The sequence below is a fragment of the Aquarana catesbeiana genome, linkage group LG03, assembly GCF_042186555.1.
Source record: "Aquarana catesbeiana isolate 2022-GZ linkage group LG03, ASM4218655v1, whole genome shotgun sequence".
NCBI lineage: Eukaryota > Metazoa > Chordata > Amphibia > Anura > Ranidae > Aquarana > Aquarana catesbeiana.
The window spans coordinates 684,621,113-684,765,291 of record NC_133326.1 but is presented as its reverse complement, the minus strand read 5'-3'; the positions used below and the strand labels follow the sequence as shown (position 1 = coordinate 684,765,291).

The 144,179-nt window shown below is 44.4% G+C and overlaps 2 protein-coding genes and 1 non-coding gene across 5 annotated transcripts; 2 read left to right on the top strand and 1 right to left on the bottom strand.

Moving 5' to 3' along the window:
- Nucleotides 1-18,723: 18,723 nt before the first annotated feature.
- TRNAT-AGU (transfer RNA threonine (anticodon AGU)) lies at nucleotides 18,724-18,797 on the top strand. Its single transcript has one exon. It is a non-coding gene; the product is annotated as a tRNA-Thr (tRNA).
- An 8,539-nt stretch (nucleotides 18,798-27,336) lies between these two features.
- On the top strand, nucleotides 27,337-46,618 carry LOC141133543 (eukaryotic translation initiation factor 4E type 2-like). Of its 2 annotated transcripts, none has more exons than XM_073622989.1 (6): nucleotides 27,337-27,565; nucleotides 31,194-31,328; nucleotides 33,007-33,111; nucleotides 35,670-35,822; nucleotides 41,663-41,799; nucleotides 46,264-46,618. In XM_073622989.1, the coding sequence occupies exons 1-6, from the start codon at nucleotides 27,503-27,505 to the stop codon at nucleotides 46,301-46,303; spliced, it is 633 nt and encodes a 210-aa protein (XP_073479090.1). In that variant the 5' UTR covers nucleotides 27,337-27,502; the 3' UTR covers nucleotides 46,304-46,618. The 2 variants fall into 2 exon arrangements, with proteins under 2 accessions (XP_073479090.1, XP_073479089.1); XM_073622988.1 differs by having other exon boundaries at nucleotides 27,337-27,586.
- On the bottom strand, nucleotides 46,230-97,909 carry CHRNE (cholinergic receptor nicotinic epsilon subunit). Of its 2 annotated transcripts, none has more exons than XM_073622986.1 (12): nucleotides 97,702-97,909; nucleotides 86,978-87,114; nucleotides 85,483-85,527; nucleotides 81,119-81,228; nucleotides 75,470-75,625; nucleotides 66,803-66,903; nucleotides 66,116-66,316; nucleotides 62,549-62,663; nucleotides 62,044-62,158; nucleotides 59,028-59,286; nucleotides 49,970-50,103; nucleotides 46,230-46,937 (listed from the first exon to the last, which is right to left on the bottom strand). In XM_073622986.1, exons 1-12 carry the CDS (start codon nucleotides 97,745-97,747, stop codon nucleotides 46,758-46,760), a joined length of 1,599 nt encoding a protein of 532 aa, XP_073479087.1. In that variant the 5' UTR covers nucleotides 97,748-97,909; the 3' UTR covers nucleotides 46,230-46,757. The 2 variants fall into 2 exon arrangements, with proteins under 2 accessions (XP_073479087.1, XP_073479088.1); XM_073622987.1 differs by having other exon boundaries at nucleotides 59,082-59,286.
- Between the last annotated feature and the right edge of the window lie 46,270 nt (nucleotides 97,910-144,179).

Below are 144,179 nucleotides of genomic sequence, written 5' to 3'. Positions count from 1 at the left end.
ATGGGGGGGGGCAGCCCATACACTTGTATGAGGGGCCCGGGCACCAGCAGCAGGGAGAAGGAGAGGGAAGTTGGAGATGGAGATAGATGTGTAACAAGAATCCAGGGATGAGGATGATGATGATGGAGAGTGAAGTTGGGAATGAAGATGGAGTTACATTCTGGAGGGGGATGCAGATACTGTAGTTACATTGTGGAGAAGGATGAGGATGATGGAGTTACACTGTGGAGAGGGCTGGGGATAATTCTGGAGAGGAATGAGGATGATGACTTTCATTGTGAAGTGAGATGAGGATGATTCTGGAGAGGGATGAGGATGATGGAGTTACATTGTGGAGAGAAATGAGGAGGATTCTGGCGAGGGATGAAAAAGATGGAGATACGATATGTGTTTATGGGTGGCATAGGATTCTGTGCTGAGAATGCGCTCACTGCATACTCCCAGCACTGAGACTGAGCTGTCAAAGGCAGCTCTTGGCCTGTACTAATGAACCTCTCGATCATGTGACCACTGTAAAAGCCAATTAGAGTGGTCACATGATTAGGAAAACCTCCCCGGCAGAGGCTTAACTAGAACCTTCAGGGCCCTGGTGCAAAAAAACATGTAGGTCCCCTGACCAGAGCCCATCACACTGAGTCCAGAGCACTTTACTCCCATCATAAGACCCTTCATTAAGTTTAGCAGCAGGTCACATTCCCGCTGCCTTGGGTTCTCCCCACGGTGGTGGAACGCCAGAGCCAGTCCCACCTTTGCGACCCTGGTAGTTCCTCCACTGGTGTCAATGTTTTTTTTATTTTTCTTATTGAATTTTTTTTTTTTTTTAACTTTTTTATTTTTTGTTATTTTCATAAATATTTTTTAGAACCCCTGATGGGGAGTTCTGGTGAAATATCAGGGGTCTAAACAGACTCCTGATGTCTCACTTTTGAGACAGAGGAAGGGACCGAGTCTCAGGCTCTTTGCAGCACAGCATGAATGAACAGGAATAGCTCTGTACAGAGCTTCCTGATCATTCATAAACTGAAGCATAGTAAACAGTTTACTATGCCTCAGCTATGAATGTTTTGGTTTTTTTTTAAGTCAGTGATCGGTACTGATCACTGTCTCTATTCATTAAGACAAGGAAGGTGCTGGTAAGGTAAACACTTACCGGCCCCTTCTCCGCTCTCCATCCTGACAGATCCCTCACAGCAGCTGGCGGGAGGGGGACACCCGGCGGGGGGAGGGGTTGAGTGAAGGCCAGGGAAGCACACAGCAGCCCGCAGCAGCAGGACAGGGATAGGGAGAGGGCAGGAGCGGCATATAGAGGTACTGATGCCCTCCGTTTCCCTCCTGCGGCTGCTGAATGTCTGCAGGAGGGAGAGGAGAAGTGGCTGCAGGAAGGATATGTTCCTCTACATACTGCTGCCCTCCTATCCAGGTGTACAGGGGGGCCGGGTCGCAATGGCAACCCCTGCGACCCCTGTATGTACGCTCCTGTTTCCTAAGCGTAATAACCCAGCTAAAGGAATGTCGGGGGTGGGAGCAGGTTAAACATTTGCCATTATTCTTTCTTTTGTTTATTACGGTTCTTACATTTTATATCATTTCTCTGTACTGCCGATCTCCTGCAGCCTTTTTCAATATTTCCTGCCAAGCCTCCAGTGTTGACTGCAGATCATTGCTATGAATGTCCTGATAGTAACAATGGTGGACCATGCCTGGGCAACGTGTGTTAGCACAGCTGCTTTCTAGTCCCCACAAGGGGGTGACAATGCAGGTCCAGAATTGGGAGGCAGATGTCATCCCACAACAGGAAGTGCTTGAACATGGACCTTAATGGCAGGATCACCAGGGAATATCCAGTCTACTGTTTATTTTTTTTTTTTTTTTAATGAAACCAAGCCTTTAAAATTGAACTTACTAAATAAGTTGAGAGAGTAGTATTAATTTCATTTTTAGGAATATATATGTGGAACTATTTACTGAACTATAGGAAAAATAAGAGGTGCAGTCATACATGTTTAGTGAACTGGGTCCCAGGTATTAGATTTCCTATTCATTCATTATAAAATTATAAAGCCTGTTCATGGTTCATTGCAGCAAATTTATAATCTGATCATCAAATTACAAATGTTCTTCTACTTATAAGTATGGACATATCAACACCCCCAACCAGTTCCTTTTTTTTTTTTTTTTCTACACAAAAAGAAGAAACAAAGACTGACACCGATGAGGGTTATTGTACCGCAAACTGGAGGCTGAGGCTTGAATTGTGGTACACCATAACAATGACTCAATAAAAACATGGGCACCCCCTTGAATATCCATAGCAGACCCTTATCCTAGATCGGGGTCTGCTATGGATTTTTTTTTTCAAATATAAAGTTTATTAAACTCCAAACATGGGCGGGAAAACAAACCATCAATACAGACAGTCACATTTGAGAAAAAACCATGTTACAGTTGTAATACATGGAGAAAAGGTATACAGTGTAAAAGAGTACAGGTTTGTACACGTAAAGTTCACAGACCTATGCATTAACTAACATCAGAGTGTATTCTATGGCAATCCTCATCTCGTATCGGAAATATCTATTAATGGTGGTCCCCACCCGATTTTCCATTTTACTTAAAAAAAAAAGAAGAAAAGGGAAAAACCGTAGATATCTATAAGGTGATTAAGAGATGTAGAAAAAGAGGAAAGAAGAAATGAGAGAGGAAAAAGAAAGAAAGGGATGTGTGGGAAAGGGGTAGGGGGGACAGAAGGTACACAAGAAGAAGAGGGAAGAAGATAAAGGGGGGTGGGGGGGGGAGGAAGACACGACGGCGGATGGGTATCCTCACTGTTTCCGCCCAAGAGGTCATAGCTAACCGAGTCAGGTCAAAAGACGTTGACCCTCATCAGAAAATATAAACATATTCCAATTGTCCCAAGTCTGCTTAAACAGCTCTTGCTTATGTTGCGCTGTCAGTATCAAATCCTCCATCCGCTTAATTTCCTCCACTCTTTGAAGCCAGAATTTTATAGGAGGAGGGAGGGTCTGCTTCCAAAAAATGGGGATGCAACCCTTCGCTGCATTAAGAAGATGTCGAACCAGTGATTTTTTATATATCTTAATAGGCACTGAGGAGAGGTGGAGAAGGAAAAACGCGGGATCCTCTGGTACCACGTAATCCGTGAATTTTTGTGTAATTCGCCTAACTTCGTCCCAGAAGGTCTGTATCTTAGGACATGTCCAAAAGACATAGAAGAGAGTTCCCTCCTCCTCTTCGCACCGCCAGCACAACCCGGAGGAGTCCGGGTAACATTTTCTTAGTCTAGAGGGTGTCATGTACCACCTAGTGAGGAGTTTAAAATTAGATTCTTGTATTTTAGCGCAGAGCGAGGATTTGAGGGAGAGGGAAATGATCCGGGCCTTCTATGAGGGAGAAAAGGTGCAGTGTAAATCTTTTTCCCAACTGGCTAGACAAGCCAGATGAGGTTGCGTCGTTGGTGTATTCAGTAAAAGGTACATTTGTGATAAGATATGGGCCATCGGGGTGTCTTCAGAGCAGAGTATTTCGAATGGCGTTAGTTCCCGAGTGAAATTGTGTGATTCTGGAAGTGAGTGAAGAAAGTGATGTAATTGTAATGCTTTCCAGAAGGTTAGACGGTATGGACCTGCTGGGTTACAAAGATCCTCCAATGTTGGCCACCTTCCCCCACTGACAAACTTAATTGCACAGTCCCTACCCGTTTCTCTAAGGGACGTTAAATCCGCTGCTTCCATGCCTGGTTCAAATTTTGGGTTGCCCAAAATGGGGAATAGGGGAGATACCTTTGAGGTAAGATTTGTGTGGGAGGTGGTTTGGTGGCTATTCCTCAGGGTGGTACCTATGAGAGGGTGATTTTTCAGGGGACTTGGGAGATCGCTAACACACCACAACGCCCCCCCCCAGCGGCACACTCAACTGTGATTGTTCCAGTTTTATCCACAGTTTGGAAGAGCTATTTCTTCTCCAATCGAGTATACGCCCTAGGTGTGAGGCCATATAGTATGAGCGGATATCGGGCATTGCCAGTCCCCCACAATGTTTGGGTAGGGTCAGCTGTGAGCGTCGTAATCGCGGCCTTTTATGTGCCCAGATGAATCTGGTGAAGAGTGCTTGGGTCTGCCTAAAAAAAGAGGGTGGGATATGGATCGGTAGAGCTTGGATCAGGTAGATAAATTTCGGTAGGATACTCATTTAAAGCAGGTTGCATCTCCCGAACCAGGAATGGAAGCCTGTGTGCCATCTGTCTAACAATGTCCGGGTCTTCGTCAACAGTGGGGGGAAGTTTAGATCAAACGTCTGCGTTATATCCGGGGGAATAAACCTGCTATGGATTTTAACTGCTTCAATACCGGACACTTTCACCCCCTTCTTGCCCAGGCCAATTTTCAGCGCCGTCACACATTAAATTAAGACAATTGCGCGGTCATGCAACGCTGTACCCGTATTACATTTTTATTATTTTTTTGCACAAATAGAGCTTTCTATCGGTGGTATTTAACCGCTTGCCGACCAGCTGCCGTCATTATACTGCAGCAGGTCGGCACGATCCCACGAATCGGCGTCATTGTACGTCGGCTCGCGGGATCAGGATAGCAGGTGCACCCGCCCCGCCCCGACGGTCGCAATGACCGCTGTCCACGAGCGATCGCAGGCACGAGGCAGAGCAGGGACGTGTGTGTGTGTAAACACACAAATCCCTGTTCCGTTCTATGAGAAATGACAGATCGTGAATTCCTAATAGCTAGGAACTATGATCTGTCATCCCCTCTAGGTCAGTCCCCTCCCCCTACAGTTAGAAACACACATAGGGAACACAGTTAACCCCTTGATCGCCCCCTAGTGTTAACCCCCTTCTCTGCTACTGACATTTTTACAGTAATCAGTGCAATTTTATAGCACTGATCGCTGTATAAATTCCAATGGTCCCAAAAATGTGTCAAAAGTGTCTGCCATAATGTTGCAGTCCCAATAAAAATCGCAGACCGCCGCCATTACTAGTAAAAAAAATAATAATAAAAATGCTATAAATCTATCCCCTATTTTGTAGACGCTATAACTTTTGTGCATCTTCCGGGGCAGATGTGGTTAATCACCACTGGTTTTTTTATTTTTTGCAGAGGCAAAAAGCATGTTTTTCTTTTTTTTCTTTTTTTGTTATAATATTTTGCAAGTAAATCTTTCTTCAAAAATGTAGGTCAAAATGTATTCTACTTAATTTCTTTGGTGAAAATAACCCAAATCAGTGTATATTATTTAGTCTGTAGGAAAGTTATAGAGTCCACAAACTATGATATACATAGTTGCCAACATTGTAAAAAAAATTTTAGGGACACTTTTTTGGCTGTAGGCGGAGTCTTGTTATAATTAGGGGCGGGGCATGCGTTTGTGGGTGTGGCACAGGGGGAAAGTAAAAATGCGGCCCAGATCCTACACAACAATGGAAATAGGTGTATTCTAGAAAATTTAACAATCAGCAGATAAAGATACTCCAAACACCTGGTGTTAGCACTTCAATCATCCCGGCACCATGGTTGTTATAGTGTCAGGATGATTGAAGTGCATTATTTCTATTATTACATTGTAATATAAAATGAAATCATTCAACACACCATAAAGCTGAATCAGTGGGATCCCTGAGCGTGTCGCCTGCCACCAGCACAGTCCTTCCTTGCATCAGGTGCCCCAGCAGAGTCCGTCCTTGCATCAGGTGCCCCCAGAAGAGCCCCCCTTGCATCAGGAGTCCCCAGAAGACCCCCCCTCACACCAGGAGTCCCCAGCGGACCCCCCCTCACACCAGGAGTTCGCAGCGGACCCCCCTCACATCAGGAGTCCCCAGCGTGCCCCCCCTCACATCAGGAGTCCCCAGCAGACCCCCCTTACACCAGGAGTCCCCAGCGGACCCCCACCGCTCACACCAGGAGTCCCCAGCAGCTTTGTGCTCTGTCTGTGTGTATGCAGGACACAGCTGGTCTAACAGAACCCAGCTCCATCTCTCCCTGTACCTCATCCAAAATCTCTCTGTGCAGTTGACACACGGGACGGAGGGGCGGCGGTGATGGCAGATGATCACATCCTTGTGTTCAGTGGAGAGCGGGGAGGGGCCGCCAATCCCTACAGCCAATAGGCTTCAGTGTACAATAGAATTTTCTATTTGTACACTGAAGAGAGTAGCCGATTGGCTGCCCCTCTACTCTGCACTGAACACAAAGGGAAAAAAACACTCGTGGTGGCGGCAGCGGCCATGTTTGTGTAGCCGCTGCCGTTTTTTATCAAAAACATTCCCATTTTTTTCGGGACAAACTCAAAACCCCGGGAAAATTTTCGGGACAAGCCTAAATCAGGACGAGGGTCCCAAATTCGGGATTGTCCCAGGAAAATCGGGACTGTTGGCAACTATGGATATATATCTGAATTTCGATCAATCCTGATGTACTGATGGATTATCTCCTTTCTTGAGGCCCTAAAATACCAGGACAGTAGCAGTCCAAAGTATTTAGTAAGAGGCATGGCGAGTTTTTTTGAAATTGCAATTTTTTTGTCACAATTTTTTGGAAAATGAAGAAATACATTTTTTTGTGTTGCAATTTTTTACATACTGTCACCAGTGTAGTACAGTGTTATCATATGACTGGTGACAGTATGTAAAAAAAATAAAATAAAAAAAAAAAAATTATAATTTTTTAAAATGTTTTCAAACAAATTACTTTTATTTCACTTTTCTTTTTTTTACATACAGTGACAAGAACACAGTACTACTCTGGGGAGGTGATTAGGGTGATCAGAATTTATTTTCCTTTTTTTTTTTTTTTTTTACACACTATGCTTATAACTGTGCATTTTAGTTATAAGCAACCATTTTTACTGATTGGCCACAACTAATCAAATGGAGCAGATGGGCTGTGATTGGCCCTTTCTGTACCATGTGATGACTGCGACCAATCACAGAGCTCATCACAATAGTACACAATGAAAAGCATGTAACAAAGTATTTTATTGTGTACAATTGTCATGTTATCTGCTGTGATTGACCACAGCGATCACATGGTACAGGCAGCAGGGGTACCATTGCAGCGCTGACAGCCGCTGTATTGATTGGTAAAGGAAATAGTTTGGAACAACTTGGTCCAAACAAACTATTTAAAATCATAGTATTCCCAGAGTAAGGCTTTAAAGCAGAGTTCCACCCAAAAGTGGAACTTCCACTTATCTGCTTCCTCCCCCCCCCCTCCGGTGCCACATTTGGCACATTTCAGGGGGGAGGGGGGAACGGGTACTTGTTTTTTACAGGTACCCTTACCCGCCTCCCAGAGACTGCGCCGCCATCCCTCGGAAATTCGGCCCCCCTCCTCCTTCCTGGCCAATTAGAAAGCGCGTTTTTTTTTACCTTATGATGAATGGCGGTGGCAGCACCAGACAGCCGAATCTAAAATCGGCTTGGGTGTCAATATCACGGGCTCCCTGGACAGGTAAGTGTTCATATATTAAAAGTCAGCAGCTGCAGCATTTGTAGCTGCTGACTTTTATTTTATTTTTTTTCCCCAGGCGGAACTCCGCTTTAACTTTAAACTGATGAACTGTGAAGGCTTTTAAAGCGTTGCCCATGGAAACTTTTGGGTGCCAAACTTTGTCACTATTTTATGGGTGTGCACATATTTAAAGTGGTTGTAAAGTTGAAAGATTTTTTTATCTTAATGCATTCTATGCATTAAGATAAAAAGCCTTCTGTGTGCAGCACCCCCCTCAGCCCACCTAATACTTACCTGAGGTCCCTCTAGCTCCAGCGATGTTGTAGGAATGTCTCGGCCGTCTAGGACTCCCCTCCTCATTGGCTGAGACAGCAGCACTGCGCCATTGGCTCCCGCTGCTGTCAATCAATGTCAGTCAGCCAATGAGAATAAAAAAGGGGGCAGGGCTGGTCTGCAGCTCGGTGTCTGAATGGACACAGGGAGCTGTGACTCGGCTCGGGTGCCCCCATAGCAAGCTGCTTACTGTGGGGGCACCCAACAGGAGGGTGGGGCCAGGAGAGCCGAAGAGGGACCCGAGAAGAGGAGGATCCGGGCTGTTCTGTGCAACAGAGGGGCTGAATATAACATGTTTGTTGTTTTTCATTTTAAAAAAATGAGACTTTACAATCACTTTAAGGCTTGATGTGTTTGGTATCTGTTTACTCAACACAACCCTGGGGAGGTTTAGCTAATCTTCAGGCCTAAAATGTGCTTTTTAACAGATGCAAAAAAATGACTCTGGGATTGAAGTGGTTAGGATGTTTTCCATCAGATGCTGAAGCAGGCCCGGACTGGCCATAGGGCAGACTGGGCATTTGCCCGGTGGGCTGGGGCCGCCTGCTCCATGGCCTGTTGATGCTCAGGCCGCACAGCAGGAGGTTAGCAGCGACCGTGGCCTGGACAGGTCTAACACTGGCTGTGGCCGCCGCTCACCTACCGCTGTGCAGCCATGCCTTTGTCTTCTCCAGGGGAACTACGAATGAGGTTAGCGGCTGCATGGGCTGAGCTGTGTGTCTCTCTCACACACAGCTCAGCCTCAGAGCCGACGCTGACAGTTCCGCTCTCTGCTCTCCGCTCGGATGGACTGCTCCTCCTCCTCCCACCCCTCTACTCCTGAGTCTGCCCCACCCACACATCCCCGGGGAGATGTGAAGGAAGATAAAATCTACAGACAGCCTGTGCCTGAGTCTCCATCCTGGGGTGAGTAAGCTCACCCACTCTCCTGCCTCCCAGTGTATAAAACAAATTTAAGGGGTGCTCTGTGGACTCTGATGTAAAGGGGGCTTTGGTGAGCAGAGACCCCCTTACATCAGAGTTCCCCTTTACACCAGAGTCCACAGCATTCACCCTTAAATCAGGGTTCTCAGAACACCACTTTATATCACATCCCCCCTTAAATCAGGGTTCCCCTTTACATTAGAGTCCACAGAGCTCCCCCTTACAGTAAGTGGAAATTCTGCAGACTCTAAGGGGGGCTCTGCGGACTCTGATGTAAGGGGGGGCTCTGTGGACTCTGACGTAAGGGGGGACTCTGCGTACTCTGACGTAAGGGGGGGCTCTGCGCACTTTGACGTAAGGGGGGGCTCTGCGCACTTTGACGTAAGGGGGGACTCTGCGCACTCTGACGTAAGGGGGGACTCTGCGCACTCTGATGTAAGGGGGGACTCTGCGCACTCTGACGTAAGGGGGGACTCTGCGCCGACTCTGATGTAAGGGTGGTCTGCTCCCACTCTGATGTAAGGGAGGTCTGTGCCGACTCTGATGTAAGGGAGGTCTGTGCCGACTCTGATGTAAGGGGGTTCTGTGCGGACTCTGATGTAAGGGGGGTCTGTGCCAACTGTGATGTAAGGGGGGTCTGTGCGGACTCTGATGTAACAGGGGTCTGTGCGGACTCTGATGTAACGGGGGTCTGTGCGGACTGTGATGTAAGGGGGCTGTGCAGACTCTGATGTAAGAGAGCAGGGGGCGGGAGGAGCTGGAGATCTGCACAGTGATCAGAGGGTAAAAGGGGGGGGGGGCATGATTGCAGGGACCATGTAATATAAAGGGGACTGCACTGTAATCATTACAGTGCAGTCCCCTTTATATCACATTACAGTGTGGAGGACCAACACCAGCCACCCCCCCCCCCCCCCCTCGGTCCATGGAAAAGTTGGCCTATTTTTTGTCCCTGTCCGGGCCTGTGCTGAAGTGTTGGGTGGAGCTGAAATCCAACAGAGTGGCAAATATACGGTCACTATACAGATATCACTGGTAGTGTGTAAACATCGGCAGTATTTACATGATTAGAGCGCAGGCCGCCTTTGCTAAACATATGGTGCTGTGGCTTAGTTGGTTAAAGCGCCTGTCTAGTAAACAGGAGATCCTGAGTTCAAATCTCAGCAGTGCCTATTTGTTTTGTCTTCATCAGAAAAAGTCTACCCTAAAAGAGAACAAAAGAATCCATGCTGGAAATTTCCAACCATTGCCCCCCCTCTCAGAATGGTGGATCCAAACCAGACCCAGTACAGGCAGTCCCCGAGTTACAAACGGGCTAGAGACTGTAGGTTTGTTCTTAAGTCGAATACGTTCGTAAGTCGGAAGTGCACGAGCAGAACGGCAGAGACGTCGTTTTCCGATGTTCTGTCAAGTAGCCGCGCATGCGCAGTATGGCAGAGACGTCTTTTTCCGATGTTCTGTCGAAAGTGCCCGCCGTCGAAAAAGTGGCCGCGCATGCGCACAATGGCAGAGACGTCATGCTGCCTCCCATTCGTAAGTAGGAGTCGTTCGCAACTCGGGGACTGCCTGTATTTAGAGTTGGAGTCCAGAGACAGCCTGATGGATGTTGGAGGAACACATACCAGGCACATCCATATGACACTATTGGAATAAATAGAGAGGAATGGGGGTGTGGCGCTACCTAAAATGACACAGTGTATAAATATGGGATAAATAATCAAAATGTGAAACCCAGTGCATCTGGACCCAATTTAAGTCCACATCTCAATACGAATAGACTGGTTCCTATATATGTGAAAAATATCTGCATAAAGGTAATATAAATAATATAAACAAATAATAAACTATACCAAACACTTCACCAATACACGTAAAATATCATTTCACAGTGCATACACCCTAATTATGAACCAGTCTGGGTGAGTGCCAAAGTGTCCAAAGAATATATAATTATATATAAAATGTCCAATACTCTCTCGTCCTGGTAAAGGTAAATGATGGACAAATATTACAACTTAAACCCAAAAAGCCATGTGACTATGTGAAAATATTATATATAAACCATATAAATCATTCGTGTTGTGTTTTATATAATCCAATCCGACATTATAAAAGGTGTCTATACCCAGCATGTATAGTCCAAAAATAACAGGTGAAAAGACAACGTGACTTCTGTGCTCATAGAATCTGGTGACTTCAGGTGCTCCCCCTGTGTGCCCCCACTCACCAACAGTAGTCACCCCTGCAGGGGGTAGTAAGCACAGAGTGGGTGGCTTTGAATGGATGATCCCCTTGGATGTCTCAGCTTGTGTTCCACACCTCCGTGATCCCGCTCCCATTCAGGGCCCCCCTGATATGCGCTCCAGCCCTGGGCACCTCCGTGTGATTAGTTGCACCAGTCAATCCTCTGTCTCCATGTGCTCATCTCTAGAACCCTCTTTAGTTCTTTAGTTTTAGTGCTAATACTATACACTGTCACTGTACTAATGATACTGGCTGGGAAGGGGTTAACATCTAGGGGCGATCAAAGGCTTAATTGTGTACCTAACAATGTGTAATGTGTGTACAGTGTGCTGCATTTACTAAGGATCACGTTGTTTTCCCTTGGCAGGGAATAAAAAACAGCAAGATCTGTCAGTGAACAGAGCTCTGTATTGTTTACAATCACAGGGCTGTTTTTGAAACACTGATCATCTGATCAGCAGGTCCCGGCGGTCTATCATTGGCCAGAACCTCTTGTTCAGCTTGCGCTAGGACGAATCACAGCCAGGCCAGCGGGCACGCCCGCCCACGCCCCCTGCCCGGGCACGCAGATCATGTACTAGGTACGTGATCCAGCGCAGAGTGGCAGCGCCCCCCGTGTAAATCTTAGGTGGGCGGCAAGCAGTAAAAGTAATCACCTTGTACAGCCAATCAATATCAACTGCACATCAAACAAGAAGTTTGGGAAGCCTGGTTGTTAGATGAGAATATACAGTATGGAGTGTCTTCTGATGGTGGTAGAATGCTCAGGTTCTCCAGGACCCCAAAAAAGAACTTCCAAAGGTGTCAATCCCTATTCAGTGACAGCTCCCCTTCATGCAAATTGTGAGTGGCAAACCCATCATCAATGGTCACCATTTTACTTTTTTTTTTCAGAACTTTATTGAAATCAATTTTATACACTGCAGCAACATCTCCGTGATTTGCTTCACAAAAACCTTATTTAAAACCTGAACCCTCGGAACAAAAGGAAAGGAGTGGACAATCAAATCTGGGAGCAATTCAGATGGTTTGCGGTAGCATCCAACTTTCATCTAGAGTGGGGGTCTCCAAACTTTCTGAACAAAGGGCCAGTTTACTGTCCTTCAGACTTTAGGGGACCAGACTGTGACCAGTGGGAGTAGAAAATGCCCTGGTATCAATGGGAGTAAAGAATGCCCCATCATTGGTCTTAGTGGGAGGAAAATTGCCCCATTGTTGGTATTAGGGGAGGAAATAGTGCCCCATCGTTGGTGTCTTTGGGAGGAATAGTGCAGTGTTGTTGGTATTAGGGGAAGGCTAAGAGGGTTTCAGAGTTTAGAGCACTGGCGCATGTTGAGCCCTTGCTGTTGATCCTACTGGGTAGAATCAACCTCATTCATATACACTTTAAACATAAGGGATGGTTACAGGAAGGAAAAATACAAGTGATGAAGAAAGATTATATGAATGTTACCTGTCCGTAATAAAATCATAAATGTTTCTGAAGGTTTTTATTTATTTTAATACCAGGCACTTTCATTCCATTTCTTTGGTGAAATGAACGGTAATCAGTATTTATTATTTGGTCTGTAGGAATGTTATAGAGTCCATAAACTAAGGTATATATACCGTGTGTATATATATATATATATATATATATATATATATATATATATACACACACACACATAAACACACACACACACACTATATATATATATACACTGTATATACCTTAGTTTGTGGACTCTATAACTTTCCTATAGACTAAATAATAAACACTGATTTGTGTTAAGTTCATATATATATATATATATATATATATATATATATATATATATACACAAAAGTGAGTACACCCCTCACATTTTTGTAAATATGTCATATCTTTTCATGTGACAACACTGAAGAAATGACACTTTGCTACAATGTAAAGTAGTGAGTGTACAGCTTGTATAACAGTGTAAATTTGCTGTCCCCTCAAGATAACTCAACACACAGCCATTCATGTCTAAACCGCTGGCAACAAAAGTGAGTACACCCCTAAGTGAAAATGTCCAAATTGGGCGTCAATATTTTGTGTGGCCCCCATTATTTTCCAGCACTGCCTTAACCCTCTTGGGCATGGAGTTCACCAGAGCTTCATAGGTTGCCACTGGAGTCCTCTTCCACTTCTCCATGGTGACATCACGGAGCTGGTGGATGTTAGAGACCTTGTGCTTTTCCACCTTCTGTTTGAGGATGTCCCACAGATGCTCAATAGGGTTTAGATCTGGAGACATGCTTGGCCTGTCCAACACCTTTACCCTCAGCTTCTTTAGCAAGGTATGTGTTTGGGGTCGTTATCATGTTGGAATACTGTCTTGAAGCCCAGTCTCTGAAGGGAGGGGATCATGCTCTGCTTCAGTATGTCACAGTACATGTTGGCATTCATGGTTCCCCCAGTGAACTGTAGCTCCCCAGTGCCGGCAGCACTCATGCAGCCCCAGACCATGACACTCCCACCACCATGCTTGACTGTAGGCAAGACACACTTGTCTTTGTACTCCTCACCTGGTTGCCGCCACACACGCTTGTCTCCATCTGAACCAAATACGTTTATCTTTGTCTCATCAGATCACAGGACATGGTTCCAGTAATACATGTCCTTAGTCTGCTTGTCTTCAGCAAACTGTTTGTGGGCTTTCTTGTGCATCATCTTTAGAAGAGGCTTCCTTCTGGGACGACAGCCATGCAGACCAATTTGATGCAGTGTGTGGCGTATGGTCTGAGCACTGACAGGCTGACCCCCCACCCCTTCAACCTCTGCAGCAATGCTGGCAGCACTCATACGTCTATTTCCCAAAGACAACCTCTGGATATGACGCTGAGCACGTGCACTCAACTTCTTTGGTGGACCATGGCGAGGCCTGTTCTGAGTGGAACCTGTTCTCTTAAACCACTGTATGGTCTTGGCTACCGTGCTGCAGCTCAGTTTCAGGGTCTTGGCAATCTTCTTATAGCCTAGGCCATCTTTATTTAGAGCAACATTTTTTTTTCAGATCCTCAAAGAGTTCTTTGCCATGAGGTGCCATGTTGAACTTCCAGTGACCTGCATAAGAGAGTGAGAGCGATAACACCAAATTTAACACACCTGCTCCCCATTCACACCTGAGACCTTGTAACACTAAGGAGTCACATGACACCGGGGAGGGTAAATGGCTAATTGGGCCCAATTTGCACATTTTCACTTAGGGGTGTACTCACTTTTGTTGCCAGCGGTTTAGACATTAATGGCTGTGTGTTGAGTTATTTTGAGGGGACAGCAAATTTTCACTGTTATACAAGCTGTACGCTCACTACTTTACATTGTAGCAAAGTGTCATTTCTTCAGTGCTGTCACATGAAAAGATATAATAAAATATTTGCAAAAATGTGAGGGGAGTACTCACTTTTGTGAGCTACTGTATATTAATCGATCAATACTAATGGCCTATTTCATTTCTTGAGGCCTGAAAATTCCAGAACACCCCTTTTTGGAAAATAGACAGTCCAAGGTATTTAATAAGAAGCACGGCGAGTTTTTTGAAGTTGTATTTTTTTGGAAAATTAAGAAATTTAACTGTATTCTTTTGTTTATTTTTTTATATACTGTCACCAGTACAGCATCATCATATAACTGGTGTGGAGGTGATCAGGGACACTGACCAGTGACAATGACAACCATAGTATTTACACACATGCTCAGATTGGAAGGCACCTATAGGATATATGTGGTGCTGTGGCTTAGTTGGTTAAAGTGCCTGTTGAATAAACAAGAGATCCTGAGTTTGAATCTCAGCAGTGCCTGACTGCTTTTATTATTATCATCAGAACACATATACCCAAAAAGAAAACAAATGAATCCACATTGGAAATTTCCAACCATTGCCTGCTCTCAGAATGGTGGATCCAAACCAAAGAAGGTATTTAGGACAGATTATTAGACCCAATACCAAGAGAGAGAGCTTGGTGAACGTTGGAAGAACACATGCCAGAACATACAGGGAGGAGGGGGGACATTTAACCTGGAAAACCGAGGACACCTAGTGGCAGAATAGGATTACTGCACAGCACAGTGCTAAACAGAAAGTGAGCTCTTCAGCCAACCAGGGAGACTGAGGACACCTAGTGGCAGAAAAGGATTATTGCACAGCACAATGCTGAGCAGAAAGTGAGCTCTTCAGCCAACCAGGGAGACTGAGGACACCTAGTGGCAGAAAAGGATTATTGCACAGCACAATGCTGAGCAGAAAGTGAGCTCTTCAGCCAACCAGGGAGACTGAGGACACCTAGTGGCAGAAAAGGATTATTGCACAGCACAATGCTGAGCAGAAAGTGAGCTCTTCAGCCAACCAGGGAGACTGAGGACACCTAGTGGCAGAATAGGATTACTGCACAGCACAGGGCTGGTCAGAAACTGAGTTTTTCATCCAACCTGGGAGACTGAGGACACCTAGTGGTGGCAGAATAGGATTACTGCACAGCACAGTGCTGGTCCAAAACTGAGTTTTTCAGCCAGGCCTAAAATGTTCTTTTTAACAGATGCAAAAAAATGACTCTGCGATTGAAGTGGTTAAGATGTCTTCCATCAGATGCTGAAGCAGGCCCGGACTGGCCATAGAGCAGACTGGGCATTTGCCCGGTGGGCCAGGGCCGCTCCCGCTCCGTGGCCTGTTGATGACTAGGCCGCACAGCGGAAGGTAAGTGGCGACCGTAGCCTGGACCGGGTTAACACAGGCCGCGGTCGCCGATCGCCTACCACTACGCGGCCATGCCTGTGTCTTCCCTGGCAGAAATACGAATGAGGTTAGGAGCTGCATGGGCTGAGCTGTGTGTCTCTCTCACACACACACAGCTCAGCCTCAGAGCCGATGCTGACAGTTCCGCTCCTATGGACTGCTCCACTCTACTCCTGTGTCTGCCCCACCCACACATCCCCGGGGAGATGTGAAGGAAGATTGCACCCAGAAGATAAAAGCTACAGACAGCCTGTGCCTGAGTCTCCATCCTGGGGTGAGTAAGCTCACCCACTCTCCTGCCTCCCAGTGTATAAAACAAATTTAAAGCGGAGGTCTACCCAAAAGTGGAACTTCCGCTCACCTGATTCCTTCTCCCCTCCGGTGCCACAATTGGCACCTTTCGGCGGGGAGGGGGGACAGGACACCTGTCTTTGACAGGTATCCTTTCCCACTTCCGGGAGCCTCAGCCGTGGATATTGACGTCACAGCTGGGGCTCCCTCCTCCTCCCTCCTCCTCTGTCGCCGGGCCGTTAGGAGAGAGGAGCAGCTCTCGCGCATGCGCAGTAGGGTTCCCAGTGTGAAGCCGAATGGCTACACTGTCAGGTACCCTCACCCGCAATGGCAGCGGCAGCACCTGACAGCTGATGGAAACATCAGCTGCTGTGCCGACATCGCTGGACTCCAGGACAGGTAAGTGTCCTATTATTATTATGTTTTTTACCTTTTATTTTTTTTGGGCGGACCTCTGCTTTAACCACCTCAATACTGGGCACTTTGGCGCCCTTCCTTCCCAGACCAATTTTCAGCTTTCAGCGCTCTCACACTTTTAATGACAATTACTTAGTCATGCTACGCTGTACCCAAATGAAATTTTTATCATTTTGTTCACACAAATAGAGCTTTCTTTTGGTGGTATTTATTCACGTATGCATTTTTTTTTTTTTTTTTTTTTGCGATATAAGCGCAAAAATATCGGAAATTTGGAAAAAAAACAATATTTTCTTCTTTCTGTTTTAAAAGAAATCCAATAAGATCGAATTTTGTCATACATTTAAGCCAAAATGTATTCTGCTACATGTTTTTGATAAAAAAAAAAACTGTTAAGTGTAGAATAGTTGGTTTGTGTGATCACGGACATATGTACGCAAATGATCATGTACAGATGTGCGCAGGTGATCACGTACATATGTGTGCAGATTACCATTGGGACGTGTGATCTTAGTGGGACATATGTGGGGGGCAGCTTTTTTTATTATTTGAGGACATGTGTTTTGGGGACATTGTGTGTTGACACTAGGTTGGTGATCAGTGAGTAAAAAGCTGTAAAAAAACAGCTCATACTCACCGATCATCAGCCGGCTGCAGCGATCCCCTCTCCTCAGTGACAACTTCCATGTGAGGAGAGGAGAGCTGATCGCCTAGCAACCGGCTGTGTTTACATCACATGACGGCTGTGATTGGACACGGCCGTCATGTGATCAGGAGGGCCAATCACAGAGCCCTCCTGCCGATCTGAGATGCGCCCTGTCCCGGTGACACGAGCGCATCGGGATCGCGCCGCTGCGCGGGCACGCGTGCGCGCGATCCCGCTCCTTCTGAGGGACGTTCCTGAACATCCACTCAGAAGGAGAGAGCGCCCACCCGGCCGTTAATGTACATTGGCTGGGTGGGAAGTAGTTAAGGGGTGCTCTGTGGACTCTGATGTAAGGGGGGCTTTGGTGAGCAGAGACCCCCTTACATCAGAGTTCCCCTTTACACCAGAGTCCACAGCATTTACCCTTAAATCAGGGTTCTCAGAACACCACTTTATATCAGATCCCCCCTTAAATCAGGGTTCCCCTTTACATTAGAGTCCACAGAGCTCCTCCTTACAGTAAGTGGAAATTCTGCAGACTCTAAGGGGGGCTCTGTGGACTCTGATGTAAGGGGGGGGGGCTCTGCTGACTCTGATGTAAGGAGGGGGGCTCTGCCGACTCTGATGTAAGGGGGGGGGCTCTGCTGACTCTGATGTAAGGGGGGGGCTCTGCTGACTCTGATGTAAGGGGGGGGGCTCTGCTGACTCTGATGTAAGGGGGGGGGGCTCTGCCGACTCTGATGTAAGGGGGAGGGCTCTGCTGACTCTGATGTAAGGGGGGGGCTCTGCTGACTCTGATGTAAGGGGGGGCTCTTCTGACTCTGATGTAAGGGGGGGCTCTGCTGACTCTGATGTAAGGGGGGGGCTCTGCTGACTCTGATGTAAGGGGGGGGCTCTGCTGACTCTGATGTAAGGGGGGGCTCTGCTGACTCTGATGTATAGGGGGAGGCTCTGCTGACTCTGATGTAAGGGGGGGGGCTCTGCTGACTCTGATGTAAGGGGGGGGCTCTGCCGACTCTGATGTAAGGGGGGGCTCTGCCGACTCTGATGTAAGGGGGGGGCTCTGCCGACTCTGATGTAAGGGGGGGGCTCTGCTGACTCTGATGTAAGGGGGGGGCTCTGCTGACTCTGATGTAAGGGGGGGCTCTGTCGACTCTGATGTAAGGGGGGGGCTCTGCCGACTCTGATGTAAGGGGGGGCTCTGCCGACTCTGATGTAAGGGGGGTCTGTGCGGACTCTGATGTAAGGGGGGTCTGTGCGGACTCTGATGTAAGGGGGGTCTGTGCGGACTCTGATGTAAGGGAGCAGGGGGCGGGAGGAGCTGGAGATCTGCACAGTGAGCATGATTGCAGGGACACTGTAATATAAAGGGGACTGCACTGTAATCATTACAATGCACCTTTACAGTGCAGTCCCCTTTATATCACATTACAGTGTGGAGAACCAACACCAGCCACCACTCCCTCCGGTCCGTGGAAAAGTTGGCCTATTTTTTGTCCCTGTCCGGTCCTGTGCTGAAGTGTTGGGTGGAACTGAAATCCAACAGAGTGACAAATATACGGTCACTATACAGATATCACTGGTAGTGTGTAAACATCGGCAGTATTTACATGATTAGAGCGCAGGCCGCCTTTGCTAAACATATGGCGCTGTGGCTTAGTTGGTTAAAGCGCCTGTCTAGTAAACAGGAGATCCTGAGTTCAAATCTCAGCAGTGCCTATTTGTTTTGTCTTCATCAGAAAAAGTCTAGCCTAAAAGAGAACAAAAGAATCCATGCTGGAAATTTCCAACCATTGCCCCCCCCCTCTCAGAATGGTGGATCCAAACCAGACCCAGTATTTAGAGTTGGAGTCCAGAGACAGCCTGATGGATGTTGGAGGAACACATACCAGGCACATCCATATGACACTATTAACTATGAGATAATACAAGTTGCACAGATTTAGGGCCAACATTAACTACTCGACCTCCAGAAGATTTTACCCCCTTCATGACCAGGCCATTTTTTTGCTATTCTGCATTGCGCTACTTTAACCTGCAATTGCGCGGTCATGCAATACTGTACCCAAATTACATTTATAACATTTTTTTTCACACAAATAGAGCTTTCTTTTGGTGGTATTTGATTACCACTGTTTTTGTATTTTTTATTATTATATATTATGTTATATTAATTTAATATAATAAATAATTTATAAATAATATATTATATATATATATAAAATATATAATTAATATAATATATAATTAATATAATTTAGGCCAATATGTATTCTGCTACATGTCTTTGGTAAAAAAAATAAGTGTATATTATTTTGTTCTCGTGAAAGTTATAGTATCTACAAACTATGGTATACATTGGAATTTTTATTTATCTATTTTTTAGTAATGGTGGCGATCAGCGACTTATAGCGAGCAATCTGACACTAGCTGATGCTGGCTGGGGGGGGAGGGGGGGGTACTCTAACTGACACTGACATCAATAGTGACATAAATACAGTAATCAGTGCTAATACTATACACTGTCACTGTACTAATGATACTGGCTGGGAAGGGGTTAACATCTAGGGGCGATCAAAGGCTTAATTGTGTACCTAACAATGTGTAATGTGTGTACAGTGTGCTGCTTTTACTAAGGATCACGTTGTTTTCTCTGCTTGGCAGGGAATAAAAAACAGCAAGATCTGTCAGTGAACAGAGCTCTGTATTGTTTACAATCACAGGGCTGTTTTTGAAACACTGAGCTGATCAGCAGGTCCCGGCGGTCTATCATTGGCCAGAACCTGCTGATCAGCTTGTGCTAGAACGAATCACAGCCAGGCCAGCGGGCACGCCCGCCCACGCCCCCTGCCCGGGCATGCAGATCATGTACTAGGTACGTGATCCAGCGCAGAGTGGCAGCGCCCCCCGTGTAAATCTAAGTTAGGTGGGCGGCAAGCAGTAAAAGTAATCACCTTGTACAGCCAATCAATATCAACTGCACATCAAACAAGAAGTTTGGGAAGCCTGGTTGTTAGATGAGAACATACAGTATGGAGTGTCTTCTGATGGTGGTAGAATGCTCAGGTTTTCCAGGACCCCAAGAAAGAACTTCCAAAGGTGTCAATCCCTATTCAGTGACAGCACCCCTTCATGCAAATTGTGAGTGGCAAACCCATCATCAATGGTCACCATTTTACTTTTTTTTTTTTTCACAACTCAAAATTGACAATCCATTCAATTTTATTCACTGCAGCAACATTTCGGTGATTTGCTTCGCAAAAGCCTTATTTAAAACCAGAACAGTCGAAGCAAAAGGAAAGGAGTGGACAATCAAATCTGGGAGCAATTCAGATGGTTTGCGGTAGCATCCAACTTTCATCTAGAGCGGGGGTCTCCAAACTTTCTGAACAAAGGACCAGTTTACTGTCCTTCAGACTTTAGAGGGCCGGACTGTGACCAGTGGGAGTAGAAAATGCCATGGTATCAATGGGAGTAAAGAATGCCCCATCATTGGTCTTGCCCCATTGTTGGTATTAGGGGAGGAACTAGTGTCCCATCGTTGGTGTCTTTGGGAGGAATAGTGCAGCGTTGTTGGTATTAGGGGAAGGAATAGTGCCCCATCATTGGTGTCAGTGGGAAGAATAGGGCCGTGCAGTTGGTGTCAGTAGGAATAGTGCCCCATCATTGGTTTCAGTGGGAAGAATAAGGGCCTGCAGTTGGTGTCAGTGGGAGGAATAGTGCCCCATCATTGGTTTCAGTGGGAAGAATAGTGCCCCCTTGTTGGGGTCAGTGGTAGGAATAGTACCCTATTGAGGTCAGTGACAGGAATTATGCCTTGGACGAGTGGGAGGAATAGTGTCCCAAGGGCCTGATAAAGGCATGCAAAGGGCCACATTTTTTTGGAGACCACTGATCTAGAGAAGCCACAAGTACCCAACATACTAGCCCTTCTTCAAATAGGGCTCGATGTAGGGCTGAATCTCAGTCCTGGTATCAACTATATTGGCTTTCACAAACACATCATGGGCAGGTGACAGACTGTTATTTGGCTGAGACCACCATGAAAACCTCACTATACCTAACTGGAATATTTCTTTGATGCTTGACTACTTTGCAGGCCCACTGGGATCTTGCAGTTTTGAAAATTTCATCTTGAAAGTGGCCTTTCTGCTCACCATCACCTTGGCTAAGAGGGTTTCAGAGTTTAGAGCACTGGCGCATGTTGAGCCCTTGCTGTTGATCCTACTGGGTAGAATCGACCTCATTCATATACACTTTAAACATAAGGGATGGTTACAGGAAGGAAAAAAAAAGTTTATAATACAATTTATTTTTTATATATGAATATGAATTATATGAATTTTACTGTTTGTAATAAAATCATAAATGTTTCTGAAGGTTTTTATTTATTTTATTTTAATACCAGGCACTTTCATTCCATTTCTTTGGTGAAATGAACATAAATCAGTGTTTATTATTTAGTCTGTAGGAAAGGTATAGAGTCCACAAACTAAGGTGTGTGTGTGTGTGTGTGTATATATATATATATATATATATATATATATATATATATATATATATATATTTATATAAATATAAATATATATATATATATATATATATATATATATATATATATGATGTGTGTTCATTTCATATATATATATATATATATATATATATATATATATATATATATATATAATCAATCAATACTGATGGCCTATTTCATTTCTTGAGGCCTGAAAATTCCAGAACACCCCTTTTTGGAAAGTAGACCGGCCAAGGTATTTAGTAAGAAGCACTGCGAGTTTTTTGAAGTTGTATTTTTTTTTTTGGAAAACGAAGAAATCTAACTGTATTCTTTTGTTTATTTTTTATATACTGTCACCAGTACAGCATCATCATATAATTGGTGTGGAGGTGATCAGGGGACACTGACCAGTGACAGTATGTTAAAAAAAAAAAAAAATGATGTCCACAGAGGGATTGGGAACCGGAGATGGTGGAACTCATCACGCAGGGAGGTTTTGCATGTGTGTGAACCCAGGCTCAAAATCATTACGACAAGCCTGGATTCACATAGGAGCTGTGCAGCAAACAGCATGCTATTCAAAGAAGAATCGCACTGCCTTCCTGTTCAAATCGCATGCAATTCTTTGCAGTGTGATTTGAGCCCATTCATTTTGTATAGGGTCAAATCGCACTGCAAAAGGTATCGGTTTTGGTACTGGGAGGATCTGCACAGGTACAAGTACTTGTGTAAGTACTCAATATCGGCACCAATACAGATTACCAGTATTGGTGCAACCCTAGTATTTACACACATGCTCAGATTGGAGGACCCCCTTAGGAAACATGTGGCGCTGTGGCTTAGTTGGTTAAAGCACCTATTGAGTAAATAAGAGACCCTGAGTTTGAATCTCAGCAATGCCTGACTGCTTTTATTATCATCAGAACACATATACCCAAAGACCCCTTTGGGTATATGTCATTGACCCCCCCAAGCAAATTCAAATCATCTCTGACATGAAGGGATTTTATAGATGTCGTAGATGCCTACCCTGTAGAGTTAGTAAACCTCAACCAAGAAAGAAGGAAGTGTTCAGGTCTACAGTAGATCAGAAAGAATATCAGATTAAACAATTAATGACAATGTCATAGTACCCATGTTACGTACATTATCAAATGCCCCTGCCATTTGCAGTACGTAGGGAGGACCACTCATCCCCTCTGTGTCAGAATACGGGAACATATTAACAATATTAAGAAAGGGTTCCCCAAACACAACTTATCGCGCCACTTCACTGAATTCCATCGTAAGGACCCTAGTGGCCTTATTTTTTATGGTATTGACCAGGTTAAGGACCACTGGAGAGGGGGTAACAAAGAGACACTTGTCTCCAGGAATGAGACAGGATGGATATCGGTTGGGGTCTATTGCCCCTAGGGGCCTCAACTTGGATATAGACCTCAACTGTTTTATAGCCAATCCATAGAGTTTAGTGAGAACCACCTTCATTACGGATGGCATGTCTTCTCCTTTATCCATAGGAGAGGTTTGTTATCTCCATTTTAAGTCTAATCACCATCTTACAAGTACTAGTGGGCACCATTAATATATGGGGTTTAGTACACCCTCATGTTAGGTGATTTCTACTTTAGTATATGCCCCTTTTCCTTTTATGTAGCTTTAGGGGTAAATATGACCTATACCAACAACTTTTAGGAGTATACTGGTGATCCCCTTGGGTCTATACTCTAGTATATGTGGGGTTTTATTGTCTTTCCTTTTTTCTGCCTTCCTTCTTTTTTCCTCTTATGAGGCTTTAGCGTTAATATGACCCATATATATATATATATATATATATATATATATATATATATATATATTTTATATAATTATACTGGGGATTTTTTGGGTCTACTCGTGATGTAGGCTAGGGGTCTAATCCTGTTGTAGGTTTAGTGTCAAGGTCATTGTCTACCTTGTAAGGGTACCTACCCCTGTCAGGTGAATCCAGTGATCGTAGTAACTTCTAACCCTGGAGCACAGTAATGGGAAGTGCCACATACACTATTTATTTAGTAAACTACCATCTGGTGGCTAATCCTAGGTATTACATGTAGCCACACATTGGGTAGGATGAACCCTTTTTAGCTTATTGGTTATTTCTACAACCTTTTTATATAAGACCTGTAGGTGCGTATATATGCATAATTAGTAAATATAGTTTTATTTATTCTTAAAACATACTCAATACCTCACTGGCATTTTTTCTACATCTTCTCTGTAGATTTTATGATTAAAGATGTTTATAATTTGCATATATGTTTTTATGATATCCTAGTTTTGCGCCTATCACCTTTGCAAGGTAGTATCTGGCTTTGCAGGGTAGTGTACTTGTAATGCCAGTACTTACCACTGGGGGCCCTGCTTATGGCCTATGACCTAATATAGGTATGGGCACGAATTTATTTTATTTATTTTATCTGTATATATCTTCAATTTTTAATAGTGTTTACGAGTATGAAGATTTATGATGCCTCCTCTATATATATATACACATAGACTGCATATGTTATTGTCTACCAATATATCTGTATAGGCGAGCGGAGATGCACAAGGTCCGCAATAATTAATAATGGGATTAGTCAAATTTAGATGGACGTTTATGTTCCCCCACTCTCTAATAGGGTTTACTTTTGAGGGAGGGTTTAGTTCATCCTGATTATCCAATCATGTCCTCCGCAGTAATGGGAGAAGGGAGGATCTCGCATTTCCGCTCGCTACATAAAATGTGAGGTGTAGCAAGATGGCGCCGCCTTTGAAAACGTTGATGACGAAACGCGTAAGGCGGGGCTACGCACTTACGTCACTTCCGGTACAGGGTCAGGGAGCCTGGAACACAGCTGTACCGCACACTGCGAGACGGCTCTTCCTGGTTAACGAACACACGCATGGTAAGTATTTTGTAGATGTTATTCCCATATGGGAAATACTTTTGTTTTATGGGTATTTAAATAAAGAATTTTTATTCAACATACTACACTATGGAGTGTTATCTCTTCATATGAGGACTCATCCCTGGATATCCCTTTCTTGGATATGGTGACAGAGGCTGTGATGCACAGATGATCGATCCGGATGTCCTGGGATAGTGAAAGCAGGAGCCATTGCTAAAGGGACCACAGGGAATCATCTGGAGACTTCCTATGATATTCCATATTGCCTGTCACCCCTGTAGGGGTACAAGGAGCTGGTGAGTGGGGAGCCATAGGGGGAGCACAGAAGTCACCGGTTTATTTCTTGCCACAAGAGTCACCAGACTGTTTGGAACTTTTTGCAACATATTCTTTTTTGCTAAACCAATTTTTTGGAGTATTGCAGTCTTTTTGACTTCTTTTTTGCATAAACGGTTTTTATTTTTTTGCACGGACTGCACAATAGCTTAGCACTGCAGATCACATTAGTATACATGCTGGTGTCATGTATTATTTATTGATGGTTTAATTAATCACCCTATTTTTAACTGCTTTATTGTATTTTTATAGTTGTTTTTTTTTTCTCACTGAATGATTAGTTTGAATCAGTTATATTTTTATAGGGGGCTACTTATATTATGTGTTTACCCTCACAGCAGTATTAGTGTTGCACATTTAGTTCACACACCCCCTTAAAAGGGAGCGCCATTCACCCCATCCTTTATTTTATCTCCAAAGACCCCTTTCACACAGGGTGCTTTACAGGCGCAAAAAATAGCGCCTGCAAAGCGCCCTGAAAGAGCCGCTCCTCACACTCCAGTGTGAAAGCCCCGAGGGCTTTCACACTGGGACCATGCGCTGGCAGGACAGGTAATCTTTGGAGTGGTGAAGGAGCGGTGTGTATACCGCTCCTGTCCATTGAAATGAATGGGGCAGCGCGCAGCTATAAGACTGGCATAGCGCAGCTGTAGCAGCGCTTTGCAGTGGTTTTAATCCTTTCTCGGCCGCTAGCAGGGGGGTAAAATACCGCCGCTAAAACGACAGTAAAGCAGCGCTAAAAATGTCGCTGTTTTACCGCCGGCGCCCGCACCGCCCCAGTGTGAAAGGGCTTAAAAAGAAAACAAATGAATCCACATTGGAAATTCCCAACCATTGCCTGCACTCAGAATGGTGGATCCAAACCAAAGAAGGTATTTTTAGGACAGATGATTAGACCCAATACCAAGAGAGAGAGCTTGGTGAACGTTGGAAGAACACATGCCAGAACATACGAGGAGGAGGGGGGACATTTAACCTGGAAAACTGAGGACACCTAGTGGCAGAATAGGATTACTGCACAGCACAGTGCTAAACAGAAAGTGAGCTCTTCAGCCAACCAGGGAGACTGAGGACACCTAGTGGCAGAATAGGATTACTGCACAGCACAGTGCTGAACAGAGTTCTTCAGCCAACCAAGAAGACTGAGGACACCTAGTGGTGGCAGAATAGGATTACTGCACAGCACAGGGCTGGTCAGAAGGTGAATTCTTCATCCAACCTGGAAGACCGAGGGCACCTAGTGGCAGAATAGGATTACTGCACAGCATAGTGCTAGTCAGAAAGCGAGTTTTTCATCCAACCTGGAAGACTGAGGACACCTAGTGGCAGAATAGGATTACTGCACAGCACAGGGCTAGTCAGAAGGTGAGTTCTTCATCCAAACTGGAAGACCGAGGACACCTAGTGGCAGAATAGGATTACTGCACAGGACAGTGCTGGTCAGAAAGAGAGCTCTTCAGCCAACCTGGGAGACTGAGGACACCTAGTGGCAGAATAGGATTACTGCACAGCACAGTGCTGAACAGAGTTCTTCAGCCAACCAAGAAGACTGAGGACACCTAGTGGTGGCAGAATAGGATTACTGCACAGCACAGGGCTGGTCAGAAAGCGAGTTTTTCATCCAACCTGGAAGACTGAGGACACCTAGTGGCAGAATAGGATTACTGCACAGCACAGGGCTGGTCAGAAGGTGAATTCTTCATCCAACCTGGAAGACCGAGGGCACCTAGTGGCAGAATAGGATTACTGCACAGCACAGTGCTGAACAGAGTTCTTCAGCCAACCAAGAAGACTGAGGACACCTAGTGGTGGCAGAATAGGATTACTGCACAGCACAGTGCTGGTCCGAAACTGAGTTTTTCAGCCAGAGCTGACTTCTTTTTAACTGGGGCCTTATTTTATTTATGAATACAGAATTTTTTTTTACAATTTCCAAATATTAATTTTATATATATATATATATATATATATATATATATATATATATATATATATATATATATATATATATATATATTTATTTATTTAACTATTATCATCATATATTATTACAGAATATAGTTTTCTTTTACAATTTCAATATATTAATTTAATATATATTCAAATAATTACTTATTAATTACTATTATTGTTTTTATTATCATCATATATTAATACAGAATATATTTTTTTACAATCTCAATATTTTAATTTATAACGTGTGTATATATTTATATTCACATATAAATAATCGAATATTTACTATTAATTCATTATTCTCATTATATATTATTTATTAATACAGAATATTATTTTATTTACAATTTCAATATATTAATTTATTATAACTAGAAAATCAAATAATTATTTTTTAATTACTTATTATCATCATATATTATTTTAATGTTATTTTCGGATACACCACGCCCCCTTTCTCAAAGCGGCGCCGCACGCCAGCGTTGGTCACGTGTTTCATCCCTCTTCCAGCTTAGCCTCCGCCCCTCTCGCGGTGGCCCCGCCCCCTGCCTTTCCAGTCCGGTCCCGCCCAGTGGCAGACGTGTGACGCCAGCGCGCTGTCCGGTCTCAGGCGCACGGCGGTGAGCGGAGAAGGCGGAAGTGTCGCCGGGAGAGCCGGGTGGCGGCCGCTCATAGCAGCGCTCATGGGGCTGTCGGGGAGTGACGACGTTAATGCTCGGGATGGCGAGGAGGAGGTCAAGTCCAAGGTACAAACCGGCTTACTTCCGGTAAGATGTGTGACGTCAGTCAGCGCGCCGGAAGTTGCTGTTGCCATGTGCAGGATTAAACATGGCGGCGTATTTGGGTGTAGGGCGGCTGGTCCGAGCGCCTGAGGAGGGCGCCACCGAGCATTAATATAAAGGGAGGAGATCTAGATGTCCCTCCACCCTGGAGTCAGTGTACAGAGCAGAGAATGAGGAGATCAAGGCCAGACTTCTCCCCTCTACAGAGACAGCTCTGTTACTGATGACCCCTTTGGGTAGATTTCACCTCCCTGTGACACCAGGGCAGGCGACACGGCAATGATAACATGGCTGACGGTCTAACCCATCCCTGTGCTGATTATTGCTGTCTGTGTCCCCAGTGGAGAGATTTCACATCGCTTCCTGTGCCAGCAGGAAGTCAGCGGGGACACAGACTGAAAATAGAAAGACGGGGGCACTGTTTTCCCTGACTCTCATTTACACTGCAGGTGGCCGAGCTCATATTACTGCTTCCATGTCCGTTGTACGGCCCCAGGACAGATCACATCACCGCCATTCCCACTGTTATTTATCTCTTTTCTTCCCAGCCTGACTGGCCCGCCCCTTTCATTGATTGGATTTCCAGCCTGACTAGCCCGCCCCTCTCATTAATTGGATTTCCAGCCTGACTGGCCCGCCCCTCTCATTGATTGGATTTCCAGCCTGACTGGCCCGCCCCTCTCATTGATTGGATTTCCAGCCTGACTGGCCCGCCCCTCTCATTGATTGGATTTCCAGCCTGACTGGCCCGCCTCACTCATTGATTGGATTTCCAGCCTGACTGGCCCACCCCTTTCATTGATTGGACTTCCAGCCTGACTGACCCCGCCCCGCTCATTGATTGGATTTCCAGCCTGACTGGCCCGCCCCGCTCATTGATTGGATTTCCAGCCTGACTGGCCCCGCCCCGCTCATTGATTGGATTTCCAGCCTGACTGGCCCCGCCCCGCTCATTGATTGGATTTCCAGCCTGACTGGCCCGCCCCTCTCATTGATTGGATTTCCAGCCTGACTGGCCCGCCCCTTTCATTGATTGGACTTCCAGCCTGACTGGCCCGTCCCTTTCATTGATTGGATTTCCAGCCTGACTAGCTCATCCCTTTTAATTGATTGGATTTCCAGCCTGACTGGCCCGCCCCCGCTTATTGATTGGATTTCCAGCCCAACTGGCCCACCCTTTTCATTGATTGGATTTCCAGCATGACTGGCCCGCCCCTTTCATTGATTGGATTTGCAGCCTGACTGGCCCGCCCCTTTCATTGATTGCCTTTCAGTTCTTTCAATCATGGAGGCTCAGCATCACCTGTGGGCATTACCTTAGGGCAGTCTGCATGCAAATACTGTCTTGCCCAGGAACGCCCACTCCTCCAGACTGACACCCACTTATCAAGGCATTGTGATATTTTCATAACTCCTCCCAAGAGCCCGCCCACTGATTGCATCAGAGCTGAGGGCCCTGGGGAGGAGTAATGAGGCAGGGGGCTGTGATGTTTTCAGAAGGCTATGTACAGCACCCTGCCAGCCCCTCCCACCATGATCTGCCTGCATTGCATAGGGAAGCACAGAGACTCCGTGATGTCATCACTGGATCTGAAATAAAGTTATATATTAAAAATGGTTTTATTTCATTAGCAGGTTGATTCGGTGGGAAAAGAGGGCCCAGTGAGGTGAAAATATCTACAGATTTAACTATACATTTTTGGGAAATTCAAAAACCCATTTTAATCTTTTTAAATCTACAGTTTTATTTAAAAAAATAAAATCCCCGGAGATCCTGCCATAATGGTCCTTGCTCAAGCACTTCCTGTTATAGGGTGACAAAAGTGCTTGTGTTGTCATCGGGTCACATGGACCTTTTACCATATTTACAACCAACTCTTTCTTCCCTCTTCCAAAGCCACTTATCAGATTCGGGGGGGGGGGGGGGGGCTGTACCATCCCAGCACCCCCCGACCTCAGTATTCCTCCCCAGACCCCTCAGACCTGACATCCTCCAGCCAGGAAATCATCTATCTGACTTCCTGCAACTTCTAATATACATTCTGAGAAGCTCACAGTGTGCAGTGAAATCTGAGTAATCCTCTTGTAGTACAGGAGAGGAGCCGGTACAACTGTGCTAGACTGAAGAAGGGGGGGCCGGAGGTCAGATTTGGAGCTTCCTTTTTGTAAATGGGTTTACATTTCCCTAAAACCTGGCCAGTCAGTCACACCTTGTACATTGTGAACATACTTTTATTTCACTGCAATACATCTTGTTATTCCCACGTTTTATTCTCTAAACCAGTGGTCTCTGCGGCCCTTTGCTTGCTGTAATCCGCCCTTTGGGGCATTATTCCTCCCACTGACACCAACGAAGGGGCACTATTCTTCCCACTGAAGCCAATGATGGGGCACTATTTCTCACATTATTACCAGTGATGGGGCACTTTTCCTCCCACTGACACCAATGATGGGGCATTATGCCTCCCACTGACACCAATGATGGGGCATTATTCCTCCCACTGACACCAATGATAGGGCATTATTCCTCCCACTGACACCAATGATGGGGCACTATTCCTCCCACTGACACCAATGATGGGGCATTATGCCTCCCACTGACACCAATGATGGGGCACCATTCCTCCCACTGACACCAATGATGGGGCATTATTCCTCCCACTGACACCAATGATAGGGCATTATTCCTCCCACTGACACCAATGATGGGGCACTATTCCTCCCACTGACACCAATGATGGGGCACTATTCCTCCCACTGACACCAATGATGGGGCACTATTCCTCCCACTTGCACCAATGATGGGGCACTATTTCTCACATTATCACCAGTGATGGGGCACTTTTCCTCCAACTGACACCAATGATGAAGCACTATACCTCCCACTGACACCAATGATGGGGCACTATTCCTCCCACTGACACCAATGATGGGGCACTATTCCTCCCACTGACACCAACGAAGGGGCACTATTCCTCCCACTGAAGCCAATGATGGGGCACTATTTCTCACATTATTACCAATGATGGGGCACTTTTCCTCCAACTGACACCAATGATGAAGCACTATTCCTCCCACTGACACCAATGATGGGGCATTATGCCTCCCACTGACACCAATGATGGGGCACCATTCCTGCCACTGACACCAATGATGGGGCATTATTCCTCCCACTGACACCAATGATGGGGCATTATTCCTCCCACTGACACCAATGATGGGCCATTATTCCTCCCACTGACACCAATGATGGGGCACTATTCCTCCCACTGACACCAATGATGGGGCACTATTCCTCCCACTTGCACCAATGATGGGGCACTATTCCTCCCACTGACACCAATGGTGGGGGCGCGATTCCTCCCATAATACCAACAATGGAGCACTATTATTCCCCCTAATACTAATGATGGAGCATTGTTTGCTCCCACTGGCCACAGTCCGGCCCCCATAAAGATTGAAGGACAGTAAACTGGCCCTTTGTTTAGAAAGTTTGCAGATCCCTGACCTAGACAGTAATAGGGTATTTATTGTATACAATAATATTTCTGTATTGTTATCTAGCCTGATGATGGATCTTTTTTGTTTTTAGGAGATTGCTATTCCTCTCGGTGAGCACCCTCTCCAGTACCGCTACACCTTCTGGTATTCCCGCAGGACTCCCTCCCGGCCGGCAAGCACTCTGAACTATGCAGAGAACATCCGTCCGTTTGGCACAGTGGCCACAGTAAGAGCCAATGACCTACCTTATACTTCCTCTGCTACAAGGTTTGGTGTGTTTTCAGGGATGAGTGGACATTGTGATTACATAATGAACTTGCCTCGTTTCCGGGACTTCAACACGCTGATCACACCATTGAGCATGACAAAGTGGTGACACCATAAATCTTAATTTCAACCGCCATGTTTTAGGCCTGGTTCACACCATGGTGCAGAGAGGGCAGTTTTTCTGCAAGGGCACAAAAAAAAACAAAACATTGGTTCTCTTTGTGCCCTGTTAACACAACGTGCAGATTTTTTCTGCGCGGGAATCTGCAACGTGTTCTGCACAGGAAAAAAAAGCTGACGTGACATCAACATTGGTGTGACTAGGGCATGAAAACTGAGGATAACCGATATCTCTGCAAGTGAGATCTGCACAGTTTTCCCATCAGTTTCCATCACTTTTCATGCATGTATGGTGTGAATGAGCCCTTATAGGTGTCTCTAATTAGTGATTGTTGGAAGGCTGCCTAGAAATTCTGACTAAAACACTGGTGAAAAATGTATTTGAATCTTCAGAGGGATTTAACGTATAAGTCCCCCTTTTCAGAAAAAATGAAAAAAGTTGAACAAACATCCTACACCCTCTCTGGTTCCCACTGTACTTACCTCTGTGGGCGATGAGCTGTCACTTCCCACACAGCTGGTGTAGTGATCCAGGGATTTGAAATGCCCACTTTTTTTCTGTAGGTCCTAAAGGACAGATGAGATTGATTCTGATTGGTCAGAGCAGTCCAGTGCCAGCACTGACCAGTCAGAATCACTCTGATCGGTCACAGAAATCCTACAAGAAAGAAGGGGAAATATCCCTGGGCCGCTACACCAGCTGCATGGGCAGTGACAGCTCATCACCCACAGAGGTAAGTGCATCGGGGACCGGGGGGGGGGGGAGTGGGGAGGGTGTACCATGTTAGTTCACCTAATTTTTTTTTTTTTTTAAAAGATGAACTGATCCTTTAATGCCTGGGGGGTGGTGCGGGCAGCTTCTGCATCATGTGACCACTGTGATTTGCTCTCACCGCTGTCACATAATCAGGAGCCCATCTTGTTGGTTCCTGATCAGAAGCCGCGATCGGGAGATGCTGGTGACGGTTCATACAGTGTGAAGAGAGCGTGCTGTTCGCATGCAACCTCAAGCTGCTTGGGGGTGCATAATGGCAGTGGCTGGGCGTTAAAGCCCACTTTTCTTGCCACCACATACATGCATTACACGTTCTGCAAGAGGCTTAAAAAAATGTTTTCAAGGATAAAATATTGCAGCTTACTAGGCCTTAGATGCAGTGGCTGCATTCACTTTCTATTTTCATGCCAAGAACATTTTTAGCAAGTGCGGAAAATATTGGTTGATCCAGAAATTCCACATCTTGTCGTTTCCTGTGAGCTCCACTGATGGTACAAAACATCAAATCTCATCTTCCTTCCAAGTCATCTTCTGTAAACTACTAATTCCCTCACCCTCCACATAATGAAGATTTGATGACATATTTGTAGTCCAAACCCGGAGAGCAGCCTAGGGTGTCAATGTTGCTCCTCCCATGGATACAATATAGTGATTGAGTGCTGTCACCTTAGAACAGGAAGCGTGGTGTTACTGGCAGGATCACAGTGAAAAAAAAAAAGCCTGATGTATCTGTCTTCTGTAGGTGGAGCAGTTCTGGAGGGTGTACAGCCACCTGGTACGTCCCGGAGACCTGAGTGGGTACAGCGACTTTCACCTCTTTAAAGAGGGAATCAAGCCCATGTGGGAGGTAGGTGGAACAAGTGACTGTTTTGTGAGGTGATGGACTGTAATCTCAAAAGTTGCTGTAATGCGCAATAGAATATGTCTCTTCTACACACAGCTCCTCTTCGGGGGGAATTTGAACACCTAGCACTTAGATGCTGTCAGTCGGAAAGAACCATAATCCTCAGAATGGCCCCCAAGAGATCATTAATCTGCGTTCTTTTTTTAGAAGTAGAAGCGCGCAGCTGTCCGCACTCCTAGGTATAAGGCCATGCCACTGGTCCCTGTACCTCCATAGAGGGGGGAAAAAAAGTTGTAAGATGATTAGGTAAAAACTTTTTAAAATAGCAAACGTTATACTTACCTGCTTTGCACACAGCAGCCCCGATCCTCCTCTTCTCGGGTCCCCCTTTGGCACTCCTGGCCCCTCCCTTCTGCCGAGTGCCCCCAGAGCAAGCAGCTTGTTATGGGGGCACTCATGCATGGTCGATCCCGAGCTGCTGCTCTGCGTGTCCGTTCACACACAGAGCTCCGTCTCGCTTCTGCCCCTTCTCTCCCCCATTGGTTCACTGGCTGTGGTTAACTGCTGTGGTTGGCTCCCGCTGCTGTTTCAGCCAATGAGGAGGGAGAGTCCCCGGCGAGCCCAGGCTCTCTTGCACATCACTGGATCGTGATGGGGCACAGGTAAGTATTGGGGGGGGCTGCTGCACAGAGAAGGTTTTTTACCTTCATGCATAAAGTGCATGAAAGTAAAAAGCCTTCTCTGTGCAGCAGCCCCCCCCCCCCCCTGCCCAATACTTACCTGTGCCCCATCACGATCCAGTGATGTGCAAGAGAGCCTGGGCTCTCCGGGGACTCTCCCTCCTCATTGGCTGAAACAGCAGCGGGAGCTAACCACAGCAGTTAACCACAGCCAGTGAACCAATGGGCGGGGGGGGGGGCTGCCGCACAGAGAAGGTTTTTTACCTTCATGCATAAAGTGCATGAAAGTAAAAAGCCTTGAGCTTTTAGAACCACTTTAACAGCTTATTATAAAAAAAAAAAAAAAAGAAAGCAAGGTATTTATTAAAGCAGTGTATGCAATCACTTTAAACTGCAGCTGCTTATAGAACTGCTGGAATGCAACTAAATAAGATGGGGATACTAGTTCCCTGATGCATGCAAAGAGCCCACCTGATTATATCCCAGTGCCCCCCAAATCCTCCCCCCGCAAACATTCGCTGTGTCATTTTCCTTTACCTTGTGGCTGTTGAAGAAGCTAATAGAGCAAAATCTGCACTCCATTAGCTTTATTGAAGGGCAGGTGAGAAATAAGGAGTCTAATACCCATCCCGCCCCCCGGTGTCTCATTAAAGAGAACCTGTCACAACAAGGGAACTTTTTTTGTCCTTTATGTAATATGATGTTTTAGTGAAAAAAAAAATGCAAAAAATTTAAATCACACCTAAGTACTTAAACAAAAAAAATTGAGCCCAGCCTGCCCCCACATACATGCACAACTGGGCTCCTGCCCATGATAACGTTGCTTTGTGCTACACATGCTAGTACATGCTAGGGCCATTACTCAGAGTTAACTCTAAACTGATGACCTATAGGGGCTTTTAAAGCATCTGTATGGTACTGAAGTCGCCATTTCACAGTCACAACTTTAAGGCTTCACGCGTTGGGGTATTTATTTATTTGGTGCAACCTAATTTTATATATTTTACCAGGGTGGTTAAGCCGGGAGAGGACACACGGGCATAGGCGCACAGCAGGGGGTGAGCGGTGGTCTGTGGTTGCTCTGTGCGGACTACAGTCGCTACTCACCTCCTGCTGTGCGGCCCGGTCATCAACAGGTGTCAGTCCGCGGCCCGGGGGGGTTGGGGACTCCTGTTCTAGGGTGTCTGCTTTCAGAAAATATATACATTTTTTGGGGTGCTAACTAATTTTCAGGTCTAAGATGATTTTTTTTTTAAATGTGTGCAAAAAAAAAGAAAAAAAAGAGAATGAAAAAGCACCTGAGGCAGCGAAAGGGTTTAAAGTAAGTTGTGGCAATGTGAGTTGTGAAGTGTTCTGGAATAGGAGAAAATTCATTATATATCACTAACTTAGTCTTAAAATACCAACCTGATCGTTCTCTTCGCTCCTCCCAAGACCTCCTGCTCTCCAACTCCCTCGTCACCTCATCCCATGCTTGCCTCCAGGACTTCTCCAGAGCCTCTCCCATCCTCTGGAATGCTCTACCCCAATCTGTCCGACTTTCTCCTGCTTTGTCCACTTTCAACTGATCCCTGAAAACTCATCTCTTCAGAGAAGCCTATCTGGCCCCCACCTAACAACTGTACATTTATTTTCTCCATCAGCACATCCCCCACAGTTATTACCTCTTGTATCTCTTGACCTTCCCTCTTAGATTGTAAGCTCTAAGGAGCAGGGCCCTCTGAATCCTACTGTATTAAAGTGTATTATATTTGTACTGTCTACCCTCAAGTTGTAAAGCACTGTCTAAACTATTGGTGCTATATAAATCCTGCATAATAATAATAATTAAAAAAATGCTTACATCTCATCAGGCTCTAAGTACCCTTTTTTTTTTTTCAGGATGAAGCCAATAAAAATGGAGGTAAATGGATCATACGCCTAAGGAAAGGTCTGGCCTCTCGGTTCTGGGAGAACATCATCCTGGCTATGGTGGGGGAGCAGTTCATGGTGGGAGAAGAGATCTGCGGAGTGGTTGTATCTATACGATTCCAGGTATTAACATCTCCCTATGACCTATGGCTACACAATAGGTGTTGGGTTTAGTTCCTTCTTCCAGAAAGGACAGGAAATAGAACTGACTTGGGTCCTATATATACACAAATTTTTTACGGCAAGCTGCTGATCGACTGTGAGATGTTCATTTCTGTGGACGAGTGCTGCTTCAGTCCTGGAAATCCCAGTGACTTGTTTTACAGATAGCAGAAGGAAAATCTTATGTAGAAGAGGGAAAGAGACAGGCAAGCCTAGTGGAGTTCTGTAGTGTGAGGGAGGAGATCGCGGTACGCTGTGTACATGTTCTTTGTCATCACTCAACACACCAGAAGACACTTTTTTTTTTTTTTTTTTTTTTTTTTTTTTATATATAACTGCTTCAGTGTTTGATTCGTGCAGTCTCCTTTATCCATCATCAAACAGGAAATTTCACCTGGCAGGGCAATTTTGATCTTTTCATAGTATTTTCAGGGCACAGCAGAAGGAAGGTGAAAGATTATATTTGGAAACTTACTTGAGATGCCTTGATATATTCCAGGCAGACATCCAGCTTAACCTCATGGGTCTCACTTTCTGCTAAACAAATGAAAATAGACCGAAAATATTGAAAAAAGAAAATTAAAAAAAAAGGTTTTTTTTTGTTTCTGTTATAAAATTTTGCAAATAAGTAATTTTTCTCCTTCGCTGATGCGCACTGAAGAGGCGGCACTGATATGCTGCACTGATGGGCACTGATATGCTACACTGATGGGGCTGCACTGATCATCAGTGCCTTGATTATTAGTGTAAATGTCCCCTGTCACAGGAAAGCCGGTTATTGGCTTTCCTTTTCTTAGAAACTGACCACACTGAGGAAAGGAAATGCCGATAACTGGCATTTGTTTACATGGGATCAGCGGTGATTGGACACAGCTGTTCACTTGGTAAATGTCATTGGCTCTTTACCCTGATTGGTGATGCGCTGTGTCTGAGGGACATGGATCACCACCGATCACCCTTCTGCCTGCCCCAGGGGGCGCCCACAAGCGCCATATGAGCAAATGTCATAAGACGTTCACCCGTAAGGAAGAGTGTCCCGCACTTCGTATGTGGTTTTTTCTTTTTGTCTGTGTTTATCGGCCAGCGCGAGATGACGTCACTCCTGCGCATGGGCAGTAGGCCATCATTCTGCTACACAGGGATCGTCTTGTCTACAGTAAACTGGGCTGCATATGCACAGCTCAGTTTACATGCGGGGGTGGGGGATGCTGTGAGCAGGCAGGTAAGTGTATTGTATTGCAGAAGAGATGTTGCATATCTCTTCTGCGATAGAAAACCAACCTGCTTGCAGTGAACAACAACAGAACTTTAGTACTTTAGAACGTTAATAGCCCCGGCTTTTATTTCCTTTTAGGTGATAGCAGGTAATAGGTATGTCCTGCATTAATATAATACACAGTATTTTGTATTTTCCACACATTTATTTTTGGGTGGGATTTAGCTTGTTTCTGATCAGAGTTTTGAAATTTTAGGATTATTACAGACTTCACCCCTAGAAAAAGGGTGTGGGGGGCACCGGATCTCTTAAAGCAGAGGGATTTTCCATTCATGTATTAACCACTTCAGCCCCGGAAGATTTTACCCACTTCCTGACCAGAGCACTTTTTGCGATTCGGCACTGCGTCGCTTTAACTGACAATTGTGCAGTCATGCGACGTTGCACCCAAACAAAATTGACGTCCTTTTTTTCCCACAAATAGAACTTTCTTTTGGTTGTATTTGATCACCTCGGCGGTTTTCATTTTTTGCGCTATAAACAAAAAAGAGCGACAATTTTGAAAAAAAAAGCAATATTTTTTACTTTTTGCTATAATAAATATCTGCCAAAAATATATTTAAAAAAATGATTTTTTTTTCCTCAGTTTAGGCCGATATGTATTCTTCTACATATTTTTGGTTAAAAAAAAAATCGCAATAAGCGCACATTGATTGGTTTGCGCAAAATTTATAGCGTCTACAAAATAGGGGATAGTTTTATAGCATTTTTATTATTTTTTATTTTATTTTTTTTACTAGTAATGGCAGCTATCTGCGATTTTTATCGTGACTGCGACATTATGACGGACACATCGGACACTTTTGACACTATTTTGGGACCATTGTCATTTATACAGCGATCAGTTCTATAAAAATGCACTGATTACTGTGTAAATGACACTGGCAGGGAAGGGGTCAACAACTAGGGGGCGATCAAGGGGTTAAGTGTGTCCTAGGGAGTGATTCTAACTGTGTGGGGGATGGGCTACCACTGACATGACAGCGATCACTGCTCCCGATCACAGAGAGCAGTGATCTCTGTAATGTCACAAGGCAGAACAGGGAAATGCCTTGTTTACATAGGAACTTCCCCGTTCTACGGCTCCTTGACACGATCCCCGGGAGACCAGCGGACATCGAGTCCGCCAGTCCCGCAAGCACGGTCACCCTGTACGCAGCGGCGCGCGCCCGCTAACCCCGCCCGATGACAGGGAGCGATGATCTCTGTCATGTCACAAGGCAGAACAGGGAAACGCCTTGTTTACATAGGCACTTCCCCGTTCTGCGGCTCCATAACACGGTCACCAGGAGACCAGCGGACATCAAGTTCGCCAGTCCCGTGAGCACGGTCACCCTGTACGCGGCAGCGCGCGCCCGCTAATTAGAGGGGATGTACAGGTACGCCCATTTACCCGCCAAAGCCATTGTGCCGACGTATATCAGCGTGCAGCAGTCGGCAACTGGTTAAGCAATATAGAGGAAGTGAGCTCCTTTAGACCCCTTGCACACAGGGCTGTGTATCTGCAGTACATCCATCCCACCACGTCAGTGGACATGAGAGGGAGAGATTCAGCATACAGCTCCGCTGCAGGAGCCTGTCAGAATCTACGGCAGGCCAGGGCTGAATGCTGTACTGAGTGGTAGAGGTGTTCAGGGGCAAGGTTCTGCAGGGGGGCTGCACACTCCATCTGTTCCTCCAAAGCACACTAAAATGCACTGCAGCTGGACGGACTTGTGTGCAACGGGACTTGGCCAGCTTCCCCTGTGGTGGTCAAATGACGGCTCTTTGCACTAGCAGGGACTGGGTATGCAAGGAGGAACCTTCATAACTAAACCCTTTTGGGGAGAAACACATCACAGCAGAGGGTCTAGTGGTGACAAATGTTCTAGATTCTGGCTTTGTTAGTCTTCACTATTTGCAATAAAGTTTGTTGGATATTCAGAAGAAAACAGCAAAAGTAAGTACTGTTTGTATCTGGATTAGAGGTCGATCGATATATCGGCCAATATTTGGCGTTTTTTATTTAATCGGCATCGGCCGATTGTGCTGATAAAAAAGGCCGATTATAACTTCAGCGGGACTTGCAAATGACTTCTGTAATAGAAGTCAATACAAGTTGCCTGAAGTCTTCTGTGAAGTGACTTCTCTCCTTCTCTGGGCAGCCTGCCAAATCTGATAAAAAAGAACCTGAAGAGATACAATGTTTACACTTATCAATGGACTGAACTCTGTGTGTAGAAGCTCTCAGTTTAACCATTTAAATCTTTAAATCTTTTCTGACATTTGTTGCTTACAAGTAAAAATCCTGTATTTTCTGCTAGAAAATCAATTCAAACCCCCAAACATTATATATATATATATATATATATATATATATATATATATATTTATATTTTTTTTAGCAGAGACTCTAGGGAATAAAATAGCGGTTGTTGCAATATTTTATGTCACACGGTATTTGCGCAGCGGTCTTTTAAACGCAATTTTTTTTGAAAAAATACACTAATGAATTAAAAAAAAAAACTAAGCAGTAAAGTTAGCCCATTTTTTTTTCATCCAAAAGTTTTGATTACCTCTTTTTGTGTATTTTAGATATTAGATATTTAAGATATAGTTTGTTTTTTTTTAATCTAAATTATACATACAAGTGAACTGATTGGAGGTTTGTTTTGTTTAATAAATGTTTAAATGTAACAAAATTGCTGTATCACTTATTACTTAAGGCTGCTTTCACACTGGAGCGGGCATGCGTTGACGGTAAAACACTGCTTGTTTTAGCTGCGCTTTATCGTCATTTTAGCGGGGCCATTCGGCTGTTAGCGGGGCGCTTATAACCCAGCTAGTGGCCGAGGAAGGGGTTAAATGCGCAGCTGCCGAAACGCTTTGCAGGCGCTTCGGCAGCGGTGCGCATTCATTTCAATGGGCAGGAGTGGTGGAGCAGCGGTATACACCGCTCCAAAGATGCAGCATGCAGGACTTTTTTTTAACTTCCTGCCAGCACATCGCCTCAGTGTGAAAGCACTCGGGATATCACACTGAGACTGCAGGGGAGCCGTTTTACAGGCACTTTACAGGCGCTATTTTTAGCCCTAAAGCGCCTGAAAAACGCCCCAGTGTGAAAGGGGCCTAACTGTTAGATTTTATGAGATGAAGGGAAAAAAAAAAAATCGGCCTAACATATCGACCCAAAAAAAATCGGCATCATATATTGGCCATCGGCCACCGCGATTTCTAAATATCGGCATCGGCCAGAGAAAAACCCATATCGGTCGACCTCTAATCTGGATATTATAGGTATGCACTGATGGTGAGTGGATGAACTGTAAGACTACCTGGAGCGGTCATATTCTTATATACCGTATATTTACTTTTTAAGAATGAAAGAGCCAAATGCAGAACATGCAAAGTCCACACTTTATTTTATTCAGACTCTTGTAGCATGAAAAACCAGTGGGGTTTAAAGGATTCCTCATCATCAAGGCATCTTCTGAACTGATGAAATCGGAGTGATCCTGAAGGCTAATTAGTATGAATGCTATTTACCCCTCAGAATCACTCCCAATTTTTATTTTCCAATAATTTTTATTATTTTCCAATATAAAAGGGGGGGGGGGGGGGGTATTAAAAAAAGGATCGCAAAAACAGCACTCTCAGCAGGGGAAGCTCCTACTAAATCTGGAGTGGAGTCTCTCACTGGGTGCTCAGTCTGAAGAGGTATCCATCCATCGTAATAGACGTTTCAGAAGAAATGTCTAGTATGCCGTGATCAAGGCCCTTGTGCCGAAACGCGTTAGCTGTCTTACCGTTCCTGTACCGTACCTGGTATGTAGCAATAAAAACTTTCTATTTGGATTACTAGAGTTGCCAGCTACATTTCTTCTGAAACGTTAAAAAAAAAAAAAAGGATCACTCCAATTTTATGTTATTTTTAAGTCCATTACATGATCTTGTTCAGCTGTAGCAAGTCCTGATGAAAGGGGATGAACCCCCTTTACATGGGCTTTTTATGATACAAGACTCCAAATGAGATTAAATCTTGACATTTTACTTTCTATTTTTTGATTTGTTTCTCCTTGCACACCCAGCCCCCTCCCTCCTTCTTTCCTTGCATGGGCTGTCTCTGTGTGATCCCTTGACCTCTAACAGGTTGGGCCCCCATTACTTGTCCTTACCACTGGTGAGAAGGCATAGTATGTTTGTACTGTGCACCCCTACAGCCCGGTCCTCCATCCCCTTGCTCTTCAGGGGCAAATAAATTGCCCTTCAATGCTGCATACCATCTTAGGTTGTTCTGAGCGATCACTGACCACCCTATTTGGCCCTATTTGGCCTATACATGTACATAATTCTCAGTGTACGCTTATGCTGTTTTTGCAAGTAATAACTTTTATATTGTAGTATAATATCCCCCATAACAAATGTCATTTATTTACTATTCTAAGTTTGTATGTATGTATGATTTTTTTTTTTTCGCGGTCTGTGATGCTCTCCATGCACTTTGAGCATTGACGGATTAGAGCTTGCTTTTATATGACCCCCACAGGAGGACATCCTCTCCATCTGGAATAAGACAGCCAACGATCAGCTGAGTACAGTCCGCATCCGAGACACGCTACGGAGAGTCCTCAACCTTCCGCCAAACACCATCATGGAGTACAAAACTCACAATGACAGTCTGAAGTAAGTTAGGACGGTTCTGAACCTGGGATGATCCAGATGTCTATGCTCTGTGCCTTCTCTGCGCCACCCATTATGAAATGAACATATCTGCCCTAATATGTCACCATTGTCTAGAAATTGTCAGTGCTTTGTACCACAGAATTAGAGAACCTGTCACCAGACTCCTCTTCCCAATAACAATCTTCCCATAAGATAATATGTGCATTTAACATATTTTATGAATGTTATCTACCTATAAAATTCCCCCCCTTACTTAGACTTCCAAGAACTCTGAGACTGTTGCTGGGGGTTGCCATCTTGGATGTGATGTCAGCAGACTGCTAAGTGACGTTCTATAGCACTGTTTCTCAAGATTTTTCCAGTTGGAGCGCCCTTGAACAGTATTTTCAGTCTCGAGGCACCCCATTCTAAGGCTTGCTTCACGTTACTGCGTTTCGCAGAGCGTGCGCAAAAAAAAAAAAGACTTATTTCCGTAAATTTTTAAAAAAGGGTCTGGGGACTTCTTTCCTTGTATTGCTGCAGGTAGGGCAGCCCATTAAAATAATGGAGACATTTCCTGGTCTGTGCAGCTGCAAACCAGGAAATGTCCCGCTGCCTGTGATTATCGGTGTGCAGTGTCGGCTTACTGGCAGGATCGGCACGTGGGATATCGAACACGCCCGAGCCCATCTCTAGTGACCACTGCTATTTGCTGTCACAGTGGTCACATGACCTTGTCTGAGCATGCTCTAAACACAGAAAACTCTGCCACCCATAGACACATATGCATGGTATATGGACATTAAACCCCACCCTCTTTGCTGCTGCACATATGCGTTACATGGGTGGCAAAAGAATCATATTTTGGAGAATGCAGTTGGAGGACTGAGACTGTGTGTATGGGGGGAGGGGGCAGACCTCCAACTATCATTCAAGAATATCATTCAAGTCACCAGCAGCTGTTTAAAAACCAGAAGATCAGTATAACGGCTTGTGTCAATGGACTTTGGGCTAGTGTCAGAGATCAATCAGATTTAATGGACGGGTTTGACCTCCTTCTGTCCTGTATCTGATTGGCTTTAAGCAGGTTTTGCATTTCTATAGGCTTCTATATGAATGTATGACTCATTTAAAGCTAAGAAAAGCCCCTCGGCACAGGTCCTTGGGCTGACTGATGATTGTCTTTAACGAAAACGACTGTAAACTAAATGCGAGTTACCGCATTTAGCCGCGTTTCGTTTACAGGCGTTTTTCATTTTTGGCTATTTTGAAAAAAAAAAAAAAAAATATATATATATATATATATATATATATATATATATATATATATAATTTATTAGGGTTGTCCCGATACTAGTATCGGCACCGATACCGAGCATTTGCCCAAGTACTTGTACTCGGGCAAATGCTTCCGCCGATACCTAAACAGTCAGCGGTGATCAGCACGTGGGGGAGTTACAAGCTTCTCCCCCCGCGGCTTTAGTGACATACAGCGGTGATCGGTGCTTGTAACTTCCCCACACGATCACCGCTGATTGTCACCTCATCCTCCTCCATGCCCCCTCCGTTCCTCTGTCCCCCTATGCTGTTCCCCTCCGTTGCTCTGTCCCCCTCCATTCCGGTGTTCCGCTGTCCCCCTCCGTTGTTCTGTCCTCCTCCGCTGTCCCCCTCCGTTGTTCTGTCCCCCTCCGTTGTTCTGTCCCCCTCCGTTGTTCTGTCCTCCTCCGCTGTCCCCCTCCGTTGTTCTGTCCCCCTCCGTTGTTCTGTCCCCCTCCGTTGTCTTGTCCCCCTCCGTTGTCTTGTCCCCCTCCGTTGTCCTGTCCCCCTCCGTTGTCCTGTCCCCCTCCGTTGTCCTGTCCCCCTCCGTTGTCCTGTCCCCCTCCGTTGTCCTGTCCCCCTCCGTTGTCCTGTCCCCCTCCGTTGTTCTGTCCCCCTCCGCTGTCCCCCTCCGTTGCTCTGTCCTCCTCCGCTGTCCCCCTCCGTTCCGGCGTTCCGCTGTCCCCCTCTCCGCTGTGTGAATGGACGGCTGACTCTGTCTATTCACATAACTGAAACATTGTAATCTCCTGTGATTACGATGTGTCATTTTATGAATGGAGAGGAGCCGCTGCCTTCTTTCCATTCATTCTCAGTGCAGCTGAGGCTGCAGAGAAAGGGATTGGGGAATCTCTATCCTCTGTCTCTTTCTCTGTCTCAAAGGGGAGATATCAGAGGTCTGTTAAGACCCCTGATATCTCACCAAAGCCCCCCAACAGGGCTGATAAAAAAAAAAAAAACACACATATTGCAATAAAGAATAAAAAAAAAATAATTGTAAAAAAATAATGAATGTAAAAAAAAAAAAACACACAGAAACCGTTCATATCCCCCCCCCCCCCAAAAAAAACACCTCTGTCATGTGACATTAAAAAAAAGTATCGGTAATCGGTATCAGCGAGTACTTGAAAAAAAGTATCGGTACTTGTACTCGGTCCTAAAAAAGTGGTATCGGGACAACCCTAATATATATATATATATATATATATATATATATATATATATATATATATATATATATATATATATATATATATATATATATATATATATAATTTTTTTTTTTCCAAACGCTTCTAAACATAAATGCGGCATGTAAACGCGGTAAAATGGACATTTTAAACGTGGGTAACTATCTGTCAAGTTAAATCATTCAGGAGAGGTTGTAAAAACGGCCCATGTACATGAAGCCTTATACTTACTGTACACATTCGATTCAAAGATTGGAAGTATTAAAGTGGTGTTCAGAGCTTTTTTTCTCAGAAAACAGGTGCAGGAACGCAACAGTAGATGACCCCCCCCCCCCCCACACACACACACACACACACACACAATTTCACCAACAGTGGAAGGGTCTTATACCGGGAGTGCATTTACGTACAGAGTGCAGAGTTCAGGGGGTGTTACAGAATGCAGAGTTCAGAGTTGCGCTACTTGAAGAGTTCGGGGGATGCTATGTACATAATGCAGAATTCAGAGGTGCGCTGCAGTGTGCAAAGTTCAGGGGTGCACTACACACAGAGTGCAGAGTTCAGCCTTCTTCCAAAGCTGCTAACCTCTGCACCCCCCCATCCACATCTCACTTTCACCCCTCTGTATGCATCTCTCCTTCCGCTGCCCTCATCTTCTCCCTCCCACCCTAAAAGCTCCACCAACTTCCTCATATCATCTGCCTCTAGTACCTCCCCGCACACTGTAGGTGGCTGTACCTCCTCACTTGATGGAAGATCATCCAGTGGGGGTGCCAGGATCTGCACTGCACACCGGGCACCTGCATCTCCCTTATCCCCATCCTGCACTCAGTGGGAGTCGCTCAAGAGATCATATCTGTGGGAGCCATTCGAAGACAAGCTGCCACTGAGCGCAGAAGCCGGACTTCTGTGTTTAAAAGTGATAGTGGTGAGCAGGGAGCAGAGGGCCTGACCCAGAGGTGGTGGAACTGAGTTTCACCAAGTTCCAGCTGGAAAAAAGACCTGGTGGTGTTAAAGGTCCGCCTTTTTATTAAAATAATAAACAATGGTTTTGCACAGAGCAGTCCTGATCCTCCCCTTCATGGGTCCTCCGCTGGCTCCTCCCCCTTGACTAGTGCCCCCCCAATAGCAAACCACTTGCTATGGGGGAACTGGTGCAAGCTCGCTCCCGAGCCCTGCTCTATGCGTCCATTAGACACATAGAGCTCATTGGCTTACTGGCTTTGATTGAAAGCAGCGGGAGTCAATGGTTCCTGCTGCTGGCTGCTGTCTCTGCCAATGAGGAGAGGGAAGCCCAGGAGAGCCGAGGCTCCCATGCACATTGCTGGAGGGGGCTCCGGTGAGTATTGGAGGGGCGGGGGGGTGGTTTGGGAGGAGCAGCACAGAAGCAACACAGAAAGTTTTTTTACCTTCAGGCATAGAATGCCTGAAGGTAAAAAATCTTCAGCCTTCACAACCACGTTTAAGTTTATCTAAACCCAACAAATATTTGATGCATGACCATGTACTAGTCCTTAGATGTGGTGGTTGCCTTAGTTTTCTTCTTTCAGGCTTTTATTTCTTTATTTTCACCCGTTGATCCTGCAAGTGCCACACTTCCTGTCCTAGGGTGACAATGCTCACTCACCATACTGTATCTATGAAGCAGCAGCCTTGCCCCCATGAGACAGGACTACAGAACACCTGTCCCTCTCAATAACATAGAATAGTAGTACATAAAGGAAACCTGGGCAGGACTGATAACACTGCTGGAGATTTTTAGTGCAGCAGAGAACACAGGAAGTTAGAAAATCACTGGATTTCTGGCAGGATCGACAGGTTTGTTTGTGTTTTTTTTTTTTTTTTGCAGTTGCAGCACTTTAAATAGATAAAACATGGGGGTGATGTGCGTGTATTGCAGAGTGTAACTGTATTTGTAATTTTTTATTTTTTTTTTCTCAGACATTTACTTTAATAAAGATTTTATTTACTTTACCAGAGACAACTCAAGTTTCAGAAATACAAAACTGACTCTATAGCACCGTCCGTCTCTTCTTGTACACGGGTGCATTTCACCACACACTGTCCGGGAAGATCCGTCATATTAGATCCTGGCAAACCCAGACCTGGAATCAGAACGTAGCTCTGCCTCGCTTTGGTCAGGCCATTTCAGAAAATCTTGGCGGTTCTTCAAGTCTTCACCCGATCTGAACCGGGAAAAAACTCCGTCAGTGTCAACTCAACGGAGAAAAACTGTCAGAAGTGTCCATAGGTGAATAATATTAAGCTGGTATTTTTCTGCAAATTAAAAGAATAATTTACAATAAAATATTTTTGTGCGATTTTCCACAACATTTACGGGCATGTTTCTTGGCTTTGAACTTTTTAAAACTGGTAATTGGTATGACCCACGTCTTTGGGAACGGTCAAGAATGTCCGTCTTCGATGTTCTACCAGCGACGGCCCACACAGCAGAATAACTGGTAGGGGTGGTTAACTAGAAGTTGTACACGGGGGAAACTGGCGTCCGCCGCCTTTAAAGGGGTGGTCTGGCGCGTTGTTGAGGTGCCCCATGAAGAAGATGGCGAGGGTGCCCATCACGAAGAGGGGGAGAGCTCCCCAGAAACACAAGACATCTATAACTTTCCCGATCAAGATCCAGTTTTCCATTTCCTAGAGATAAAAGGAAGAAACTCATCACAGCTGTGCTACTTCCTAAAGTATGGCCAGAGCTTTCCTGTGATCCAGATTCAGCCGACAGCGGGCTTTCACAGTGTCACAGAGCCGCTCTAGGCTTTTCAAGGAGCCCGGCTTTAATGTCGGGATCCACCCAAATGCCTGTCAGCACATCACTGAGAGCTTAAGCTAGTCGCCCTCTCCCCCTCCACAGCCCAGCACTGGAGGGGCAAAAGAGAGAGACAAAATGACTAACCGTCACCACTCTTTGCTCATTGCAGATTGAGAACTGAACGATCAGTAGTCATGTGATCACTCAGTTCTCAGTCTTAGAGTTGAAGGGGGACAGCTAGCTGAGTCTTCCTACCGTGTTTCCCCGAAAATAAGACCTAGCGTTATTTACCAGCAGGGGTGGAATATAAGCCCTACCTCAAAAATAAGCCCTAGTTTTAAATGCTTGTAAAATCCTTGAATCCACTCTATTACAGTAGAATATAATGCACAATGTGTGCGTTTCTGTAATATAATTGTGGGGAAGAGAGCTCTGGCGGGTCACAGAAGCGCAGAGCGGCGCTATAATGAAGGTATTTGGCACAATTTTATATTGCAGAAACACACACACATTGTACATTATATACTACTGTAATAATAGGATTTTACAAGCATTTTAAACTTGGTTCACACTGGGGATTCCTGTCAGGCAGGGAGAGAGGGGGGGAGAGAAGACAGCACATTACATGGTAAGACCTACCCCGAATATAAACCCTACTGTGTCTTTTACTGACAAAATTAATATAAGACCCGGGCTTATTTTCGGGGAAACACGATAATAGGTAGACAGACAACAATAACAAACTGTGGGGTTGATTTACTGAAACTGGAGAGTGCAAATCTGGTGCAGCTGTGCATGGTAGCCAATCAGCTTTTAACTTCAGCTTGTTTGATTAAGCTTTAACAAAAAACCTGGAAGCTGATTGGTTTCTGTTGCAGAGCTGCACCAGATTTTGTACACTCCAGTTTTAGTAAATCTCTCCCTATGACTCTCCTGCAACATCCAAACCAAAATAAGATTGGGATTAGGTTTTTAAGGAGGCCCTTCCTGAACTCTATATTTTCTTTAGGAAATAATTCAAAGGGACTTTAAAATAAAAAAAAAAATATTATATATCACACTTTTCCAGGGGAAAAAAAAAAAAAAAAAAAAGCACCTCTGATCCTTCACTCTCCCGCGCCTCTGAACACTAATATGATAAAGAGGAGTCATCGACATTTCTTTCTAATATGATAAAGAGTCATCAACATTTCTTCTGAATCAAACAGTCCCAGGATTGTTGATCTGGTATTCCTCGCTGTGCTCAGTGGTTCCTCCCACCGATCACCACGTCCCTACAGTACACAGTAGTGATGGTAGGGGCTGGTGTGTGTGGTACCAAAAACACTTGGAAGCCTCGAATGCTGAAAATTCCTTGGGCTCTTGCAGAGAGCCAACATCTGAGCTGGCACCAGCCAACCAAAGAGGTATGCGGCATCTTCGCTTGTGCATTGACACATACTGCCATGCTTCTGTATTTGGTTCTATGGGCAGAAGCTAACTTTAACTAGTTTAATGCATAGTTTAAAGCGGAGGTCCTGCCAATTTTTTTTTTAAAAGTCAGCTTCAAATACTGCAGCTGCTGACTTTTAAAATATGGACACTTACCTGTCCAGGGCGCCCGCGATGTCGGCACCCGAAGCCAACCCGTTTCTCGGCTCTCGAGTGGAGGCGCCGCCATCTTCGGTAAGGGAACCAGTAAGTGAAGCCTTGCGGCTTCACAGCCTGGTTCCCTACTGTGCATGCGCGATCCCACAGGTCTCTGCTGTCTTCTGGGATCTGTGTCTCCCAGAAGACAGCGGGGGGGACGGAGGAGGCGCCGGATATGGCATAGATATCTGCAGGTACTCGCAGATATCTATGCCTGGAAGTGGGAGCAAATACCTGGATTATACAGGTATCTGCTCTCCCCTCCCCCCTGAAAGGTGCCAAATGTGACACCGGATGGGGGGGGGGGATTCCGAAAAGCGGAAGTTCCATTTTTGGGTGGAAATCTGCTTTAAGTGTCTTACCTGCCAAAAGGATTTGAAATGTAGTCTGCAGAGAGTTTAATCTGATGAGGGTTAGAAATCGTGTGAGTTCAGCTGAAGTCGCAACGATTTCAAACTGGCAATGCAGTCCGAGTTCGGGGGGCGATTTGACAGACATCTGTGCAGGTTCCTGTACAGATGTCTATTCAAATCGCCCCCGAAGTTGCCAAAAGTAGTAAAGGAACTACTTTTGGGAATTGGTGCGGCGCTGCAAAGTGTCGCACAGATTCGGACAGTGCCATTGCCAGCAATAGCCGCCGATTTGACATGTCAAATCGCATGCCAGATCGCCCCAATGTGAACGTGGGCTAAAGGATAACTAAAGGCAAAACTGGTGCGGCTGTGCATGGCAACCAATCAGCTTCTAACTTCAGCTTGCTCAATTAAGCTTTGACAATAAGCCCGGGTTCACACTGACAGCGGGAATGAAGTTGTGCGCGTTCAGCTGAACTCGCACGATTTCATTCCCGCATGTCAGTCCCCGACTTCGGGGGTGACTTCAGAGACGCGTGCGGGTTTTTGCACAGATGTCTATTGAAATCCCCCCCCCCCCCCCCGAAGTCGCCAAAAGTACAGAAACTACTTTTGGGAATTGGTGCAGCAAATGCGGCGTCACACCGATTCGGACGGTGCCATTGCCAGCAATAGCTGCCTATTTGGCATGCGATTTGACATGCCAAATCGCTGCAATGTGAACCAGGGCTAAAACCTGGAAGCTGATTGGTTATTATGCACAGCTGCACCAGATTCTATGTGCATTGGTTTTAGTAAATCTCCTCCATTGCATTATAAAGAAAAATATTAAAACACATTCCATATTTAATGTGTTGATGTGTCAAGCCAATAAAATGTTCCATAAATCTCATGCAAGGTATTATTGGGAAAGCGTTGGTGTGCACAGGACTTACCGCACTGGTCTTATTCTGGTCCTTTGTGCTGGAGGTGATGAAGTTGCAGGCCTCCACACACTCCTTTATCTCCGGGGCACAGTGGGCCAGATTCTTAAATAGGGGAGTAGTCGCCCCGACATCAAATCCATCAACTGCAACAGAGCAAGATGAGCGGTTATTGACCGAAATAGACCATTACAGAGTCCATGTTCATCACTAGAAGTCTCAGCTCTCCGATATACAGTCCTCCTCTGTTATCTGTTAAAGCCCAACTCTGGGTTCCAGATCCCTCCCCTTATTGCCACCTTCCCCTCATAGAAGCCCCCCCTGACCCTTCAAATTCATTAACCCTACCTTTCCCCTAGGTGCCTTTAATCCAGTTGAGCAACAGCACAGGTCCTCTTCACTCTCTTCTTTTTCTGGCACATATAATGCCATAGTGCGGTCCTCTGTAGAATTTTCCTGCAAATGGGCTCTTGGCACCTTGTGGGCCTACAGGAAGTGGATTCAGCCCCCGTTCACACCGGTGCGACTTGCATTGACATCTGTGCAGGAAATTGCACAAATGTCGGCAAGCCGCAGATTAAATCGCACTGTCCTGCTGCTTTGAAATTGCGCTGAGGTAGCGTGATTTCAAAGCCACATTCTTTGTGAAGGGGGGGGGGGGGTGCTAAGTGTCAAATGGGTTGTCACTGAACATGCAAAAAGGGCTGGTGCCAGATCACGGACAATTAAGTCTGCGAAGGACAGTGCTGGAGAATATGTGAGCGCTGCAGCCGGAGCTGCTTTTTTATTTTTAACTGCCGCTAGGCGGATCCAGTTTTTAAAGCGGAGTTCCACTCAAAAGTGGAAGCTCCGCTTATCTACTTATCCCGGGCCACATTCGGCACCTTACAGGGGGCAGTGGGTACCTGTTTTTGACAGGTACCCGTCCCCTCTTCCGGGAGACCTTGTTGCAGGAAGTTCAGCCCCCCTCCTCCTTCCCCCTCTTCCGGGCCATTCAGAAAGTGCAGCGCGCTTGACGCATGCGCAGTAGGGGCACAGCGAGGTTTCCCTAATATTTGTATTTGTAGCTGCTGACTTTTAATTTTTGGAGGGGGGGGGCTGGAGCTCCGCTTTAAATAACTGCTCAAGCTTGGGAATTGCTTCCCCTTACTCTTGTGCATCCCATTTTTTTCTCTCACCATCTGCTAAAGTCCTATATCTAGAATTGTCTAAGGCTCATGTGTCAAACACAAGTCCCACGGGCCAAATACAGCTATCCAAGCCATTTCAGGTGGCCCTTGCACCTCTCTTGCAAATGTGGCACTCCCCTCGTCTCTGCCCCTGCCCCAGCCTCAGCAGTTGGCAGTGGAAAGGAGGACAGACCTCCCCTGACAGATCCTGTTCCTCTGTGTGCAGCCGCAGCACCCCCTCATCTCCGCCTCCCCTGGTCTCAACATTCAGCAGACAATGGCAGCTGACTCCATCCCTCCTCTGGTCCTCCTACAGACCCTGCGCTTTCTGCTTTCCAGCTCCGCCCCCAGTTTCTTCCTGGTAGCAGCAGGAGGTAAGGGGGTGCACTGTGATGTAAGGGATAGTGGGGGGCACTTGACTTCTGATGGTGGAGGGGCTCTTGACATCTGTTGTAAGAAGGGGGGTGGGGTGCTCTGGACATCTAATCTTACAGATACAACCGGCCCATTGAGGCCAACCATAATGTCAGATCAAAGGTTTGCAAATCCCTAATTCTCATGATGATCATCACCATACCTCCCAACATTTTGAGATGGGAATGAGGGACACCTACCAGCAAATGTATGTAGGCATAGGACACACCCCCTGTTACGCCCCCTTAACCACCTCAATACAGGGCACTTTCACCCCCTTCCTGCCCAAGCCATTTTTCAGTTTTCAGCGCTGTCGCACTTTGAATGACAATTGCGCGGTCATGTTACACTGCACCCTAATGAAATTTTTATCATTTTTTTCCCACAAATAGAGCTTTCTTTTGGTGGTATTTGATCACCTCTGCGGTTTTTATTTTTTGCGCTATAAACAAAAGAAAAACGACAATTTTGAAAAAACACAATATTTTTTACTTTTTGCTATAATAAATATCCAATTTTTTTTTTTTTTTAACAAATTTTTTCCTCAGTTTAGGCCGATATGTATTCTTCTACATATTTTTGGTAAAAAAAATCGCGATAAGCGTATATTAATTGGTTTGCGCAAAAGTTATAGCGTCTACAAAATAGGGGATAGATTTATAGCATTTTTATTTATTTATTTATTTTTTACTAGTAATGGCGGCGATCAGCGATTTTTATTGTGACTACGATATTGCGGCGGACATATCGGACACTTTTGACACATTTTTGGAACCATTCACATTTATACAGTGATCAATGCTATAAAATTGCATTGATTACTGTGTAAATGTGACTGGCAGGGAAAGGGTTAACACTAGGGGGCGCTCGAGGGGTTAATGTATGACCTAAGGAGGTGATTCTAACTGTGGGGGGAGGGGACTGACTGGGGGAGGTGACCGATCGGTGTCCCTATGTACAAGGGACACGCCATCGGTCTCCTCTCCTCTCTGACAGGACGTGGATCTGTGTTTACATGCACAGATCCACGGTCCTGCTCTGTTACCCGGCAATCGCGGGTGCCCGGCGGACATCGCGACCGCCGGGCACGCGCACCGGGTCCCGAGCGACGCGCGCGCCCCCTAGTGGCTCGGGAGGGCGATCACGTCATATGACGTCCGCCCAGAACAACAGAAGCCTCGTCCCGCCGTCATATGACGGTGGGCGGTGGCTTAGTGGTTAAAGGAGAAATAACCAAAGGAAAGGTTAATTAAATCCACAAGTGCTTTTTTATACCACTACTATTCCTTTATAATGGCTTTTAACATTTACAAATGCAGCAATTTCGAATTTGGATGAAAGGTTTAGAACTGGGAAACACTTTTTGAAAGATAAAAACAGTTGGGAGCTATGAATCACTCCTTAAGAGCTTCTCTTAGCACAGTGCAATAGCCAAGAGGTTATCCCTTTAAGAGACATAAGGTGCACCCAATCGGACCTGAGAGCGATCTTCTGAGTCCCCAATAAGTGTACAACTATTTACACTCTTGCATGTCTGAGCACTAAGAGCAATGGCCTTTTTTGGGCAATAGCTGAGAAAATTCGAACCAGCTGATTAACCGCTTGCCGACCGCTGCACACAGATATACATCAGCAGAATGGCTCGTACAGGCAAATGGGCGTAACTGTACGTCCCTTTGAATTTGCCGCCTTGAGGGCGCACGTGCGCCACCGACGGCGCGTCTGCATGCCGTGGGTCCCGCAAACTCGATGCTCGCGATCGTGAGACGGAGAGGCAGAATAGGGACATGCCTATGTAAACAAGGCATTTCCCTGTTCTGCCTAGTGACATGACAGAGATCATTGCTCCCTTTCATCGGAAGCAGTAATCGCTGTCATGTCAGTGGTAGCCCATCCCCCCCCACAGTTAGAATCACTCCCTAGGACACACTTAACCCCTTGATCGCCCCCCCCCCTAGTGTTTAGCCCCTTCCCTGCCAGTGTCATGTATACAGTAATCAGTGGCTATTTGTAGCACTGATCGCTGTATAAATGCCAACGGTCCCAAAATAGTGTCAAAAGTGTCCGCCATAATGTCGCAGTCCCGATAAAAATTGCAGATCATTGCGTTACTAGTAAAAAATAATAATAATAAAAATGCCATAAATCTATTCCCTATTTTGTAGAAGCTATAACTTTTGCGCGAACCAATCAATATACGCTTATTGCGATTTTTTTTTTTTTACCAAAAATATGTAGAAGAATACGTATCGACCTAAACTGAGGAAAAACATTTTTTTTATATATATTTTTGGGGGATATTTATTATAGCAAAAAGTAAAAAATATTGCTTTTTTTTTCAAAATTGTCGCTCTTTTTTTGTTTATAGCGCAAACAATAAAAACCGCAGAGGTGATCAAATACCACCAAAAGAAATCTCTATTTGTGGGGAAAAAAAGGACATAAATTTTGTTTGGTTACAACGTCGCACGACCGCACAATTATCAGCTAAAGCAACACAGTGCCGAATTGCAAAAAATGCTCTCATCAGGAAGGGGGTAAATTCTTCTGGGGCTGAAGTGATTAATACAACCAAGCCGACCAACTTCCTTCCTCTAAAAACAAAAAATGGATGGATGAAGCTTATTGGCTTTGTTGGATTTATCAACATGGAAGAATTTCCTTTGCTTGTTTCCACCATGTCTACATCTACAGGATCAGCTTTTGCTACACAATGGTTGTGCTTTACTGCCATAACATGTCTATGAGTTAGCCTACTCATTGAAAACTATGCACCCCATATGTGGCTGATAGCGCAATGGTTATTGGGGAGAGCGAAAGAGACATATCCACAGCTTCCGCTGGTGGCTAGTCTATCAATTGCTCTCTACCTTAGCAAATATTTTAACTAGGGTTGCTTTGATATCGGTATCAGTGCCAATAGTAAGCATTTGCACGAGTACTGCAAAGAATCAAATGCGATTTGAACAGAAATGCGGTGTGATTCCTGTCTGAATTACATGCAGTCACTATGACAAGCCTGGATTCACATAGGAGTGGTGGGGGAAACCACATGTGATTCGGACAGGAATCGCACCGCATTCATTTTTAAATCGCATGCAATTGTTTGCAGTGCTATTTAAGCCCATTCATTTATTATGGGCTCATATGGCACTGCAAAGGTCTCGGTATCGGCGAGTACGTCATAGCTCCCAACTGTCCCTGATTTCGAGGGACTGTCCCTGATTTGGAGAAATGTCCCTCTGTCCTTCTTTCCCCATCATTTGTCCCCCATTTCGGTCTGATCTATATAGTTGTGTATAAAATTCACTTTTTATCTATCAAAAAGTGTTTCCCAGTGCTAAACCTTTCATCCAAATTCTAAATTGCTGCATTTGTAAATTTTAAAAGCCAATATAAAAGAATAGTAGTGTAAAAAAAAAGCCCTTGTGGATTTAATAAACCTTTTTTTTTTTAATGAATTCTCCTTTAAGGGGGCGTGGCAGGGGGCGTGTCCTATGCCTACATACATTTGCTAGTAGTGTCCCTCATTCCCATCTCAAAATGTTGGGAGGTAAGGTACTTCACTGAACGTATCGGTACTCCTACATGCTAGTACTCTGACCACGGTGATCAGGGCGGAGCTTCCCTGATTTTCATGGTCTGTTTAGAGAGGGGATACAGGGAGTGGCAAGTTCAGGGTTTTTTTTTTTATAGTTTAGAAGGGGGGCAGATTACAGAGCACAAGCACTGTGCTTTAATCTGCTTTAAAGGTACCAGGAAATCTATTTTTTTTTTTTTTTTTGGTTAACAAACGCTTTAAGTTTCGGGTGTTGATTTCTTCTGAAGGAAGTGGTGTTGGATGTTACGGATATAGCAATGTGGACTACAATTGTAAAGTACAGTGACCCTACGGTATTTCTATGCATTGCATGTCCCTCTAGTGCCCAGTATTATCAACTGACATCATGTTTGTGTGCCAAACTAAAGGGATTGTGGGATGAGTAGTTCCTCAGACTGGCGATTGCTCCGCATGACTCTGCACATGGACTACATATCCCAGGGATCTTTGCTACCACCAGAGAGACTGCTGGGAGGAGCTATAAAAGAAGCCAGAGACCCAACCGGCGCTCTCTTTCTCCTGGGCCTGAAGCAAGACGAACCTCTCCGTGCATGGAGGGAGAGGTGGCAGTCTACCACGCTGTGTACAACGTTCAAACCCGGAAGAGAGGGGCCTAGCGCTGCTTGCTGTTCGTGAGACATCATTCAGCACCACTTCGGTCACCCGACAACCTGTGTCCCGAGCTTCGCATCGAGAGATCGGTACAGCAGATCCGCTGCACGAGCGTCGCTACGGGAGCTGCTGTCTGGAAGGCATCAAATCGGCCTGGTCGTTGGTGAGAGGGCAATTGCCCAATTTTTCAAATCTTTTCCACAGTTTCACTGGGACACAATGCACAGACATCTTTACATTGGGAATACCTTACTGAACCTATCCTGAACACTATGTATAGACACCTTTAGCGTTTACCATTCCAAGAAATCTTATTGCTTGCAACTACACCTTACTGGATATAGTCAAAGAGCTCCGACTGCCAGTGAAGACCGTCAGATCTGCAACGGGGAAATTGTTATCATTCTTGCTACAAGGGCCCTCATACCATTGCCATTAAGTCTGACCTCTCATTAGGGTTAAAGGTTTATTGGCCAGCTAAGGTTTTCCCCTTTAGAAGTAGTCAGCATAATCACCTAACCTTTGCTTGTCCTTTCAGGTGCAAGCATTACTCTCATGTATATGTGTATGTAATAGACTGTTTACCTGCATCTAACTTGGTTTGTGTTATTCGGAGGAATTCTTTTGCTGAGTTGGCGCTGTTGCCCAAGGCTCAGCAGATCTATTGCCTCCTCTTTGAGACATTGTCTTCTTTGAACCGTTCTAGTAAACGTTATCAGAACATAAACGTACAGCATTGTCTGATTCATTGCTTTAAGGTGGTGCAAAGATGTCGGAACCCAAAGTGTCAGGTGGGTTGGAATGTTCATCAGGTCATGGCAGTGCAGATGAGCAGGTAAATCCAAGCAGCCCCTTAGGGGGTCGTGCTAAACGAGTTACAAGAAAGATTTTATACTCTTTTCTTTTACAGGTACCTGAGTAAATTTACTATTATGACAGGTTCACTTTAATCCAGTCACTATGGAATATGTTGAGGCATGTGTTACCACAGCAGCCTTTTTGTTTTTGTAGCCTTTAGGATAGGGAAAGTCATAGGGGGAGATTTACTAAAACTGGAGCACACAGAATCTGGTGCGGTTGTGCAAAGTAACCAATCGGCTTCTAACTTCAACTTGTTCAGTAAAAGTAAAGGTTTGTTTGGGGTTTTTTTTGTTTTTTTTTTAACCGCTTCAGCCCCGGAATATTTTACCCCCTTCCTGACAAGAGCACTTTTTGCGATTCGTCACTGCATCGCTTTAACTGACAATTACGCGGTCGTGCGACGTTGCACCCAAACAGAATTGACGTCCTTTTTTTCCCACAAATAGAGCTTTCTTTTGGTGGTCTTTGATCACCTCTGCGGTTTTTATTTTTTGCGCTATAAACAAAGAGCGACGATTTTGAAAAAAAAAGCAATATTTTTTACTTTTTGCTATAATAAATATCCCCCAAAAATATATAAAAAAATATTTTTTTCCTCAGTTTAGGCCGATATGTATTCTACATATTTTTGGTTAAAAAAAAAAAAAAAAAAAATCACAATAAGCGTATATTGATTGGTTTGCGCAAAAGTTATAGCGTGTACAAAATTAGGGGATCGTTTTATGGCATTTTTATTATTAATTTTTTTTTTTTTTTACTAGTAATTGCGGCGATCTGCGATTTTTATCGGGACTGCGGCATTATGGTGGACACATCGGACGCTTTTGACACATTTTGGGACCATTGACATTTATACAGCGATCAGTGCTATAAAAATGCACTGATTACTGTAAAAATGTCACTGGCAGGGAAGGGGTTAACACTAGGGGGCGATCAAGGGGTTAATTGTGTTCCCTCTCTGTGTTCTAACTGAAGGGGGGAGGGGACTGTCTAGGGGAGATGACAGATCGCTGTTCATACTTTGTATGAACAGACGATCTGTCTCTTCTACCCTCAGAGAACCAGAAACTGTGTGTTTACACACACAGATCCCGGTTCTTGTGTGTAACCAGCGTTTGAGGGAGCCCGGCGGTGATCGCGAGCGCCGGGCACTCGCAACGGCTCCGGGGGCGAGCAGCGGGCGCACGCGAGCACCTTCGGCGACGCTCATGCCCCTAGTGGCCACCGGGCGAAGCGACGTAACATAACGTCGTTTCGCCCAGCCGTGGCATTCTGCCGCAGTGCAACTGCGGCGGATGGTCGGCAAGTGGTTAAATAACAAGCTTATTATACTTACCTGCTCTGTGCAAGGGTTTTGCACAGAGTGGCCCCGATCCTCCTCTTCTGGGGTCCCCCGGCAGCACTCCTGGCACCTTCTCTTCATCGGTTGCCCCCATGGAGAGCCGCTTTCCATGGGGGCACCTGTGTAGGCACGCTCACAAGTCCCGCTGCTGCATCCATTGACACAGACAGCAGGACTCAACCCTGCCCTCCGCTCCCGTGTCACCGGATTTAAATGACAGCAGCGGGAGAAGCTCCTGCTGCTATCAATCTATCCAAAGAGGACGGAGACAGCTGCTGGAGCCGCTGGGCTCGTGCTCGTTGCTGGAACAAACGGGTTCAGGTAAGTAAAAGGGGGGCTCTGGGGGGCAGCTGCAGCACAGAAGGTTTTTCACCATAAAGCATTGCATTAAGCTGAAAAACCTTGACGCTTTACAACCCCTTTAAGCTTTAAAAATAAACCTGGAAGCTGATTGTTTACCATGGACAGCTGCACCAGATTCTGTTTGCTCCAGTTTTAGTAAATCTCCCTCAATGTCTTCTTACAATTTATCTAAAGTAAATGTTCGTTTTAACTTCTGCATCTTTTTGAAGAGTTAGGCTGTCTGTGGATTCTGCCAAGTCAGGAAGGTGGTCCTACTGTCCACACAGACTGGATCTAAGAACACGGCAATAGTAACCCAAAATACGTGCTCTCCAGTAATACGCTAAATTTCCCCACTCAATGGGCTGTGGCCTTCCTGAACCCTACTTGTTATGTTGCTAAGTGTACCCGTACCACTGTAGATATAAAATGAGGCAGCCATTTTGTCACCTGAACCAATTTTCAAACTGTCAGTTCACGGAAAAGTACAAAAACTACAGCAAAGAAAACTGGTATGCTAAGCGACCAATCAAGTTCAATTTTGAAAAGAAAGAGAATGGTCGATTGGTTGGTCCCTGCTCCGCATTTGCTCCAGTTCTTGTATAATGGCCCCTCCATGTGGCTAGTTCTTAATGAATTCATTCTGTAGGTTATATTGGGGTGTATTTTTGGTCAGCCCAAATATGGCCGCTTCTGCACAAAATGGCTGCCTCTCTGCCCTGTCCTTACCTATCCGCCACCTCCACTGCCCCTTTTTGCCTTTGGGTTCGCCCTCCTCTTCACCTCTGTGGCCCCGGGAGTCCCGGCTCAGCCCGTGTCGCTCCCTCTGCCTTTCAAACATCAGTTCACTCCGGGGTTTCTTCAGCACGTACTCCTCGGCCTTCAGCATGATCCCCAAGGAGCTCTTCCTCCTCTCCTTTGGTGTTGCCTCTTCTTCGCACGGCTCGACCTTCATGTGGAGGTATCGAGGTAAGACCTCCAGGAGCCTCTGCAAGAGAGACCATGAAACTGGAATTCACAAGGCTGTAGACCATGCTGGGCCTTGAAAAGGCTAACTGGCTGTTCTGTTATTCTAAAGCCCCTGGCCCAACCTGAGAAGGACAGATGAGAGAGGCAGAGACTGGGGGCTTGTTACAAGAGACTGCTAGAGACCATGGCATCTACAGCCCCTTTACAAATGAAGGCTCCCACATTTGTGCTCCTTACAGTTTCCTCCAGTCTCTGGCCATCTACTTTAGTAGTTCTGCAGCCTCAGACCATCTCCTGTAGTTTGTCTGCACTCTCTGACCATCTCTTGTAGTAAGTCTTCAGTCTCCAATATCTCCTGTATTATGTTTGGAGTCTCTGACTATCTCCTGGCAGTATGTTTGCAGTCTCTGATCATCTCCTGGTAATATGTCTGCTGGCTCTGATCATCTCCTGTAGTAAGTCTGCAGTCGCCAACAATCTCCTGTAGTATATCTGCTGTCTCTGACCATCTCCAGTAATAAGTCTGCAGTTGCTGACCATCTCCACTAGTATGTACCCAGTCTCTTATCATCTCCTGTAGTATTTCTGCAATCTCTGAACATCTCCTGGTATTAGGTCTGCTGTCTCTGACATCTCCTGTAGTATGTTTGCAATTTCCGACCATCTCCCGTAGTAAGTCTACAGTCTCTGACCATCTCTTGTAGTAAGTCTTTAGTCTCTGACCATCTCCTGTAGTAAGTCTGCAGTCTCTGACAATCTCCTACAGTGGGTCTGCAATGTCCAACATCTTTTGTCAAAAGTCAGCAGTTTCTGACATCTCCTGTAGTAAGTGTTTGGTTTCTAACATCTCTTCTCTTAAGCACGCAGTCTTTGACCCTCTCCTGTAGTATGTATCCAGTCTCTGACCATCACCAGGAGTAAGGCTGCAGTCTTTGGCCATTTCCATAATATGTTTGCAGTCTCTGACCATCTCTTGTACTAAGTTTGTAGTCTAAAAAGGAAAAAGGAACAGAGGGCGCACCAGCCTTGTGCATTACCTTCGCAACACTTTAATGTATAAGAGATAAAAATGCATACTCACAAACGAGTAATAAAATCAAGCATTTAGTGTAAAGTCCATCATTTGCATCGTCCAGCAAGATCAGCTGGCCAGTAACAATGGTGGGATGTGTAGTCCAAAAACAGCTGATGCATTTCAAGGGTGTTCCCTCTTCCTCAGGTCTCTGAGAAAGAGGGGACACCCTTGAAACGCACCAGATGTTTTTGGACTACACATCCCACCATTGTTACTGGCCAGCTGATCTTGCTGGATGGTGCAAATGATGAACCATTAACCATTTCAATACCGGGCCTATTCTGGCACTTCTCTCCTTCATGTAAAAATCATCATTTTTTTGCTAGAAAATTACTCAGAACCCCCAAACATTATATATGGTTTTTTTTAGCAGACACCCTAGGGAATAAAATGGCGGTCATTGCAACTTTTTATCTCACACGGTATTTGCGCAATAATTTTTCAAACGCCTTTTTTTTGGAAAAAAAAAAAAAGGTTTCATGAATTAAAAAATAACAAAACAGTAAAGTTAGCCCAATTTTTTTGTATAATGTGAAAGATGATGTTATGCTGAGTAAATAGATACCTAACATGTCACGCTTTAAAATTGCGCACAATCATGGAATGGCGCCAAACTTCATTACTTAAAAATCTCCATAGGTGACGCTTTCAAATTTTTACAGGTTACCAGTTTAGAGTTACAGAGGAGGTCTAGTGCTAGAATTGTTGCACACGCTCCAACGCATGCGGCGATACCTCACATGTGTGGTTTGAGCGGCGTTTACATATGTGGGCAGGACTTTTGTGTGCGTTCACTTCTGAGTACGAGCTACCGGGGACAGGGGCGTTTTAAAATTTTTTTTATTATTATTATTTATTTATTTTTTACTTAATTTTTTTTATTTTTACACTTTTTTTAACATTTTTTTTTTTATTACTTTTATTCCTATTACAAGGAATGTAAACATCCCTTGTAATAGGAATCTATGTGACAGGTCCTCTTTATGGAGAGATGTGGGTCAATAAGACCCCACATCACTCCTCCAGGCTGGAAAGCATGAGATCGGGAAAAAAAAATTCACCGATCTCATGCTGACAGCCGTGATCGCAGCTTCGTTTATTTCCGGGCCTCCGACGGTCATAGAGATGACTGGTGACCATCTGGTCACCAGTCATCTCTATCGTCAACATCCGGCGCCGGCCGATTCTTTCTCCGGGCACCCAATGGGACGGGAGAGCCCGGAGAAGCACTGGATGGCGGCGAGATTGGGGGGACGTCCCCCCCCATCGCCTATAAGAACGATCAAGTGGCGGAACTGCCGATATGATCATTCTTATCGTGCACAGAATCGCTGGCTGCAAAGAATGATATCTGAATGATGCCTCTACCTGCAGGCATCATTCAGATATTACCCCACAAAGTAGAGGACGTCATTTGACTATAGCCGGGTATTGAAGTGGTTAAGGATTCTCCTCACACTTCCTGTTCTATTTGACCCGCCATATCGCCATATAGGATTGCAGGGACACCCTAGTGAGGTAGCAATTTCAACAGTGGGGGTCACAGACGGTAGAACTAGTCAGAACTATTGATGCATTTCATAGGCTGTAGAGTCTGTTGTCGGCTTTGCGCAGCATCCAACTCCCATCAAGGTCGGATAGCTGTCTGAGATGAGTCAGGTAAATATTTGAGCATTCTGACTGGGAGGATTATTAGCTCACCCGTTTCATGGTAGCAGTCAAGTTGTGCGTGCTGGGAGTCCTTAGAGACACATTCAGAACGATGACACAACTGAGCACAATAAGTGTTGACACAATCATCACAAATATCAGATATCTACAAAAGAAACAAAAGGGTCATGATCCGGTTCTGGGCAGGTTCTCATGCCATCAACAACCCATTTAAAGCAAGGCTAAGTATATAAATCAGTCCAGTAGTAGATATTAAAGGTGTATCTAAAGCCGAAACCTTTTTTTCCTGACACCAACATGGCAGCGTACTACCACATGTTTGATGCCATGGATTAGCCCCTCCCCCAACAAAGCCATCGTTATGACCCTTCATCATTCTCCATTTCATGACTGAACTGCCTGTGTAATTTGTTTATTCATGGACACTTGTACCCTCAATCTCTATAGTGTAAAAAAAAATACATTTTAGCTGATAGTGAAGATGGTCCTGGGCAAAATTTTAGAACAACCAGGTGATCAATGTAAAGTTACTTACTTGCCAATAAGTGGGACACTTAGAGATGTTTCGGGAACCTTCTGAGCAATCAGGAACAGGAACACAACCTGAGCAAGGAGAACCGAGATAGAGGTGGTACATTTCTGACCACCGGCTAAAAGTAGACAAAGATAGGACAGTGACTAGAAAGAATTTATTGCCTCTTTTCAGATGATCAGCTTAGCACTTGTACTGGGCTAATCACCCCAAAATAATTATTTTAGTTAGGAATGAATTCTGGTGAGCTTACTTATGCTCTGGATTTTAACTTTTTAAGGGAACTCAACAATAAAATTAGAATTTTCTTTCCAACAACATAGAAACTCCTCAGAAACATCAAATAAAAGTCAAACAGGGAGAATGATAATCCTTCGCAATGATGGCAGTAGGTAGGTGGACCTGGGAAGGTTTAGAGTCTCCACCACTGGTAACTTTCTAATACCCTTGCCCTCATGTGCCATACACAAGACCTAGACTTGTGACAGAGTACAGTTTCAGCATATAAATGAAACTTGGATTAATACTTCAAACATGTTAGTATAACTCTACTGATGCCTTAGGTAGACTATAATGGTTTGTGATTTGCAGATATGAAAACTCTAACCGAATGCTAAAGCAGCGTTTCTCAAACTTTTTTCATCATGGCACTCTTTCAAAGTATGCAAAACCTTAAGGCCCCCCTGTCTAAATAGGGCCTTGTCACATCGGGGACTCCCTTTCACATCAGAGTCCTCAGTTTTCTCCCCTAACCATTCACATCAAAGTCCTTAATCATCCCCCAACCTTTTCACAAGAGAGCCCTACTTTCTAATCTTAGCCACAACATGGCTGTTGCATTATGGCAATGGGTGGGAGGCAGAACAGGTCTAAACAGAGGCAGATTTGCAACCACTTCCGAATGCTGGGGCTGCCCTGAAAGCCCCCCCCCCCCCCCGGATTAGCATCATTTGCTTCCATGGTGTTGGTGTGCAAAAATAATGGCACCCCTGACAACCCCAGATGACACTGTGTATAGACAACTGCCATTTTATTTTATTTTTTTTACACAAAATTCCATTTTCCCCCTTTTTTAATACCTTTTCGATCAGCAGGGGTGATCCATCCATAGATCATCATTCTATTACTGTATGTATTTTTGGAAAAAATCAGTTGCCCTTATATGTAAAAACATCCAACCCTTTTTGAAACATTAAACTATACCTGCTAAAGCCAGTTCATGTGACTGTCTAGTCTTTGAGAACTACGCAGAACTGTAGGTTAAATAGAATTTATAGTGGTTTTGTACATATTTCCTTTGTCTATTTATTAGGGTCAGGGCAAAACAATGTTTTGGTTGATTTTTTTTCTGCTCAGGTAAATATAAAATATAGCACAACAATATTGTTTAGTCCTTCATCCAGCCAGCAGATGGTGATGTTGTCATGTTTTTACATATTTACCTGCACTAACTTTCAGCTATACTGAAAGAAACCTGTGTAGCACTCTCCCCCCCCCCCCCCCCCGCAGGAGTTGGGTTCCCCACTGATGCACAGCTAGTCACACAGCATTATCTTCTTTCATCCAGACACAGAAAAGCAGTCTTTGGCTTGTTTTGTTATTTTATTAGGGGATGATAACTTTGATAGGGTAAGGGATTATGGGATGCCCAGGGTGGCAACAAACAGAACTTCAGGGACAACTGTCTCCCGATATACAAACTCCTCTTACTTCCTCCTGCACACACTTGGTTCCTCTATGTACAGACCTGCTGGCTCACTCCTGAGGAAACAGTATATTGCTAATTCCGGAACTCTCAGGAGCTCTCAGTCCTTACACAATTGTAGTGAACAGCATAACACATCCTCCTCTGCTTTCTGTGGCCACTGATCCCAGTTCCACTTGCTTGCAGAATGCTAGCCCACCTGGCTGTTTCTCTTCCCAGTCCTCCTGACTCTCTGCACCAGTCCAGTCCTGCCCAACTGACACACACACACACACACACACAGATTCCCCAGGGCAAGGTCAGATGAAACCTTGGCACACCACTGTCTGCAAGAGAGCACTGCTGCAGCCGGCAGTCTCTCCCCTTGTCTGTCCCTGTACCGTGTTGTTCTACTCACTGTCTTCCCTTGCTCTCTCTGCTGCCTCTCTGGCTTCAATCCCTCCAACTGCCTTCTTTGGTGGGATCCTTCCAGGTCAGGCTCCCGAGCTCCGGCCTGAGGTAATACCCCCCCCCCCCCCGGTGGGGGTCCCTCAAGAGCCATCGACAGCCTCTCCTCAGTACTGCTTCTCCATTTTTCATCTGCTGGCATGGCCCATGTCTATTTATGGGTTTCCCAGTCCCCTGCCGGGCCCACTCCTGGAGATTGGCTAAGAGCCCATAAATATTCAAGGCAGCCCCCCATAGCCTCCTCCCACTATATTCTAGAATATTCGCCAACATTCTAGAAACTGGTGGGGGGAACCAGAGAGCTGCCAGGATGAGTCATCCAGCCCTGAACTCTTGTAATCCTGACCCAATTACAGACTCATCATGTAACATGAGTCAGAGTATAGTTTACCTACTCTCACTACTGGTAGCACACACTAGAGGGTGTTACACCTGCTATTTACAGAACTCAAGGATATGTCATGGTAGAAACTCCTCCATTATCAGACAGCTCAGTATTGCTTTCAGAAGCTTTATCTGCTGTGCCTTCTCTATAAAAACCTGTAGTTCTAGAAAATCCTGTATCATGTGTTTATGTTTTTATTAGTACAACAAAGTTTGAATGTTCAAAAAAAAAAAAAAAACAGATAAAACAACTATTTAAAGATGTATAAAACCTAAACTAAAATTGTCTGAAAACAGTTATTCTACTATGCATCTAATGGTTTGGGGACACCTGACCATGACACCTGTATGAGCTTGTTGGGCATCTCATTCTAAAACCATGGCAATTATGACCAATATGAAGCTGGCCTCCCCTTTGTGGTCACAGTATAACAGTCTCCATTCTTCTGGGAAGACTTTCAAGATTTTGGAGTGTGTCTGTGGGATTAGTGGCCATTAAACCAAAATAGCATTTGTGAGGTCAAGTACTAGCTATACCCCCTATCAGCAGGCCAGCATTAATATAGAATTGGCCTCCCATTGTTGCTACAGCAGCCTCCACAGGTTGGGTACTGATATTGGAGAAGACCTGGCTCCCAACTGGCATTCAAATTTATAACGAAGGTGTCCAGTAGGTTTGAGGTTAGGGCTTTGAGGACCACTCAGGTTCCTCCACACCAAACTCATGAAGCTATCCCATGAGCAGGAGCAAAGTCATGCTGAAAACCATAAGGTCTTTCCTCACACTGTTGGCACAAGTTTAGAAGTGTACAAATCTAAAATGTTGTAGTAATAATACAGGACCCTTCACTGAAAACACCTGAACTCAATAATTTGGAGGGGATGTTGGCAATACTAGTGTATTTTCCTCCTATTTCAAAGGGCCCCCTGGTCTCTATTTTGGTAACCTGAGACCCTTGAAACTGAATTTTATGAGCTGTATTTTTGCCACACATTGCTTACTCCATCTCACCTCCATCTGATGATCATCTCACCTTTGGCTGGCAGGAAATAAACCAACACTACCAGGGAGGAGATGAGGACACAAGGTACGATGATGTTGACAATGTAGAAAAGAGGCTTCCTTTGAATAATAAGCCCAAAATTAATCTCTTGATACTGAAGGTCGTCCTCCATATAGCGATGGTTCAAATTCTTCCACGCAGGGCAGTGCTTTATTGCCCATTCACCGTTTTCTGAATATGGAAAGAGGCAGAAGTGCAAGACACAAGAAAAAAAAAAAAAAAAGAAGAGGTTAGTGGATAGACTAATACAATTTAAAAAAACTATGAATCCATACCACTTAGCTAATTAGAATATTATTATGCAATAACTGATTCGTCCTTCAGAAGGGATACCTCCTCAGGCACCAACAGTTTACCACATAAATAAAGTATTGGGACAAAGGGATGTCACCAGAAAGGTGAATGAGAGGAGGATCAACTACAGTATATTTTGCAAAAGATATATAAGACTTTATTGATGAAACATATTTCACAAGCGTTAAGTTCACCAGGGGCAGTACGCAAACCCCCCTCTAGTGGACCACGCTCTCATAATGCACCAATTTATTAAATAAAATTTGTCCCAATACTTTATTTATGTAGTGGATAGACTACAATAGGTGGCAACTTGAGGAATAATGATGGAAGATGGGAAAAGAAAATATAGTATTGTATTACCTGTGAAAGCTTCAGGGTCAATGTCCACCCGCTCCAACAGCTCCCCGCTCTCGCCAAAAGCCAAAAGAAGAGTGACTTCTTTCGCATTGTATGTTTTTGATCTACAGGGAGGGGCGTCCATTAGGTTTGTGAAGAAATACACAATGTTGTTTCCACAAATGAATACATTCTGTTATCTGTTTTTACCTAAAATACTTTGTGTGTTAAAGTGTAAGCTGCTCTGGCTCAGAGACTGGTGTGACTCGCTCAGTGTTCTCTGTAGAGCACTGCAGCATATGTCAGAGCAACATACTTTATGTATAGTAATAGTTTGTGACTGTGGCGGGACATTAGAGTGTACATTTTTTTTATTTAAAATGTTGTAAACCTACAGCTTGTTATTAAAAACATATTTACGTATATAAAAAAAATAAATAAAAGTGAATATATACATAAATGAACAAAAACAAACAAGCTTACATCAGCAAATAACATAAAAGAAAACTTCTTTTAAAAAAAACATAAATAGAACTATATAGAAAGGAACATAATTTTATTAACAGTAAACCACTAAATTATGCAAAACACAACCCAACCTCCACCTAAACACACCCTCAGGCCAAGAAACTATTAAACATTGATCTCTTGCATGCAGCCTTTTTCCAATAATCTGAACTTATAAAAATCTAAGAGACGTAAAAGGATAGAAATTACTGTATTTATTGGCGTATAACACTCACTCTTTCACCATGAATATCGGGTGCAAATAGCATGTGCGTGTTATATGCCAATACTACAATTTCAGCTGCCTCGGAGGGGACAGGGAGGGGGGCGGGATGAGCACCATCAGATTACATACAGTGAGAATCTCCTTACTTGGCGGCCTCTGTAATAGGAAGTCCTCTCTCCTGGGCCACCATTGGACCACTGTTCTGTCCATCATAGAAGATTCTCACTGTATGTAATCTGTCGGCGCTCGTTCCGCCCCACTCCCTGTCCCCTCTAAACTGCAGAAGGGCATCGATCAGGCTGTATTGAAGGCAATGGTGATGCTGCTGCATTGAAGGCAATGGTGATGCTGCTGCATTGATGGCAATGGTGAGGCTGCTGCATTGATGGCAATGGTGAGGCTGCTGCATTGATGGCAATGGCGAGGCTGCTGCATTGATGTGGACTGATGAGGCTGCATTGATGTGGACTGATGACGCTGCATTGATGGCACTTGTGAGGTTGCAGATGGGCACTGACCCAAAGTTCCTTATATAAAATTAAAGTTTTTTTTCCTGAAACTTCCTTCTTAAAATGAATGTGCGTGTTATAGGCCTGTGCGTGTTATATGCCGATAAATACGGTAAAAGCCTCACACCCAGAGACTGACAGACAGCAGCTACAGGGGCCCGACATTCCTCCATGTCTTTGTCCAGACCTCAGATCGCCACCTGTCCTCAAGACCCCAGATCTTCCAAACCTCACCCCGAATATTGTGCACCACCTCGACAGGAAGGACTTTTTTCCCAGATGAAACCTGACACTTTGCATTCCGCATCTAGTAACGGACTACTAAGCTAACTAGAAAAAGTGTCTCAAAATCAAAATCCCAGTGGGTTTCAAAGGACCTGTATGGCCACGCTGTGTAACTCAAGCGTGAAAGGAAAGAGATACCCAGAGCCCCACCCACCCGCTTATAGACTTCTATATTGAAGGGTCACTGAAGCAAGAAATGGTCCATCGTCTCTGCCACCTCACCACACTGCATTCTTTGACAACCACGGTTTTTCACAGAGTGATGCTTCAGGTTGCCCTTCACATAGAGTATGCCAAAGGATGAGCACCAGGCCAAATCCTGAAACTTTAAAGGGATTCTCTCCATATTAATCAAACGCAGACCCTCCCTCATAACAGGGCCAGGGCAATCCCTCAAGGCTAATGGCTTGCTAAAGACAGATTCAACAACCCTCCATCTAGGGCCTTCCTAGGAAGAGACTTAATTCCCTCCGCCATCACTCACCACTGCTGAAGCATTTTCAGGCACGGGGCCACATAAGCCAGGAGCTTACCATGTCAGACTCTCAGGCTTTTCACGGGCCTACCATTCTCTCAACTTTGCAGAAAAGGCCTAAACCAGGACTGAAAAATACAAGCCCACCCAGGCAGATCCTCTGCCAGCATGTTACCAAAATTATGTTTCAAAAACATCAAAGAAAAGAAAACCACCAAGCTGACCATACCTAGACCACCCATTCTTCTGGGAAGGTAGGTTACAGACCTCTTCATGAAGTTCAGTCTGTTCCCGCATAACAACTGGAAGAAACAGCTGTATATCCTCGCATAGAGAGACAATGAGCAAAACACAGACAAAGCTGACATACAGAAATGCCGGGATCATGTACTTTTTAATTGGGTCAGTCCTTTCCCTGTAAAAGAATTTCCAATCCTTCTAGCTGGCAACTTTGGCATTAGCATCCTGCTTACCCAATTTTCAAGGCTGTAATTGCTGGGACCAAATTCGATGCCTAAAACTTTCATTTCCTCTAAGGGCTCTGGGAAAGTGTACGGAAGCTCAAAGCCTTCGCCTTCCTCCCCCATCCAGAAAACCTCACTCTTATCCTGATTGCCCAAAACAAACCGTAGAAGTTAAAGTAAGGACTTTAAAGGTACCACTAATATAAAATGTCAAAAATGTATTATACAAAAGTTTAAAACCATGTACATATTTAGAACATAACAAAGAAGAAAATGTGCGTTATAATGCTCTATATATTTCCCTTGACATCCCCACTAAAGCCAGGTGATGAGTGGCTCGCTGCGACTTCGACGCAGGTGCGTTTCACGGGTCGCTACCCGCTTCTTCAGGAGGAGAACTGCAGCTGAGCTCTACAATAAGAGATATGCAATTATCAATTTCCATATTGTGACTATGTTATAGAGTGTATATGACCTTGATTGAGTGATGCTACATACCTCAAAGTATATAGACAACCACATACATAAAATCAGAGTCAAACAAAATAGTCATCACAGGACCAGCTGTTGCCAGTTCCCTTGATGGATGGGATAGTCCATATATGCTTCATCCATAAGATATAGGAGACCCAGTTGTGTCAATATCAGTGCTTAAATAAGCAAATATCTAAAAAATAAAATGAGTTGCATAAGGAGGTTGTTCAAAAATGTACAAAGAAGGTTAGTCTGGCAACAAGAGGCAGTAGAAAGTGCCATATTAGGGCAGAGAATCACAGTGCTGGTATGGGGCCCCTTAAATTCCCAGGGGTGTAGTTGGGAATTTAAGGCCCCATACCAGCACTGTGATTCTCTGTAACAGTCACACAATATGGAAAATGATAATTGTATATCTCTTATTGTAGAGCTCAGCTGTAGTTCTTTTCCTGAAGAAGCGGGCGTCTACCCGTAAAACGCACCTGCGTCGAAGCCACAGCGAGCCACTCATCACCTGGCTTTAGCGGTTTTGTGGAGGGAAATATATAGAGCATTATAACGCACATTTTCTTTTTTGTTATGCCTTAATTATGTATCTTTATGTTTTGTGTACATGGTTTTAAACTTTTGTGCAATACATTTTTGACATTTTATATTAGTGGTAACTTTAAAGTCCTTACTTTGGCTTTGGATGTGGTACCAGACAATTACTGTCCATAATTAGAGGCTCCCACTTTATTGCCCCTCCTTCCATCGCTTTTCTTCTTCTTATCCTGGTTGATTTTTGAGCCAGATGCCTCACCATACTGACTCATCACCCAGACCACCTCCACCGCCTTCCGAGAGATGAAAACAGACATGTCATCAGCATAGGCCTCGACCCTCAGAGGAGGCTTACCAAGAATGCCTAAATGCACTCCACACAACGGTCTGCTTTTTAACATCCTAATGAAGGGACCAATTGCAAATGCGTATAGCAGAGGACTCAAAGGACACCTCTGGAGCACAACCGAGCCAACCTAAAAGGGCTGTCCAATCCAACTATTCACATTCATAAAGCTTTCAGCCCCCCTGTATAAGGTCTTCAGCCAATCGATAAAGCCCCCCTCCAGACCATACTTGCCAAGAAGCAGCCATAGGTACTCATGACTGACCCAATCAAAAGCTTTAGATTGATTCAATGCCAGCAGAAACTTTCACCAGCCTGAAGCCCGTCACCGTTCCAGAGCCTCCCGGAGAGCTAACACCACTGAAAAAGTACTTCTACCCTAAACCAAACAGTGTTGATGGCCATAAAGTAAATTTGCGCGCTACAGACAATAAACGCCAGAAGATTCTTTTTGCCAGTATCTTCCTATTGACATTGAGAAGGCTAATGAGCCACCAATTCTGTAAGAATCTTTACCCTTTGACAGAATAATCACTGCAAATTGCCACATGGAGGGTGAGAGCGAATCCTCTCTTAGATAGCCATTAAAAACCTCCACCTAATATGGGGCCAGAGTAAACTTAAAGTGCTTATAAATTTTGGCTGTCAATCCATCTGGCCCAGGGGACTTTTTAATGGCAAGCTTATCAATAGCCTTAACCACCTCATCTGCTGTGATGTCTTCTGTCAAACTCACAAGCGAACTGCTATTTTCCAGTCCTGGAGTAGAATCCAGAAAACTTGACATGCCTGCCCAATCAAGGTCTCTCCTACCCAGGAGGTCAGCATAATATGATCTGGCGGTTTGCAGGATTCCCGACTTGGACTTTGTCAAGGAACCTGTACTGTCAACCAGGCCTACAATTGATTTAACTGCTGTACCTTGTTTGCAATTCTGATAAGGGTTGCGCGAGTGATATTTCCCATAATCCCTTTCCGGAACCAAAGAGGCATGCCTGTCATATTTACACTTCCTGAGCAAAAGTTTAACCTCAGAGATTATCCCCGGATCTCCATTATTGGAGAGAAGCCTAATAAATTTCCTCCGCAGACGCTGGTAGGTGACATACTTCAAGCTGTTTATTTCTTCCTATGGCCTTGAAAAACCCAACGATCCTTTGTTTTGTAATCTCCCACCACTCTGACTTACTGCTGCAAAAGTCCATGATCGATACCTGTGCCAAAAAAAAAAAACCTATCTATTCTACTCTGACTACTACCTCGCTGAAAAGTGAATCCCGTGTCGTCTGGGCAGCAATGGATATACACTTCAACCAGACCTGCCTGTCTAGCTACTTCATTCAAAACATGCCCGTCACAGTCCAACCTGGCTCTGTTACCTTTCCTGTCCATAGTCCTAGTGACGGTGTTAAAATCACCACTTAAGACAACTTGGGCAGTAAAAAAAAGGCTTGATCTTCATGAAGAGGCATTTCCTGTCCCACTTTGTCCGGGGCCCATAGATGTTGATCAGGCGCAGGTCCTGCATAGGAGACATCTAAGACCAAGCATCTCCACCTCACTAATCCACCACAAGAGACCAGAAGGAGGGGCCACGCCTCCACTCCTTCGCCAGATGAATATCTAGCCAAGCTAGACAACCTGGTCTCTTGCAAAAGAAATATCAGCATCAAACCTGCTTAGCAAAAATAAGGCCATGTAACGAGCACTTACAGATTTTATGCTGGTCGACATTAATGGTCGCCACCTTCAAAGGAGTGGAAATCGCCATCAGGATGCTTGAGGTACACATTTCTTAGCCTGCTTACCCCGCTCCCTACTTGTAGACCCTACACTTCAATATTCCTTGTAATTACACTTCCATAGAAATCACCGACTCCTCACCAGGTGAAAAATTAACCTCCACCTCAGAAAACACCTAAAATGGATTTGACACCTCCACCTTCACTGACTCAGGAGCACTTTCTCCTCCTCCTCTTACCCATTTTCCTTTTAGCCTCCAACCATTCCATATCCTCACTTGACAATCCTGACAGCAGAATACCCTCCCTGCAGGACATCCTCAGCCCAAACTCCCCCATTTATCGCTCTCGCCACATCATTCACCTCGCATTTGACACCAGCCATTCTAATCCCCTTCTCACCCCCCCCATCATCCAATCCATCACCCACTACACCCCTTGGTGTCTGCTGACCTCCAGCTGCACTTCTGCCCTGCCAAGGAAGAGGGGTCGATGCAGTCATACGCGCTGGAGTGCTGTGCATATTTGGCTCCGTTTTAGGGCAGAATTCAGGTAAAAATTCGGCCCGGATTCGTCCCTGAAATGGAGAACAGGGACACACCGGACCCCTGATGCGAGCCGAATTCGTCGAAGGTGTGAACCCAGCCTTGACCTGCTAGTGGGCTGTTTTTTCAACAGAACAAGCTCTCCTGCAGATGTAGCAGTTAGAGGGATGAGACAAACCTTTTTCTCACTGACAGGCATGCTTACAATGATCAGTTTTTATTTATGTAAAACCATCATCCCTAAATGGGAAAAAAAAAACTGTTGCTCTTACTGATTATAAAGTGTTAGCTGGAGTTTGTCTTCAATTTGTTATTGTATCTAAATCTGCTAGTACATCAGACACTCCCCTACCCTCAGACTGACAATGCTGCTGTCCAAAGGTGCCCCCTGTGCTCCTTTATCTGGAGTGGGGGCACTCTAAGCTGGATACAGACTGCATTATGTAGTGCAAGGGACTGACTGATTGTATGTAAATTGAAAGAGTTTGGGTGTGACTTCGTATTATATGGTTTTGGTAAATTATATGGTTTTGGTAAATCTAAAGAAAATTGTATAGTGTGTATCCAGCTTAATACAGGAGGTGTGCTACTGGCCAAATCACCAGGTGAAAATGGAGGGGAAAAGCCTTAAAAAAAAAAAAAAACGAATGCAGCCACCACATCTATTATGGGTATTCTGACAGCCAGTGGTGTCGTTTGTCAGAATAAAAAAGCTCAGCAGGGAGAAGGGGGGGGGGGGGGTGCTCATCCATCTGTGTTATTAGCGTCGATGGAGGAATCTGTCTGTACACTATAAAGACAAACCTGACATAGTAGGACGATGCACCTTTGCCTGTGTAGACCAAAATCCTTGCACCGGCTTTGGTTATATGGCAACATTTATTCACCACTCTGTCCTGGAAAGCTGGTAAGGACTCAGGGGGCAAGTCCAGGATCCATGGCAGCTTGAACATATGGCGTAGGCCTCAGTCCCCTTTGGAGAGCCTGCACCTGGATCCTTCCCAGACTGTTGCATCATAGCTGGGGAAAGAGCTGCAAGACAACCCCAGGCTTGATGTTGCTCCAAGCTGTGACCAGAGCAGAGTGAGCCAGCAGCACCTTGCAGAACAGCACCACCTGGTGGAGAGACTGATGTGACTCGCTCAGTGGTCTCTGTGCAGCACTGCAGCATATGTCAGAGCTATATATACTGTATGCAGGGTTTTTTTTCAGGGGAACTTGGTGGAACTCAGTTCCACCACCTCTGGCTTAGACCCCTTGGTGCCTGCTCACGACAATCACTTGTAAACACAGAAGTCTGGTTTCTGTGTTTACAAGTGACAGTTCTGCACTCTGTATGTAATGCAGTCCTGGTATTTAATGCCCCTTTAAGACCCTCCTACTGTTTTCATGAAATTTGACTGAACACACCCATTATTTGATGTGATTTGGAGGGTGTGTGTAAGGGGAGGGATTTTGTGTGCCGTGGTTAGGTTTAAGCACCTATTGTTTGAGAAAAAAAGCCCTGACTGTATGTATAGCATATAGTGTGTGACTGTGGTGGGACTTTAGAGTGTAAGCTCCTCTGGTGCAAATACAGTTGTGACTGGCTCAGTGTTCTCTGTATATCACTGCAGAATATGCCAGAGCTATATACACCAATCAGCCATAGCAGTATGACCACTGACAGATAATGTGAATAACACTGATTTCACATACAATGGCACCTGAAAGTGGGTGGGATATACAGCAAGTGAATATGTTATCTCTAATGCTGATGTGTTAAAAGCAAAAACAATGGGCAAGGAATATGCATAAGAAAATTGTAATGGCTACAGCAGAGCACTTCAAAACTGCAGCTCTTGTGGGATGTTTCTGGTCTGCAGTGGTCAGGACCAACCAAATGTGGTCCAAGGAAGAAAAACTGACAAACTGGCGACAGGGTCATGGGCAGCCAAGGCTCATTGATACACGTGGGGAGCGAAAGCTAGGCTGAGTAGTTTGATCCAATAGAAGAGCTACTGTAGCTCATTTTGCTGAAAAAGTGAATGCTGGTCCTGATAGAAAGGTGTCAGAAGACACAGAGCATTGCTGTTTGTTGTGTAAGGGGCAGTGTAGCCGCAGACCAGTCAGGGTGCCCATGCTGACCTGTGGTCACATCCACAAATGTTTACAATGGGCATATCAACATCAGATCTGGACCACAGAGCAATGGAAGAAGGTAACTGGTCTAATGAATCACGTTTTCTTTTACATCATGTGGATGGTATGGTGCGTGTGAGTTGCTTACCTAGGGAAGAGATGGCACCAGGATGCGCTATGGAAGAAAACAAACTGGCAGAGGTAGTGTAATGCTACCGACAGCTTGGTAACAGATACCACAGCATACTTTCAGAGGTCTACTGCAGTCTATGGCTCAACAGGCCAGGGCTGTTTTGGAGGCAAATAGGAAACCTACTTAATATTAGGTAGGTGGTCACAATTTTATGACTGATCATACCCATGGTGGAGGCATTGGAATGTAATCTCCTCTGGTGCAGAAATGTCCCTGGTCCCTCAATGGTCTACAAACATAGTACAAACATTGATTGCTCACCTGAACACCAGTGTGCAGTTCTGCCAATCAAAAGGGAAGTAGGTGACCACCACAGGGCATGCACTCCTGAAGATGGCCGGCGGGAGCCAAGACGAATAGCCGTTGCTATGGACCAGGACGTTGGCGTAATATGCTACTTCAAACTGGCCATCAACGCTGAAAGACAATATATAGGGCAGTTACAGAGCAGGGTGGTGCCTTTTCAGAGAATCAATTTTCTTTTCAAATCTTTTAGATTTATATGAGGTTATAAACAGCTTAATATATTTATGCAAACTCTCCTTCCTACGTTGTAGTGATGTACATTTTCTAGTACTTTAGTGCTCAGTGTAACCCTCACATTAACCCTCCTTGTAACCCTAACACTAACCCCTCTTGTAACCCTAACACTATCCCTTCTTGTAACCCTAACCCTCCTTGTAACCCTAACACTAACCCTTCTTGTAATCCGTACTCTAACCCATCTTGTAACCCTAACCCTCCTTGTAACCCTAACACTAACCCTTCTTCTAACCCTCCTTGTAACCCTAACACTAACCCTTCTTGTAACCCTAACACTAACCCTCCTTGTAACCCTAACCCTCCTTGTAACCCTAACACTAACCCTTCTTGTATCCCTAACACTAACCCTCCTTGTAACCCTAACCCTCCTTGTAACCCTAACACTAACCCTTCTTGTAACCCTAACACTAACCCTCCTTGTAACCATAACACTAACCCTCCTTGTAACCCTAACACTAACCCTAGGGCCAGCCCTTGCTCAAATAAGTTCTAGTCTGTATGCTCCTCTTTTCTGCTCATAGCCATAGACTAACTATCCTGCACCTAAAGATACTAGTGCCAAGAACCCGCCACTGGAAACTCCTGCTGTTACTTATCCTCATCTTCTTCCACTGAAGATCTCTGATTGCTCTTGGACAATCAGAGCTCTCCTCAGAAAAACAAGTGCGAGACATTTTCTCAATCTTGAACCCACTGGGATTCACCATGGTCTTCAGGGTAAATCAGTCGATGAATAAAAGCAGAGCACTTGTGACTTACAATTTCTGCTCTTCTGGCTGTTCACATCAAGATTTGCTAGCAAAATGGTAAACCCCTAAATCTGGCAACAAATGCTTTTGATGGTCCGAGGCACTCATGGTTGCCACCAAGGCAAGGCCCTATCAAAGCCTTTCAACCTTTTTAACACAGAACAACCATTAAAAGAAACGTTCATGTCTCAGCGAACCTTATCAATAATTACCTTATCTATAGCTCACGGTACATTAGTGTGGTGGTCAGTGGGCAGAATGTCCCTGACATTGGCAGTTATTGGCAGAATGCCCTTCGCTTTGATGGCCACTGGGAAGAATGTCCCACATTGTTCGTCAGGGGGAAGAACATGCCTTACATTGGTGGCCATTGGGAAGAATGTCCCTGACATTGGTGGTTATTGACAAAATTCCTCTCCCTTTGATGGCCAGTGAGAAGAATGCCCCTTACATTGGCGGCCAGTGGAAATAAAGCTCCTTACATTGGTGTCAGTGGGAAGAATGCCCCTTACATTGGTAATCTGTGAGAAGAATGCCCCTTACATTGGTGGTTAGTGGGAAGAATGCTCCTTACATTGGTGGTCAGTGGTAAGAATGCCCCTTACAATGGTGGTTAGTGGGAAGAATGCCCCTTACATTGGTGGCCAGTGGGAAAAATGCCCCTTATATTGGTGGCCAGTGGGAAGAATGTCCTTGTGTTATGATATCAAGTGCTGGTATCCTGTAGACTGTGAGCAGATATGTGTGGATCTGCACAAAGAACACCAGACTAGACCAGGATAAATTCACCTTAGGTTTTACATTTACATCTTTACATTTATTATTTTTTCTACTAGGAGCCTGCAAAGCATTGCACCCATGATCAGCAGATTGCGTGTTCAATGCAGGGCCCTTGCAGACTGTCAGTATAAGCTGTACCTTATACAGGCAGGCAGTTACACAATGTCAGAAAGAAACAATGCACTACCTAGAGCAGTGTTTCTCAACTCCAGTCCTCAAGGCGCCCCAACAGGTCATGTTTTCAGGATTTCCCTCAGAAGAAACGGCTGTGGGAATTACTAACTCTAATGTAAAAATGCATATAAAAGTAAAGGAGAAGGCCTTCACAAAATACAAGGTTGAGGGATCATCATCAGCTTTCAGACTTTATAAAGAATGCAACAAGAAATTTAAGGATTCAATTAGGGCGGCTAAGATAGAACACGAAAGACACATAGCGGAGGAGAGCAAAAAAAATCCCAAGAAATTCTTTAAGTATGTAAAAAGTAAAAAAGGGAGGACAGACCATATTGGCCCCATAAAGAATGAGGAAGAACTTCTGGTTACAAAGGATGGGGAGATGGCGAAGGTATTGAATTTATTCTTCTCCTCAGTCTTCACGAGTAAATCGGGGGGCTTCAGTAACCAAAACTGCAGTGTTTATCCTCATGACACATCACAGGAAGCACCTCCATGGTTAACAGAGGACATAATTAAAATTAGACTTGGGAAACTTAACATTAATAAACCACCGGGACCAGATGGCTTGCATCCGAGGGTACTTAGGGAACTCAGTCAAGTAATTGTCAGACCATTGTTCCTAATTTTTACTGACAGTCTACTGACTGGAATGGTACCAGCTGATTGGAGAAAAGCCAATGTAGCACCAATATTTAAAAAGGGCCCAAAATACATCCCTGGGAATTACAGACCAGTTAGCCTAACATCAATAGTATGCAAGCTCTTGGAGGGGATGATAAGGAACTATATACAAGATTTTAGTAATGAGAATGCTATCATTAGCAGTAATCAGTATGGATTCATGAAGAATCGCTCTTGCCAAACCAATCTATTAACCTTCTATGAGGAGGTGAGTTGCCATCTAGATAAAGGAAGGCCCGTAGATGTGGTGTATCTAGATTTTGCAAAAGCATTTGACATAGTTCCCCATAAACGTTTACTGAACAAAATAAGGTCCATTGGCATGGACCATAGGGTGAGTACATGGATTGAAAACTGGCTACAAGGGAGAGTTCAGAGGGTGGTGATAAATGGGAAGTACTCGGAATGGTCAGGGGTGGGTAGTGGGGTCCCCCAGGGTTCTGTGCTGGGACCAATTCTATTTATTTATTTGGTCAATCTCTGTATTTGCGGACAATACTAAGCTAAGCAGGGCAATAACTTCTCCGCAGGATGTGGAAACCTTGCAAAAAGATCTGGACAAATTAATGGGATGGGCACCTACATGGCAAATGAGGTTCAATGTAGAAAAATGTAAACTAATGCATTTGGGTGGCAAAAATATGAATGCAATCTATACACTGGGGGGGGAGAACCTCTGGGGGAATCTAGGATGGAAAAGGACCTGGGGGTCCTAGTAGATGATAGGCTCAGCAATGTCATGCAATGCCAAGCTGCTGCTAACAAAGCAAACAGGATATTGGCATGCCTTAAAAAGGGATCAATTCCAGAGATAAAACGTTAATTCTCCCACTCTACAAGACTCTGGTCCGGCCGCACCTAGAGTATGCTGTCCAGTTCTGGGCACCAGTCCTCAGGATGGATGTACTGGAAATGGAGCGAGTACAAAGAAGGGCAACAAAGCTAATAAAGGGACTGGAGGATATTAGTTATGAAGAAAGGTTGAGAGCACTGAACTTATTCGCTCTGGAGAATTTTAATGAGTGACCATTTTTAGAAGAAAAGAGGATTAACCTTAAACTACGTAGAGGGTTCTTTACTGTAAGAGTGGCAAGCATGTGGAATTCCCTTCCACAGGCGGTGGTCTCAGCGGGGGGCATCGATAGTTTCATTAGATTAGCACCTGAATGACCACAACATACAGGGATATACAATGTAATACTGACATATAATCACACACATAGGTTGTACTTGATGGACTTGTGTCTTTTTGTAAACCTCACCTACTATGTAACTATACTATGTAACTATGAAACTTATCAAATCACCTGTGCAAAATAATGGAAAGCCTGGAAGCATGACCTGTTGGGGCGCCTTGAGAACCAGAGTTGAGAAACGTTGACCTAGAGCACTCAACAGCACCCAGGTAGTTCATTGAGACTTGTAGTTATCCCATTCAGAAAACTCTGTGAATGAATGACCGGGTGTGTCCTGGCGGAGCCCTGAAAGGCCGTGATTTTAAAAAAATTGACGAAGGTGACAAAGGTGAAAGTATCCTTTAATGAAAGTAAATTTGATTTATTAGGGAAACACCACAAGTGAGCAGCACAACAATAAATACAAACATCCAAATCCCTAAGCAAAATTACCTAACTAGCTAACTAACTAATTAAGCTATGTACAGATTGCACAATAAGTAGAGCAGGATCAAGCTGAGGAGCAAGGAATGAGCCAGAATGGGGCGCAGGATTGGGCACAAGGGGAAAACAGGCAAAACACTGAGGCACTGTGGAATGTTAGAGGAGTGGCTAAATACCCTCTAAGCAGCCAGCACCAGGTGGGGACTACGTTATAATTGCTGGGATGTGCTGGCTACTGGGAGTCACCTACTCTTGGACACTCTTCAGATCCAGGAACCACCACCAGCCACTGGTGCCACCAGCGGGGGATCCAGTTCATGACACCCTGTCATTAGTGGTCAGTTGGCAGAATGCACCTTATGTTAATGGCAAGTGGAAGAAATGTCCCTTTTAGTGTTGTTCAGGGGAAAGAATATCCCTGACATTATTGGCCAGTGGAAAGAATCTCCTTCACACTGATGGCTAGTGGGAATAATGTCCCTGACATTGATGGTCAGTGGGAAGAATGTCCCTGACATTAGTGGGCAGTGGGAAGAATGCCTCCGACATTGGGGACCAGTGGAAGTAATGTTCCTTACATTGTTGGCCAATGGGAAGAATATCTTTAACATTGGTGGACAGTAGGAAGAATGCTCCTTAAATTAAGGGTTGGTGGGAAGAATGCCCCTCTAATGCCGCGTACACACGACCGGAATCATTCCGTCGGACATTCTGATAGTGTGTGGGCTTCATCGCACATTTTCTTTCTAAAATTCTGACGGACCTAGAAATAGAACATGTTTTAAATCTTTCCGATGGAATCAGTTCCTATCGGGAAAACCGCTCGTCTGTATGATAGTCCCACGGACCAAAAACGACGCAAGGGCAGCTATTGGCTACTGGCTATTGAACTTCCTTCTTCTAGTCCCGTTGTACGTGATCACGTTCTAAACGAGCGGACTTTGGTGTGATCGTGTGTAGGTAAGTCCGTTTCAGCAGACTCCATGGGAACTCCGTCGGAAAGACCATCGGAGTCTATTCTGACAGAAAGTCCAGTCGTGTGTACGCGGCATTACAGATAGCTAAAAAGACAATTGGTGTCAATGGTAACTTACCTGAGAGGAAGAAATTGCTCATTGCTCAAGGAACCTCTAACAACCATAGGGTTCCACTGAACTCTGGTTGAGAAAGGCCACCCTACAGGGTCGAGTCCACAACTAACAAGCAGCCTTGGTGGCATTCCTCAGTGTTTGCTATTAGCTTTTCAGTAAATCTGAAAATAAATCTGGAAGCCAAAACAGACAGCCTGTCCTGAAGGACGTTTTGCTGAACATTTTGAGAACCAAGTTGCTTTGGAAGACCTTTTAACTTTTACTTACTTGTTTTCCAAAACGATGTCAGGCAACCAGACCATGTCAGGTGAAACCCGTAAGACTTGTATCCCACCATAGTCTGACTCATTCCACGTGAGGCGGTAGTCATCCCATTCCTAGGACAAATCAAGATATTTTACACTTCCAGAATATACTGTAAACTGTGCGGCAATCAGGTCTGATGTACTGAAGGTCCAAAGGTCAGACCATACTGAAAGGACTGAGAGAAGCAATGGTGCCCTTATAGTAATTAGACATTTTGAGTAAGGATTGCCTGAAATAAATTCTGACGTGACCTGGACATTTTTACACACTTGCTATTTAATGTTTTGATGTTGGTATTCCGTACGCAGGTTGGAGATTCACCAGATTGGTGTTTAAAGAGTAACTACACCCCCTGTGTGATCTATGTTCATTGCAAGCATTTTAAAAAACTTTGTTGCAGATTCCTACCTTTTGTTATTCTGAAGAAATCCCTGTGTGTTTGTCTGTGTCCATGTTCTCAATGAATCTGTATGGAAGTAGTTTTATAATTACCCTTCAGCTGCTGCACCTGCAGAGCTCTAATGAGGAAAGTCGCAAAGGTCTGCATCCCTTTATACGTGATTTTGCTTTCGGAGTATCTCATCAGAAATAAAATTTTTGTTGCAGGGGATGCTAAAAATCTGACTTATATCAGTGTAGACTCCTGGGAAAATCAGTGAGTCAATCACGCAAGCAGGAAATTACATTTCTAGGGGGCGTTCTGTACACCTTTTGTGTACAGAACGCCTCCAGGTGGCCATATTGCATCTTACAGAAAATGACAGCAGCTGCAGATTCAAAAGGAAAGATCATTTTTCATAACATTCAATTACAATATGACTTGTGTTACAATTGTATACACTATTAAAATTATTTTTTTTTTTTTATTTGCTATTTTTTTTTTCCCATGAAAGTGGAATTACCCTTTAATGCACGTGTAATAAACTGCCCCACTAGCGGCCGAATAGCGCCACTAAAACGATGGTAAATCGGCGCTAAAAAATAGCACCGCTTTACCGCCTGCGCCCCCCCGCGGCTCAGTGTGAAAGCCGTCTTACTGTTGATCAACTGTCTACCTCTTCTGGAAGTCTATTTAAAGCATCAACTACTTTTTTGGTAAAATAATATTTTCTAAAGTTAGTGTTAAACTTTCCCCCTGCTATCTTGAGGTCATGTCTCCGTGTTCCTGAGCTCAGCTTTATATTGAACATACTGCCCTACTTAACCTTTATTCATACCCTTTATATATTTAAAGGTTGAAATTGTGTCCCCCTATCCACTTGCTGACCAGGCTTTTTCTGGCACTCTTTGTTTACAAGTTTAAATCATTATTTTTTGCTAGAAAATTACTTAGAACCCCTAAACATTATACTTTTTTTTTTTTTTAGCAGAGACCCTATAGAATAAAATGGCGATCGATGGAATTTTTTTATGTCACAATTTTTGAACTTTTTTATGTCACTTTACATTTTAATGAATTAAAAAAAATAAAACACAATATATACTCCAATTTTTTTGTATAATGTGAATGATGATGGTACGCCGAGTGAATAGATACTTAAAATGTCACGCTTTAAAAATTGCGTACACTCCTGGAAAGGCAATAATTTAAACGCCTTTACAGGTTACCTGTTTAGAGTTACAGAGAAGGTCTAGCGCTAGAATTATTGCTCCCACTCTAATGTTCATGGCGATAGCTCACATGTGTGGTGTGAACACTGTTTACATATGTGTGTGTGACTTACGCATGCGTTTGATTCTGTGCGTGAGTACGGAGGGATGGGGGTGCTTTAAATTTTTATTTTCTTATTTATTTTACTTCCATTTTTTTATTTATTTTTTTACACTGTCTCTTTTTTTTTAATCACTTTTATTCCTATTACGAGGAATGTAAACATCCCTTGTAATAGAGATAAGGATGACCGGTCCTCTTAATGGAGACATCTGCAGTCAAAAAGACCCCAAATCTCTTCTTTACCTTTAAAAGCAAAAGATAAAAAACGTTGCTCTGGTCCTCCAAGGCCATAGAATCGATCAAAGAGGATCTACTCTTTGATCACCTGTGGGAGCAGCCGGCCGCACCGCCAGATCATTTCTCGGGCGAATCGGCATTAACGGTAAGCCCGAGAAACACCGGCCAGCAGCGGGAGGGGGACGTCCCCTCCCGCTGCTTCTGAAAGCATTCCAGAGGCTCATGAGACGCTCGGAATGCTTTGAAGAGACACCAACCGCCGGTTGAAAAAACAATACAGGGTTATGGCTGATAGCTTCAGCCATAACCCCGGTAAACCACTTGCAAACCACAACATACAGTTAGGTCCATATATATCTGGAAACAGGCACAGTTATCATACTTTTGGATATGTATGCCACCAGAATAAAATTAAAACAACAATCCAAATGAAGGGGTTGAACATAAATATCAAGTACAAATTTTAGGAACCGCAACCATTTTTATACACATTCTCCCCATTTTCAGGGGCTCAAATGTAATTGGACAAATGGAATATAATCATAAATAAAATGTTAATTTTTAATATTTTGTTGAGAATCCTTTACTGGCAATGACTGCCTGAAGTCTGCAACCCATGGGCATTACCAAAGACTGGGTTTCCTCCTTTCTGATGCTTTGCCAGGCTCTAACTGAAGCTGTCTTCAGTTGTTCTTTGTTTGTGGGTCTTTCTGCCTTTAGTTTTGCCTTCAGCAAGTGAAATGCGTGCTCACTTGGTTTGAAATCAGGTGATTGACTCGGCCATTGCAGACTATTCCACTTCTTTTCCTTCAAAAGCTTTTGGGTTGCTTTTGCAGTGTGTTTTGCATCATTGTCCGTCTGTACTGTGAAGCGCCGTCCAATCAACTTTGCTGCATTTGGCTGAATGTGGGCTAACCACATATCTCTAAACACTGCAGAATTCATCCGGCTGTTTCTGTCTTCTGTCACATCATCAATAAACACCAATGACCCAGTGCCACTGGAAGCCATGCATGCCCATGCCATCACACTGCCTCCACCATGTTTTACAGATGACGTTGTGTGCTTTGGATCATGAGCTGTTCCAAGCCTTCTCCACATTTTTTCTTTTCCTCATTCTAGTAACAATTAATTTTAGTTTCATCTATAGAAAGAATGCTTTTCCAGAATTGGTCTGGCTTTTTTAGATTTTTTTTGGCAAAGTCTAATCTAGCTTTTCTATTCTTCAGGCTTATGAATGGTTTGCACCTTGTGGTGAACCCTCTGTATATGCTCTCGTGAAGTTTTCTCTTGGTTGTAGACTTTGACAATGATCTGCACACCTACTGGTGGTGTCCGTCAGTTGTCTGGATTTTGTGAATTGGTTTTTCTTTACCTTAGAGAGGATCCTGCGATCATCCACCACTGTTGTCTTCTGTGGACGTCCAGGCCTTTTTATGTTGCTAAGCTCACCAGTGCTTTCTTCTTTCCTCAGAATGTACCAAACTGTTGATTTGGCCACTCCTAATGTTGCTGCTATCTCTCTGATGGATTTGTTTCATTTTTGAACCCTTACAGTGGCCTGTTTCACTTGCATGGACAGCTCCTTTGAACACATGATGTAGGTTCACCGCATTAGATTCCAAATGCAAATACCACACTTAGAATCAACTCCAGACCTTTTACCTGCTTAATTGATGAAGAAATAATGAAGTAGTAGCCCATACCTGGCCATGAAACAGCTTTTGATTTAATTGTCCCATTACTTTTGGCCCCTTGAAAAAGGGGGTGGATATTCTTAAGAGCTGTAATTCCTAAACCCTTCCTCCGATTAGGATGTACATACCCTCAAATTAAACCTGAGAGTGCACACTTTCAGCCCATATCCATTATATAACTATAGCTTGAATATTTTATGGTAAATACCTGAAAAAAAAACAAATTGTGCCAGTGTCCAAATTTATATGGACCTAACTGTATATATACGCATTGCGGTTGGCAAGTGGCTATCTTGGAAACTTTACACATTTCTGCACACATTCAACCAATCAAGAACAGACTGGTAAACTTCCACTCAGAGACTGAGAAAAGTCAAGCATGATCGCTGCGCGCAACTGGTTATGCAAAAAATACTTTTTTACATGCGTTGGAAATATATACAGTATATAGACTATAGTGATATTTAATGAGCTACAATAATATCATTTTTTTTTAAACTATAGTACACATTATTTGAGCAGAATAATAATGACTGATAATAAAATGTAAAGTTTGCAGTTATTTATTTACTACAGGTACTTATATAGCGGCGTCACTTTACGCAGCACTTTACACATATACTGTATATTGTACATTCACATCAGTCCCTGCCCTCATTCCAAAGTTTTCCTCTTACCAGTTGGAGCCACACATTGGTTGTCATAGTCTCCTCTTTCTCATTCTGTCAATAGAAATAAAACCAGAAAAAATGTTTAACAATGTTGCAAATGATATACACATACTGTATATTTTTATTACTAATAATCATTTTTTTTAAATTATTTTATTATTATTTATATAGTGGTGACCAATTACACAGTGCTTTCCATATTGCACAATCACATCAATCCCTGCCCTCGAGAAGCTTACCATCTAACGATGGCCATGTGCTAGTCCAGTTGTGTTCAAAATGTTTCATTTTAATTAAATTTATTTGGTTTTCGAATTGTTAGTGGAGTCTTATCAACGTTCTTTTTTCGAATGTAGTGACCAGGATATCTGAAGGAGCAGGATGGAGACTTTTTCTCGAATGAACACATTTCTAACAGTCAATGTGGTTCTCGTTTGGGGAAGGCCATTCACTCCAAAATCGAATGTTAAAAGCAAACAAAATTTTGAAGCACTTTCCAACCACACTCATCTAGTTGTTAAATGTACTGAGAGTTTTTTCACAAACTTTCATTAAAAAATCTACTAGTGTATGACCAGCCTCATGCACAGTTGTGTTCGTTTTGTCTAGGGATGACTCTGTGAGCTGAGAGACCAACTGAGGGTAACTGCATGAATTCATGCACGCACTGTCACTAGGGTGGTCATCTGTTCGGGATTCACCCAGACAGTCTGGGTTTTGAATCATATGTCCGGGTTTCAGTCTGCCTGAAACCTGGACACATTATTCAGACAGGAATGTGGCTCGTAACAGGGCCTGACAGGAGGGTGATGGGACACTATGTGTACCGCATTAATATTCTCTTTGGAGTGCCCAAAGGTGTTTCAGGTCTGTTACAATCCTATAGTGTATACTAAAGTGTTCGGGTTTGAAAAAAAAGTGGCAAACCTAACTGTCTCCCAACGCCAAAGTAACTATAAAGTAACCATAACAATATCAAACTGTCCTTCACAGAGCTCTGTTACTTGACACTGTTATGCATGACTATGGGTGACCTTTCACCTCTGACCTCCTAAGACTCAGTGGGGTTGATTTACTATGGCAAATATACTGTGCACTTCAAGAGCAGTTGCTCTAGATCTGAGGGGGAAGCTCTGAAATGACGGAAAGTTCTGCTGATTTCTATCATCCAATCCTGTGCAAGCAAAAATGCTGTTTTTCCTTGCATGTGATTGGGTATTCTTTGCAAAGGGAAGCTTTACCTCATCTACTAAGCTCTGGAGCAACTGCCCTTGCAGTGCACAGTCTATTTGCCTTTAGTAAATCAACCCCAGTAAGTTAAACAAGCTAAATAAGGAGAAGGAAAATATATATGTCTTATAGGCTACATTTATGTACATTTATGCGTGTGTGTGTGTGTATGTATATATATATATATATATATATATATATATATATATATATATATATACATATACATACACACACATACACACACACTTTTTTAACCTCGCAGACTTACCAGGGAGATGAGGTTGGTCAGCGTGAGTTTCAGACGAACTTCGATGATGTCATGGATGGATTTGACGGGACGAGCTTGTTTGTCGTAGTTTGAAAACAAGTCTTTTAACAGCTGAAGCTCCTCACTGGCCAGTGAATCTAATAGACAAAGGAACAGCCAATCAGCAGGCATAATGGACAAATCTCCACCCCCTAGGCAGAGGAAGGCAAGAAGGCTGTTAACTGAACCTAATATTTTGTAAAACTTAGTGGCAATTAATAAGGTACCCATTGGGAGTTCATGGGAGATGACATATCCTTCTTCAACTGTTGCAGATTGGTAGTGGGGCAGAGTGGGGTATACCCAGAATACCAAACTCCAGGCAAATGTGAATGCATATTCACTTGTGTTTTATGGGTTACTAAGTATTTTTTCAGCCAAAATGGACATAGGCTCAAATGTTAACAGTGTGGATGCATGGATAGGCAGAAAATAACTGAAGGGTTGAAATTCTTACCTTTAGACCCCTTTCACACTGGGGTGGTTTGCAGGCGGTATTGCGCTAAAAATACCACCTGCAAACCGCCCCTAAACAGCCTCCGCTGTTTGTTCAGTGTGAAAGCCCGAGGGCTTTCACACTGAAGCGGTGCGCAGGCAGGACGGTGAAAAAAGTCCTGCAAACCGCTTTTTTTGAGCGGTGAAGGAGCGGTGTATTCACCGCTCCTGCCCATTGAAATCAATGGGACAGCGCGGCTATACCGAGGCAATACCGCGGCTATAGCCACGCTGTACGAGGGATTTTAACCCTTTTTCGGCCGCCAGCGGGGGTTAAAACCGTACCGCTAGCGGTCGAATACAGCTGCAAGAACGATGGTACAGCAGCGCTAAAAATAGCGCTGTTGTACCACCGACGCCCCCACCACCCCAGTGTGAAAGGGGCCTTACTGCAGAAGATGTTGATCTGGAGCCCTTCCCATTGCTGTCTACACATTTCAAGACCCAGGTCCTTGGTCATGTGATCTGCTGTAGGAGACACAGGCTGATCCTCACAGCCACCTGATTCATTGGGGAATTCACACCTATCTTATCTTTTGTGTTGCGTTAACTCATGTTGCACGATAACATGCGTTGCATTAAAGCAAACCATCAATTTGAATGGGCAGCCAACAGACTGGAAAACAGGCATGAACCCTTTTTTGAGGTAGTGCATTACTGTGCATTGCAGTGAGCTTCATGGTGCATTGCTGTGCTTTGTAGTTACTCTTTTGAAAAGACATTTACCGTCACCCAAAGGTATAAAGATAAAACTTACCACCCCTAACACTAAATCTATCCCTTCAAAGTCTATACTTGACTTCTCACCACCAAAACAAGAGACCATCTTGGACCAAGACTGTGCTTAAAACACTCTGCATCATAAAACATTCAGTTCCTAAAGGGTATGTCAAGCCAGGGCCCAAACTTATGATGGAACCTTCCTTTCTCCTTCTAGATCAGTGCTTCTCACCCTTATGGGAGACCTTATGGAGACCAGGGCCCAGTAAATTCTTTCCAAACCTCTAATGCCCCAACATTTTAGGAAAAGCTTATACTCAAAATAAAAATATGGGAATGATAAATGTGCATTGAAAGGTTAGAAAGCTTTGGATGGGGCTGGGTGTCATTGTCGCTGGGAATGAAGGTTCTGGGAGGGGTCTGGGAACTCTGTAGGTGACTTGCTGGACCTGTAGAGGAGGAGGTTTCTGGAGGGAGCAACTATGTGGGATGGTTTCTCTGGAGCTGGCTTTGCAGGGGAAATCTGGGAGACTTGAGAGCATAGTAGGGGTTGGGAAGCACTGTGGGACTCTGTTGGGGGCATATGGGGAGCTGGAAGCTCTGCAGCAAGCTGGAAGGTATGTTGGGAACTGTGGGGTCCTATGGGAGGTTGGAGCAGTACCAGGACAGGTCCATCTAACGCCCAGAGCAAGGATGAAGAACCATGCCCCCTTGTCAACAGTTGAAGCATGCATTAGAAAGGGTTTACAACCCTATGTCCAAACTCTGCCCCTTTGCTCTGCTGTGCCCCTCTTGTCCACCCCTTGTCCCAGCCCAGGGTTGGAGGGCACTGTGGGAACTGAAGGGTCCTAGAGGGTCAGGGGGCTGACCGGTGAGAGGTTGGGTGGCACTATGAAAGCTAGAAGGCATTGTGGGAGGTTAGAGCATCGGCAGCTAGCTGAAGTCCCATGAGGAGGGAAGCGGTGGTCCAGATGTGGACAACGGCCTGGTAGTTGAGAACCAGGCTTGTAAAACTCTTGCAGCAGCAGGTCAATTTCTATTGACGAAGACTCCCCAGAACTACATCTCCCAAGAGCCCTTTGCCTACACACAGTAAGGAAAGGCTATTGGAAGTTAAGATTGTACTGTACAAATGTGTAGAGGGACAGAGAGTGGGGGGTTAGGTGCTACATAATCCAGCAGGCAGGGCTGACAATGCTGACTGGGTTGTCAGCCCAAACAGAACATTAGGAGCTCATTATATTTCTGACAGATCGAGATTTATTGTTTTTTTTTTGGATTAGCATTTTAAAGAGACAAAATGTGGGAGAATGTGAATATACTGCAAAGATCTAATGCATTTGTTTTTTTTTATTTTGGGCAGAGGTATTTTTTTTGCCCCCACATATGTTTTCACACTGATACAGCAAAGTAGACCTCATCAAATACTTACAGGTCACAGTTTTTGCCAGCTTTTATAAAAAAAAAATTGCATGTAAATTGAATCCATATGAATGGGGCAAAATCAAATGTCTTCAGGCTTTAAGCTTTGCAGATCGAATGTGTGAATGGAGAAAATGCTGCATTATGGCCACTAGGTGGAGCTGAGGAACATACTTATTTCCTATCATGGGCAGCGCAATCTAGTGGCCATAACGCAATGTTTTCCCCATTCACATATTCGATCTGCAGAGAATATAGCAGGAGAATATTTGATTTTGTCTCATTCACACAAAAGGAATTTACATGCTGTTTGGATGGATGGACAGCTATGCAGATTATTTATAAAATACTCCTCTTAGTATGCAATTGTTATTTGTATGCTTGCAGTTGCCTCACTTACTATTTAATGAGGCAGGATACATCTATTTATAATGATTTATATTTAAGCGCGGGGTGAGAGTTTTATTTGTGGGCTTTGGCATTTGGCAGTTTTCCTTGTTCAATTTTTGGTTATGATATTTGCAGCAAGGTTTCTCTCTCATTAGATTTTTTTCAACGTGTACAATAGAGGGTTCCAATTTTTCTAGTACAAGGGCCACATCATAGATTTTACAAATATTCATGGGCCAAAAAAAAAAACCTCAGATTTATAAATGAATGAATAAAATTGTATAAATATGTTTTGGTAATAAATAGGGGGCACTACTGAAAAAAATACCGTAATTAAAATATCAATAGTGAAAAAAACTGCTAATAGAACAATTAACTAAGTGAAATAATAAAAAATAAAAACTACAAAAATACAAATAATAATTTACAAAGATGATAATGTGTATAACATTGGTGGTAAGTCACAACGTTGGACAACAGTGGTAATAGTAAAATCCCAATTGCACATAAAAACCACAATTCTATTGCAGACAGAGTGATCTTCTAGATGTATATAATATCTTCTGTGTAGAGAGTGGGAATTCCTTCACCAAGGAGTAAAAACGACACCCCACAGTGCTAAGTAGAAAATCTGCTTACCAGATATAGTTGACTTCTTTAATTAAAAAGAAAGTCATGAGCGCTTGTGCAGGATTGTGCCTGCTCCCATATGGAGACTGTATATCAATGGGCAAAAAGCTTCCTCCCCGGATGGTTTAACCATGGGACATAGAAAAAGCAATGAATACTTCCATAGCGTGATACAGTTTATTAAAAAAATTTAAAGCACATAGTATAGCCAAATGGCCGCATACATGTGTTGGTGCCTACCCAGAACTGAGGCTGCTCACTCATCTGTACAACACATGTAAGCGGCCATTTGGCTATACTATGTGCTTTTAATTTTTTTTAATAAACTGTATCACACTATGGAAGTATCCATTGTTTTTTCTATGTCCCATGGTTAAACCCTCCGGGGAGGAAGCTTTTTGCCCATTGATATACAGTCTCCATATGTGAGCAGGCACAATCCTCATGACTTTCTTTTTAATTAAAGAAGTCAACTGTATCTGGTAAGCAGATTTTCTACTTAGCACTGTGGGGTGTCATTTTTACTCCTTGGTGAAGAAATTCCCACTCTCTACACAGAAGATATTATATACATCTAGAAAATCACTCTGTCTGCAATAGAATTGTGTTTTTTTTGTACAATTGGGATTTTACTATTACCACTGTTGTCCAATGTTGTGACTTACCACCAATGTTATACACATTATCATCTTTGTAAATTAGTATTTGTATTTTTGTAGTTTTTATTTGTTATTATTTCACTTAGTTAATTGTTCTATTATCAGTTTTTTCACTATTGCTATTTTCATTAGTTTATTCACTAGCGCCCCCTATTTAATACCAATCTCTATTGAACACTTTGTGCAATCAGGGGAGCAGCTTCAACAATATTTTTCTCATCTGCGTTTTTTACTATTTTTTGCGCGGAGTTTATTTTTACACTTTATTAATATGTTTTACCTGGGGCTTTTTTTGTAATCAGCATCATAATATTCAGAGCAACAAAGAAAGAACTTCAGTAGAACAAAGCAAGGAAATTACAGGCCTCCTCAGCCCCCTTTACATCAGAGTCTCCCCTTTCATCAGAGTCAACATAGGCGTCCCCTCTAAAGCAGCTCATAGATGATTTGATTTTCTTTCCGTCCACCTGTAGCGAAAGGAAAGAAAATTGCTTGATTTCCCCATCAACAAGGCCAGGGCCAAAACAGGCAGGAAAGGTGAAAGCAGTCTGTAATATTACATGACACGACAAAGCACTGACTCCTTCACCACAGATAATGCAGGGATCAGGGAACCCTTCTGATAGCACCCAGGTACATTACAGGCATCGGTAAGCTGTAATTTTGGGGGGTTTACTAGTGTAGTATGGTGGGATAGCGGAGTCCTCTCCTCTCTCTCTGACCCTCTCCCTCACCCCCTCTCTCTCTCACCCCCTCTATCTCAAGGGAGGTGAGAAAGGGGGTGTGAGAGCATAAGATTCCCCAGGGAGCGGAGTCTAAGAGCCAGCAGGTGTTCACCAGAGCCTCTAGTGGTGAAGATGGACTGCGCTGCAACTGGTTCCAGGTCCTCAGGGTCTCCCAGCTCATGCTCACGGTAGGCTACAGGAGGATAGAGAGGAAGCAGCAGCCCAGGACAACAAGGGATAGTAAGGAGATAAGTCAAAGGTCAGGGTGACTAGCAGACAAGGATAGACAGAGAACACGCAAAAGGTCAGGGTCACAAGCAGGCAGGGATAGCTCATTGGTGATCAGTGATGAGCTCGGGCATGTTCAGACTAGGATCCAAGCCCATCAGGTGCACAAGGTACCTATAACTTCATTAGCAAGGTCTCTCCTAGGCAAAGATTTCAAAGCAGACTGAGATAGAAACCTGTGCTCTTTTGAAGAAGTACAAAGAAATGGGCAACGTTGAGGACCGTAGACACAGTGGTCGATCAAGGAACCTAATGCAACAGATAATGCAGCATTATGCTTATTTCCCTTCCACATTGGAAGATGTCCAGCAGCACCATCAGCACAGAACTGGCGGAAACCAGTGGGACCCAAGTACACTCATCTACTGTCTGGAGAAGTCCGGCCAGAAGAGGTCTTCATGGAGAAATTGCAGGCCAAAAAGCCATACATCAGATGTGGAAACAAGGCTAAGCAACTCAACTATGCACGAAAACAAAGGAACTGGGGTGCAGAAAAACGGCAGCAGGTGCTCTGGACTAATGAGTCAAAATGTGAAATGTTTGACTGTAGCAAGAGGCAGTTTGTTTATGAAGGGCTGGAGAGCGGCACAATAATGAGAGTCTGCAGGCAACTGCAGGCAACTGTGATGCATGGTGGAGGTTCCTTGCAAGTTTGGGGCTGCATTTCTGAAAAAGGGGTTGGAGATTTGGTCAGGATAAATGGTGTCCCCAATGCTGAGAAATACAGGCAGATACTTATCCATCATGCCATACCATTGGTGTGTGTGATTGGCCCCAAATCTATTCTGCAGCAGGGCAACGGCCCCAAACATACAGCCAAAGTCATTAAGAATTATCTTCAAAGTAAAGAAGAACAAAGAGTCCTGTAAGTGATGGTTTGGCCCCCACAGAGCCCTGATCTCAACATCACGGAATATGTCTGGGATTGCATGAGGAGACAGAAGGATCTGAGGCAGCCGACATCCACAAAAGATCTGTGCTTCGTTCTCCAAGATGTTTGGAACGACCTACCTGCTGAGTTCCTTCAAAAACCGTATATGCAAGTGTGCCTAGAAGAATTGATGCTGTCTGGAAGGCAAAGGGCAGTCACAACAAATATTGATTTGATTTGGATTTCTCTACTGTTCATTTACTTTCCATTTTTTTAATTGATAAAAATAAACTATAAACACTTCTATTTCTGAAAGCATTCTTCATTTACGGCATTTTTCCACACCTGCCTAAAACCTCTGCACAGTCCTGTATATAACAATTAGGGTTGTCCCGATACCACTTTTTTAGGACCGAGTACAAGTACCGATACTTTTTTTCAAGTACTCGCCGATACCGATTACCGATACTTTTTTTTTAATGTCACGTGACAGTGTTTTTTTTTTTTTTTTAACAGTGCTTTCTTTTTTTTTGCGGGGGGGGGGGGGGGGGGGGTGAACGGTGTATGTGTGTGTGTTTTTTTGTTTTTTTTTTACAATTTTTATTTTTTACAATTATATGTTTTTTGTTTTTTTTTTATTTGTTTTTTTTTAATCAGCCCTGTTGGGGGGCTTTGGTGAGATATCAGGAGTCTTAACAGACCTCTGATATCTCCCCCTTGAGACAAAGAAAGAGACCAAGGATAGAGATTCCCCAGTCCCTTTCTCTGCAGCCTCAGCTGCACTGACAATGAATGGAGAGAAGACAGCGGCTCCTCTCCATTCATAAACTGACACATCGTAATCACAGGAGATTACAATGTTTCAGTTATGTGAATGGACAGAGTCAGCTGACTCTGTCCATACACACAGCGGAGAGAGACAGCAGAACGGAGGGGACAGAGAAGGAGAGGGGAACGGAGGGGACAGCGGAGAGACACAGGGAAGGAGAGAGGAATGGAGGGGGACAGCGGAGAGACACAGGGAAGGAGAGAGGAACGGAGGGGGACAGCGGAGAGACACAGGGAAGGAGAGAGGAACGGAGGGGAACAGCGGAGAGACACAGGGAAGGAGAGAGGAACAGAGGGGACAGCGGAGAGACACAGGGAAGGAGAGAGGAACGGAGGGGGACAGCGGAGAGACACAGCAGAACGGAGGGGACAGCGGAGAGACACAGGGAAAGAGAGAGGAACGGAGGGGGACAGCGGAGAGACACAGGGAAGGAGAGAGGAACGGAGGGGGACAGCGGAGAGACACAGGGAAGGAGAGAGGAACGGAGGGGGACAGCGGAGAGACACAGCAGAACGGAGGGGACAGCGGAGAGACACAGGGAAGGAGAGAGGAACAGAGGGGGACAGAGGAACAGAGGGGGACAGAGGAACGGAGGGGGCATGAAGGAGGATGCAGTGACAGTCAGCGGTGTCCGATCACCGCTGTATGTCACTAAAGCTGCTGAAAGCCACTGGGGGAGAATCTTGTAACTCCCCCATGCGCCGATCACAGCTGACTTCCAGGTATCGGCGGAAGCATCGGGAGCATTTGCCCGAGTACAAGTACAAGTACGAATACTAGTATCGGTATCGGGACAACCCTAATAACAATATAACATAACAACAATAAAATATAACAATATAACATAAATAACTTAACAACAATATAACATAAATAACATAACAATATAACATAATATATTAGACAGCATAACATAGATAACATAACAATAAAACACAGTATACAAATAGCAATATAACACAGTATACTGTGCAAATAACAATATAACATAAGCGACCTGGAGGATGGGGTAAACAGTTCAATCTCTGTATTTGCAGACGATACTAAGCTAAGCAGGGCAATAACTTCTCTGCAGGATGTGGAAACCTTACAAGTAGATCTGAACAAATAATGGGGTGGGCATCTATATGGCAAATGAGGTTTAATGTGAAAACATTTTAAAATAATGCCTTTGGGTGGCAAAAATATGAATTCAAGCTATTCACTGGGGGGAGAACCTCTGGAGGAGTCAATGGAAAAGGACCTGGGGGATCTAGTAGATGATAGGCTCAGCATTGGCTGCTAACAAAGCAAACAGAATATTGGCATGCATAAAAAAGGGGATTAACTCAAGAGATAAAGCGATAATTCTCCCACTCTACAAGACTCTGGTCCGGCCACACCTAGAGTACTGGGCACCAGTCCTCAGGAAGGATGTGCTGGAAATGGAGCAAATATAGAGAAGGGCAACAAAGCTAATAAAGGGTCTGGAGGATCTTAGTTATGAGGAAAGGTTATGAGCACTGAACTTATTCTCTCTGGAGAAGAGATGCTTGAGAGGGGAAATGATTTCAATGTACAAATACCATACTGGTGACCCCACAATAGGGACAAAACTTTTCTGTGGAAGGGAGTTGAATAAGACATGTGGCCGCTCACTAAAATTAGAAGAAAAGAGGTTTAACCTTAAACTGCGTAGAGGGTTCTTTACTGTAAGAGAAATATCCAAAGAAAAATGCTAGCACTCAGGGGGATACTGTAATTCCAAATTATGCAGTCTGTGCAATTTGTAGAGTCAATCCACACTAGAGATCCAAGATCAGAAGAATAAATAGTTTGTTGAGACAATAATTATGTCCAGAGCTTGTCCAGTGATGAACTGTCAATCAGAGGCAGTAAGTGAACCATCCGAATGATATATTAAATCAATATTAAATATTAAATCAATGACTCTTTCACGTTGAAATGGTCAGTGCAAGCTTGTCAGCACGATGCATATTACTGCATTAATTTTGGTATGAAGAACTAACTCTCGGACTCTCCTTCCCAACCCTTGGCTGAAGTTTTTGGGTTCATGGAAATATGGCTCCCATAGAAGGCTCGAATTGTGGGCAATTTCTGCTAAATCGGTCTAAATTCAAGCCATGGATGGCCCTGCAAATACCCCCAGCTTGCCAAAAGTTGATTGAAAAATTGACTGAGCTGGATTAAAAATTATTGGGTGAACTGTCACTGCATCTTATCAGATGCCGTCCCTATTTGTCAGTACCAGAAGCCATGGGTGCCACGGCTGCCGGAATACATAAAATGTATATTTCCTTGAAACACACTGTTAGCGTAGATGTGGGAATCTTTTTTCTCTCTCTCTCTCTCTCTCTCTCTCTCTCTCTCTCTCTCTCTTGTGGGCTGAACATTCTAAATTTGAGCCATCTATGGGTGGGGGCTTTAGTCTTTCCTCTGGAAGAACATTGCAACTTCTGTGCTCCCTGCAGAGCATTTCACCCTGGTATACACGTAGGGTGAAGTGAACCAATCTTATTAACCTTTTAGAAAATACAGTATACAGCCAAAGTTTGTGACCTTCAAACTTGCACGAACAAGTTGGACATTACTTTTGGACATCAAGCACATAGCCAAGCAATCTCTTTTGACCAAATATAGTACATAAAGACATTTTTGATAATTGTGTTCTGCCCGCACTGTGGTAACAGTTTGGGGAAGGTCCTTATATGTTCCACATGACTGTGCCCCTGTGTGTAAAGCCAACTCTATAAAGACATTGGTGGATGAGTTTGGTGTAGGGGAACTTTAGTGGTCTGCACATGGCCCTGACCTCAATACTACCTAACACGAACACCTGTAGAATGGATTGAACCACAAATAACATGTCAGGTCTTCTCATCCAACATGTGGAAAGCCTTCCCAGAAGAGTGGGGCCAATGATAGCCGCAAAGGATGGACTGACTGGATACTAATATTCATGGGTTTGGAATGTGATGTCCAACAAGGTGTGAAGGCCTGGTATACGTATATCCTAATTGCCAGGCATGAAATGCTGGCCCCACTGTTTTCAATACTTGAAGTCACTGACCAGGACCTATTATGCAGATCAGGAAAGTCTGAGAAAAGTTCTTATCTGCCTACTTCAGAGCCTGTAACTCAAAGTATCAAAGCCAGAGAATCAGAAATGCAGCCAGATCAGTGGGCAGCCTCCATTTTCTTACTTTAAAAGGGTTGCATTGAGTTTGAATGGGTCACTTCAGAAAAAAGATACTTCAGTTACAGATAGAGTCGATTGGAAGAAGGTATAGGTCTCTTCTTCTGTCTCTTGTGGCAAGACCCCCTTGCTGTAATTCCTGGCTATGCTCTTGATTTGGCTGTTCCCACCCACCTTGTAGAGTTTCTTGTTGCGCTCAACATAAGTACTACAAATACACCCAGGCAAAGTCATAACGGTCACATTATGTGTTTGGACACAAGGACGCGAATCCAGAGAGCTCACAGCCATAACATATTGTTAGGTAGTTTATGTCCCCAGCTGCTGCCCACAGCACAAGTGTCAGTTTTAGGCAGACTGATCCTTTAATCTACAAGCCAACGGCTCACTAAACCGCAAACCAGAACCTTAGGCTAAGACACAAACAGACAGACATGCATTAGGTAAACAGCAGACTTACAGCACAGGAGAGGAAGTAGAAACCAGAAGGGAAGCTGGACGCCCATCTTTAGACTGTCAGCTTCTGAGCTTGTCTCTTTCCAAAGGGCCAGCAGCAAAGAGAGCCTAGTAAGCTTGGAGATATTTAAAGATGGGATGTGTTATTTCCGTATGGAAGACAGTATCATCTTCAGAGTCTCCCTCCGTCGCCCTCCGAGAGCTCAGTCCCCACTGACAAGGATTGCATGCAGCTGTCACCAATTATTGCCAGTTAAAGACCCCTCTATTAACCTTTTCATGGTTTCATGTTTGTTGACCTGTCCACACACTGTCTATGTTCATAAAGCTGTTGAAACTTATTGTAATTGGTCTACTGAATCCCCAGACTTTTCCAGCCTAAAAAATGATGGGAAATCGCTTCTGAATATCATATATACACAATAGGCTTAATTCATAAAACTTTACACAAGGCGAAGAACCTTTGTTTTAGCCACGTGAATGAAAATATTAAATCTCATCAAATCTTAACTGTAGCTGTCACTTGTTTGAAAATAGGAAACCCTACTCTGGTGTTTTAGGTTTTTGAATTTAGCCAAAGAAGATAGATAGATGGATGGATAAATGGATGGATGTACAGATAAACCATGGTGACTAATCAATGAGTTTGAAGCACCAGGCTTGTAACAAGTCATTGCCAGGGAGCACTGTATGTCCATCATTTGTGTTTACCGGTTAGTATATAAGGCCTTTTGAGGAAATGTTGGGTGGCATGGGCTTGACCTGAGGAGTGGAGAAAGAACCAGTTTTTTTAAGGGTGCTGACAAATGGTGTCATCATGGGGTAGAGATATTTTGGGGTACTCCACCTTAGAGGGGAGGCAAGGAGATATTTCCTAGGAGAGAAGGGTTTGTAGCCTGGAAGGTTTCCACTTATGACAAAAGTTCTGTTCATGGTAAATATGATGTAGAACCATATTAGCTTTTTTGTTGAAATATGTTATGTTGCACTGTTGAAGAAATGTGTTGTTTGCATTGTGGCAGCGTTAGTCATCTGTTTGATGGATATGCCTTGAGTAAAGACAACCCTACTTACCATTTGCTGGTCCAAACATTCCAATCCTTTGGAGTTCTCCTACTGGAGGGTCCTGTACAAGAATGAGTGAAGTGGGCACCTGTTTAATGGAGTCAGTGTAACTAGACTAGCCTGGTTCTGTGAAGTCAGAGGCTTTACGTTTCCGTGGTTAAGGGTGAGGGACACATTCTCTGTTCCCACTACTAGTTGACCCTGTTTGAGCAGGGTATTTCATCCCTGATTGGGGAATTGAGGAACTCAAGCTGGGCTAGTTGGGAAGCAGCTGGGTGGTCCTGGGCTTGAGTTTCTCCAGCAGGGACTAGAAGAGTGATTAGTTACCCTAAACTGAGTATTAATGAAGTGTACAGAGATTCCATGTGTCGTCTGCTCTGTAGAAGGTTGCCCTCATGGCACAGTCCACAGGCTAATTCCGTGTACACACGACCGGACTTTTCGACAGCCAACGGAACGAATCCGCTGGACAATTCGATCGTGTGTGGGCTTCATTGGACCTTTGCTGTTGAAAAATCAGACGGACATTAGAAATAGAACATGTTTCAAGTCAAAAAGTCCGCTTGTGTGTACACGGCATAATTCCAGAGATTTTCAAGGTCTGGTTATAGATGAAGCCTAATAAACTAAGTTAGCCCCTGGCCTTTTGTATGTCTTGGAACACTGAGATCTTTTTGCCATAATTCCTATCTCTGTTCTTGTTCAATTGGAAGTTTTAGGTGTTCTTACCCACCTTCTGTTACATTTGTAGGGATCCGCTGCCCTGTACTGTCAGCTGCTAGTATCACACTGTAAGGCCCCTTTCACACTGGGGTGGTGGGGGCGTCGGCGGTACAACAGCGCTATTTTTAGCGCTGCTGTACCGTCGTTCTTGCAGCGGTATTCGGCTGCTAGCGGTGCGGTTTTAACCCTCGCTGGCGGCCGAAAAAGGGTTAAAATCCCTTGCGGTATTGCCGCGGTATAGCCGCGCTGTCCCATTGATTTCAATGGGCAGGAGCGGTTTAGGAGCGGTGAATACACCGCTCCTTCACCACTCCAAAGAAGCGGTTTGCAGGACTTTTTTCACCGTCCTGCCAGCGCACCGCTTCAGTGTGAAAGCCCTCGGGCTTTCACACTGAACAAATAGCGGAGACTGTTTAGGGGCGGTTTGCAGGCGGTATTTTTAGTGCAATACCGCCTGCAAACCGCCTCAGTGTGAAAGGGGCCTAATGGATAATTATGTATGTCACATTGGGGGAGATTTACTAAAGCTGGAGCACACAGAACCTGGTGCAGCTATGCACAGTAACCAATCAGCTTCCAGGTTTTATTGTCAAAGCGTAATTGAACAAGCTGAAGTTAGAAGCTGATTGGTTACTATGCACAGCTGCACCAGATTCTCTGTTCACCAGTTTTAGTAAATCTTCCCCTTTCTGATTCTGAGGTTGTTGGAAAAGATCCTGGAAGGAAGGAGTGGAGAGAGAGAAGGTCACAACTACATGTCCTGTCCTTGCTACTAATCAGAAGAGACAATTATTGCCAGATAACTAGGGCTGCATTCCAGGCTGCTTGGGTAACAGTTTGATGGTCTTCTCATCACTGCATATTGTGTCTTAAGGTCTCTAACATAAAGACAGATGCTGCATTATCCTTGGGGCCTCTGCAATGGGACTTTGCTGCTAAATTCATCTAGAGGTATCTCTATAAACAACTATATATACCTGGATATATGTGCACAATTCCACCAGGACCCCTATCAGACCCTTTGCTGGTAATATCTGTTTGTACATTGAATGTATGTACTGTTATTAATCTTTTCTTATTTATATAAGAATTATTTTTATAAGTATTATTTGCATGCTGGTGTGCATCTACTGTATATACTTATGGTAATGTTATCTGCTGGTTGCAGTAGTTCCTTGGCTCCCAATTACCTTGATTAGATTACTGAATAATTTTCCAGGAAGGGAATTCCCTCTGTCCCGGGTGGAGACACTGGGGAGGGCCGTTTCTCATACACTCCACCCAAAATGATGGCAGGAACACGTGTGCAGACCTGGGATCCTTCTAGAGGAGTTCTAGAGGGATAGAAGAGGCTGGGGGTTTCATTGTTCGACATCTACTGAATGCTGAAATACTAATTTCAGATGGGCTAAGCCCTTTCAATTTACCTCATAATCACGAAACATGATTTTGCTATATGTAAGGTTGAAATTGCAACACTTGCAAAACTGACCCTTTAGTGTGGTCTAATATGAAGTCCAAAAAAAGCCACTAGACACATCCAAATTCATAGAGCAGTAGAAAATCAAATCAAAACGTCAAAATGACATAAATAGAAAATAAGAACAGTAACTATCTGACCACCTACACTTCAGTGTGTAGTGCAGAAGGTGCAGTGAAGAAGTGAGATGAGCAGCCAAAGAATGAAATAAAGTCCTCTTTCGTTTCTGGAATCTTAGTGGCATTCTGTGTCAGGATCAGTTTCACTGTCACTGACATCACTTCTCTGAGAAGATCAGTTGTCCAGGCTTATAATTCGGGCTAGCCCTCTACGGCTAGTGCGTTTAACCCGTTCTCCTAACTGCTAGGACACAAAAGTCAACTGTTCAGGGAGGAAAGAAAGGCAACCTAAAAGGAATGTTTAGCAATTACAGTATGTGTATTTTTTTTCTTTCTTAACTAATTATAATGAGTACTAAAGCATATACATTTTCATAGTCTATGAAGATTCTCATGTCATGGTATATCTAGTAGTAGCTAGTCAGATTCAATTGTTCTGCAGTGTCTGAGTCATTTGCCCATATAGCCAACTGGCTTCCTCTGTGCTGTTTTAGGAGCCATCCCCAGCTTGTACAACATGAAGGATTTCCACATACCTAGACTGCAGGAAAAACTCATTACTTGTTTTGTGCTGCACCCATGGCAGAAAAATGTTCTCTTTGCCATGACAAATATGTTTTCTGCAGTCCTTCAATACATGTTGTACATCAGAAAAAGAGAAGTCTTCCTGCTCCCACTTGAGCATATAGGGGGGTTTGTTTAATTCTGTGTTGTTAGTTAAATTTGAGTATATTTCTGATATCAGACCAGATCTTCTTGGTGATTTTAGACATATGTTCTCAAAGAATGAGGGTGGATGTGAATTTGTTGTTTGGAAATATGTGTTAAAGAAGTGTCTAATCTGAAGGAATTTATGAAACTCCGTGTTGGGAATTTGGTGTCTGGATTTTAGTGTAGAGAATGAGGTGAAGTTCTTGTTTTCTATAAAATTAAAAAGGGATGTCAGGTTGTTATGAGTCCACCATGTGAAGTCTCCAGCATCACGAGTATTTTGGTAGAATTTTGGATCGCCTACAAAAGAGGCATGTGGGGAGAGTCAGATATAAGATTGTATTTTTTTATTGTATAATTTCCATAGTTGGTATGATCGTGAAACTATTTGGTTAAGAGTGTCAATGGTGTGGTTCGAAATCTTGTTTCCCCATAATATGCCCAAGATGGAATAAAGCATAATGGTTATAGTTAATGTGTTCATAGACTAAAACAATGTATATCTACCTTAATACACAATATCCTCTGATTTTCCTTGTATGCAAGTTGCTTGTATTGTATTTATCTAATCATATGACAACTCTTTTTGTACCACCTTTTTGTACCCAATCAAAATAGTTTGTAAACAAAACAAAAAAAATACATGTTGTACATCAGTCGGGTGAAATGAGCCAAACCTCACACCTAGTCTCTGCAAAGGAGTGGATTGTACTGATCCTCCTGACGTGGTATGAATTGTTTCCTAACCCGTCTCTGGGTTTGGATTAATGTGACTGAATTACCTTTGTGGATATAAATGCTGACAAATATTCCCGAAGCTCATTAGAACCAAAGAAGATTAGTGGATAAGCAGCAAAATATCTATGACATTATAGAACATGTCAGTCAAACAGGACTATTAGCTAGACAGTTTTTTTTTATTATTAATTTTTAAAGTCAGTCGGGTTAATGGAAACTTTTGCAGAACAATATTTCATATTTACAGCCAGAAGGCACAAATCTAAGTTTTATTTCCCACTGTTTACCTGTCTATTCTAAGCTGCTGTGTTGAAAAACAAAATGTCTACTGTTTACAAAGCTAGATAGCTTGCCCTAAGATTTATAAACACAACTGAAAGGGGTAATGCTTCCCTGTTCCTTGCCTACTTTGTTTGGATGGGGCAGTTCAGAGTTTCTTGCTCAAAAATCTTTTAAAATTTTAATGTTATTCACAAACAGTGTTAAGATCGTGACAAATTTTGATTTGTTTAGATAAATTGAATTGTGTAAAAATAATGTCTTTGTGTTACAGTCAGTAAACAAGGTATAGCATTAACCACTTCAGCCACGGAAGGATTTACCCCTTTAACGACCAGGCCATTTTTTGCGATACGGCACTGCGTCGCTTTAACTGACAATTGCGCTGTCATGCGACGTTGTACACAAACAAAATTTATGTCCTTTTTTTCCCCCACAAATAGAGCTTTCTTTTGGTGGTATTTAATCATCTCTGCCATTTTTATTTTTTGCGCTATAAACAATAGACCGACAATTTTGAAAAAAAAAATTTTTTTTTCACTTTTTGCTATAATAAATATCCCAAAATTAAAAAAACAAAAACAAAATTTCTTCATCAGTTTAGGCCAATATGTATTCTTCTACATATTTTTGGTAAAAAAAATCACAATAAGCGTATACTGATTGTTTTGCGCAAAATTCATAGTGTCTATAAAATAGGGAATATATTTATGGCATTTTTATTATTCATTTTTTTTTTTCTACTAGTAATGGCAGCAATCAGCGATTTTTAGCAGGACTGTGACATTGCCGCAGAATAATCGGACACTTTCAACACTTTTTTGGGACCAGTGACATTTATAGTTATCAGAGCTAAAAATAGCCTCTGATTACTGTATAAATGTCACTGGCAGGGATGGGGTTAACACTAGTGGGCGATCAAGGGGTTAAATGTGTTCCCCGAGCGATTTGTTTCTAACTGTCAGGGGGATGGACTGACAGAGTAGAGAGAGATCGTTGTTTCTGATCACTAGGAACAGACGATCTCTCTCTACTTCCCTGTCAGAACTGGGATCTGTTTGTTTACATTGACAGATCCCTGTTCTGGCTCTCTGAGGAGCGATTGCGGGTGGCCAGCGGACATCATGGGGCCGCCGGCCACACACATCGGCTCTGGCGTCGTGCAGGTCTGCTATTGCTCTTAAAGCGGTGGACGTACATCTACGAGCAGATTCGCGCAGCCGTGCCAATCTGTACCAGTATAATGAAGGCGGCTGGTTGGCAAGCAGTTAAGCCTAGTACACACGGGCCAAATGTTGGACGACATCGGCCACTTCATTCAAAACCAGCCGACATTCGTCCCCGTGAGTATGGCAGCCGGTCTGACAGACCGACTTTTGACGAACGAGCATGCTGGAAAACCAGCAGCCAACCGGCTCCCGATCAGCGCTCCCAGCCACTGGCTGAGAGCACTAACCGGTGTGCTCTGGCAAGGGGGCCGTCCCCCGGGCCGAACACAATAGCTCAGCGGGGGAGATCAATGTACTAACATCGGATTGTTAGTACAAAGGCTCAGACTGGAGCTGTCAGTATTTTTCTTTCAACCCAGCGGGTGTGGTGTGTACCAGGTGTGTACCAGGCTTTAGGTATAGAAGATAACAATGCTCCAAATGCTCATAATCTCAGTGCAGTCCCAGATCTCCCAGGTGCTTGTCCATGAGCGCGGCCATGCTCAATCCACCATGATTTATCAAAAGAATGATGGGCCACACACTGATGACATCACTAAAGTAAAATAACTTTATTGTGGTCAAATTGCCACATATCCCACCTTGAAGCCACTTTGCTCTTACATGTTTCATCTATATGGCCTAATTATAGAGACAAAGGTCTCTACAATTAAGTGCATATGGATGAAACGCGTTGATGGCGGAATGCTTGGCAGTTTGTTCGTCTGCAATAAAGTTGTTTTCACTTCAGTGCCCTCATCGGTGTGTGGCCTGTAGTTCTTTTAATACAAGATATAGCTTTTTGACATAACTATCTCCAGCACTCCTTGTTAGTTATAACTTGTGAATACTGGGTGGGAGAATAAATAAAGCCGTTTATGTAGGTGTTACCAGCTATTCTTCCATAATTGTCAGATTCTGCCATGTGCCACTGGGGGGTTATTTACTAAAACTGCAAAGTGCAAAATCTGGTGCAACTCTGCATAAAAACCAATCAGCCACTATGCACAGCTGCACCAGATTCTGTGTGCACCAGTTTTAGTAAATCTACCCCTCTGTGTCTTTCAGTGTGGATTTCCAACATAACTCGTATTATAAAGTTACAAAAAATAAATAAGAAAAAATAACAAATAAAGAGGAACGTGGGAGGAGAGAATTTTGAAGACAAGCAACTGTTGCTGGGTTCTCGATATAAAGAGAAAGGTGGGGCAGATGAAAAGAAGAAAGGGGAAATACCCACGACTAGAGGTTTTCTGTTCTCAAAGGGTCATCAAGCACAACCATACCATTATGGAATATGGTGTCTCAATCAGAGACAGAGAGTCCAAAGGCAAGCTCTCTCTGGGCTCTCAAAATTAGCATAAAGGTGGGGGGGGGGGGCAATGGAGTTTCAATCAGTAACAGAGAGTCTGAAGGCAAGCAGCTTTTGCTGGGCTCTCAAAAATAATATAAATAAAGAGGAAGGTGGGGAAAATAAAATGAAGAAGGGGTAATATCTGCAACTGGGAATTTACTGCTTTCAATGAGTCAACTGTATCCATACCAATAAGGAGTATGGAGTTTCAATCAAAGACAGAGAGTCTGAAGGTAAGCCACTTCTGCTGGAACATTTAGAAAAATGTTCTAAGGAATTTACTTTTCCTGTATTTGTTAAGTTTTCTAGAAAGTTTCACATTGCAAGTAAACAAAAAAAATTGAATTTTGGTGTGCACAAACAGCAGTAAAAACCTGACTAGAGTCCTTATCTTTGCACACACACAAAAACATTTAAAGCTGAATTCCATGCAGATATAAAAGACAACCTAAGGCGACTCTGTAATCACCTGAAAATGACCTGGTGTCAGCCTCTTGCAGACCCTTTACAGCAGAGCTGGAGTGTCAAAAGGAGCGAATCAGTTTATTAGATGAGCTCATCACTGTCCAGTCACAGGTTGGGGCGGGCCTGGGAAGTGGGTTGAATAATGCTGGCTATCACACTGAGGATATCTAGTGGCAGAAAAAAGTACTGCAACGAGAATCTCTGAATTGAAGGCGAATATTCTCAGAAAATCTAGTTTTATTTTATCTTTAAATGGGCTATTTATTTTTATTTTGTTATTTTTTATTTTAAATCTTCATCAGGTGTGCTCCTATATTTGAGACGCTAATAGCCTTGGCTTAAGTTAAAAGACTAATTTAACTCTAACTGTGCTCGGTTCTCATGATCTTCGGGACAACAAATTATTTTGGTTCCTCCCAAATCGCTTTTACAAAGAGCACAGAATGTGACCCGTGGAATTTATTTCCACTCCCTGATAGACAGCACCATGTGGGCAGCTGCCAGAGGGCACAGTGAGCGGGATGCCGTCTAAGATATAATGTGACAGGGAAAATGAGAGTCTTATCGTGTCTCAGCCGTGATCCCTTCAAGGTTAATGGAGTCCTTAAATATCGGAAGGTTGGAAGTGCCCTCTGCTTGAAGGTGGGGGCAAGAAGGTGACATCATCAAGTTGAGGACATGGACACAAGCATTCTTTTTTTTTTTTTACATGTAATTGTCTTGTTTACAATCCTTCTTCATAAAATTTAAAATTTTGGAGATAAGGAGTTACCATTAAAGGTTTAGTGCACACAAAAATGATATGTCAGTGTTTGGTGGATGCTGGAGAATTAAGCCCCCTGACTCTCTTTTCTAATTCTCTGGGACTTTATAGGGTGAGATTATGAGGGACTCCCACCATCCCTGTTCTGAGGTTCTGGGTCTATATCTCTACTGTGCTCATTATGAGAGGTCGTACACCTGCTGTGCCCATAAGGAGAGGTTCCCAACATCCCTGTGCTGAGTTCCCGCTGTAGAGCTCAGGGCTCAGCCAGGCCTAAAGCAGATGCTCTTTGCAGGCAGGGACCGCGGGCCCCTATGGTGTAGCAAAAATAGAAACTTCCAGTGCCAGCTGTCCCTGTGGCTACTGCTCCCAGTACCACCTCTTCAGTCACTGCCAGCCCTCCTGGCTGCAGCTGCCCCTTTCCACGGCCCATGCCACCACAATCCGCCAGACTGGCTCTGCACCCATCCCAGACTGCTGCATCTCAGTCCTCTCAGCCATACCTCCCAGTCCTCCCGACTGTGTGAACACTCACCAGCCCTCCTGGCTGCCTCTGTGGAACTCCTGGAGACTTGCCCGGCAGTGTTCTCCCACTGTCCTCTCTTGCTCTTCCTGTGCCTCCTGGTCAGTACACCTCTGTGCGTTGTACTAGGGTCCCGCCCGCACCCGATCCCAGCCCCCCCCCCAGACTAGGGAGCTCCCTCAAAGGCCCAGACAGTCTAACACTCCATCTCAATCTTCCACCCCATCAATTCCCCCCCCCAGCTGGGCTGACCCTGGGTATTTAAGGAGGCCCGCCCCCTACCAATCCAGGATTGGTCAGGGCTCCTCAGAACACCCCAGGCAGCTCTAACTCCCCTCTCCTCCTCTTTTCAGAAAACACCAGAACATTCTGGAAAGAAGTGGGAGGTCCTGGTGATGCTACCTGTGAGTCACCCAGCACTACCTTGAGCCTCTCCCAACCCAAGTTAAAACACACCCAGGCTTGGCTGCCAGCCAAGCCTGGAAATGTACCTACTCTTACAAACTGTACTGTCACTCCTAGCACACTAGAGGGTGCTACACTAAGATCAATAGAGCTCTCTAAGGCTCTCAAAAGGCAAGGGATTTTAAAAGGTTGCTAAATATTCTGAAATCAATCATTCTACTGTATAAAAAATAATCTACAAGTGGCATAGATTTCAAACTACTGCTAATTTGTCCAGGACTGGCCGACCAGCAAATTCAACCCCCAGAACTGACCGTTTGATATTACAAGAAGTCTCCAAGAAACCCAACATTTAATTATGGGGTGTTCAGGAATCTCTTGCAACAGTTGGGGTCAAAGAGCATGTACAGTGGGGACGGAAAGTATTAAGACCCCCTTACATTTTTCACTCTTTGTTATATTGCAGCCATTTGCTAAAATCATTTAAGTTCATTTTTTTCCTCATTAATGTACACACAGCACCCCATATTAACAGAAAAACACAGAATTGTTGACATTTTTGCAGATTTATTAAAAAAGAAAAACTGAAATATCACATGGTCCTAAGTATTCAGACCCTTTGCTCAGTATTTAGTAGAAGCACCAGGGGCGTAACTACCACCATAGCGACCCATGCGGGCGCTATGGAGCCCGCAGCCGAGTGGGGCCCAGTGAGGATAAGAGCACCGCTGGCACAGTCTCCCAGCCAGGGGAAGAGAGAGGAAAGGAAGAGGCGAGCTGTCCGCATCAGCAGAGAGCTGAATTGCCCGATGTAAGAGCTTTCATTAGAACTTCCAGTGTTCCCGGGGCTCACGTCACATAGCTCCACCTTTTGGCCCGGTGTCTTTGATAGACAGAACGCCGATCCAATGCGGGACATGTGACATCATCAAAGGTGTTGGGCCATGAGGTGGGGCTATGTGACGATGAGCCCTGGGAAGACAGGAAATTCAAATGAAAGCTATTACAGCGGGCAATCCCGCTCTCTGCTGATCCGGGTGGCTTGCCTCTTCCTCTGCATAGGTGGGGCTGTATGGGGCACAGGCAGACCAGGCTTTATTGGGCACAGGTCACGCTGTATGGGGCACAGGTCACGCTGTATGGGGCACAGGTCATGCTGTATTGGGCACAGGTCACGATGCTTTGGGCACAGGTCACGCTGTATGTGGCACAGGTCACGCTGCATTGACACTAGGGCAGCTGTGGGGGGGGCTGTTTGCAGGGGGGCCCCATACAACATTTTGCTATGGGGCCCTGTTATTTCTAGTTACGCCCCTGAGAAGCACCCTTTTGATCTAATACAGCCATGAGTCTTTTTGGGAAAGATGCAACAAGTTTTTCACACCTGGATTTGGGGATCCTCTGTCATTCCTCCTTGCAGGTCCTCTCCAGTTCTGTCAGGTTTGATGGTAAACATTGGTGGACAGCCGCCATTTTTAGGTCTCTCCAGAGATGCTCAATTGGGTTTAAGTCAGGGCTCTGGCTGGGCCATTCAAAAACAGTCACGGAGTTGTGAATCCATTCCTTCGTTATTTTAGTTGTGTGCTTAGGGACATTGTCTTGTTGGAAGGTAAACCTTCGGCCCAGTCTGAGGTCCTGAGCACTCTGGAGAAAGTTTTTGTCCAGGATATCCCTGTACTTGGCCGCATTCATCTTTCCTTCGATTGCAACAAGTCGTCCTGTCCCTGCAGCTGAAAAACACCCCCACAGCATGATGCTGCCACCACCATGCTTCACTGTTGGGACTGTATTGGACAGGTGATGAGCAGTGCCTGGTTTTCTCCACACATACCACTTAGAATTAAGGCCAAAAAGTTCTATCTTGGTCTCATCAGACCAGAGAATCTTATTTCTCACCATCTTGGAGTCCTTCAGGTGTTTTTTTTTAGCAATTTCATGTGTCTTGCACTGAGGAGAAGCTTCCGTCGGTCCACTCTGCCATAAAACCCCAACTGGTGGAGGGCTGCAGTGATGGTTGACTTTCTACAACTTTCTCCCATCTCCCAACTGCATCTCTGGAGCTCAGCCACAGTGATCTTTGGGCTCTTCTTTACCTCTCTCACCAAGGCTTTTCTCCCTGGATAGCACAGTTTGGCTGGACGGCCAGCTCTATTAAGGGTTCTGGTCGTCCCAAACGTCTTCCATTGAAGGATTATGGAGGCCACTGTGCTCTTAGGAACCTTAAGCGCAGCAGAAATTTTTTTGTAACCTTGGCCAGATCTGTGCCTTGCCACAATTCTGTCTCTGAGCTCTTCAGGCAGTTCCTTTGACCTCATGATTCTCATTTGCTCTGACATGCACTGTGAACTGTAAGGTCTTATATAGACAGGTGTGTGGTTTTCCAAATCAAGTCCAATCAGTATAATCAAACACAGCTGGACTCAAATGAAGGTGTAGAACCATCTCAAGGATGATCAGAAGAAATGGACAGCACCTGAGTTAAATATATGAATGTCACAGCAAAGGGTCTGAATACTTAGGACTAAGGATGGGCTCAGTCGTGTACGCTCATCCCAAGTGCAGAGCCCGCCAGGAAGTCGGCACGGCGCTGTGCTAATCACAGGCAGTGAGACATTTCCCGATCTCTCCAGCCGCACATCGGGAAAATGTCTCACTGCCTGTGATTAGCACAGCTCCATGCCGACTTCCTGGCGGGCTCTGCACGTGGGATATGCGAACACGCCCGAGCCCATCCTTACTTAGGACCATGTGATATTTCAGTTTTTCTTTTTTAATAAATCTGCAGAAATGTGAACAATTCTGTGTTTTTCTGTCAATATGGGGTGCTGTGTGTACATTAATGAGGAAAAAAATGAACTTAAATGATTTTAGCAAAGTGCTGCATTATAACAAAGAGTGAAAAATTTAAGGGGGTCTGAATACTTTCCGTCCCCACTGTATCTGCACCAATTCAACCTTAATGAGAGATGTGTTCACCTTTAATGCCTGGGAGTGGTGCGGGTTCTGTGTCATGTGACCGATTGGCTCTCACAGTGGTCACATGATTGGGAGCTCTTCCTGCTGGTTCATGATCAGAGGCCATGACTGAGAGCTGTCAGTGACAGCTTGGCCAGTGTCCTGGGAATGCGCAGTGAGCATGCTCTTAGCACTCAAAAGCTCATGCCACTGTGGAGACATATGTGCAGTGGCTGGGAGATGAACCCCACTTTTCTTACTGCCACATACAATATATGTTTTACAAAATCGGCAAGAGGTTAGGAAACTACCCTTGCTGTCCAAACAGAACATGAGAGAAGGATTACGGTTTGTCATTGAACATATAAAGCTCAGACCTTCTAGAACAATATGCTGATTAAAGATAGAGTTGTTTGGTCACAGAAAAAGTAGTCACGTTTGCCACAAACTAAAGACAGCATTTCAGAAGAAACTCATACCAACTGTGAAACATGCTGGTGGACAGTGGCGGGAGAAGGTCAACCAGTGCCCAGGGTGAAGATGTCAAATTGCGCCCCCTCCCCAGACGCAAGAATAACCCCCAGCATTGAAATCAGTGGAAGCATTAATAACCGGCGGCACAGTGGTGTAGTGGTAGCACTCTCGCCTAGCAGTAAGAAGGGTCACTGGTTCGAATCCCAACCACAACACTACCTGCTTGGAGTTTGCATGTTCTCCCTGTGCCTGCGTGGGTTTTCTCCGGGTACTCCGGTTTCCTCCCACACTCCAAAGATATGCTGGTAGGTTAATTGGATCTTGTCTAAATTGTCCCTAGTATGTATGAATGTGAGTTAGGGACCTTAGATTGTAAGCCCCTTGAGGGTAGGGACTGATGTGATTGTACAATGTATATGTAAAGCGCTGCGTAAATTGACGGCGCTATATAAGTACCTGAAATAAATAAATAACCCCCCAAATCAGGTGTCAGGGGACACATTAATAACCCCAGCACAGATGTCATTGCACACAATAGTAACCCCCAGCAGAGGTGTCAGTGCACGCATTAATAACCCCCAGCATTGTCTTATTTGTTGATGTCAGTGGACGCAATAAAACCCCCAGTCGTTGGCAGAATGGCACTGGTGGGCAAAAGGGCGTACAGGTACATCCTTTTTAAGAAACTGCGCTGCAGGCGCGCGCCCACTGCGTTGTCCGTGACTGTGACCGCAGGTCCCACGGACTCGATGTCCACTGGGTGCCCGAGATCGTGTCATGGAGAGGTAGAACGAGAGAGGTAAACAAGGCATTTTCCCGTTCTGCCTAGTGACATGACAGAGATCACTGCTCCCTGTCATCAAGAGCAGTGATCGCTGTCATGTGAGGTGTAGCCCCACCCCCCCACAGTTAGAATCACTCCCTAGGACACACTTAACCCCTTCATTGCCCCTTAGTGGTTAACCCCTTCACTGCCAGTGTCATTTACACGCTGTATAAATGACAATGGTCCCAAAATAGTGTCAAAAGTGTCCGATCTGTCCGTCATAATGTCGCAGTCACGATAAAAATCGCAGATTGGCGCCATTACTAATAAAAAAAAATTAATAATAAATTGCCATAAAACTATCCATTATTTTGTAGTTGCTATAAATTTTGCGCAAACCAATCAATGTACGCATATTGCGATTTTTTTTTTACCAAAAATATGTAGAAGAATACATATCAACCTAAACTGAGGAAAAAAATATTTTTTTAAATATATTTTGGGGTTATATTTATTATAGCAAAAAGTAAAAAATATTGTTTAAATATTGTTTATATTGTCACTCTTTTTTTGTTTATAGCGCAAAAAATTAAAACCGCAGAGGCGATCAAGTACCACCAAAATAAAGCTCTATTTGTGGGAAAAAAAAAGAACGTCAATTTTGTTTGGGTGCAATGTTGCACGACCGCGCAATTGTCAGTTAAAGTGACGCAGTGCCGAATCACAAAAAGTGCTCTGGTCAGGAAGGGGGTAAATCCTTCCAGGGCTGAAGTGGTTAACAACCCCCAGCACAGGTGTCAGTGCACACAATAATAACCCCAGCATCCATTTCTGTATTATTAACACCCACCCCCCTCCCCAACATTGATGGTCAGTGGCATTGAAATGTAATCCCTCCCATGACCACCAATGTGGGGGAGGGAGGGGTTAACTTTGACTGCCATGACCACAGATGCAGAAAAGGGGTTGTTAGATTAAAATTTCAAAGCCATGAGGACCAATGCAGGGTGAGGGGGATGGTGGGGGTGAACATTCACTGCCACTGACCATCAATGCGGGGGGGGGGGGGGTCAGTGGCAGTGAAAGTCAACTCTCCAGCCCCTCCCTGCATTGGTGGTAATGGCATTGTTAACCCCTACCTCGGATTCCAGCCTGATCCAGTCCTATTCCTGTTCTCTGGGGTTGAACAGGGAGCAGCTAATTCATTCTGTCAAATACTACCAGCTGAACTTACCTCAGCACACACTCGCTCCAACTGCTGATCTTACACCTCCCTCTTCCAGGTGAATCGGGACCTCCTAGGCCGGCCACATCTCCATCCCGCCCACACAGTAAGCAGCAAAGAGAAGGCTCTGCCTCGGGGTTGTGTCTGCAGTCCTGCACCAAATGAAAACTACTGGAGGAGGTAAGGGGAGGAGATTCCAGTCCAGCAGCTGGAGGGAGGACAGAGCAGAATCCTCCCTCTAGAAGCCATCACAGCCAGTATCGTGCACCCCCTAATTTAAATATGACCCACCCCTTCCTGTCAAGGCCACACCTCTTGCTGTTTAAGACCCGCTCTGGAATTTTGAGTGGGGAAACTAGTTCTGAGGGCCTAGCGGGGGGAGGGGATGGATTCCCTTAATTTGCATAGATTTCCTCTCACTTCCTGTTTGGCTATGGGGCAGGAAGTGAACATGGGACAGGGATGGTAAAAAATAAACTGACAGGGGCCATAACCTTCCCTTATTCTATCCAAAAAAAAAGTGTTGCCTATAGTTCTACTTTAAACACAAATTTCTGCTCCCCCAAAGATACAAAAGGACTTTTAAGAGAAATAAAACCTCTTTTACATCCAAAAAGTGTCTGGTGCCCAATGACTTTCACCATCTTTGCACCCACTTTGCCTCACAACCCACTACATTCAGAAGGATGTCAGCTATCTTTGGCCTTGAAAGTCCTCATTAGACTGGAGGAGGCCGGTGGACCTTGCTACATATATATATATAGATATAGCCATTAATATGGAGTTTGCTATAGATATATATAGATATAGATAGATACTGTAGATAGATATTACGTTTTTATGGTCATAATAGACCCACCACGAATTGTCCTTCAACCAGTTATGAAATACTGAGGTAGCTTTCAAGTTTAAGTATAGTTTAATCTTTGCATTTGAGGTATACAAAAATTTCTGTGGTAAGGCCAGAGATACTGTATGTGGTTTATAAAGCTATTGAGCAACGCCACAGGCAGTGGCCTCGGCAGGGAGGGGGCTGACAGTGGCTGAAGCCTCAAGTGGGTCCCCAAAAAGCCCTGGGTCTCGTGGGCACTGTTCTTTTATAAGCCCTGAGCCCCGCCGCCTGCTGCCGAGTGTGGCCGAGTCACATAGCAGGTCCCGCCTTCTGGAGCCTGCAGCGCCTATGATGGACGTCCCACTGGTCCAATGACGGGACCGCTGGACGTGTGACGTCCATCATAGGCACTGCAGGCTCCAGAAGGCAGGAATTACAATGCAGCACATCGATCCCCGCTCGGCGCTCAGGTGGGCAGGTCTCCTTCTCTCCTCTGGCTGCCTCGCACACCATGGCTGAGCTGAGCTGCTGCTGCAGGACACATGAAGTCGGTCTCCTGGTCAGGTAGGTCAGTGTGTGTATGTCAGGTAGGTAGGTCAGTGTATGTGTCAGGTAGGTCAGTGTATGTCAGGTAGGTTAGTATATGTGTCAGATAGGTCAGTGTATGTCAGGTAGGTAGGTCAGTGTATGTCAGGTAGGTAGGTCAGTGTATGTAGGTCAGTGTATGTATGCCAGGTAGGTCAGTGTGTGTGTATGTCAGGTAGGTGAGTTTACCCCACCGCCAAGCCAAACCCCCCCCCCCCCCGCCGGCCTTGTACTTCGGGCTGAAGCCCCTGGTCTTTTTGCCACCTAGCAACTCCCCTGGCCACAGGACTAAGCTTTTAAGCCAGCCCCCCCTAGCTTTCTTTCAAGAAGGTGAGTACCTAGCGATACACTGCTGATTAATGGATCACTGAAATGTGATGTTTCATTTTAGGTAAATGCTAAAATGATAAACTAAAAGAGAATTCCTTATACACTATATGGCCAAATTTTCATGGACATCAGACCATCACACCTACCACACTATAAGGTCAAAATTACTTGGGCACCCCTCAAAATTATTGAATCCAAGTGTATCCAATTGTGCTCTTCCAACCTTGTGGTAACAGTTTGGGGAAGGTCCCTTTCTCTTCCACCATAACTGTGTCCCCATGTACAAAGCCAACTCCATAAAGACATGGTTTGTTGAGTTTGGTGTCCTAACCTCACAAATGTTTTTTTGGCTGAATGGGCACAAATTCTCACAGACACACTCCAAAATCGTGTGGAAAGCCTTCCTAGAAGAGTGGAGGCAATTATAGCTGCAAATATTTTGACCCAGGGTTTTGGAATATGATATCAAACAAGGTGTGATGGTCCAGTATCCATATATCCTAATTGCCAGGTGTGCAAAGTTAACAAGAAGACTGGAGGAGCAACGGGAGGCAAACTCCATATTAATGGCTGTGGTTTTGGAATAGGATGTCCAACTAGCTAATATAGGTGTGGTGGTCAGGTGTTCACAAACTTCCGTCCATATAATGCATGTTTTGGGGATTGGTGAGATACAATGTTTTTGCACTGTGTTCATGGGTCTCCACATCTGTTGCAGCTATAATAAGGGGACGAGGAGGTCCCGCCATGGGGCTGCTTTGAGTCCTTTGGAGGTTTAAACTAGAAGGTGGGCTGCATTTATAAAACATTTTGGCTACAACGTGCCTCCCCTAAAATTCTTTTAAATTAATTTCCTCTTTTCTCAAATGTTGTTATACATTTGTACCTTTATTTACTGTGTTTGGTGGAGATGAAGAAACTTTCAAACGTGCACCATGGTTTAGAGGCATCATATCTACAGGGTACCTTGGGTACACATTGGAAGTGCCATGAAAAAGCCAATGAAAAGCAGGGGTATCTAGCGTTTTCTCGATGGATTCGATAACTTCAGTCTGACAGCTTTACCTATTGTTATATGGGTTGCTGATATTAAATGGGAGAAAGAGACAGATTTGGACGACAGACATTGGAACAAGTTAGCAGTCGCAGCTCCCATATTTCTAACCTAACAGGCCCCCTTTAAATTTTTTAGAGGAGTCCTGTGCTGCAAGAAATATGGTAGCTGCTAATAGCTTTCTTAGAAGGAGAGGTCAGCAAAAGCAGAATCCAAAGACAAACTTACAGAAACTGCTGTTTCTAACCATTCCTTTTGAAACATGCTGGTTGCTTGGCATGCTGATCCATTGGACACTTTCTGAGACACTGACCCAGATTCAGGAGTACTTACTTTAGTTTGATGTCACTTGTTATATACTTCTTGGTCGGTGCCTCAGAAAGAGGAAAGTTAGACACAGCCAGACAGCTAGCATTTGCAGAAGGAGGTCAGCAGTGAGAGCTTCTTTCAACCCTTTTACTGCCAGAGCCTTGTTTTAGGCTTGAAGATTATTTAAATCCTCCAAAACATTAGTTTTAACATTAGTGGTAGTTGCAAAGCTTTCAAAGCCTTTACAGCTCATCAATTTAGAGTTATGCATGTATACAGGCCCTATAATTATTGCACAGGGCAATCTTAGAATAAAACCTGTTAGAGTCTGCAAAAGACTTGAGACTGGGGCGGAGGTTCACCTTCCAGCAGGACAACAACCCTAAACATACAGACAGAGCTACAATGGAATGGTTTAGATCAAGTGGAATGGTGTTAGAATGGTCGCCCAGTCAAAGTCCAGACCTAAATCTAATTGAGAATCTGTGACAAGAGTTGAAAATCGCTGTTCACAGACGCTCTCTATACAATCTGACAGAGCTTAAGATATTTTGCAAAGAAGAATGGGCAAAAATCTCACTCTCTGGATGTGTAAAGCTGGTAGAGATATACCCATAAAGACTTGCAGCTGTAATTGCAGTAAAAGGTGGTTCTACAAAGTATTGACCCAAGGGGGCTGAATACCAATGCACGCCACACTTTCCACATATTTATTTGTAAAAAAAATTGGAAAACAATTTATCATTTTCCTTCCACTTCCACTTTATGTGCCTCTTTGTGTTGGTCTATCACATAAAATCCCAATAAAGTACATTTACGGTTTTGATTGTAACATGACAAAATGCGGAAAATTTTAAGGGGTGTGAATACTTTTTCAAGGCACTGTAAATCTTTAGTTATCACCAGAGGGGTCACCAGCAGGAGGAAGGAGGTCTTGATTTTTCTATATAGATCTTTATATCACTAGAGGAGTCACCAGCAGGAGGAAGGAGGTCCAGATTCCTCTATATAGATCTTTAGTTATCACTAGACAGATCACCAGCAGGAGGAAGGTCTTGGCTCCTCTATATAGATCTTTAGTTATCACTGAAGGGATCACCAGCAGTAGGAGGGAGGTCATGGTTCCTCTGTATAGATCTTTAGTTATCACTAGAGGGATCACCAGCAGCAGGTAGGAGGTCCTGATTTTTCTATATAGATGTTTAGTTAGATCTTGTTTAGAATTCTGTGTCCATTTCTGGAGACCTCACTTATATAAGATATTGGTAAGATGGGACAAGTCCAGAAACAGGCAACAAAAACAGTGAAAGGTCTGAGGGATAAGAGATATCAAGAAAGACTTCAGGAGCCCTACATCCTAAAGAAAAGAGGGGTAAGGAGGGACATGATTTTATTCTTTAAAGTCGTGAAGAGTATGAATAAGATTCAGGAGGACAATATTATCAATATGAAGCTACGACCAAGAACACAGGGAAAAGCAGGAGGAACATTCAAGGGTAACCTTATAAAGTATTATTTTACAGCAAAATGTTAAAAACATTAAAAAAGTTAAAAAGGCTGAAAATGGGACAGGGTTGATGAACCGCTTTTTTTTAAATGGTACAATGGAGACATCTGGTGACAGAATGCAGGAACTGCAAACTTCATTTATACACTGAGATGGTTAGCATTGGGGTTGATTTACTAAAGGCAAATACATTGTGCAATTGCACTCTGCAAGTGCAGTTGCTCCAGATGGTAGTAAATGAGGTAAAAATTCACCTTGCAAAGAATAGCCAATCACATGCAAGTGTAGCCAAGTCCTGGACCCCCTTTGGTCTAATGAGAACCTCCAGAGTTAGGGATAGCTGACATCCTTCTATGTAGAGTGGGTTACAAGGCATGGTGGGTGTAGTGCAAGGTGAATTCATGGGCACCAGACACTTCTTGAATGCAAAGAGATTTATTTTCTCTTGAACATAACTGTGGAAGAGAGGGTTTTAGGGCCAGAACACCCTTTAGTAGTTGCAATGTTAATTAGCAGACTCCGAGACTTCTATAGATGGACAGCCATGCAGGGAAAGGCACCCAGCCGAGCGCCACATCTGCATATGTAAGCACGCTGTCTCCTATGGCAAACAATCTTGAACAGTTTCTAACAAAGGTAGTAATTAACTCTTTCACTTCCTCCACAATCTCCTCTTTAGATCTTCACTCGACTAAGCTCCCAGTCTATCACTTAGACTCTCCGATCCACTGCCACTGGACCTCCTGAGCTCTTCCAATCTTCTCACTGAGTATCTCCTTCAAGCATCCCCCTGCGTCCCTGCTGGGTCCCTAGCTTGGCACTCACAGATACTCCTCAAGCGTCACCCCACTGTCCTGCTCGGTCCCTGGCTTGGCTCACAAGGCTGGTCTGCAAGCAAGGGTCACCTCCGCTGGCTGGGTCCCTGGCTTGACACCTGCTGAAGTTTCCCAATTCTTCACCGTCCCTGGTTGGTGAGAATACTGCTCTGGTACTTGCTTCAGCTACTCACTGTGGTCCCTGGTAATAAGGTGGATAGACCCTTAGTGGTGACCACTTCCCTTTTTACCTCTGACCACTACAGGTTCTCCGGCTGGCAGAACCTTCACTTTTGGTTGGGCTGCAAGCAGCAGTCCCAACCCTGCGCTGCTCTCTTGCTTCTGGAAAGGCCCTCAGACAGCCTAGCAGTCAGATGTCCCTGGGATAGGCCTCAGGCTCTGGCCTAGCAGTCTGGGGCAGCGCAACACACGTCCACCCAGACAGCCGTCCAGGTGGCACAGAACCCCGATCACCTGACCTCACCCAATCAAATAGGTGCTCCCAACAGCCAAGGGACCCAAGAAGATCCCTGCCCATTGGCTGAGATACCCCATCTATTCCTAATCTGTCCTTGCAATGCCCTTGTCTTATCTAATACCACCAGATACCCGGCCATCTAGTGAGAGAAGAGAGAAGTGCAGCAATTTCAGGGTTAGGGTGGAATCAATTGATTTCCTATCAATCAGCCAAGGCAACTATACCTGGCAGGTAAATTTACTAGCAACCCTGCCTAACATCAGGGTGCTACATCCGCCCCTGCCTACAAAACTACGTCTTGGAGTTTGCAGAAAAATAATTTGAACTCTCAAGCCTGAGAGCGAATGTCCTGGCAAAACTGGGATGGGTGGGGAAACAGGAAAAGAATAATAACAAGTAATGCAATAGCATATCACATGAAATAAACATGTGTAACACATACATGAGCGAATGGTAGTTCACACAGGGTAGATAAAAAACAGACATTATATACCATATTTACCGGCGTATAACACGCACTCCAAGTTTAGGAGGGAATTTTAAGGAAAAAAAAACTTTTAGGAGGGAAGTTTAAGGGAAAAAAACTTACATTTAAATGCCCATCATTGCAGCCTTCTCAGTGCAGCCTTGCCCCAGTGCAGCCATGTCAGTGCAGCCTTGCTCCAGTGCAGCCATGTCAGTGCAGCCATGTCAGTGCAGCCTTGTCAGTGCAGCCTTCCCCAGTGTCCATTGCAGCCTTATCCCAGTGCAGCCTTGCCCCAGTGCAGCCTTATCCCAGTGCAGCCTTGCCCCAGTGCAGCCTTGCCCCAGTGCAGCCTTGCAGCTCGCAGTTTGAAAATCCTGTGATCCCCTGCGATCCTTAGCTTCAAAATCGCCAACCGCGATTTGAAAATGGCGCCGCTGGCACCGAAATACACAGAGCCGGTCCTCGGCTCTTCTCGGCGGCTCTCGTTCACTTTTGGCTCCACTCGTAGTCCCACCCGGGATGGGCGTGACTGTGAGCGGAGCTATCCGAACCTAGCCGAGTACACTTGGCTAGGTTCGGGCGGCTCTCGGGTGAAGCCGAAAGTGGCAGAGAAGAGCCGAGGACTGGCGCTGTGTATTTTGGCGCCGGTGGCGCCATTTTCAAATCGCGGTCGGCAATTTTGAAGCTCAGGATCGCAGGGGATCGGCGTATAACATGCACCCGCGATTTTCCCCTGATTTTAAGGGGAAAAAAGTGCGTGTTATACGCCGATAAATACGGTATACAGTTTAACGTGTGGCGTACCACCCAACTGGTTAAGGGAAAATATATCAACAATAGACTTACATCCTAACTATCTATCTAATATATACAATAATGAAGGGCATGAATATTTTGGCATTATCATCCATGTCGGATAACTGTCTCTCCTTGTCCAAGGAAGACGCAATGGTGCTGGAACACCTGAAAGAGAAAACAAACAGCAATGCAGATGCATCCTATCCCTACGGTAATATAGTGCAATATGTACAAAATGAACATTAAGAAGTTATTAATTGTCCTCAGCCGAGAACAGCGTAGCATTGTAAATACACCCTAAAATATGTCTAAAATACATGCATATAGATGAAAGTGGGTCCCATCCTCATCCGAAGATGCCACCGCCTTCCACAAATGATGAACGAAAACTTTCCTTAGCAAATGCTATCATTTACTTATAACATAAGTAAGGGTTCACTCATGTCGGCATTCGCTCACGCCACCTGGTGACAAGCATAAGAACAGTCCTGGTACATTGGTCAGTCCATCTGTAAGGTGAGAATTTGCCCCTTTGCCACCGCTCATTCTACCTAACTAGCTAAATACCCCAATGTCCTTGACATTTCACAGTCCATCAAAGTTGCTTCATGTGGGGTAGGACAATATTTCCCAGCAGTTCCCTTTCTTCTTTAAGGGCAACCATGGGGACAAAAGGCACAGCTGCATTCAGGCAACAAGCAGCCAGGCCATGGTGCAAGGGATGGTACTCTTGAACACAGGTCCCCTTGCAATAGTAGACTTAGTCTGTCCGCAAGACAGTCGGAATCTGAGGAAGATTTCCTCATTAGTTGGAACAAACATGCTGAACGTCACATCAGCAGATTACTTTTCTGGGGGAGGCATACTGGCAACTTTCAGAGCACTGGCCAGCACGACTCAAGTGGGCACTCCCTGTATCTGCCGGAAGTATTCAGTCTAGCACAATCTTAGCAGTACAGCCAGCAGGAATGTTCTCCACTAGCAATATATTTTGGTGCAAAAGTGAAGTGGATTCAAGCATAGCGTCCTTAACTCCACACAGCACACATTTGTAATCCAAAAGTTTAATGAACAGATACACTAATTTTTGTTAGCACAGTAAATTCCGTTGGCATTTTGTACACACAGTTCTGATGAAGCCATGTAAATGGCGAAACTTGTAGGATTTACGGGATGCATATTTCAAGAAGATTCTACTTTGTGTGTTTATTTTTGGTCATTATTCCCAATGGAAAATTAATATAAGAAGGCATGTAAGAATTCATTGAAAGGGTTCAATGGTCTACAACAGCGGTGGTTAACTTCTTGATATAGACAGGGCTCAAACGCAGCCCCAACATCACCAAGGGGCCGCACATAAAATTCAGTGAATATTCATTATCAGAGAAAGTAGACACAGAACAGGATATAGTCAAAGACTTTGGACATGATACAAAAGATGGTCAGAGACTATGGACATGGTATATACACTATTTTAACGAAAGTATTGGGATGCCTGCCTTTACACGCACATGAACTTTAATGGCATCCCAGTCTAATGCCCCGTACACACGGTCAGATTTTCCGACGGAAAATTTGTGATAGGACCTTGTTGTCGGAAATTCCGACCATGTGTGGGCTCCATCACACATTTTCCATCGGATTTTCCGACACACAAAGTTTGAGGGCAGGCTATAAAATTTTCCGACAACAAAATCCGTTGTCGGAATTTCCGATCGTGTGTACACAAATCCGACGCACAAAGTGCCACGCATGCTCAGAATAAATAAAGAGATGAAAGCTATTGGCTACTGCCCCGTTTGGAGTGCAGACATACGTATTTTACGTTCAGAACAATCGGATTTTCTGACAACTTTGTGCGACCGTGTGTATTCAAGACAAGTTTGAGCCAACATCCGTTGGAAAAAATCCTAGGATCTTGTTGTCGGAATGTCCGATCAATGTCTGACCCTGTGTATGGGGCATTAGTCTGTAGGGTTCAATATTGAGTTGGCCCACTCTTTGCAGCTATAACAGCTTCAGATCTTCTGGGAAGGCTGTCCACAAGGTCACAACGTTTAGGAGTGTGTCTATGGCTGTGAACATGCTATAGGAGTTGTTGGAGACTGGTACTATGCTGCAAGAGACAGTCATGGACTGGCGATACTGCTAGAAATCACTGCTATACCAGAGCAATAGGGACATATAGATTTAAATATAAAAAAGCCTTCGCGCTACTAAAGTGTGTCACAAAAAAAAAAAAAAAACTAAATAGATGGTAATAAATGATATGAATGTCAAATGTGTAAATAAATATCAATAAAGTGCAATGTGTATGCTGTCAGCAGCAAGATCTAATAGTGTCACAAACACATATAGGAAATGTAGATAAACAGTGCTCTCGCGCAACAGTCAATTGGTGCTAAGTGAATAATAAACAATGTATACCTAAAGCAGATGTGAAACTATAGGTAATGAATTAAAGAATAAATATAAATAAAAAAACACAAATGGTGCGATAAACAAAGTAGTGGGACAATGAAATAGTGATAACTAATAAAAGTTTGTATAGCATGTAAGTCCTCTTCTTATTGGGTAATCAACTCGTCTGAATAAGTCCCAAAATGCAGTGATGATTTATATATGGTAACCCACAAAATGGAGAAAAGAAGAAAAATATGAGATATCCGCGAATGAGCTCACAGAACTCTCACCTCTAATCCATGGATAATCAGCATTGAAGTAGGTGGACACCAGTTTATTAAGCGAATAGACTCTTACATGTAAACAAAGATAAAAACGTTTGAAATCCTGCGTTTTTATCTTTGTTTATATGTAAGCGTCTATTTGCTTAATAAATTGGTTGATTATCTTAATATACTACACCATCGGAGGTTTTTCTTCCCCTTCTCCCCTTTTTATGACACATTTATTGTGGAGGTGTGTAGATCCAGATACAAGATACCTGTATGGTTATCAGCCAAACGGAGACGGAGTACCCCCTGGTGATCATCTTCTCACATAGCAGACCAGTGTCCACCTACTTCTTTGCTGATTATCTATGGATTAGAGGTGAGAGTTCTGTGAGCTAATTCGCGGATATCTCATATTTTTCTTCTTTTCTCCATTTTATGGGTTACCATATATAAATCATCACCGCATTTTGAGACTTATTCAAACGAGATGATTACACAATAAGAAGAGGACTTACATGCTATACGAACTTTTATTAGTGACATATAGATTAGTGTCTACATGGGCCCTGAAGGCTGCACAAGAAGTGCCAAAGAATTGCATGCGGCCCCTGAGCCATAGGTTGGGAACTAGGGGTCTATAATCTATAGGACATAGAACTGAGGAAGAGGGACTAGAGATAGTAGGATGAGTTTAGAAAGGAGGCGGGTAATAACTTATAGAATACAGGATGATATTGCTGGAGGCCTGTAACGCATTCTGGAAACCATAGAGAACAGGTAGACTCAAAAAGGAAAAATAATTAATAATTTGGAGGTAGAGAGTAATGTACGGGATAAAGGGAGAAGAAGCCCGTCAACAGTAATATCAGTCTGTATATGCAGTAAAGCATGTGTGTTATATTCACTGTGGAACCTAGGGGGTTAATCCTCTGCTTTGTGTAAAAAGGCTGTTTTTTTTTCTTGGGAGGGTGAATGTGATCAGCACAGGACCAATAAGCACTGTCCAAACAGAGGGTCAGGGGTCCTGCAGCCTCATAGGACAGTCAGAGGAGAATGGAAACTCCTACAAGCTTTAACCAGACCCTGATAGAATTTGCAAGACTGCTATATACTGCTAGTAAGAAAAGGTATTTAGTCGTTTATATTTACTAAAATAATTGCATTTCCATTTTCTGTGTACTGTGGGAAACCAGATATAGTGAATGCAGGCTCCTGGGTTTAGTAACACATGGACAAGTGGATTTGGTGAAGTATGACACCCAAACAAATATTCTGAATTTTCACGTTCCATCAAAAAAAAGGTCAAATAAAGACCAATTTTCTGAGGCTGCATTCACACTTGTGTAGCACGAGAATGTGCTCAGAACCACACGATTTTGCACACATTCACAAAATGTGTAAAAACGTGCTGCGCTTTCAGTGTTATTCATTGTTAATGGCACTCAAAGCGCAGCAAGCAAGATGTGCAAGAATGTGCTAAAAATGAAAAACTACACCACTTTTGTCTAGGACAGGTGGTGTATTTTTTGGACTGCCAGCAGTGAAAATAAAGGGAATTCCCCACCAAAAAAAAAGAAAACTAATGTAGCCAACACACCTGAGGAGTGACAAGCTAAAATATATTACATTTTTATTTTTGGCTTTGCACAAACTGAGGGTTGCATTTATCAAAAAATTGCAGAACTATTTGTCCTGCGAAACAGCATACAGTACATCCGTGCTGTTCAAATTGGGGCAAAGTAAAATGTTACTAGACTATATTCTCTCTATACAATATCAAATTAGGTGTACTGTCCCCTTAAAGTGTTTGTTAACCTAAAAAAAAAAAAAACAAAAAAAAAAACAGTTCCTGTTCCTTTAAAGCATGTTATACGACACAGTGCTTGTGCTGTGTCATTTGGCCCACTGTAACACCTGAAATACCTGGCTGATCCTGCCTGGTTCTGCCCTCCCCTTTGTAAACTGACCACAGTTTATCATGGCTGTTGAGCCCTTACACCGTTGTCTGTTTACGTGCCTCCGTCATCCGCTGTGTCTAATGTCTCTCCTCTGTGCTCTCCTCCGTCTTCTCCCCCCACCCTTCCCTGTCTGCCCCCTCCCCTCCTGCTGCTCAAATTAGGGTTACATTTACATTATCCTCTCGGTTGATTCATGTAATGTCCACCTGTGACTGTGCTTTATAAAAAAAATGCAGCTATGTACCGGTTTACAGAGCGCTGATGAGCGCTCACGTGACCCACCGCCTCTCTCCTCTCTAGCATGACAGCTGCAGCGGCCGGGGTCGCCTCTCTCCTCCCTCCCTCTTGACTAACGTCAGTGGGGGATCCTCGGCCCCACCCGTCGCAAAGAGAGGAGAGAGTCGGTGGGTCACGTGAGCGCCGAACAGTGCGCTTTAAACAGGTATATAGGTGCATTTTTTTTATAAAGCACAGTCGCAGGTGGACATTACATGAATCAACTGAGAGGATAATGTAAATTCAACCCTGTGGGTCAACAACCACTTTAAGTAACATAACATTACAATAAAGGACATCAAAATGAATATATGAAAGGAAGTGCAATGATGATCAGTACCTCATAGAAACACAAATTCATATATACACAAAATAAGCGGATCTCATGAATATGTGCCAGTACTATAAATAAATGCCCCTTAACAGCAATAGTGCATAATCCTGCTGCAAAATAAATGTGTCTGGTGCAATATCTCTTAATACTATACATAAAGTGCAAAATGCCAGTGCAATAATAATTAAAAAGCAAAAATTGCATAATAAAAGTGCTTTCAAACATCATCCGCAAACATAGGAAAAGTATGTGAATCCACTGCAGGCTCTTTACACCAATGTCAGTGCACCTTCACCAGAGAAATGTGCACACCAATTGCTTAGCAGAGCTAAAGGCCTTGCAAAGTATAAGGCCATACATGCTTATCATCAGCTGGACAGTAACCAGCACTCTTTCCAGAATGAACACCAGGAGTTAATATTTCCTGCTCCATACAACAAATGGCTCTGCATGGCGGCTACTCACCGCTCCACCAGATGAAGCAGCAGTAACAGGTAGTCCAATATAAAAGAAAATCTATATTTCTGTAAGTGTAATTCTTTTAATAAAGCATGTGTGTGTCTTGGTAATGCACTATAGCTTGCTTTCGCTATAATGCATTACCAAGGCATACACATGCTTTATTAAAAGAATTACACTTCCCTCTGTGACCTCACCCGCCAAACGATCCAAATTTGGGATCGCCTAAACTCTGGAGGTAACATATCCAATCCTTCGGGACCTATGACCCCCCTATTTGGGACCCCAGCCTTCCCACCGGCTATGCACGTGACAAGCTTTGGACCTTGGCGGAAAGAAGACCATAGGAGGCTTTCTCAGGTTCTCCGTACAGACCCCACTCTAATGCCAGATACTCCCCCCGAATCGCTCTCTAGATACCCTATGCAATGGCTTCAGAAACAACAATTGACTTCCTATATCCAAACCTTCCATTCAATACAAGATATTCTAGCTGAACCCACAGGATTCGAGGATATGCTCCTCCAAAACGATCCTCCAACACACATGGTATCACAGCTTTATTCCCTTTTGTTGAATGCTCTTCACCCTGATCTCCCACCCTACACAAAGGCTTGGGAAAAAGATCTCCAACACTCCATCTCCCCCATTGACTGGCAAAAATGCTTTATTCTAACACACAAGCTCTCCCTAGCCACTAAAACTCAAGAAAAGGGGTTTAAACTGGTGACAAGGTGGTATAGATGCCCTTCGACAGTACATCGCTTCAACTTGACAAATCCAGATACTTGTTGGCGATGTTTAAACTCCAGGGGCACCATGCTCCACATTTGGTGGGAATGCCCACCCATACAAAAATTCTGGCAACAGATCTTCCTACTATACTGCAGGCTGATGGCGACGGCTCTCTCTCCTTCACCCGAGATAGCTCTCTTGTCCATACTTCCGGGCACACTCAAATCCATTAAAAAAGATGTATTACGCCATTTCCTAGCTGCTGCTAGAATGGTGATCCCAAGATATTGGAAGTCAAGAACTGTACCTTCCCTGGGGGAGTGGGCTATTGAGGTGGACCGCATCAGGGACCTTGAACGCCTGTTGGCTGAGGAATCTAATAAAGACAACCAGTTCTCTCTTACATGGACTTCGTGGTCCATGTTCCGATACTCATCGGACTTTATCCCCTGGGCAGAGGGCAACCTGGACGGTACCGCCCCATGACCATGCTGGAGCGACTCCAGTTCCTAACCTTTCTGTTTCTCTACTTTCCCCCAAACCCTTCTCCTTTGCATAGCAATGTATTCCTTAAAATTTAGACGCAGAATACGGTCCGCACAAGCTAATCCTATACAACGTAACAGACTCCTGGAATAAGTTGATTGTAAACACACACGAAGTTTACCTGTAATCCCCTCCAATATATAGTGAGGGCTCTCCGATTATCCTTGTTATATTTCATTATGCTAATTAAACAATGTTTTTTCCTTGTGATCTGCACACATAACGTACTACAATATGTATCCTGCGACTACATTGGATCTATTGTTATCAACACTACTACTACTAATGATGTCTATGTGAAGTACTTTTTCTTGTATGTTCTTTCTTTTTCAATAAAATCAGATTGAATTAAAAGAATTACACTTACAGAAATAGAGATGAGTATAGCATCACTCATGGGACACAAGACTCTCATGCCACTCAACTCTGTGGCCGTGTGTGATGATATCCCTATCAAAAGTCCCGCTCTGATGCGTTTCGTCCAATGGCGTCTTAAGGGAACAGCAGACGTCATTGGACGAAGCTTAATTTCACTCAATGATGATAGCTACTCAGCGTGGTCACACCTTCGAGTTGCAGTAATTACGTGTGTTACGTGTGTTGGTGCACTGCAGTGCCACTCATTCTGAATGGCATCCAAATCCACCTTGCAAGCAGAGTGTTACAAAACATCACAAAGCAGAGTAATGCCCTTACTGTGGGCTATACTTAGATATGTTATGTTCTATACTAGTTGTTGGGAGTGTGTGGTAAAAACACGTCTCAACTATGGGATTTTACCGTTCCCCAAACTGCAGATGTAAACAAGCCTCTACTGTCCTGAGAGCTTTATAAGACTGCTTTCACACTTATGTACTGCAGGTGCAGTGGACCTGTGGCTTTCCTGCTTCTTCTAGATTGTAAGCTCTAACGAGCAGGGCCCTCTGATCCCTCCTGTATAGATTTGTATTGTAAGTGTACTGTCTGCCCTCATGTTGTAAAATGCTACGCAAACACATGCTTTATTAAAAGAATTACACTTACAGAAATAGAGATGAGTATAGCATCACTCATGGGACACAAGACTCTTATGCCACTCAACTCTGTGGCCGTGTGTGATGATATCCCTATCAAAAGTTCCGCTCTGATGCGTTTCGTCCAATGGCGTCTTAAGGGAACAGCAGACGTCATTGGACGAAGCTTAATTTCACTCAATGCTGATAGCTACTCAGAGTGGTCACACCTTCGAGTTGCAGTAATTACGTGTGTTACGTGTGTTGGTGCACTGCAGTGCCACTCATTCTGAATGGCATCCCAATCCACCTTGCAAGCAGAGTGTTACAAAACATCACAAAGCAGAGTAATGCCCTTACTGTGGGCTATACTTAGATATGTTATGTAGCGCTACCCCCATAGGAGCCGCTGATTAAAACAGGTTCTTACTCAATATCACGCAGAGGCAGCCAGGCATACCACAATAGTCCATTCACTCTGGGTCAGAAATCAGTCTAGGACAGGGGTGCTTAACCTTTTGAAGAGTGGGGGGCACTTAAGTGATTTGGTAACTGGTCGTGGGCCACAATGAAATGAAATGGTTCAGAATTTAACATTTTTTTTTTTTTTTTTAAACAACAATCAAAATCATCATTTTCCGTGGGACCAATCCCCATTGGATGTTTACCCCTCTGTTTATTCACAATCACAAAAAGAAAGAGTGGATATCAGTGTGAACACTGACTTGGTTTACTTTTTACAAGGACTCTATGGGGTTGATTTACTAAAACTTGAGAGTGCAAAATCTGGTGCAGCCATGCATGGTAGCCAATCAGCTTCTAACTTCAGCTTGTTCAATTAGGCTTTGACAAAAACACCTGGAAGCTGATTGGTTTCTATGCAGATATGCATCAGATTTTGCACTCTTCAGTTTTAGTAAATCAGCCCCAATGTCTATATCAGGGGTTGCAGGTGGAAAATGGAAAGGTTTGGTTCCTGTATATGCCACCCACACCACCCTCCCCTGTCCAAGTGTAAAACAGAATGTGACAGGGAGGCCGCACAGACCCCCCTGGAGCATGGGGCGGGATCGCCATTGTGACCCCTGATTCTATACTAATGGTTGGGAGTGTGTGGTAAAAACACGTCTCAACTATGGGGTTTTACCGTTCCCCAAACGGCAGATGTAAACAAGCCCCTACTGTCCTGAGAGCCTTATAAGGCTGCTTTCACACTTATGTACTGCAGGTGCAGTGGAACTGTGGCTTTCCTGCTTCTTCTAGATTGTAAGCTCTAACGAGCAGGGCCCTCTGATCCCTCCTTTATAGATTTGTATTGTAAGTGTACTGTCTGCCCTCATGTTGTAAAATGCTACGCAAACTGTTGGCGCTATATAAATCCTGTATTATAATAATAATAGTTCCCTGTACTTTGCCATAGACTTTTATTATATATTGCGGGTGTGGTGCACTTTCCAAAAGCACACCAAACTCCTGCACTTTTCAAACTTTTTGCTGCCCTGTCCCAACTTTTCTGAGACGTGTTGCTGCCATCAATTTCAAAATGACCTTACTTTTTTCTAAAATGGTCCATTTTCTCAGTTTATGTTTTGTTTTTTTATTTTCTATTTGAAGAGATTTGTAAATCATTGCAGTGTGTTTTTTATATAGATTTTATAGAGCACCCCAACTTTTTTGGCATTAGGGTTAGCAAATGAATGGGCTGCCTTAACGCAACACACATTAATGTGCATGCGCTAACACAGTGCAGACGTGTAAATGGTCCTTTTGAGAGTATACGCTAGAGTTTTTCGTTTTAAAAATATATTCATTATGATCATTAACATGGTCTCTTTTTGTCTCTTTTTTGTCTCTTGCTTTTTTAGCTGACTTCAGCCTTACCATGGTTGTCATGAGTCCTGTGTTTTGTTTCAGGATCTTTGGTCTCCTTTGTGCAAACCAAGTCTCTCCTTCCTGTGTCACAGAGGATAATAAAATCAAAGGCATGAAAGAGACGTCTTGTGTTCAACTTGCCTTAACCAATGTCCCAATGAAAGAAATACCCCAAGATACCGGCATTCTTATCTTGAGGTTTAATAACCTGAAGGTCATCTCTACCTCAACTTTCAAGAGTATGAAACGGCTGGTGGAGCTGGACTTACCACACAATGCTTTGACTAGCTTTAAGTTGGACCTTCCAACTATGTAAAAGAAATAAACCTGGACAATAACTCATTCAAAAGTATCCCAGATCTGTCCCACCTGCCCAGCTTAACCAGGCTAGTCCTGTCCAACAATCACATTTCCACCATCCCTGACTCGGCGTTCAAAGGACTGAATAGCCTGAAGGTGTTTGAGCTCCAGAAAAATACCATCAACTCACTTTCAGAAGAGGCACTAACATGTATTTATAATTTGCTGACTCTTTCCTATGTTCTGTTTGCTTCATTCTTACATGACAAAGTAAAGTGAACCTGTCAATTATGAAACCTTGAAAGTCTACTGATTTGAAGAGTTTTCTGCAGAATGAAAATATAATGTGTTTTGCAGGGGCCAACGTAGGGAAGTGCCCAGGGGGGTACAGAACGTAAACTTGTACTTAAAGTAATGTAATGTAATAGGTTCAAATAAAGCCCAGCAGCCTAAGCTTTAATGGAGAAGTTTAATCTCATAGGTTTTAGGTGGCAATAACCTGGCCCTACTTTTCTAGAGTGGGTCGTTCAGTACTTCTGTTTGGCTGCAAGCACCTGAATCTGTGAAAAATTCAGCCATCCAAACTGATGTTTGGAATTAAATCAATACAGGCATTTAGTTAAGGTTGGGATCCCCCATAGCACGTGAGAGCCAGCAGATTCAACAAAACAGAAACTGTGTGCTATTGCAGCCTTATATTACTAAATCTTCCATCCAAACCATTACATATCTGAACATTCATCTGCTACACAACCTGATAAAGGCCAGATAACCCGGATAAATTAAAGAAATATTATTTGCAGAGAAGGTCCAAAATTTTTACAAGGCCAATAATTTGGCCCATGAGTCATCTCCTTACACCTTTAGTTCAAATACTGGCATCTACTAAGATATCACAAAATTAGTTGCCAAGCAAAAAGAATTGATCTATATTTGGGTAGATTCAGGAACAAATAAGGAAATATGTTAAAATATTGATTGTAAAATTTTCTTAAGAAAAAAAGTTCTCAGACATGACGGTTTCTAATTCTTTAAATAGGTTTTTCATGACTTGAAAAGCCTAGAGCATCAGGATTTATCACACAATCAGCTGTGGGAACTTCCAACCCATCTCATCCTCAACCTTGTCCATCTCGAAAAATTTTACTTGATGGAAAACAAAACTGACAAACATTCCGGATGATTTCTTTGATAGGCTGAATTCTCTTGCTTATGTGTATCTTGACAAGAACCCGTAGAACTGCAACTGTGCCCTCCACTATTTGAAGGAATGAGTGGAAGGAAATGGGTATAATATCTATACTATACTGTCTGATGGGATAGTAGTTAATGAGGAGAAAAGTGTACTCTGTTCTGACGGGATCCCACTTATTGAATATAATATGGATGCTTGTAATGGCGAGGACCAATATATAATGACACCAGAAAAAAATACGCCAATAGATAAAGACACACAAGCGCTGCCAACCACTGCCAAGACCACAGAACCATGGATAAGGACAATGAAGACTACAACAGTGTTGTTCGCAAAAACTATACCTGTGCTGACCACTGAAGAGCATCCATGTCAGTTGCTACAACTACAAAAAGCAGAAGATTGACAAAACCAATCATGACGTCAACAAAACAGCCAGAGACAACTCCAACAGGCATGCCAGCTTGAACAACAAGAAAAATGACCACAAAAACATAAGATTGGCCATACATTATACAATTTTCTTGTAAAGTGCAGGATCACGTATATATAGCGAGGCCACCCTGTAGCAGTAAATCAACTATGGGGCGGTCTGCAAGTGTATAATGAAGATTTTAAACAACAAATATAATCAGAATTTTCCATGGGACCAATCCCCATTGGATGTTTACCCCTCTGTTTATTCTCAATCTCAAAAAGAAAGAGTGGATATCAGCGTGAACACCGACTTGGTTTACTTTTTACAAGGACTCTATGGGGTTGATTTACTAAAACTGGAGAGTACAAAATCTAGTGCAGCCATGCATGGTAGCCAATCAGCTTTTAAATTCAGCTTGTTCAATTAAACTTTGACAAAAACACCTAGAAACTGATTTTGGTTTCTATGCAGAGATGCACCAGATTTTCCATGCTTGAGTTTTAGTAAATCAACCCCAATGCCTATATCAGGGGTTGCAGGTGGAAAATGGAAAGGAGTGGTTCCTGTATATGCCACCCCCCACGACCCCTCCTGTCCGAATGTAAAACAGAATGTGACAGGGAGGCCGCACAGGCCCCCTGGAGCATGTGGGGGGGGGGGGTTGCCATTGTGACCCCTGATGCTACCCCAGTGGTTGGAGATGTGTGGTAAAGACACGTCACAACTATGAGGTTTTGGAATTAGGGTTGGTAAATGAATGGCTTAACGCAACACACATTAACGCGCATGCGCTAACACAGTGCAGAAGTGTAAATGGTCCCTTGGAGAGTATGTGATATTATTATGATCATTAACATGATCTATTTTTGTCTCTTTTTTAGCTGACTTCAGCCTCACCAAGGTTGCCACGAGTGCCTGTGGTTTGTTTCGGGATCTTTGGTCTCCTTTGTGCCAACCATGTCTCCTCTTCCTGTATCACAAAGGATACTAAAAGCAAAGGCATGAAAGAGACGTCTTGTGTTCAACTTGGCTTAACCAACGTCCCCATGAAGGAGATACCCCAAGATACCGGCATTCTTATCCTGAGTTTTAATAACCTGAAGGCCATCTCTACCTCAACCTTCAAGAGTATGAAACAGCTGGACTTAGCACACAATGCTTTGACTAGCATTTGAGGGCCAGCAGTTTCAACAAAGCAGAATCGGTGTGCCATTGCAGCCTTGTATTACTAAATCTTCCATCCAAACCTTTACACATCTGAGCATTTATCTGCCACACAACCCAGATAAAGGCCAGATAACCCTGATAAATTAAAGATAAATTATTTGCAGAGAAGGTCTAAAATTATTACAAAGCCAATCATCTATATTTTGGGCATACTCTCTTAAAGTCAGAAGCGGTCTGTTGCATACTAGCTTAGAAAAAATATCCAAAAAATGCCCCCCCCCCCAAAAAAAAACTGTGTACTCAGGGAGGGAAAACAAGCACACAGAATGGCTGCAAGAAAGTTCTTGCGTCTATTCAATAACTTGCAATGGCTTTAGTATACAGCTAAGAGATAAGGATAAATCACATTACAACTGTCATCAAGCTTAGTGGACAGAGGAGGAGGAGAGAACTTTTGCCAGGCAAAATTCTACAAAGAGGTAGAGTATAGACACAGAGAGAGCAAGAGGACGGTTCTGCGGGGTGCAATCCCAAAGAGAGAGGGAGAGAATGCGACTGAGCCACTGGAAGCCAGACAATGCAGAGCTGTCACTTGAGTGCAGAGAGTTGGAGTCACTTCCAGGATACAGCCCCTGCCGCACTGCCCACCAAAGCCGCCACAGACAACCCAGAGTGAGGAGACACCTACCCAGAGGAACTGTGTCACCAAAGATGGTGAGAGGGCCTTGCGGCCACTACCTTCTACCCCAGCTAGAGACTAAGACACTAGGAACTACCTGACTAGCTACCCTATAGCTAAAATACTGCCTGCCTTTGCTGACTGCCTTAAAGCACACCATCGGTTACCAGGCCCCAACGTTTAGCCGGCTGAGGAGTCAGGACTAAAAAACCTGCCCATAACAGTTGCTGCCCTGAGGTCTTTGTCTCTTTGCTTAGTTAAAGAGGTACCTCTTAGATGTTGTGACATACCCCAGTCAATCCCTTATAGTATATTTTAAACCAGTGTAGTATTATAATCATTTGTAGTGCATTTATCTACTTTTATCTACATTGTTTATTGCTGAGTTGCTAGTTCATGTGTTGATTTCAGTTAGAGGTATAGCACCTGATTTTAGCCACTTTGGCATAGTTATTACTCTGTCTAGCAGAGTGTCATACTTTACCTGCTGCATGCTAATTTATGTTCAAACTACAATTTATTCTACCCTGTATCAATTGATTAAATACTTTTATCACTACATGGGTGTGTGTCTATTTATTGGTAGTAACCCACAGCCAGGTAAAAGGCATTTTACACTTGTGTCTTTATTCATGTTTGCAGTGATTTGTATTCAACCATTTGTGTCAGGTGGGCTGAGGTTGTTCTTGTAGTCCAGCTGCAGAACAGAGAACCCAAAATTACCAAGCAGCTCCTTGGGGGTTGGCGCTACAAGAGTATAACACTATAGCGAAAATATTCAACTCAAGTTTTGCCTGTCTCTTTAGTCATTTTAGTTATTGTATTTTTGATTTGCTAGATCCACAGTCAGACTAAGGTCCATCCTAAAACATCAGAGACCTGTAACTCTGACTGTACCACTGACAATGCTGATGTCATCTTAAGAGGTAAGAGAGCAGCTTTTCTCTGCCCCTGCTGTGGTGTCAACTTCAAAATGGCCACCGAAAGGGTCTTATGGAAAGCTTTAAACAACCTCTCTATATTGGGATGCAAGCTTGACTAGCTCCCGCCACTTGTCACACAGTTTTTAAGGCCTTCTAGACAAAACCAAAAATGATGTGCAATCCCAAAAGCATGTCTGCTCTCCGTGCAAACATTTCCTCTAGGGGGCTCCAATCTTTCTAAACAAAGGGCCAGTTTACTGTCCTTTAGACTTTGGTGCAATAAAGAGGGGGGTTTGGGACTTTGAATGAGGCACATGAAAGGAACCATATATAGAATCAAAAACATTTATTAAACAAGTGTAGCACACTGGTGTTTAGACAGGGTTTCTAACAAATTTAGTTTGCCAGGTAGTAATTGTCCTGGCTGATTGATAGAAGATCCACTGATTCCTCCCTAAATTCTGGAATTGCTGCACCTTTTCTCTTTTGTCACTAGGTGGCACTGTGGCTGGTAACATTAGATTGACAGGGGCTTAGCAAGGTCAGATCATGAATGGATGGGGTGTCTCAGCCAAATGGCGGGGGTTTCTTTTAGTTCCTTGGCCTGCTGGGAGAGCCTATTTATTTGGGTGGAGTCAAGTGATCGGTGTTCTGTGCCACCTGGATGGCTGTCTGGGTGGATGTGTGTTATGCTGCAAGGCCGGAAGCCTAAGGCCTATCCTGGGGGCGCCTGGCTGCTAGGCTGCCTGAGGTCTATCCAGGAGCAGGAGAAGCAGTGTAGGGTTGAGACTACAGGATTGGAGTCCAACCGAGTTGCGAAGGATCACCTGGACGGGGAACCAGTTGTGGTCGGGGGTGGAGGGGAAGCTGTCGCCACTAAGGGCCCATCCACCTTGTTACTGCAGACTACTGTGAGTAAGCTGAAGCAAGTACCAGAGCCGTCTTCTCACCAGCCTGGGATGGTGAAAAAGTGGGAAAGCACCAGCAAGTGCCAAGCCAGGGACCCAGCAGGATAGTGAGGGTGACACTTGAGGAAGGAGTATACAGTGGGATAGCTGTGGAAGAGCTCAGGGGATCCAGTGATAACTGGGATCTGGAAGTCTAGTGATAGACTGGGAGCTCAGTGAGTGAAGATCTACAGTGTGATACTGTGAGATAAGAAATGGACTGTTCTGTGTTACCAAGAGTTATGTACAACTACCGTTAGTAACTGTTGCGAGATTAGTTGCCATAGGAGACAGCGGTCCTACCTATACAGAAGTGTTATCTGGCTGGAAGCCTTCCACTGTATAGCTGTCTACCTATAGAACTCTCGGAGTCTGTCAATCCATCTACTCAAGGGTGTCCCGGCCCTAACCCCCTCTCCCACCGTTCTGTTAAGAGACAATAAATCTCTTGTTCGCATTCAAAAAGTGACTGGCGCCCATCAATTCTTCTTGCATCACACCCAATATGCCTTGTAACTCACTCTACAAGGAAGGATGTCAGCTCTCCCCAACCCTTGAGGTCACCATTAGGCCTCTGGGACCCTGCTACACAAGTATACACAACATGGCATATCCAAAGTTATTAATGCTACAATGTGAATGGTTTGCTGGTATAATAACCATGGCCCAATGCATTAAATGTATAAAACAAGGTAAGAACATGACACTATACAATATATGATACCGTGAGCCAATGTTGCTCCATATAAAGGATCACTTGAAAGACAAAAGTATAAAACGTAAATTACATTGTGTGTTAAAAACATATATGTATTGAAAACCTTGATGCGTTTCGGGGGTTGTTCTACCTCATCAGGAGCGAATGCATATGACATATCTGTAGAAAAAATATATATATAACCAATATGATCTAATATTAACACCAATGAGGGGGAAGATTAAAAAAAAGAAAAGGAGCAAAAGAATCCAGTAGGGGGGAAGATATCCATCCCCCTACTTACATGTTGGTTCAGCGTATCAAATGAAGGGGTTAAAATTGCACATGCCTGGGAAATCATGAAAAACTATGGTACTCATACTGAGCAAGTGGTCCTCTGCTGAGAGTTATGCTTGAACCACTTCAATACCGGGCACTTTCCCCCATTCCTGCCCAGGCCAATTTCAACTTTCAGCGATGTCCCTTTTTAAATGTCCCTTTTTAAAAACGCTGTCCCTTTTTAAATACACTGTACCCAAACAAAATCTTTATCATTTTGTTCCCACAAATAGAGCTTCCTTTTGGTGGTATTTGATCACCTCTGGGATTTTTATCTTCTGCTAAACAAATAAAAAAAGACCCAAAATGTTGAAAAAAAACCTTTTGCTTTGTTTCTGTTACAAAACGTTGTAAATAAGTACGTTTTCTCCTTCACTGATGGGCACTGATAAGGCTGCACTGACGGGCACTAAAAAGGTGGCACTGATGGACACTGATGAGGTGTCAGCCAAAGGGGGGGGCATCGATGAGGTGGCACTCATGGGCACTAATATGCGGCACTGATGGGCTCTGATAGATGGCACTGATATGCAGCACTGATGGGAATTGATAGCGGTACTGATGGGCACTCATAGAAGGCACTGATGGGCACTGATAGGCGACACTGATGGGTGGCACTGGTGTACACTGATGGGTGGCACTGGTGTACACTGATGGGTGGCACTGATGGGCATCACTGATAAGGAGGCACTGGCAGGCATTAGTGATGGGTACTGATTGGCATCCCTGGTGGCCATGGGTGGCATACCTGGTGGTCAGGGCTGGACTTACTATAGGGCTTGAGTGGGCTCAAGCCCATGGGCCCTGCCCAATAGGGGCCCCGCGGCGCTCGCGCTATAGCGCGGACGCCAATTGCCGGGAGGGCGTCCCTGGCCGTCCTCCCGCGGGCGTGCATCGGGGAAGTTCTGTGTTGGCGTGTCCCTTGAACACAGCCAATCACAGATCGTGCTAAATGGCCAATCACAGCGGCCATTTAGCACTCGTCCAATGAGAGGTGATTTCATATGAGATCATCTCTCATCACTGGCTCTCCCTCCTCACACAGAGACAGCATGTGAGGAGGGAGAGCTTCCATGCTGCAGCGGTGAGTGAACACTCACATTAGTTACAGTTACACAACACCACACAACATAGTGCCATCTATCCCGACTCCCCAGTGCCACCTATCAGTGCCAAATGTCCCCAGTGCCACCTATCATTGCCACCTGCCTCCAGTGCCACCTGCCCCAGTGCCACCTGTCAGTGTCACGTGTCATCAGTGCCATCTGTCAGCAGTGCCACCTGTCCCCAGTGCCACCTGTCAGTGTCACGTGTCATGAGTGCCACGTATCAGTGCCATCTGTCATCAGTGCCACCTATCCCCAGTGCCACCTGTCAGTGTCACGTGTCATCAGTGCCACGTATTAGTGCATCTGTCATCAGTGCCACGTATTAGTGCCATCTGTCATCAGTGTCACGTGTCATCAGTGCCACGTATTAGTGCCATCTGTCATCAGTGCCACATATTAGTGCCATCTGTCATCAGTGCCATGTATTAGTGCCATCTGTCATCATTGCCACATATCAGTGCCATCTGTCATCAGTGCCAGATAGATAAAGAAGGTAGGGCCCGAAAGTGACTCAAGCCCAGGGGCCCCCACCACCCTAAGTCCTGCCCTGCTGGTGGTCACAAGTGGTGGGCATCCCTGGTGGTGTCCCTGGTGGTCCTGGGTGGGCACCCTGGGGGGGGGCTGCGCTGATAATCAATCAGAGCAGACCCCCGTCAGGGAAGCAATCCATCGTCTCTCCTCTAATTGACAGACGCGAGTGAGGAAAAGCCGATACACAGCTTTTCCTGTTTACACTGTGATCAGCTGTGATTGGACACAGCTGATCACCTGGTAAAAAGTCTCCATCGGAGACTCTTTACCTAGATCGGAATTGCGGTGTGCCAGACTGACACGCCGCACTACCGATCGCCACGCCGCGTGCCCCCGGTTGAGCGTGCCAGCTCATTATCCTGATCACGTCATATGACATCCGGTCAGGATAACTAAACCACTTTGCGCACGTTATATTGCTATATGGCGGGCGGGAAGTGGTTAAAGACTCACAGCAGGTGTGACCTTGTTAGGCAGGGAAACAGTAGAGTGCATTTTGCTTTTTTCATCCATCCTAAAACACACTGACACTGATACTAAAATGCTCTTTTTTAAATCCTACCTAACATACACTGACCCTAACTTTTTATTCTGACCATGACCTTACACCAACCCTTGATCCTAACACCAACCCTGACCCAGATCAAGCCCTGTTTCAGCAATTTTATATTTATTTTTTATTAACATTAGTATCATTATTTTTTTACACACACTTTTCTATTCACAATCTTCTCCTCTAGCAAGGAGAAAATCATAGAATATATTATATAATGTATCTTATATGTATATAATGTATGTTTTTCTCCATTCAAAAGGAGAAGAAAACACAGGGGTGGGCTGTACAGAGACCAATGCTGTGATAGCCAGGGCTGGCGCAAGGATTTTTGACACCCTAGGCGAAACCTCATTTTGCCGCCCCCCCCCCCCCCTTGGCTCTACTCCTGACTCCACCTCCCTTGCCCTCCACCCCCTTTGCCCTTTTTAATGAAGCACCCATCAAATGCAGCCTCACCAGTGCCCATCAATGAAGCCTCACCAGTGCCCATCAGTGCAGCCTCACCAGCGCCCATCAATACAGCCTACCAGCGGCCATCAATGCAGCCTCACCAGTGCCCATCAATGCAGCCTCACCAGTGCCCATCAATGCAGCAGCCTACCAGCGCCCATTAAATGCAGCCTCACCAGCGCCCATCATTGAATGTTTGCTTTGTTCCATTCATTCAGGAGTCGGGACACAGACACAGTCCTCCACTGCGCTTGCGCCTCTGACACTATGTGCAAACGGAGCGGCGTCTACCTGCGGATGCTGAGACTTAATTGCTTGCTGCAGAGAGAGGAGAGTAGGAACACCAGTGGCCAGGCACCCTAGGCAGCAGCCTAGTTTGCCTAGTGGTAGCAGCGGCCCTGGTGATAGCCTAAACCGATTTTAGGGTCTCAGCTCCAGCATCTATGTCCCCCATTTGGTGTGTTCCTATGAGGGTGCAGGTCAGGCTAGGAGTCCGCCACAGAACAAGTAGAGACTAACATGACTAAACCCTGTGGGTAGGGCGAAACATGTTGAGGGCATGACCTGGATGAATTTAGGCTGAGGCTGTTATCACTTGTTACGTGCTGGGCTTGTATGGTACGCAGCAACTGTGTTAGCCTATCAGAGCCTATCAAAGCAATCATGTGATTGGGAGCCGGTCCTCCCAGTTCCCAATCATTAGTAGGAGACCTGAATCTGTCCATGACAGCTCGGTCTCTGTGCTGGGAGCAGCCTGTGGAGCGCACTCTCAGCACATACACAGTAGCATATATATGTGGCCCCTATGGATAAAGATCCACTTCTGCAAAGCCGCATATATTCTTGCCCTCGGCGAGAAGGGTTTAAGGCGTGATATGTTTGGTATCTATATACTGGTCACAAACTCATCTTTTATATTTTACCCCAAAAAATGGGTATTGGATTTTGATTGTTTGCATTAAAATTATATTTAGTGTATACTGTCTCCTCTAATGTTGTAAAGCACTGTGCAAACTTGGCGCTATATAAATCCTGTATAATAATAATAATAATTATTATTATTATTATTATTATTATTTTCCCTGAAAATGGAAATTAAAGAGTGGTTTAATGCATTTATTAAATGCAAGCAGTGTAAACCTGGTATCGGCCTCTTGCAGTCCTTGTACAGCAGCACTGGAGTGCGAGAGGAATAAGCAGTACACGTTTCCAAAAAGTTTCTATGCTTACAGGAAGCATGCTGATGGGAGGAGAGAGCAGAGTGACAGAGAGATGAGCTCATCATTGTGCTGCTTCTGCTTTTACTGTCCAGTCACATTGGAGGGGGGCAGGTCCAGGACAACCTGGGCTCAGAGGAAGTGTGTTGAATGATGCTGGCTGTCACACCAAGGACATCTAATGGCAGAAAGAAGTACTGTGGGGAAAGTCTCTGGATTGAAGGTGCATATTACATCAAAAGCTGGATTTGGTATTTCACCTTTTAATGGGCTATTCGATTTTATCCTGTTATTTTTGGCCTGAATTCTGCCAGTTTTGGTTATACATACGTTTTATTTCTTTGACTTCAATGTCAGCATGCTCTGCAATGTAGAGCGTGCCCCTGGTATCGGGGACACTAATAGCCTTGGCTCGGGTTAGAAGACTAATTTAACTGCTCTCTGTTCTCTTGATTCCCAGGACAACAAACTATTTCTTTTCCTCCCAATGCACTTTTACAAAGGACACAGAATGTGACCCGTGGAATTTATTTCCACTCCTTGATTGACAGCGCCATGTGGGCAGCTGCCAGCGGGCACAGCGCGCAGGATGCCGTCTAAGATATAATGTGACAGGGGAATTGAGAGTCTTATCGTGTCTCAGCCTTGACTCCTTCAAGGTTCTAAGTGCCACCCTCTTGAGAAGATGCCATACATGGCTGGAGAACACGGACGCAAATGTTCTTTTTCAACTCTTTTACATGTCAATGGTCCACAATCTAAAAGCTCCTATCCACCCAAAACTGATATTTGGATGTTAGAGAGGTAAGCTCCCTAACAATCTCTTCTTTTTCTTAGGAGTTCTATTGGTTAGATCCCTACACTAAATTCCCAGGTCTGTACCTCTGCTGTTCCCATTATAAGGGGTTTCCACCATCCCTGTGCTGAGTTCCCGGGTCTGTACACCTGCTGTGCCCATTATGAGGGTTTCTCACCATCCCTGTGCTGAGTTCCTGAGTCCGTACACCTGCTGTGCCCATTACGAGGGGTTCTCACCATCCCTGCACTGAGTTCCCAGGTCTGTACACCTGCTGTGCCGATTATGAGGGGTTCCCACCATCCCAGTGCTGAGTTCCTGGGTCTGTACCTGCTGTGCCCAATAGGAGGGGTTCCCACCATCCCTGCATTGAGTTCCCTGGTTTGTACACCTGCTGTGCCAATTACGAGGGGTTAATTTTGTTTATTGAAAAAATCTTACAAACAACAACTTATATACAATAAAACCATAATAAATAAATAAAACATATTTACAAAATAATTGAATATGACTATACAAAACAAGAACATAATAAATGGTGCAAACCAAATTGTGCACAACACAATCCCTACGGGAGAGCCAAACTAAAGGGCCGTACACACGATCGGACTTTTTGACAACAAACATGCAAATTAGCTGTTTTGGAGCAACATCCGACCGTGTGTACGCTCCATCGGACAACTTTTTCAGTTTCCATCGGACTTTTGTTGGCCGTGCGAACGGCCACAAAAGTCCGATGGAGCAAAGTCCGATCGTGTGTACACAAAGCCATCGGACTTTTGTACAAACTACAGTACGCAGCCGCGAGAATATTTCCAGCACGATCCCGCGCTGGTTCTCGGCGGCAGGGTACTGTACATCTCGCGCTGGCTGCAATAGGAAAAACACATTTTCCTACTGCGGCTAGCGTGAGAGGGAATTCCCCTCTGGGGAATACCAAGCCCTTCGGTCTGGTATGGATTTTAAGGGGAACCCCTACGCCGAAAAAACGGCGTGGGGGTCCCCCCCAAACCCATACCAGACCCTTATCCGAGCACGCAGCCTGGCCGGTCAGGAAAGGGAGTGGGGACGAGCGAGCACCCCCCCCCCTCCTGAGCCGTACCAGGCCGCATGCCCTCAACATGGGGGGTGGGAGCTTTGGGGGAGGGGGCGCCCTGCGGGCCCCCCACCCCAAAGCACCTTGTCCCCATGTTGATGAGGACAAGGGTCTCTTCCCGACAACCCTGGCCGTTGGTCGTCGGGGTCTGCAGGCAGGGGGCTTATCGGAATCAGGGACCCCCGAAGTCGGAAGAAGACCCCCGAAGTCGGAAGAGGACCCCCGAAGTTGGAAGAAGACCCCGGAGCTGCCTAATAAATTACTTTAAAAACCTGTGTACTGTGTTTTATTGACACTTTTTTCCCTAGGTGAATGGGTAGGGGTACGATGTACCCCATACTCATTCACATAGGGTGGGGGGCCGGGATCTGGGGGCCCCCTTATTAAAGGCCCCACACCCGCAGACCCCGACAACCAACGGCCAGGGTTGTCGGGAAGAGGCCCTTGTCCTCATCAACATGGGGACAAGGTGCTTTGGGGTGGGGGGGTCGCAGGGCGCCCCCTTCCCCCAAAGCACCCACCCCCCATGTTGAGTGCATGCGGCCTGGTACAGCTCAGGAGGGGGGCGGGCGCTCGTTCGTCCCCACCCCCTTTTCTGACCGGCCGGGCTGCGTGCTCGGATAAGGGTTTGGTATGGATTTTGGGGGGACCCCCACAACGTTTTTTCGGCGTAGGGGGTTCTTCTTAATATCCATACCAGACCTAAGGGCCTGGTATGCCCCTGGAGGGGAACCCATGCCGGTTTTTTATTTAAAATTTGGCGTGGAGTTCCCCCTCAAGATTCATACCAAACAAAGTACCTGGCATTGGCGGGGATCCAAAGGGTGGTGGTAAAGAGCTGAAAAGCCACGTGATATGGTGAAAGTTGGCTGGAAAAGTCCTGTCGTCTGTATGCAAGACAAACTTTTGGGCAACGCCCTTTGTACAAAAATCCAAGGGAAAGTTTGTACAAAGTCCTATGGTGTGTATGGGGCTTAAGGAACATCACCATCACCATGCATGTAGCCTTTTATCAAAAATATATTTGATCTTGAAAATCTAGGGGAGTGAATCAAGAATACAAAGAAAAGCCGCACACCCCGAGATCAACAGGCAGCAGCTACAGAGTCCTGATATTCCTCCACGCCCTTATCCAGGCCTCCTGCTGCCACCTGCCTTTCTCAAGACCCTGAATCTTCCCAAACTCACCCAGAATGTCCTGCACCACCACTTCGACAGGGAGGATTTTACTCCGTAAGGATACCTGACACCGTGCACACCACGTGAAATAACGGACTACTAGACTAACTAAAAAAAGTGTTTCCAAATCATAATCCCGAGTCTGGAATGCCTCATACACCCACTCTGCATAACTCATATGGGGGAGGAAGGGTATACTCAGAGCCCTCCCCACCCTCTTGTACACCTCTATATTAAAAGGGCATTGAAGTAGAAAGTGATCCATAGACTCCTCCACACTCCACTCTCGGGCAGCCCCGATCACTCATGGAAAGAAGTTTCAAGTTGCCCTTCACATATAGTTTTCCATGAAAGGCAAGCCAAGCCTGATCCCTAAACTTCATTGGGATTCTGTCCAAATTAATCAATCGCAAACCCACCCCCAAAACCAGGCTTGGGCAATCCCTCAAGGCCAGTGGCTCGCAAAAAGCAGAGCTCATGATCCGCTTCTCAAGAAGTTTCCTTGGAAGAGATCTGACTTCTCCTGCTGTTACTTGCCACTGCCGAAGCATTTTCAAATACGGGGCAACATAAGCCGGGAGCTGTTCATGCTTGACCCTCAGGCTTTTC

Bases quoted from the DNA above. Each gene is read 5' to 3' on its own strand.
- LOC141133543 (XM_073622988.1), top strand. From the start codon at position 27,503: ATGGGGCTGTCGGGGAGTGACGACGTTAATGCTCGGGATGGCGAGGAG. The intron at 33,112-35,669 runs GTAGGTGGAACA...TTTTTTTTTCAG, and splicing joins GAATCAAGCCCATGTGGGAG to GATGAAGCCAATAAAAATGG. The intron at 41,800-46,263 runs GTAAGTTAGGAC...TTACTTTACCAG, and splicing joins ACTCACAATGACAGTCTGAA to AGACAACTCAAGTTTCAGAA.
- CHRNE (XM_073622986.1), bottom strand. From the start codon at position 97,747: ATGGGCGTCCAGCTTCCCTTCTGGTTTCTACTTCCTCTCCTGTGCT. The intron at 87,115-97,701 runs GTAAGTCTGCTG...TTTGTCTATTAG, and splicing joins TCTACTTCCTCTCCTGTGCT to ATTCACTGGCCAGTGAGGAG. The intron at 50,104-59,027 runs GTAAGGACAGGG...GCTCTGTTGCAG, and splicing joins GCAGTGGAGGTGGCGGATAG to TTGATGGATTTGATGTCGGG.